Source organism: Akebia trifoliata, chromosome 13 (genome assembly GCF_017979445.1).
Source record: "Akebia trifoliata isolate Shusen 1 chromosome 13, ASM1797944v1, whole genome shotgun sequence".
Taxonomy (NCBI): domain Eukaryota; kingdom Viridiplantae; phylum Streptophyta; class Magnoliopsida; order Ranunculales; family Lardizabalaceae; genus Akebia; species Akebia trifoliata.
Window position 1 is genome coordinate 14,650,372 of NC_141387.1, and position 144,179 is coordinate 14,794,550.

The 144,179-nt window shown below is 35.2% G+C and overlaps 3 protein-coding genes across 5 annotated transcripts; 1 reads left to right on the top strand and 2 right to left on the bottom strand.

Annotated features, from left to right (window-relative positions):
- Positions 1–27,504: 27,504 nt before the first annotated feature.
- ETR1 (Signal transduction histidine kinase, hybrid-type, ethylene sensor) lies at positions 27,505–50,487 on the bottom strand. 2 transcript variants are annotated; one of them, XM_086421011.1, is made up of 7 exons: positions 50,311–50,486; positions 39,704–40,647; positions 36,523–36,891; positions 30,386–30,652; positions 30,176–30,297; positions 29,823–30,020; positions 27,505–28,657 (listed from the first exon to the last, which is right to left on the bottom strand). In XM_086421011.1, exons 2-7 carry the CDS (start codon positions 40,607–40,609, stop codon positions 28,303–28,305), a joined length of 2,217 nt encoding a protein of 738 aa, XP_086277137.1. In that variant the 5' UTR covers positions 40,610–40,647; positions 50,311–50,486; the 3' UTR covers positions 27,505–28,302. The 2 variants fall into 2 exon arrangements, with proteins under 2 accessions (XP_086277137.1, XP_086277138.1); XM_086421012.1 differs by lacking the exon at positions 36,523–36,891 and having other exon boundaries at positions 50,311–50,487.
- A 24,621-nt stretch (positions 50,488–75,108) lies between these two features.
- Positions 75,109–111,471, top strand: LOC147387966 (cullin-4-like). Its single transcript, XM_086420891.1, has 17 exons — positions 75,109–75,578; positions 91,755–91,870; positions 91,975–92,321; positions 97,492–97,672; positions 97,885–98,007; positions 98,092–98,379; positions 103,763–103,888; positions 104,100–104,201; positions 104,286–104,339; positions 108,873–108,979; positions 109,085–109,145; positions 109,360–109,491; positions 109,750–109,887; positions 109,971–110,051; positions 110,139–110,219; positions 110,846–110,926; positions 111,037–111,471. The coding sequence occupies exons 1-17, from the start codon at positions 75,242–75,244 to the stop codon at positions 111,148–111,150; spliced, it is 2,469 nt and encodes an 822-aa protein (XP_086277017.1). The 5' UTR covers positions 75,109–75,241; the 3' UTR covers positions 111,151–111,471.
- A 16,078-nt stretch (positions 111,472–127,549) lies between these two features.
- Positions 127,550–129,877, bottom strand: LOC147387967 (Galactose oxidase/kelch repeat superfamily protein). 2 transcript variants are annotated; one of them, XM_086420792.1, is made up of 2 exons: positions 129,734–129,877; positions 127,550–129,138 (listed from the first exon to the last, which is right to left on the bottom strand). In XM_086420792.1, exon 2 carries the CDS (start codon positions 128,963–128,965, stop codon positions 127,745–127,747), a length of 1,221 nt encoding a protein of 406 aa, XP_086276918.1. In that variant the 5' UTR covers positions 128,966–129,138; positions 129,734–129,877; the 3' UTR covers positions 127,550–127,744. The 2 variants fall into 2 exon arrangements, with proteins under 2 accessions (XP_086276918.1, XP_086276917.1); XM_086420791.1 differs by having other exon boundaries at positions 129,696–129,855.
- Between the last annotated feature and the right edge of the window lie 14,302 nt (positions 129,878–144,179).

Here is a 144,179-nt window from a genome sequence, read left to right on the forward strand (position 1 = left end):
ACATTTTCCGAAGGTGTAAATCTAAGTAGTCACTGAGGTAAATTCATCTAAACATGAATTCTATATCGCATCGCTGTATCCTTCGACCACAACAGAAAAACTCCTATAATGCAATTCATAATGCATGGTTCCTTTTAGATATTTCAAAACTCTTCGTAGAATGTCTCAATGTACTTTTGATGGATTATGTGTGTATCTGCTAAACTTTCCTATTATATAGGCAATATCGGGTCTTGTGTGATGCATGACATATATCAACTGATGATCCCTTGGGACTACTCTACTTGAGTTACTTTTCTACTTTCATTTTTCTTTAGTTTAACACTGGTGTCATACGAGATTAGAACCGATTTATAATCAAATTGATTAAACCTCTTGAGAATCCTTTTGAGGTAGTTGGATTGAGAGAAAGCATTCCCTTTAGAATTACAAAGAATCTTGATTCCCAAAATAACATCAACTTTGCCCATACCTTTCATATCAAACTTGGAAGATAAAAATGTTTTAACATCCATGATGCTACTCAGATCTGTCTCAAAAATGGACATGTTATTTACATAGAGACAAATTATAACACCAAAATTCCCATTATATTTGTTGTAGATGCAAATATCTCCCTAAAGATATAGAATACTCAGTATCAATGCGGCGCAATCAAGAACCAATGTGACGAAGTGTACCTTGAATGGAGCGTCCTAAAATTTCTTGAATGTGCTTCACACATGATCTTATACATAGTAGCAATAACAGCTATTTTTAAGTCCTTCTAAAGTATTGAATATCTATAAATAGATCTTTTTTCAATTAAGAAAGAGTCCCTTCTTTCTTCTCTCCCCTAATGCCTTGGCATTTTCTCTTATAATTTTTCATTTTAGATAGTTTACATTTCTATAATTTTATGTAATTTCTCTAAGAAGAAGATAGTGTACCTTGGTTACTCAGTGAATACAAGTGTTGGTTTCATAACTTCTCATTGTCTCCTTACAATGACCATAGGCTAAATTCCTTCTATTAGTAAGAGGAGAAAGCGTAGGAGCAAGCTTTTAATTTTATATTTTAGTTCTTATCCTTTCATATTTCTTTATGATTATTGGGTTTTCTTCAAAGTGTTATCCAACTCTAATAGATCAAAACTTTAGATGAATCCCTACACATTTTATTCTTAACTTAGATGTTTTATACTTAAATTAAATCAAGATAAAACATACTTAATCTAGATAATTAGTAGTAGGGGTTTCACACATTAGTGAGTGAATGAGTCTTAACTGTTGTTTTATTTAAGTTTCATGCTAGGTCTTCCAACCCAAGGAGCTCACACCAAGCCCTTGGAGTTGAGATAAAAAAAGGGATAAAACTTATATATGATTTTAATTGCTAGTCTTAGGTTACTCTAATCACTAATGATATTCTTCTCTTGCTTCTTAGTTTAATTTTCATTTCTAGCAATATTTACTTTCATTTTTGTTACACAAAACACAAAAAAAAAGTTTAAAATAGTGACTTAGATTACTTCATTTTACCTTAAGCTTGGTTAACCCCCTTTCTTTTGGGTTCGATCCTTTACTTGCCCTATAAGTCAAAGAAAGTTATAAACATATTAATTTATATGGGAAGGACAATGATAGTTCCATCAAAAAGTTTTTGCTCCATTGAGCACACCACAAAATCTTTTAGAATTCTTGACCTTGAACTCATTCGAGGTTTAGATGGTTTTGTATCTTCTAGTTTTTTTCTCTTAAAACTAGGTTGAGTACGTTCCTCCACTAATTTTAATTTCTTCTTGAACGAATAAATGTGGTAAAAAAAATTTAGTACTTATAGTTTCGATAATTGAATGAGGGATTGGAGACTTAAGATTAAGAAATCTATAAGCTTGAAAAAGTTGTTTGAACCAGGAAATATGAGATTAAATGTTTGCAAACTTTACCCAACTTCGATCTCATAGGGATTGAAGAAGAGTTTGGTACACAAACAATTGATGATTAGTGTTTTAAAGCATTGATTTATCTACACTTTTTCCAGGTATTTATCTCAATTTTTTACCTATTTCATTAAATTAGGTAAATAATTGTGTTAAGTATCAATTCATCACATTACATGTTCTTTCATGCTAATTAGGCTTAATTATACAAAATTAATGCAATTATCATAAGACTGATTATGTGTGTTCACAGTCCAGGTCAAATATCAACTAATCTAGATGAACATCAAATCAATCAATCAAAAGTGCATTACAATAAAAAAGACCAATCATGCAACCACGCAAAATTAGAGGTATGGATGTTTCTAGATCAATGTGGCACAGTATTTTTTGAATGGAGCACCCTAAAATTATTTCAGTATGCTCCACATGTGAGATTATACGGAAGAATGATGGTTAAAATTTTTAGATCCTTTTAAAACACCTTAAGTCTATAAATAGATCATTTTTCCAATTAAGAAAGAGTCCCATAAGCCTTGTCTATTTTCTCTTCTCCCCCCAATGCCCTTGGCATTTTCTCTATAATTTTTCATTTTTTAAATAGATTTTATTTCAGCAACTCTCTGTAATTTCTCAAAGAAAGAGATAGTATACATTGGTTGCTATATGAAGTATTGGTTTCATGACTTCTCCTTATATTTTTGCAATAACCATAGGCTAGACTCCCTCTATTAGTGATAGGAGGAAACCTAGGAGCAAGCTTCTACTTCTGTGTTTATATTCTTTATCCTTCATGTAATTTATGATTATAGAGTTCTCTTTAAGATTTTATCCAACTCCAATGGATCAAAATTTTAGATGAATCTCTACACCTCATATGTTTAACTTAGATGTTTTATGCTTAAATGAAATTAAAATAAAATATGTTTAATCTAGATATTTGATAATAGGGACTTTACACATTAGTTAGGAAATGAGTCATAACTATAGTATTATTTCAAGTTTCATACCATATCTTCCAATTCAAAGAGCTCACATTAAGCCCTTGAGGTTGAGTGCAAAAATGATAGATTTAAACATGATTTTATTTGCTAATCCTATGCTACTGTAATCACTAATGACTTTACACTTTTATTTTTTAGTATAGATTTCCTTTCATTGTTTTATTTTCCAGAAATATTTACTCTCTATTTTTCTTTCACAAAAATACAAAAGTAGATTATAAATTTGTAACTTAGATTAACTTCATTTTGTTTAGCTTGCTAACATCCCCCCTTTCTCTATAGTTCGATCCTCTTACTTGTCCACAAGTTAAAGAGAATAAAAATATATTAATTTCTGATAAGCTGGCAACGATGACATCAAAAAATTTGTGCCACTACTGAGGAAAGGTGTAGTTATTCTAAGTTGGTTTGAAGTTATTTTGTTTCTATTTTTTATCGATACAATTTTTTTTGAAAAAGTAAAAAAAAAAAAAAAAAATTGTCTTCATTACAATGAGTGAGGTATTGTAAGATCTGTGAAAAAATTCTAGACACAGATCTCCAGGTTTTAGTGTGACATATTCAATATCCACTGCGCAACATTGATCTTAGAGAGTTGAGCACTCTGATTTTGACACAGTTCTAAGTTGTTCTCTGGATTGTAATAGTAGGTATAGTTTCTATTTTGTTCAGTTTCTAACACTTTGTTTCTTTTGTAGATTGGAGAAATCTTTGGACAAAAAGACCATTTGTATCCCATTAGATCCAACATCCATTCCATCTTGTTGAGTTTTTCTTTCTTTTTATCTTTTTTAGTCAGGTTTCTTTTCTGTTTTAAATATATTTGTATTAGGAACATTGTAACACTTTCATTAGTTAATTAATTATCCTAGAAGGCTTGAATTGTAATAAAATAGGAAAGGATGACGGTTGGACGATGGCCTATATCGACTCAACCCGTCTAACACATGAGGTAAATTCGAAACACTCATGCCTTTCATTGCTAGTGGATTACTCTTTGTCTTTGTTTGTTATTTTCCAATTTGCACACACTTGGTTTAGTTAATTAAAATTAGTAAAGAGCACCCCTCTCCTAGGGATGTCACCATAAGATAAAGATTAGAAGTCATTACCAATTCCTTACTCTAATTAGGTTAATCAATTCACTAGTCACCCAATCAAACTAATTAAAATCAATTAAACTTGATTATAGGGCCCACGAGCTCAATAGGAGAAATCTACTTCAAGTTGTGCTCATTGCACTTCTTGATCATATTTGGTATCTAGTAAGATCTTGTCCTTTGAGGGGATAGACTCAGTCTATTCGAGAAAGGAATGTGATTTAAGAGTGTCATTTCTTATGCATTATGCGCTACCTTCAATCTGGAGATCTGAATGACCTGAATTTGATTTCATAGAACTGAGTCAAAAGGCTAGTCATGCAACTTCTAACCAGTTAGGAGTTGTCTAGAGTTAGGAAACCAATATAGGTCCAGTCTTTTCTTTCATGATTGTTTGATAGACTCTATAGTTTGCATGTTTGGTAGATGATCTATGAGTAACATATTAGCACCATTTGATCTCGAGCTCAAGTATACCATCAGTAATTCGTAAGAAACCCTTATTAAATATGATGGGTGATCGAAAGGGAACCCTCAATGAGATTTTCGTTCTCGTTTCCGCTACTCCACCTACATGCATTGTGTTACCATTAAACATTGCACTCTGTTAGAAATTATACCGTCACCATAAACATGCTCCATAAATTTCATAGTTTAGAATGTAAACAACCTTACACCCACTTTAATCGATTCTTGACCATATGTCAAGTTCATTCTGTTTCCGTTATCCTTAGAGGATTTAGATGAAGAGAATGTTAAGTTCATTCTGTTTTCGTTATCCTTAGAGGATCACGTAGCTGCATGAATGAACTCCCTAGATCCCAATTCTATAACTTCATGGGATGTTATGTCCAAAAAATTCATGGCCAAATTTGATCATGTTGCCAAAATTGAAAGTATAAAGGATGCAATTAGGAATTTTAGAGGGTATTCGGATGAAGAATTCTCTCAAATTTGGAAGAAATTCAACGATTAATTAGTCAAATGCCCACACCATAGCATTGACAAAGCACAATTAGTGCAATATTTCTATCGAAGATTAACCATGAATCAACGTACATTAGTTAAGTCTATGTATAAGAGTCAATTCATGAACCAGACTCCCAACCAAGCATACGATTTTCTAGTTGAGTTAGTCGAGACTGCTTAAAATTTGAGCACTAATAACGGAGAGTTTGATAGAGAAGATCCCGTTAAGAAGTCAAGAATATATAAGATGAAGGTCGACCCTAATCTCAAGAATGTCATATCTAATCTAGTGAGTGGTATGCACAGTCTTACAAAGAAGATATATGTTTTCACCATCTCATGATCTAACCTTCACTATGATTTTCGCTGAGTTTTGCAAGTCTCAATCGAACCAATTTCTTTGTGTTTTGTGCGACAGAAATGACTATTTGGTTGAATGTTGTCCAAACTTACCATACATTAAGGCCGAACAAGCCAATGCTATCAATAGTTATAATGCTTTTAGGAAGCCAAACGTATAAATAATAGATTCTATACAAATTTTCCGTACAAACAAAACTAACCTATTCAGTCTAGTGGCCCACTAGGTTACAATAGAAGCAATCATAAACAAATTAGTCTTTCCATAAATCAAGTCATTGTTCTACAAATATCTTATCAATCTCGACAATATATTGAATGTAGAGACATAATTCCAGATTCCATGACAAATTATAATCCGCCTAACCAACAATAGTTATCTTTAAAATCTATGATGGCAAAATTGATAAAGTAGCAACAACAACTTGTCCAAACTCCACAGCAGACCAATCAAAATCATACCCAGATTAATCAGGTCACTATTTAGTCCATAACTAAGATGAAAGTTTAGTTGGATTAATTAGTTTTTTTCCTTGTAAGGAGAGAGAAAAGTCAATTTCTCAGTTAAACTATTCCTAACCCTAAAGGTCAACCTATGGTTCCCAACGGACCAAAGGGTCAATACAAGGTAAGAAGCCATTCTGGAGTTCCATAAGACTTCGTCCAAACTATCTATACCTTAAGGTTAGGAAAGAAGGTGGACGAAAAGATCCAGCCTATTAACAAGGAAGATAATGTCTTAGAAAAAGAAAAAGTTCGTTAAAGAAATCATAGAATCTCCTAAGAAAAAAGAGAAAGATTTGGAAAAACTTTCCATCGTTTCACCAATTCCAAAAATTACATTTCTTCATCTCCTTCAAAACAATAAGAAGAATAAGGAATTCGAGAGTGTCCTCAAATTCTTTCAAAGTGTACACATCAATATTTCATTCTTAGATGTCATTAAGCAAATACCTTCTTATGCAAAATTCATTAAATATTTGACCACAATTAAGAGGAAAACACCATATTCTCGAAAAGTCATCTTATCGTCGGATTATAAAAATTAATTATTTATACTCTTCTTAGCTTGTGGGCAAGAAAGGAATCAAACCCAAGAGAAAGGGGGGATGTTACTAAGTTAACAAGAATTGAAGTTAATCTAATGTTATAGGTCAAACCTATTTTTGTATTTTTGTAAAATAAAATGGAGAGTAAAATGTTGCTAGAAAGTAAAGCAATAGAAGAGAAATTACACTAGGTAAACAAAAATAAAACATCAATTAGTGGTTAAAGTAACCTATGATTAGCACATAAATCTATATTTGAGTTTATCCTTCTTTGCACTCAACTACAAGAATTTGGTGTGAGCTCATTGAGTTGGAAGATATGACATGAAACTTTTAAGAAAATACTATACTTAGAACTCCTTCACTCATTAATGTGTGAAGTCTCTACTACCAAATATTTAATTTTAGCATGGTCTATCTTGATCTCATATAAGTATAGAACATCTAAGTTAAGTATATAAGGTGTAGAGATTTAACTAAAGCTTTGATCCATTAGAGTTGGATAAAATCTTGAAGTGAATCCTATAAACATTATAAAGAACATGAAATGATAAAGAAATAATACAGAATAAAGGCTTGCTTCTGATTGGGGTTAAATATTTGATAAAACAAATTAATTTAACCTAAGATCAAATCTTTATGGTATGAAATGGTTTGAATCTTTGAAAATAAAGCCAATTGGTCCAATCGATTTGGTGTTAATTAGTTTGATTCATTTGTTGATTGGGCCAATCGATTTAATTGGTTCAAATTGATTGGTACATTTTACTAATAGGACGGACCAATATTGCAAGTTTAATTTGAACAATATGGATCGGTTCACCCACTTATCCATTGATTAAATTTGATAGAGCAACCTAGGAACACCCATAATCAATTCGGGTCATGACCTATAGGAAGGCTTCTAGACTCTAGGATTACTATATGCAATACAATTTCTCTGGTTGCCCTTATCCCAAATACACCTATATACCTCTCGAACATACCCAATCAGACGATAATACAATTTCTCTGGTTGCCCTTGCCCCAAATACACCTATATACCTCTCGAACGTATCTAATCAAACGGTACGTGATGACTTGGTTTGATATACCGTATAGGTACGAGGCTAGAGTTGTAGCTTTCGTAAATGGTTTAGCATCCCATAATGGAACTGACCACGTACTAGTACTACATTAGCAATCGAGACATGTGACTTTGCATCTTACCATAGGATAAAGGCTCAAGTCACTCCAGCATGGGTGCATTGATATACCTTTCAGAGTCACCTGATCAAACGGTACTAATGCCCTAGATTTATATACCATAAAGGTACATGACTGGAGTTGTGATTTCAATGAATGACATCGCATCCTACAAGGAGATCGGGCCACGCACTAGTACCATGTTGGCTATAAGGGATATGTAAGCGTGCAATGCATCATAAATTAAACATGCTAGTGGTGTGTGCAAATGGGATGTGGTGTGCCCAAGGTATTTTCGAGGATAACAAATCATACAAGCCACATAATTCAATTATCAAACCAATCAAGAAAAATAAACAATCAATCACATCCAATCACATACCACTGAAAGAAATGACAAAATCTAGCATAATCTAAGAGTCTCTTTGAGTCAATTGGGTTTACTCGAGTGAAAAATCAACCTAGGGATAGTCTTCGATCGGGTCAAGTTTGACCTTAAAATCTCCAATGGAGTCGCCACTGAAATCGCCTCAACCCTTTTTCATTAAATAACAAAGGGATCAAATTGGTAAACTAAGAATTTTTTGAAAAATGAGAATCTCCATGTAATTTAGGTCTAGGAAGCATAGATAACTCCAAAATGGATCAGGTTGGTCCACGAGTAAGAGGAATGGGTAAAGTGTCAGATTACGGGTTTCAGAGGGTGTTAGGCACTGAACCCGCCCAATCGAGATGATCGGTCTCTACTACAATCCAAAACTATCCTATGATCAATAGGTAAAGACTAGAATTAAGGTAGCGTCCAATCATCATCATCATCAATTTATATCGATCCGACCAATCAAATCCTATGGCCATGATTATTTGAAAATTAATTTTACCCCACCCATTTCCCAAACCACACAAACAAAAAAAAAACTAAATTGCCAATAAATGTTGCAAGATCCACAAGGCAAAATCCTGTATTAGGTCGCATATGAGCACAATTAGTTCCCCGATTGGTTCAATACCTACTTAAGCCTCAAATCTCATCATAGGCAAGACAAATCGTTGAATCAATTCAATGAATTGATATGAATGCAACTCCAAATGTTACCAAAATTATCATAATGATTAAAGAATTTTTTTTTAGAAGATTGGGTGATAAAAAAATGATATTTTTAGAAAAAAAAATAAAACTTATTCGAAATTGATGTTTTGAGAGTGCACGTGGCAAGATTAATTAAATCTATTAATGAATTTATCAAATTAATTCTAATCTTAATGAATCGATTCAAACCTCTGTAACCATATGAATACTTAGTCAAATCTGAACCCTTCTACGTGCATTCAAATGAAAAAATCTAAAATTTGCATACTCGTGGTCCTACTCTATATTTTGTGAGTTAGACCTTGATCTAAACTCTTAAATCAGTAGAGGTATAGTTTCAATTATGAAAAATAGATTATATATAAAGCCACATGCAATAAACAAAACAGATTTTTAAAACGTGGATCCATCAACCCATGTAAAGAAAGAATATTATGTTTTCTTTGGAGACACGAATGCATCAACCATAACCTACATCAATAATTACTAAATAAAAAATGAATGCATTCATGTCTCCTTGAATGTGAGCATTAGGTCGATGATAATAAATATTCTTCCTATAAGGAATCATTCAATGATCTACATCTTCCACCATGACCTGTAACAAACCTATAATCAATGACATTAGTAAAATAATAATATAAAAAAAACCTAAACAAGATCCCACCTTTATATTATAAGGTGGTGATTGTGTGATTCTCTCAAAGGAAGAACAATGATCAAGTATTCAACTCCTTATTGCACTTATAATGAGTCAAAGCTTAAAAAGATAATTTGGGGAATGGAGAGAGTGATTGGAACAGCAAGGAAAATTGAATTGAAGTTAAAAGAGGGGCTGTGATAGGGCATGAAGAAAAATGATGGAGTGTATGCTTAAGGCGTAGCTGCTATGTAAAGAAAATGATGTGGAATATGGAGTTACTACAAGTACGTCAGTTTTTTTTATCTTCTTCTTCTCTTCTCATTTTATTGTTGTTGTCCAAAACGTGAGGCTTTTTAATCTTCTTTGTTTTGCTGCTGCTATGGAAGAAAAAGGGTGTTAAAGGTTGCTGTTATGAGACTTTCCATCCTGGATGGTTGCTTATTTCTTGCCCCTCTTCAATATTTTTCAATTCTTCTACAAGTAGGTCTTTTTTTTCTTATACTGAAAAGTCTGCCAATAAATCAGCCACTACTTGGCCCTTTAGCGAGATTCTAGGCTTGTATTCAAGCCTGAAGTCTACTAGCTATACAGCCCATTTTTTCATTCTACCTGATCCTTCCGTCTTTCTTAGAACAAACTTCAAAGGGTATTCCTGTAATGACCTAAACTCGATGTGCTTGGAAGTATGGTCTTAGCAATAAAACTATGTAGACTAAGACTAGTCCTATCTTCTCGATTATGGAATACCACGTTTCTGCCTCGGTAAAGGTCTTACACAGAAAATAGATGGGTTGCTCAGCCATTATCCTTACTCTGACCAAGACTGAGTTGAACACGCACTCAGAAATCGCCAAGTACAACCTAAGTTCCTCTTCAGCCTCTAGTTTGGAGAATATAAGTGGTTAGCCCAGGTACTTCTTCAGCTCTATGAAAGCACGTTCACATTCCTCTATCCATTCCAATTTGGTGTTCTTTCTTAGTAACTGGTAAGAGGCATGCAGTTATCCGAAAACCTAGATATGAATCTATTAAGAGTCGCGACCTTTCTTACCAACTTCTAAACTTGTTTCTACGTTTTTGGTGAGGGCATCTCTAACAGTGCTCTGATCTGGTTCAGATTAACTTTTATCCCTCTCTTCGTAACCAAGTAGCCTAAGAACTTTCCTGAAGTTAATACAAAAGTTTATTTCTCTAGATTAAGCTTCATTCCAACCTTCCTTACTCGAGAGAAAACCTCATCCAAGTTAGGAACATGATTTTCTTTCTTCTTGCTCTTCACCAACAAGTCATTAATATAAACTTCCGCCACTTCTCCTAACAGGTCTCTAAAGAGCTCTATTACTAGCCTTTGATAAGTTATTTTTTTCAATATGAAGGGCATGACTTTGTAGTAGTAAAGCCCCTACTCAATGATGAATGTTGTCTTCTCTTGGTCAGCTGCTGAGTTGAATCTGATTGTAGCCAGAGTAACCATCCATGAAGGATAGCCTTTCATCACCTGAAGTAGCATTTACTAACTGGTCAATCCTCAGCATAGGAAAATTATCCTTAGGGCAGGCCTTATTTAGGTTTGTAAAGTTGATACAAACTCTAACTTTCCCATTCTTCTTTGGTATTGCCACTATATTAGCTATCCAATCAGGAAATTGCATTTTCCTGATAAATCCTACTTAGATCAGCTTATTCACCTCTTCATTTACTACTTTAAAATGAGGTACTAATCTTCTTGACTTCTACTTTACTGGCTTCACAGTTGGCTCAATGTTTAAGTGATGACAGATCACTTCGAGACTGATCCCTGACATTTCTTCTATGGATCAGGCGAAAACATCATTATTCCTTCTTGAGCAATCTACCAACTCTTCTAGCTCCTTTGGATCTAGTTCTGCCCCTACCCCAATCTGTCTTCTTTCCCATACATCCACCATTTGGACGTTCTCCAGGTATTGGAGCTCTCTAGGCTCAGCTTCCCCCCATTGTAACTACTATTGTTGAGTGTTTTCCTCAAATACCTTTTTCTTATCCATCGTACACACTTGGGCCCCCTGAATATCTCACATCCTCTACGACATTGAGAATCTCAAGACTTGGTAGTACATTGAAGGTATAGCCCTCATCTTCTAGGCCCATCACCTGCCCAGTATGGCATTGTAAGGGGAGCTCGTTTCAACGACCATAAACCTAGTCATCAAAGTTATTGGTCCTGCCTACATATGCAAGACTATTTCACCCCATGATTAACTCATCCTCCCATCAAACCTAATCAGAGGGGCTCTTATTTGGGTGAGTATGCTTCTATTGAGACCCATCCTTAGAAAAGCTTAGGCGTATAGAATGTCAACTGAGCTGTCGTTATCAATCAATACCCTTTTCAGAGTGAAAGTGCCTACCTAGAGGCTTACCACCAATGCATCATAATGCGGCCTAGCCACCCCCTCCAAGTCTTTTTTTGTGAAGGCTACAATCTGCTCTCCATAGGGCTTCATCTACTTTGTGGGCCTACTCCTCATCATATAGACGTGAGCAAAGTGCTCTGTCCGTTGCCTTTTGACTCTCTCATCAATCTTGTCCAAGCTTGACCTCTTAGATTGTTGTTTTAGGACAACATGAATAATTGTTGCCCTTCAACATGTGGATGATCAGGCCTCTGATTCCTGTCTAGGAGAAGATTTTCTTTCTATCTTCTAGGTAGGTCCCTCAGTTTACCCTGTTCTATCAATCTCTAAAGAAATCTTCTCAAGGCCTAGCACCTATTGGTGGTATGGACCTACACCTTGCGATACTCCTAATATCGTTCATCTCACTTTATCTGATTGCTAAGAAGTGGTGCTAGCCACTCGAAGTAAGGCTTATTCGCGATAAAGGGTAAAATTTCACTAAGGGGCATAGAAAAGTATGTCCCATCTCTCATCCGCTTTTTGTCATACTCGAGTGATCTCTTCCTACTATGTTGTTGTGGCTACTACTGCTTGCTAGGCCTCACCACAGTGTGTATGACTTTACTATTTCCAGTTGAGTTTCATGGATCATCTTCCACTCTAATGTATTTTTCTACTATTTTGAGCAGTTCGCTTAGTGTTTCTGATTTCCTCTTTTCAAGAAACCTATATAACCTTGAGCCAGATGGAAAAGAGTTCTTAAACGCCATTACTGACGGTCTCTCATCACAACTCTCCAGGGCCGTCGCCTCTTCCCTGAATCTCCTTGTGAACTCTTTGACGATTTTCCTAGATTACATTATCATGCTGAGTAGAGCATCCACATATATGCCGCTCTTCCTATTGCTAATGTAACGTGTTACAAAAGTAATGCAAATTTTTTTAAAAGAAACTACTGATCCACCCAGCAACTTATGAAACCAGGTCAGTATGTTTTCCTACAAACTAAAAGATAACAATCTACACATCAAACTCTCTTTCCCCTCCCACAATATAATCATCTGTCGAAAATGGAATAAATGTTCTACTGGGTCTTTGGTCCTAGAGTAAGGGGTGAACGTGGTGGCTCGAACTTCTTCAGGATTTCTTTAGCCAAGATCTTCGTTGTAAAGGGGGATTTCTAAATACCCCTGACAGCTTGCGATGCCACCGTGTTAATATCTATACTTTTCAACGTCTCATTATCTTTTCAAATCATCTCTCTAATCTTTTTTTGAGCTAGACCCGCTATGGGCTCCACTCAAGTAGTAGTGGTGATAGCTTTCATTTCTCCCTCTCCAATTAAGATCCGTGGCTGAGATTTGCATTTGATGCACGATCATCTCCAATAGGAGGCTAAGGATGTTGTGGTTGGGGATCTTGTCTTGTTTGTTATTGATTTTCAAAATGATAACTCAAATTTTGATTCTACTCAGCCAAGTCATCCGTTTTCTTCTGCATATCTCCTTGTTGTTTCCTCATGGTTTCTAACATCACCAAGAGGTGAACATTTGCAGTTGGTGTCGTGGGTGGAGGTGCATTGACTTTAGTTGTTCTAGTGGATCTCCTAATTATTTCGACTAAAATCAATTATGTTGCTAGGATTCCCATGGATGGCGTCAAACTTGTGAGTCAGATTTCGATGAACGGTGTTGATGGACTCTGCCTCATAGGTCCGAAGTCGTTCCTTCCACCTCCTTGTTGGCATCGGCGTGGTACCTACCAAAAACTTTCTGACACTCAAGTTAGAGTAGCAAAGGAATAATGGATAATATTGGTTAGGCTTCCAATCAGCTAAAAGATCTTTAAATTTGTGCATATTGTGTTATTTATAGATCATTCCAGGATTTTCTTTTCTCGTGAGAAGTAATCTCGAAGAATCTCCTGATTCTCAAGATCCTAAACAGAATGGGGATCTTTTGGATTGGATATGCTATACTGGGGAGATGTCCTCCGAGATCTCTAGGCTTCGCATGCACAAACCAAAATTAAGGATATTTTTTTACCAGTTCTGCCCTACTTGACAGACTATGTCTTGTTCAGTATTGTGCTACCCTTCAAGCCAAGTTAGGTGCTTTCTACCTTGGCTTGCCCTTCTGCTAGGCAGCGCTCCATATGCTGAACTGCACATGGTACCACTTAACCGGCTTAGACACATGTATGGTCTAGATGACTATGTGGTTATTTCCCTCTACAATTAGTATTAGAAGAATTTGCATTGTTTCATAAATTAAAAAAAAAATGGTATTCGAAACACCTAGAAGTGAAAATACCAGAAAATTGAGAAAAAAAGATGAAACGATAAAATGTTAGAATCACACCCGAGGGGTGATGTCCATATTTTACAATATTATGTTATGTGTGGATTGATGAACAAATATCTAGGGTAATTTATTTTTAAGTGCATGTTTATTTACTTTTTGTTAATGCAAGGCATTGGTTTAATTTCCTTACTGTTATTTACTTTAGGTCAAAGGGCCATAATTACATAGTAGGACATATATATATATATGTTTGTATGGGTCAGGATCAAGGGCCGTATGAAAAAACATATGTAAAAACAATGTAACATTAATAAATTTTCAAAATATGGATTAGAAGTTTCAGATTGAGCTGATTTTTTGTGAGAATGATCTTTATTATGGGAAGATCATCCGAAAAAAAAAATCAGTCCAATATGAAACTTCTAACCCCATTAAAAGTGATTTAGAATGTGGACCGTCGATTTTTTGTCAATTTTGATCAATAATTTGTAAATCACTTTTGATAGATTTAGAAGTTTCAGATTGAGCTGATTTTTGGTGAGGATGATCTTCTCATCATAGTGACCATCCTCGCAAAAATCAGCTCAATCCAAAACCTCTAACCCATATTTTGAAAAACCATTGTTTTTACATATGTTCCCTAAAGTTTGCCAAGTTTGGTGCCAAACATTTTTCAAAATATGGGTTAGAAGCTTTGGAATAAGCTGATTTTTTGTGAGGATGATCTCTATGATGAGGAGATCATCCTCACCAAAAATCAGCTTATTCCAAAACTTCTAACCACATCAAAAGTGATTTACAAAAATTGGATGGTCCTCGATTCTTCAACTTGTAAACTAGGGTTAGAAGTTTCAAAATGAGCTGATTTTTTGTGAGGATGATTTTTCACCGTAGAGATCATCCTCACAAAAAATCAGCCTATTCCAAAACTTCTAACCCCATCAAAAGTGATTTACAAAAAATGTTTGGCACCAAACTTGGTAAACTTTAGGGCTGTCGAACCGTTCCCATATATGGGAACGGTTCGGCAGCCCTGCTCTCTGCCCTCTTTCGTGCCTAGTTTTTATGGTCGTACTATAAAAACGAATCCAACGGCTCGTTTGCTCTAACCGGTTATAAGTTTAAAAACTCACTAATTAACTAACGCCCCCTGTTCAGTTTTCTATTCATTCATAAATCCCTCACATAAACTACTTCTCCTCTTCAATCAGAAACCTCTACAGAACGAATCCAACTTTCTCCTCTTCAATCAGAAACCTCTACCCCTCTCTCTCTCACTCTAATACGACGCCATCACCGTCGATCTCTACCCTCTCTCTCTCTCTCTCTCAAACACTAATTGATGAGCTTCTCCTACCTATGTACATTTGCTCAGAAATGCCATCAATATGGATTTGGTGGTCATATTCACGCATTGTTGCAAACTGTGCTAGTTTTATAGAAGGGGACTTAATTTTGCACAATCAACCTATATCCACCAAGGAACACATATGGGATCATCACCACCAATGGATGGAGATCACCCCATTGATGAATGCTACACTAGGCCCAACACCATGGAATGGTATATGAAAAATGGATTGAGGGCCATCCCATTGAGGAGCCCTACAAGGCCACTAGTTGCTAACATCCCATTGAGGCAGAGAGGGTAGAGATCGACGGTGATGGCGTCGAGTCGTTCGACGCGACGGTAGAGTTTGAGAGAGAGAGAGAGGGGTAGAGATCAACGGTGATGGCATCGTATTAGAGTGTGAGAGAGAGGGGTAGAGGTTTCTAATTGAAGAGGAGAAAGTTTGATTCGTTCTGTAGAGGTTTCTGATTGAAGAGGAGAAGTAGTTTATGTGAGGGATTTATGAATGAATAGAAAACTGAACAGGGGGCATTAGTTAATTAGTGAGTTTTTAAACTTATAACCGATTAGAACAAACGAGCCGTTGGATTCATTTTTATCATATGGCCATAAAAACTAGGCACGAAAGAGGGCAGAGAACAGCGTTGCCGAACCACTCCCTATATATATATATATAGGTCAGGATCAAGGGCCGTATGAAAAAACATATGTAAAAACAATGTAACATTAATAAATTTTCAAAATATGGATTAGAAGTTTTGGATTTAGCTGATTTTTTGTGAGGATGATCTTTATTATGGGAAGATCATCCAAAAAAAAAAAAATCAGTCCAATCTGAAACTTCTACCCCATTAAAAGTGATTTAGAATGTGGACCATCGATTTTTTGTCAATTTTTATCAATAATTTGTAAATCACTTTTGATGGATTTAAAAGTTTCAGATTGAGCTGATTTTTTGTGAGGATGATCTTCTCATCATAGTGACCATCCTCACAAAAAATCAGCTCAATCCAAAACTTCTAACCCATATTTTGAAAAACCATTGTTTTTACATATGTCCCTTGAACCACCCCTTATATATATATGGGTCCCGCCCAGCAACAAACATTTTCACAAACATTTTGGCAAAACATTTTTCAAAACATGGGTTAGAGGTTTTGGAATGGGCTGATTTTTGGTGAGGATGATCTCTATAGTGAGGAGATCATCCTCACCAAAAATCAGCCCATTCCAAAACTTCTAGCCCTAGTTTACAAGTTGAAAATTTGTGGACCGTCCATTTTTTGTAAACCATTTTTGATGGGGTTAGAAATTTGGAATGGGCTGATTTTTGGTGATGATGATCTCCTCACTGTAGAGATCATCCTTACCAAAAATCAGCCCATTCCAAAACCTCTAACCCATGTTTTGAAAAATGTTTTGCCAAAATGTTTGTTGCTGAACATTTCCTTATATATATATAGAGAGAGAGAGAGAGAAATGTTCAACGTCCAACCATTTACCCAACAATTTGCCCAACATGTTTTGTCCTACATAAGTTTTGGAATGGGCTGATTTTTGGTGCGGATGATCTCTACGGTTAGAAGATCACCCTTACCAAAAATCAATCTATTCCAAAACTTCTAACCCCATGTTTAGAAGTTGAAAAATTGTGGACCGTCCATTTTTTGTAAACCATTTTTGATGGGTTGAGAAGTTTTGGAATGAACTGATTTTTGGTGAGGATGATATCCTCACCATAGAGATTATCCTCATCAAAAATCAGCTTATTCCAAAACTTCTAATCCATGTGGGACAAAACATGTTGGGCAGATTATTAGGTAAATGGTTGGGTGCCAAACGGGACCCATATATATATATATATATATATATATATATAGATATATATATATATATATATAGATATATATATATATATATATAATTATTTTGTAAATTGTTAAAGAGCTTGTAAATACTTGAAGGGATAGTCCGTCATATCATCCGGAGTGACGTGTTATCCTATGATATACGATATGGACAACCAAACTCATATGTGGTATGGGACACATTTAAGAGTCGAATCACAACTGGAATCTAGGTTTATTCCTCTCTATCTTTATTAGTTAACTTGTAATGTAAAGGTGGTCGTATACGAATGTGGATGTATAACGGGAATCAAATACAAGCCCGATAGGCATAGACGAAGATGATTGGTCAGTAATCACTAATAATCTATAATAGTCAAACATTCTAAAACATCGAAAAGAGACCTATTACTTACAATCACATCAAATGGTCAGCCTGAGCCGAATTAATGGTTAATCAACCGTGGTAATGCAGCGACCAGTTACAAAATCAGGAACTAAAATCAGTAAAGGATTGGAATATCATATCCCGATTATGAACGATCCAATAATAGAATCCCAACTCTCTAATTCCATTACTTTACCATTGTGTATTATGTATCTATTATTTTATTTTGAATTATAAAATGAAAAGTATATTTACCATCTAAATTTTATCAAGTAGAATTGTATAAAAGGAAAATATTATAATATGAGTATTGGTGATTCATGTGATGTGAATTTTAACTGTGTAGATACCCATCATTGGTTATATGTACCAATTAATCATAATTTATCTTATAAAACTATGCATGTATTGAAATGATGGAGAATGCTTACTTGCTCATGCTATGAGAGGTTATTAATGGGAATTGTTTGTTCACCTACTAGGTAACCATTGTTACTTACCCTTTCTTTCCCGATTTTTTAGTTTTAGAACCTACAATTGTCAAGGCGGACGTGGAGCCAACGAGTGAAGAGCTTTTGGTTTGTCATATAAACGACCAAAATCTACTACCTGGTGAGCACTAAGGCTATATCTAGTTGCATCAATCCGTGTAGGTTGTATATAGATTTTGGGTTGAGTGTTAGGTTCATGTAAATCTTATATATTGTTACACTTTTCACATATTTTACATTTCGTATTCACTCTACATTTGGCTTTCGTTATTATTATGTTCTTTTATATATACAAGATGTTTTGTTTAAGGTTTAACGGGTAATAGTTGTGTCATGGAATGCTAACATAAACAGAGGAGACCACACTGAAGCCTCAGGGATGTCACTTAGTACCTCGAGATCTGGCATGGGCATTTGTATTAGCATTGCAGGGCGCCACAACTATTGTTGTGTCAGAACTCATCTAGGGGTAGGCGAGTTTTCCAACTACCTCTAAATTCCCAAACACATGCTCGAACCATGTCTTCCAATATCTGAATCACCTTCTATGATTGTCCATCTGACTACGGATGAAATGTTGTACTAAATTTGAATTGAATACCTAGAACTGTGTATAGGCTCTTCTAGAAATATGAAGTAAATCTAGGGTCCTGATCTGATATAATGGACACCGATACTCTGTGTAGTTTGACTATCTCGACGATTTAGATCTTGCTTAGTTTGTCTACCGTGTTTGTAAACTTGATCAATATAAAATGAGCTATTTTCGTCAATTTATTTATAATTACCTAAATCGTATCTAGATCGTCACCAGTCTTGGGTAACCTTAATACAAAATCCATGGTTACGTGCTCCCATTTTCATTCCATTATTGGCAATGGTTGAAGTATACTTGATAGTCGTTGGTGCTCTATTTTAACTTGTAGACAAGCCAAATACCTACTCACAAAATCTTCAACATCCTTCTTCATTCCAGACCATCAAAAGTGACTTCAAAGATCTTTTTGGATCGTTGTACCTCCTAGGTGGATCGAGTATCCCGATTAGTGTGCCTTACTGAAAATCTCTGCCCACAGTTGAACATCTGAAGGTATCCATTATCTATCTCAAAATCTGAGTCTCCCGTTGTTATTTATGTTTTAGTCTTCGTTTTCTGTGTTGTCCACCCTCAATTGATAGTTTGCTAAATCTACATCCAGTCCCTAAAGTTTCGTGATCCTTGTGATTTGCGAATTATGAATCCTAATCATGGCCAAATAATTGTGTTGCTTTTCTATCTCAATTGACTTATCAAATGCGAATTAGGCCAATATCTCTAGCATCTACCACACATGCATAATCATATATGCTAACGTGTTCCCATTCTTCCTACTAAGTGCATCAACTACTACGTTCACCTTGCCCAGGTGATATTCCAATGGGAAGTCATAGTCCTTAGGGGGGCGGAACGCAGCTCGAGGGGAAAGGTGCAACGCCCCCGCAACAGGAAGAGGCAGTTGTCATTTGAAAAAATTGACTGCAAGTTGAATTAAGTTATGGCCCTCTTTGGATCGTTCTGTAATATTCTGGTGGTTGCTGCAAAGAATGATATCGTAACTCCTATAGAAGTAATAACAATCTCACCTGCCAAATCAAGGTATGAACTCGGCGCGGATTCCCCCTTTTTGTGGCATCGAAGAAGCGACTTTTTTGCCTGCCCATGCCTCCCCATGTCTCTTTCCCCCAATCGGTGGATGTCTCCCCTAGTGGTCTAGGAATGAATGGCTTGAATCAATCTAAACTGATTATTTATAGGAAGGATTCGATCCGGTCACCCCACCCGGAAAAAGGATAAACCTCTCTTTCCCAACCTATACGCTACCGAACAAAAGGGTGTGGGAAGGAGATTTGGATTCAAGTTAGGGTTGCCCCTTACGGCTAAACTAACGTTGACCAAACTCCCCCCCCCCCCCGCGAGGTGAACCATAAGCTGGAAGCGGCCCTCGTGTGATTTCATGGTTGGTGTTTAGTGGCGGGGTAGGGAGCCTATAGGATATTCATCTAGTTTCACCCCATAAAGCAAGAACTAGCTTACATTAGCTAACTGGAGAATAAGGTATTCCATCCAACGTCTCTACCTCATATTCAACTTCTTCTGTGAGAATATGTTCTTCAAACTATTGTGATCAGAAAATATCTCAAATGTCTCCTCATAAAGAAAGTGTCTGCAAATCTTCAGGGTGAAGATTTTAGATGCCAGTTCTAAATCATGATCTAGATAGTTCTTCTCGTGCATTTTCAATTTCCTTGACACATAAGATACAACTTTCTTATTTTGAATGAACACACATCAAAAACCTATCCTCGATGCATCCGTGTAAATAGTCAACTTTTCTATAGCAATGTGTATTACCAAAATCGGTGTGGTAGTCAATCTCTTCTCCAATTCCAAGAATGTTGATTCACATTTTTTATCCTAGTCAAACTTTACGTTTTTCTGAGTCAACCATGTCAAAAGTGTTGTAAGAGTAGAAAAATCTCAAAAAACCTTCTATAATAACTGGTCATTCCAAGAAAGCTTCTAAAATCTGCAACCGTCTTGGGCTATTTTCAATTCAATATCATTTTCACCTTTGCGAAATCTATTAAAATCCCCTCATACGACACAACATGTCCCAAAAACTTTACTTCGATTAGCCAGAATTCACAGTTACTAAATTTGGCATACAACTAGTGCTCCCTCAATGTCTAAAGTGTTATTTTAGGAGAAGCAATCCGAACTCTCAACAAAATATAAAAAAGGACTACAGGCTTGTGTAGATATCGTATTCTTCCCTCGAATTGGAGTAAGTATCTGTGAATACAATCACAAATTTATCGAGGTATCTCCAAAATACTTGATGCATCAAATCCATAAATGTTGCTGATACATTAGTCAATCCAAAAGGCATCACTAGGAACTCGAAGAATCCTAGTCTCGTGCAAAATGTGATCTTCAAAATGTCTTTCTCTTTATCCTCAATTGATGGTAACCAAATCTGAAATCAATCTTGGAAAAGTGTTGGACACCTGGTAATTGGTCGAACTAGTCCTCTATTCGAGGAAGAGGGTATTTTTTCTTGATAGTATCTTGGTTCAATCGCATGTAATCGATACACAGTGAACCATCATTTTTCTCTATGAATAAAATTGAAGCTTCCCTAGATGAGAAACTCAATCTAATGAAACTCAAACACAGAAGTTCATCTATCTGAGCCTTCAACTTGCGGCACTTTGCTAACACCATCTGGTATGGAACAATGGATATCAGTTCCATGTTGGGTGCTAAGTTTATAGAGAACTCTATCTCTCAGTTTGGTGGTAATCCCTATAATTATTCCGAAAACACATCTAACAAGTCACAAACCATTGCTATGTCAATCATAGACAGGGTGATCTCCTCTAATGTTTCCAAACTGTTCAACTAACCTTGAAAATTCTTTATTCAATTCTAGAATCCTTTAAACTTCACCTTCGGGTATCCCGATCTCTTTAATGTCACTGTATTAAAAAAATAGTCCACATGGGCATAGTTCTGAACTAACTAGCACATTCCTAAAATCAAATCAAAGTGTTGCAATTCCAAAAGTGTGAGGTCGACGATCATATATTGATCAGATATTGTAATAGTGTAATCTTTACAAATGGATTTAGGTATGTGTCGATCTCTTAAAGGTGTAGTCAAAAATAAAGTTCGTCATGCATTCGTTATCTCTAATTTTAGCATGTGTAAAAATTTGATAGAAATGTAACAATTGGATAATCCCATGTCTATCAGAACTCTAGCTTGCATATTAGAAACTATGATGTTACCTTCAAAGACCTCGTCTGAAGTCGAAACCTCCTTTTGTGTCACGTGACCCTCCTAATGTGGCCAACTAATCCACATCCGTAGCATGTAACTTGTCCTGGTGCTTTTCTCTGGGGAGTGGGTGGTCTAGAACTCTTAAGCGGCAGCCTAGTCATCAGTAGTGTAGGGCCTCTCAGTGTCGATGGTCTCTAATTAACCTATCTAATCTGAGCTTCTATTGGTTTCCATATCTAAGTAGGTGGCGGTCTATGCGGTACATAAGACTAACCTGAAATTTTGAGCCTCACAAGCCTATTAACTAGGTCTACTCAACTCTGGAATTCTCCGGTAAGGTGACTGATTTGTCTCTTAGCGGCCTGTAACTCATCATCTTCTTTCTCGGTCCTCTACACTATGTTCACCATCTCCAAATAGTTGTTATTTTCAAATCCAGTCATTCTGCTAAAAAAGAATGGCTTCAAGCCTCTGAAGAATCTCCTCATTTTCTTTAGTTCCATGGCTACCAAATCTAGTGCATATCATGAAAACTAGGTAAATCTGGTCCATACTCCGTCATTGTCTGTGTCCCCTAGTTCAGGTCTACAAATTCTTGGTACTTAGTCTCTCTAGTCGTTTCTGACATGAACTTTTCCAAAAATAACATATGAAACTCCCTCCAAGTAGTGAGTGCATCTTCTTGAACATTCTTCACTGATCTCTACCACTGACTAGTATTTCCTTCTAGCTTGAAAAAAGTCAAAGTGCCTTTCTGTTCGTCTGTGCAACCTATAGCGATCAATAGCTCATCCGCCCTCAATATCCACTCAGTTGCTTTTACAGGGTTGACAGATCCCCTAAAGATGGTGGTTGTAATCTCTGAAAGTTTTGTAGTAGCATCCCTACTTGCATCTGTTCATGAGGTAAAGAAGGCCTCATGATAACAGGTAGTTGCAACAAAAGTACTAACTCTTGGAGAGAAACTTCGGATGGAGTAGCCTCAGCCCCCTGTGGATGTGTCTGACGTCTCCTAATCTCAACCATCTCCTCTATGATTCTTGATAGGGTTTCCATGATACAAGTCATAACATCCAGTAACTAAATCATCTGATCTTCATTATCCTATCATGCAAGCTAACCATCATCTACAGTTCTCTTTCCTTTTTCTATCCTTCTCATATCGTTAATTGCGTGCTCAGTGTCTAAAAACACTGAATTATCCATACATTTCCCAAACATTTATCTCGATTTCCGTCTTTATTTCATTACTTTAGATGAATAATTGTGTTAAATCTCCATTTATCACATTTCATGTTACGTAGACTTAATTATACAAAATAATTGTAAATATCATAAAATGGATCACGTGTGTTGATTGTATAGGTCAATGATCAACTCATCCAGATGGACGCCGCATCACTGAAGCAAGAGTGCAATGCAATTAGGAAGTCAAATCAAGCATGCAGTGAAAAAATGAAGTCTTATGCTTCTAGAGCACTGCGACGTAGTGAATTCTCAATATGGCGCAATCCTCCTCAGTTAGCTTGTCCTAAATTTTTTCTATGTTGCTTCACACATGAGATTATATGCAAGAGTAGTAGCGGCTATATTTGGATCATTCGAGAACACCTCAAGTCTAGAAATAGATCATTTTTTCAGAAGATCAAGCTCAATTCATTAGATCCAAAATTCATTCCATCTTGTTGAGTTTTTCTCTATTTTTATCTTTTTTAGTTAGGTTTCTTTTCTATTTTAATCCATTTGTATTAGGAATATTGTAAAACTTACATTAGTTCATTAATTATCTAAGAAGGCTTGGATTGTAATAGACTAGGGAAGGATGACGGTTGGACGATACCGTCACGACTCCTTAGATTCGCAAATCAAATTTGGAGTTGGTGGCCTAAGTCGATTCACCCTATCTAACACATGAGGTAAATTCGAAACACCCACACCTCTCATTACTAGTAGGTTACTACTTGCCTTTGTTTGTTATTTTTCACTTTGCACACACTTAGATTGGTTAATTAGGTTTAATAAAGAACACCCATCTTTAAGGGATAGCACCTTAAGATAAGGATTGAAAGTCATTACCAATTCCTTGCTCTAATTAGGAAAATCAATTCAATAGTCATCCAATCAAACTAATTAAAATCAATTAGACTTGACTAGGGCCCACAAGCTCAATAAGAAAAATTTACTTCAAGTTGTGTCGATTGTCCTTCTTGATCATATTTGGCATTCTAGTAAGATTTTACACTTTTGAGGGAATAGACTCAGGTGTTGTTTGTTAAACTGAAAAAAATAAGTGCTGAATAGCATTAAGCGCTGACTTTAAGTGTTGAAAAAGTTATTTGTTTAGATGCTGAATCATGTTTATTACACATTGCTGAATTGTTAAATTGTCTTTATTACCCCTACAATCATATTATACATTGTTTCCATATTTCAAATGCTTATTTATTATCAAACACAATAAAATATATTATTTCTTATAAAATTAAAATACAATTTATTTTTAAATAACAAATAATACTCAAATATTCAATTTATAAATAATACTTTCTATTTATAAAAGCCCACAAATTTCAAATTAAAAATAATAATGTCATACAAGTCACAAAAATTTGAAATCAACTTTAAAAGAACTTGATTTTGGATGAATAATTTTCGATGGAAATGAAGAATGTGTAATTATAAAATCACCCTATGAATTAATAAGGACCACCCACACTATAGCCATTTTTTTTTTTTTTTATATATATGGGCTAAAGTTTTTTGAATGAGCAAATTTTTAGTGAGGATGGTCTATATGGTCTAGAGATTATCCTCACCAAAAATCAGTCCATTTTGAAATTTTTAACTCGTCAAAAATAATTTTCAGAAAAAAAAAGGACGATTTACGGTTATTGAACTTGTTTTGATAGGGTTAGAATTTTTAAGATGTGCTAATTTTTGGTGAGGATGATCTCCTCATTGTAGAGATCATCCTCACAAAAAATCAACTCATTCGAAAACTTTTAACCCATATAAGACAAAATAATTTAGTCATGGTGTGGGTATATTAATTTATGGGGTGTTTATATACTTATCCATGGGATATAAAAGGTAATATCCTTTTAAGAATAAAGGCATACTTTTCCTGATCAAAAAAATAAAGGGCATACTTGTCCGTGTTGAAAAAAACGAAGTGCTTACCGCTTCAGCACTTTTTTTCAGCATCAAAATAGTGCTAAATTTTTTTCACTTATTTTCAGCAATAAGCATTGAAAATATAGAGTAAACAAACGCGTTATTTTGACAAAAGTGTTGAATTTAATTTTTTTCAGCAATAAGCACTGAAAAATAGCGCAAACAAACACTGCCTCAATCTATTCGAGAAAGGAAGTTATTTGCATATACCCCACTCAACTAATTTTGAGGTTATCAGTGATTGGGACCTTCTCAACTCATGAGAATGGGACCGCAACCATTAGCCAACACTTTTCAAAAAGTATGTTCCCAAGGCTAAATTTCTATAAAAATCATCTTTTTCAATTAGATGATCCTTATAATCTAAGCCGATAATAAATCCCTTCTTAGGGTACAAATTGTCGATCGTTCGACTATGTTCTTTTTTTTATATCGCTTTATCCGAAAATGACCAAGTCTTTCGAAGTTACCATCATTTGATGGAAAGAAAGGGGTGCCTAACCCCTTTTCCTCTCTCTAATCGGACCGCTTACCTAGATCTTAGGTGGATCGATACTTTATCTGTACAAGAGTCACTAAACGCCAAAACAACGATTTTTTTGAAAAATACACTTCTGGTGACCATTTATACCCTTTTACAAAAAGGAATGGTAGCAACTCTAAATCCTTATAGAGGTGATCTTTGAATTCGAAAATCATGTATCTAAATAAAGCACTTGTCAACTACCTCTAACTACAAGTGCTCCAACTATTATCTATGAAGACAATGCTACTTGCATCGCTCAAATCCAAAAAGATTACATCAAGGGAGATATGACCAAGCATATTTCACCAAAGTTCTTCTACACGCATAAACGCCAGAAGAGTCATTAAGTTGAAGTCAAACAAATCCGCTCCAATGATAATTTTGCAGACTTCTTCACCAAAACCTTGTCGAAGTCCACCTTTCAGAAGATGGTGCACGAAATTGGCATGCGTCGACTCAATAATCAGACTAATTGAAATCTGATGTTTTCAGGGGAAGTAACTAATTAGGGAGGCATCTAAAAGTATGCTAGTATAGAAAATATGTGTACTATACTCTTTTTTCCTTTAACTAGTTTTTATCCGACTGGATTTTTCTAGTAAAGGTTTTTAACGAGATAGCATTTAGGGCATCCAACACGAGTTCAATGATCTTAAAGAATTTACTTTGGATTTTTCCTTAACAATGTTTTAATGAGGTAACAATCATTGGGTGGTGAACATCCATGGGGAGAGCAGTGTAAATATTCTTAGTTGTGGTCATCCAAGGGGAAGTGTTATAAATATATAAATGTATAGTAATGACCACATAATTACTATCTCCATAACCCCTCTCTCTTTATGTGCCATAAGTCTTGAGGGTAACTCTCTACTTTTCATCTCCCTCTCATTATTGGTGTATTATAGGTATAAGCCTGCAAATATAGGTATTGACAACATGAGACTGAAATGAGAGTACTTGAAGAACAAAATTTGTCTCATAATTTGACGTCTTATAATTTCTTTTAGTTATACATTATCTTGCAATTTCTTTTTTATCTTATAATATTATTTTAATATAAAAATAAAGATAAAAATCCTTTTTTGGGTCAGAATCAGTAGCTATATGGAAAGAAAACTATGTTCACTCACAATCCCAATCATGTACATGCAAAATCCAATGGTCAAGATTTTTTTTTTTTTTTTAATTCTCAAGACTACAGCCCAAATCTTGAAGATGAATTTAGTATTTATAGTGTTGGTATTGTATGTGAACATATGAGTTCACCTTCCATGAGTCTACCATCTCAATTCTCAACCCTATCTTTTTATTATGTCATCTTCAAAATCTCCTTAATATTTTATATTACAAAAAGTCCCTCACAATATATTAAATAATAAAATATGATATAAAATTATGTTGGTGTTTAAAATTTTTGGAATAATATTTTTTAAAAATTATTGAAAAATCCTATGATAAATCCTATTTTTTGTAATACATTATACATGCACGTTTGCACATGATATAATATTAAATTATCTATTTGAAATAATTATAATCAAAAAAGAAATAATACATAAATACTGTTTTTTAATACAAGAGCACTAGCACATTCCATCTACTAGTCTTCTAAAATATCAGGACGCCATCTATTCCTAGCAGCATAAATAACAATCTACAAGTATGAACCATCTATTTCACAATAAACTTTCTTTACTTTCAATAAACATACCCTTGAAGAACTTGGTTTTTATGACTAAAATGGGATCCAAAAGAACTTGTTTAAAATACTCACTTGGCATCACATGTGAGATTGATCTTCATGGACCATGGTGTGGATACAATCTTCATAAAAAAATCAATCTGCTATAACATTCTAAAGCACACAAATAATAAACAAGTAGAATAAATATAGACAACCTATTTCACACTAATAAACTTGAAACTTCATTCTCAATAGGGATTAGAAGTTTCAAAGAGGACTATTCCTAACATTTTCAACCTTACAAATATTGGATAACATGTTGATCAAGGATGAACTATTTAATCCAATTACCTTGAACTCCACATTTAGGCGTCGTTTAGGGAGGCGGATCTCCCTCACAGTCAACCCTTGACTGGCCTCCATGTGGTCCAACAAGTTGTCAAAGATTCCGAATATAAACAGAATCCAACCTACACAAATTATACAATATACAATTGACTAACATTTTTTTCTAACAGGTTTGATGAAGAGAGATTCCATTGGCACACCAACTTTTGCAAATGCGCCCCCCCCCCCCCAAATTCATATGTAAATCACTAAAGAATTAGCACACATTTGGGGTGGTGTTAGCAAACGTTGGTGTGACAATAAAAGCTCTCTAGATTAAAACTAAACGAGTGTAAATTAAGCCACCATGCTCGTTGCAGGAGTACAGGCAAGATCCAACGACCACAAGGTGCAAGCAAAGGAGCCACAACATGTACAGACAAGACAAGCACAATAATTTTCAGTTTACCCCATCATGCTTATATAGCATCTTCGATGGAACCAAATAAGATCGAACAAAGCCCCACTAACCAGGCCACCCATCTTGTACGGTCACTTTGGAATGACAACACTACAAGCAAAGAAACAAGTCATTCAGCATTTCGCACGAAGTACTTCAGTGTCGCCAGAATCAAGTTACCCCCTGCCGGGATACAATTCCATCCCCTTGTATTGCAAGTATTTCCCTACTACTTAGCCTGAATCAGAACCCCCCGTTCTAAAAGGTCTGACAAAACATTCCTCATCTTCTCAAGTGAAACGGGCTTCAATATCATTCCGTCGATACCAGCCCTCAAGCAGTTCTTTGTTTCCCTATCTGTATTCCCGGTAAGTGCTAAGAGCAATGGCCGCTCATTACGTCTTGGGAATCTTTCATGTATTCGGACTGCTACTTCATATCCATCCATCCCAGGCATGCAAATATCCATGAAGAGCACCTTGTGTTCTTGAGAAACAATCCGAAGACACTCTTCACATGAGCTAACAACCGTTACATCACATCCCAAATGCACAAGAAGTCCCTTTGTTACCGACCTGTTAATCCTGCATCACCACAATAGAAGGAATTCTACATACCGTTAATTGTGTTGTGCCACACTCAGCAATAAGGCTTACAAAATAGGGGCTTGAACCCATTTCTCGGTTAACATACAATAATGCAAGTTCGAGATCATGGATTCAAATCCAGCTTACCCACTAAACAAGAGGCTTCGACTAGTTGTCAATCTATATAATAACATCCCATCCAGCTATAGTGGAGTAGGGCCTACATACTATTTTCTTTCCTCTTCAACCCCTTCAACTTTGAGATCATGGGTTCAAATCCAGCTTACCCACAAAAAAAAGGGACTTCGACTAGTTGTCAATCTATTTAATAAAATACAATTTTGGGTCCCACTTCAGCTATAGCTATGGGATAAACGTCTCATCCAGCTATAGTGGAGTGGGCCCCATACTATTTTCTTTCCTCTTCAGCCCTTCAACTTTATTGTCTTTCCTCTCCCCTCTCCTTTTTCACTAATATCCCTCCAATTTTATTATCTTTCCTCTTTTCCGCCTTTTTTCAATAATACCCCTCTAACTCTACTATCTTCTCTCTTTAACCTACTTTATTGTCATTCCTCTTCTCCCCCTTTCTTAATAACACCTCTCCAACTTTATTATTTTTCCTTTTTTACCCCCATTAACCCTAAAGATTTTTTAATAATACCCCTCCAACTTTATTATTTTTCTGCTTTATTTCCTTCACCCTAAAGAGGATGCCCATGCCTACGGCATGGCCGAACTCTAGTGATCTTACAAAAGTGCAAACTGATTTCCTACTAGAGTTTCATGGTTGAAGCGAAAAGATGCAACTAATACCAATTGGTATGGGAAACTAAAAAAGTGACTCTTCCAATCAACCAAAACAATGGGTCCATTGTAGTACCACAGAACAGTTGGCTGCAAGCAATAACAAAACCTTACCCTTAAAGCCACAAGATACGATTGGCAAAGTTCAAACTAGTTTTTCAGACGCTGGAAACCTAGATCAACACTCTATTAAAGAAAAGGGAAGGAAATACAGAATAATGTCATGGGGAATCACAGAAAGATGAACTGATATGATTGGGAAATATAATAAGCTACACGATTATGATAGTACCAAACCCCTAACAGAAACTTAAAAAATATAAATTGCATCATCAATAGTGGTCACCATACGTACCCGTTATCGTCCATAATAACAACTTTGAGTCCTGGAAAATTTGTGTGGCAGTGATTTGCATGCACTTTCGGTACAAGAAAGTGCTCAGATTCAATTGAGTGCTCTGCAATTCCTAGTTTAACAAAGAATATAGCAGTAGACCCTTTGCCAAGACCTTCACTTTCAATCCAAATGTTACCCTCCATGAGATTTACAAACCTGATTGTATCATACAGTATTTACGAAGAAAATCAGAAGAGATTACAGAACTATTGGAAAATTAATCTATATAGATTAAAAATGGAATTTAAATGAATGAATTGCTTGTAACTCTGAAAAGGCAAAAGAAGAAGAGATAAGGAAACGAGCAACACCTCTTACAAATTGCAAGCCCTAGTCCACTACCACCAGAATTTCTACTGGCTTGATTTTGAGCAAATTTGTTAAATAATTTAGGAATATCTTGGGGGTTGATTCCTGATCCAGAATCCTTGACCTAAATATGAGAAAAAATACAAGGACTTTAAACAATCAAGAAATAGGTTTACCCTCCATAAGAAATATCAAAAATGATATTAACCAACCTGTACTTGCAAATAAAAATGAGTGTCATCTGTCACTGGAAAGAAGTCAGGAGTATGAGCATCTCTTAAAGATTCGGGTTTTGCAATACAAGCACTGATCGAGATGCTGCCTTTTTTTGAGAACTTCATAGCATTACCGACAACATTTAATATGGTTTGCATAAGACGTTTTTCATCACCAACAGCATACTCGGGCAAATCCAGAGCCAAATTTGTCGACAAAGACAAATTTTTGACACACGCAATGGGTTTGATCAAGTTAGTGACCTGCAACGACAAACAGGCATCTTATTATATAGATGTTGTAACCAAAGTTTTCAAAGGTGCTGGACGATTACACCTTAAGACTCACCTCTAGAAGAGGCTCTCAAAAAGGGATTTAAGGCTTTTAGTAAAGACTAGCACTTATTAAAAGAGGGGTTCAAAACGCTTGGCCTTATGGGAGGCTAACTTTTCAATTCATTTTGACTAAGTTTATGCTTCAGGGGATTTGTTGTATTTCTCTTTTTGCGTATGTTATAACATTTAATTGTACTTAACAATATAAAACATCTTTTCTTTTGGCCCTAATATCAACAACTCCTGGTTGATTTGCAATGCCAACAATATTTGACACTTCTATTCTTCCATTATATTTTCAATTTCTTCCTTATTTCCATCTCTTGCTACGTTGAACATCTCCTCCTCCTACAAATAGTCTTCGAGTAGTGCTATATATTTTTGGCTAGAATGATTATTAAACTCTTAAGTGTTACTTTTTGTTTGAGGGATTAAATATTGGAAAGTTGGATGTATGAACAGAGTAACAATTTTAATTTCAATTTGAGGGATTTGGAATTTCTTTTTTAATATTAAATTTTGGGATGTGACACAGTAAATTTTCAATTTTTTTTTTTTTTATAAGTTAAATTTTCATAATTTTTCCTTTTTGACAATTTAATGATTTTATTTTATTGAACTTTTTACTATTTGTTTATTTATTTAGTTGTGTTAAGAGTTCTTATTTAATGTCATGTGGGCCCAACATTTAATCCCACACGACTAACCACATGTTTTTAATATAAAAGAGAAGCCGAACCATATTGGGAGCGACTGACTCATTCTCTTCTCTATTTTCCTCCTTCTCTCCTTAACCCTAATCTTCTAACATGGTATTAGAACACTTCTACCATTAGATCTACTTGATTTATCTTCTTTTCTTCCCCTTTCTTTTCCCTATTCGATCTGATACTTCCAAACCCTAAGACCTTGATTCCAAAAAGGGATTAGGTGTTTGAGGTTTGTTTGTTTGTTTGCACCTACATGTTTATCTAGGGCTTCGTTTGTGTTTGTTTAAGGTATTTATGAATGATTGAGGAATTGGTGGACAGTGTTGAAACCACAAATTCAGTTTCAAAAAAAAAAAAAAAATTTGTGAATAATGTCGTGTGAACAGTGTCACATGAATAGTACTTGTGAATAGTTTTTCTACATGAAGAGTATTCTGTGACTTGCATTTTGAGCGTGAACCAGGCTTTGTGAACAGTTTTTTTGCCAAAAAAAAAACAAATTCGACTTCTCAATCAATAGTTCGAAATTTTCCCCTATCTCAGTTTTTTTTTTTCTGGTGTTTTTGAGTTTTGCGATTTTATTCCGATCATTGTTTCATTAGCCTTTCAATTCTAGCCACGTATCATAGAATATCTCAAGGGATACTCTATATTTTTTTGAATTTTTTTTTATTTTTGTACTTCTACCATTAGATCTGCTTGATTTCTCTTCTTTTCTTCCCCTTTCTTTTCCTTATTCGATCCAATACTTCCAAACCCTAAGGCTTTGGTTCCAAAAAGGGATTAGGTGTTTGAGGTTTGTTTGGTTGCACCTACATATTTATCTAGGGCTTCATTTGTGTATGTTTTAAGGTATTTATGAATGACTAAGGAATTGGTGGACAATGTTGAAACCACAAATTCAGTTTTTAAAAAAAAAAAAAAAAAAATTTGTGAATAATGTCATGCGAACAGTGTCACGTGAATAGTATTTCCTGAGTGAATAGTATTTTCTACATGAAGAGTATTCTGTGAATAGCGTTTTTTGCGTGAACCAGGCTTTGTGAACAGTTTTTTTGCCAAAAAAAAAAATTCAACTTCTTCGACTTCTCAATCAATAGTTCGAAATTTTCCCCTATCTCAGTTTTTTTTTTTTTGAGTGTTTTTGAGTGTTTTTGAGTTTTACGATTTTATTCCGATCATTATTTCATTGGCCTTTCAATCCTAGTCACGTATCATAGAATATCCCAAGGGATACTATTTTTTTTTTTTTTTTAATTTTATTTTTGTGCAGATTTTCAGTTTACTTCTCTTTGGAAGGCAAATTTGGGGATTTATAATGGTGTTGGTAGAGGAAGTCGTGGTGGCCGTGGTAGAGGAGATAGTTGTGATCGTGAAGGTAGTCGTGGTGGTGATTTGAAGTGTACATATTGTGGCTACATTGGTCACAATAAGCAATTTTGTTAGGATAAATGAGGTAAACCTGCTTAGGATAATCAAGCTCAAAAGGAACATCCTCAAAGTTTCACTGATTCTACTTCTCAAACTACATCTAGAGTTGCATTTTCCGATCTTACCACGTAGTTGAGAGAGATTCTTCAGAAGTTGACTACCTTGACTACATGACCTACTCCACCCACAACTACTTCAAGTAATCCCACATTTATGGCTGCTAAGTCTCCCTCATCTTGGGTCATCAATTTAGGAGCTAGTGCTCATGTCTGGTATATCTCATCTCTTTTCTAATTTCCATTCTCTTAATTCTCACATTGTACTAGCCGATGGGTCCACTTGCAATGTAGTTGGGAAAGATGATGTTTTTCCAAATTCATCTCTTCCCTTATCTTTTACTCTTTTGGTCCTTGATTTTCCTTTTAATCTACTTTATGTTAGTCAACTTACAAAATCATTGCAGTGCTTTGTAACCATCTCGCCTTCTTATTGTGTTTTTCTGGATCTCAAGACAAGGAAGATGATTGGTTTGGGGCATGAGAAAGATGGATTATATTATTTAATGCGTGATGTGCCTGCTTCTGTCTTGAGTGCTTCAGTTTCACCCCTTTAGTGGCACTATCGGTTGGATGATGTGTCTTTGTCTAATTTACACCGTGTTATTACTAAATTGAGTTTAGTGTCAATTTTAGAATGTGAAACTTTCCAATTGGGTAAGTATCACTGTAGTTATTTTCCTAGTCATACTAAGAGTCATCAATCTAGTCTTTTTGAACTAATTCATACAGATATTTGGGGTCCATGAAAAATAAAAAATTTATCTGGTTTCATTACTTTGTGGTGTTTGTGGATGATTATTCTCGTATAACAAAGCTCTTATTGAAATATTGCACTAAATTACCTCGTGTTTTGCTCACTTTTTATAAAGAAATTTCAACCCAATTTAGCAAACTTTTGAAAATTATTCGTTCTAATAATTTCTTAGAATACATGCAATTTTCTATTCAGTTTTTTTGTTCAAATAGTGGCATTATTCATCAAACTAGTTGTGTTAATACTTCTCAACAGAAGGTGTTGCTGAACGGAAACATAGTCATTTACTTGATGTTGTTCGCACCATTATGTTTCAGATGCATTTACCTAAGCCTTATTAGGGTGATGTTGACCTCACAACTTGGCATCTTAATAATCACATGACATCATCAATTTTAAATGGTAAATCACATTTCTCTCTGGTTTATCCTCAAGTTCATCATTTTGCTATTATTCTTAAGAGTCTTTAGTTGTGTTTGCTTTGTTCACTCATTTTAGCCTGGGTTGCATAAGCTTTCCCCAAGATCCATCAAATATATCTTTCTGGGTTGCTTTGGTACATAAAAAAGGTATAGGTGTTATTTTGTCACTCAATGCTATTACGTAAGTGCTGATGTGACATTCTTTAAGTCTACACCTTACTTTTCTTTTGTTGGCGCCTCATTTGACTTGAATCATGTGTCTTCTCGTCAGGGGGAGCTGTCTCCTACAGTTTCCTCCTCTCATGTGCTTCCAATTCTTCTTGTAGGTGACCCTTCCACTATGCCTCTTCAAGTATATCAATGCAATCGTTTCCGAGCACCTTCATCTTCTCTGCCAGCCTCAAATCCTTCATCAGCTTCACTTGAGGTTCCTCCTTATCCACCAGCATCTACGTCTACCTCTAGCGATCTTCCTACTGCTTTAAGGAAAGGTAGTAGAACTTGCACTAAGTACTCAATTGTTAATTTTGTGTCTTTTCATCGGATGTCACCTTCATTTTGCCAGTTTACACTTTTCTCGTCTGCTATTTTTGTTCCTACTTCCTATATGCAAGCATTATCCTCTTTTGGGTGGAAGCTAGCTATGAATGAAGAGATTGTAGCCTTCATCATAATCATACTAGGGACCTATCTCCACTTCCACTTGGAAAGTAGGTTGTGGGGTGTAAATGGGTGTATACAATCAAGTATCTTCTTGATGGATCTGTTAAGAGGTTGAAGACTCGCCTTGTAGCCAAAGGCTACACATAGACTTATAGGATTGATTACAGTAAGACTTTTTCTCTAGTGGCTCGCCTAAACTCTGTTAGAGATCTTATTTATGTTGTAATGTGTTATGCTTAGCCCCTACATCAGTAAGATATTAAACGTGTCTTTCTACATGGAGATTTACAAGAGAAGGTATATATGGAGTAGCACCTGAATATGTTGACTCTGGTAAGACTAGACTAGAGTGTCGCCCACAGAAGGCAATCTATGAGTTGAAACATTTGTCTAGAGCTTGGTTTGAAAATTTTAGCTTAGTTGTTCTCGCCTATGGATTTGTTAGGTCTACTACTGATCATTTAGTGTTTGTAAGGCACTCTTCTAGTAGAATTATTGTGTTGATAGTTTGTGGATGATATCATCATCACTACAAGTAATCCAAGTGGTATCTTAGATTTGAAGACTCATCTAGCCAAATAGTTTCACACTAAAGATTTGGGTCTTCATCGCTATTTTTTGGATATTGAAGCAGCTCACTCCTGTGGATCCCACTATTAAGCTTGATGTTGAACAAGGGTAGATTTATCTTGATGGAAGGCATTACCGTAGGTTAGTTCGCAAACTAATCTACCTGACTATTACTCTCCAAGATATTATCTTTGTTGTGGGAGTAGTTAGCCAATTTATGCATGCTCCGAGACAAACTCATTGGGATATTGTATTTAGGATACTAAGGTATCTAAAAGGGTCACCAAGCAAATGATTATTGTACAAACCTTCACCTCTTATATCCATTACTAGCTTCTTATATGTTGATTGGGCAGGGAGCAGGCTTGATCGTAGATCTCCTTATGGGTATTGTACATTTGTAGGAGGTAATTTGGTGACTTGGCATAGTAAAAAACAGCAAGTTGTAACTCGTTCTAGTGTTGAAGTAAAATACAGGACGATGGCATATATTGCATGTGAGATGCTTTGGATTCAAAGTCTTCTAAAGGAGATGGGGATTGCAGTTCTTACTTATATGCCTATGTATTGTGATAACTAGACTGCTAGCTTTATAACTAGTAATTCAATAACCCACGAGAGAACCAAGCATATTGAGGTTGATTTCCACTTTATTCGTGATATGGTAATGGCTAAGAAGATATCTACTCCCTATATCAAGTCAGAAAATCAATTACGAGATGTTCTCACAAAATCATTGTCTAGGAGTTCCTTTATTACTTTTTGTACTGACTGGGCAAGTCAAATTTATATGCTCCAGCTTGAGAGGGAGTGTTAGAGTTCTTATATAATGTCGTGTGGGCCCAATACTTAAGCCCACATGACCAAACCGCATGCTTTTAATATAAAAGAGAGGTTAAGCCCTATTAGGAGCAATTGACTCATTCTCTTCTCTATTTTCCTCCTCTCTTCAACCCTAATCTTCTAACAAGTTGTATATTCAATACTTTTCTATCTCTATTTAAAAATTGCATGCTCACAAAGCTTATGCCTTATGGCATGCACCAAAAACTCAAGGCTTTGGCCAACGAAATGCCTTGCCTTGCCTCATGCCTCAACATTTACATGATATAAATCACTACCAAATTCAAAAGCCCTTGTAGTATCTCTTCACAAATCAATTGCAAATTTGAAAAAAGGAAATACTTACATCTCTAAATACCGCGTGAAGGTTAAAAATTCTAAGGTCAAGTTCAAGGCTTCGATCTTCAAGCCTTGAAAGATCTAAAACATCATTAATGAGTGTTGCTAAAAGGTTACTACTCTTTAGGATTGTTTCCACCATAAGGCGTTGTTCAGCTGTCAGTTCAGTTTCTTGCAATAAGGAACAAAGTGCAATAATCGCATGCATTGGGGTTCTCATCTCATGGTTCATAACTGCCAAGAAATCATTACGAGCATGGATGGCTGTTTCTGCCTCTCTTCTTGCCAAATCTAGTGCAACATTTTGTTCCATAAGCATATCCCTTGCCCTCATAGATTCCTCCAAAATTGCGGCATGAGATAGAGCAACTGCAACCTGCACCCAAAAAGATAATACCAAACATTTCCCAGAATTACCAAATAAAAATGAAATAAAACCACACACAAATTGGTACGGAAGTCCTGCCCAACTATATTTTGAAAAAAATGAACTGTAAGAAGAAATTCCACAACCCAATGAATATATTGAGTATATTACTTCCAATTTTATGTGACCAAAAGAATGGTAACCAATATATTTGAGTAAAAAGTAATAGGCAAAATTGCCATGTACACTGAAGGTCTCCAAATCTTACTTTTTCAGTTAATTCCACGCCTGAAAAGTTTACCGGGCTCAAATAAAAGATTTCGGAGTCTATCTCAATGCTCTATCCTCAGGATTGGTACAAGAAAAATCAAAAAACTGGTGGTTGGGCATACGATAGTTTCTGGAGATTGAGAGATGTCCATGCCAATTTACAAAATAATAATGCCAAATGAAGAAACAAAACTGATAGAAGTAGTGCATTAGTTGCATAAAGATAAAGTAAAAGGTCCCTAGAATTTGGAGTGGAGAGGAAGGACCACTATAAATGGCTAGGAAATACCATGAAGTGGCCATGGGCATTGGTTTATTATCCATAAGGATGGAGACATCGATGAGGATGGTGTCCCTAGATTTGGAGTTGGATGGTCAAAGTGGAGGTCTATTTTTGAAGTGCTATGCCACCAATGCATCCCAATAAAACCGAAAGGAAACACTTTGTAAGATGGCAATAAGACTGGCTATGCTTCATGGAGGTAAATTTTAGACAATCAAAGAAACAACATGCCTAGCAGAGATGAGGAAGCTAAAATGGATGAAAGGAAAACACTTTAAAAATAATGGGATTAGAAATTAACAAATTTGGGAAAATATAGTAGCCTACCAGGGTGCTAAATTAAGGGAAAGACAATCGAGATGGTTTGGTCATGTGCAATGAAGGTCTTACAAACCAGTTTGAAGGAAAATGTGCAAGTTGAAGGTTAGTGAAAAGCAAGACCAAAAAGATCATGGATCGCGGTGGTGAAAGCAGACGAACAAACTTGGATAAACAAAAGATATATCTTTAGACAAATTGAATGGATGAACAATATTTGTTCAACCAACAGACCCCACATTTTTGGGACAAGGCTTTGATGAAGATGATGATGACTAGTCCAAAACCATATCCTGGAAGCAAAGAGACCCAATATCATGGAAATATTTTATTGTGAAAAACTGTGTCCACATTAGACTTAGCACAAGGCTGTTTTCCACACTTTTAGAATGTTGAGAGGCTTGTGAGATTATAAATTTAAGAAAAAGTAAGAACAGAACATCCTTTTCATTTAGGAAAGAAGGCAGTGGCTTGGAACAGTATTTAAGATATGATCCCCTTTGCAAGGTCTCAGCGGTGCACAAGACTACATTGAGACAATAGCTTGTTCTCTTCCAACAAAGGGGGCAGAAAAGTTTCTCTTTATACATAGAAAAACACTTTCCATCTTGACTCTTACCATAGCATATCGTTCAACCAGAGAACTAGGATCACTCAGAAGCAACTTGTAGTGTAGTCAGTAAAACTAGCTAGATCATCTTTTTGAGAATAAATTTCAGCCAAAAAATCCCATATTTCTTTTCTTTTCTTTAGAAATAACAACACAACTGATATTAGGCTGCATCAAATTAGGACGCCATCCCAATCCACGTGAGATGGATCAACTATAGGTTCCCTTTTTCAAATCAATGATTTATCCAAGCTTTCCTCGACTACCAATATACAACTTAATTGACTAAAACCACTTTCTCCCATGCCGTCCATTTGACAAGATATAACGACATCCAGCAAGGCTGTTAAAAAAGCATCCGGGCGGTGTCGTAAAAAACATTGTAACCAATAGTTGTCCCCCAATCCTGACCCTATATCCATATAATAAAAAAGGAAGGTTTTCCCCTCAATGTTTATCTTCCCCCCACAAAGACTGGTTGGGATTCACTCCTAACACGAATTTAGAGGAAAACTCTCCACTTTATTGACTTTTCTCTTCTCCCCCTTTCCAAGAATACCCCTCCAACTGTACTCCCTTTCCCTTCTACCCTCCCTTTCCAAGAATACTCCTTCAACTTTATATATTGCCTTTTCTCTTCTAACCACCCCCCCCCCCAAAGTTTATTCACTTTCCTCTTCTCCTCCTTTCCCTATAATATCCTCCAAGCCTTTCCTCTTCTACTCCGTTAACCCCAAAGAGGATGCCCATTTGTGGTTATTAAGCAGATCTGTGAAATTTGCAGTTTCGATCATCCACAAGGCCTATCGGACATAAGATTAATCCCTGGAAAAATGACCTTGCAGGTTGCAATAGATCCCTCAATCTATTTATCTGATACCATGTAAAAACTAGAACAGGTTAAAAGTCAGAGAACATAAAAGAAGAAAAAGATTGAAAAGAACTTCTTAGAGTTAGTATATCACACGTAGCATCAACGGTTTCCTTTATATCTATTTCAATTATAGTAAAACTTGTAAAACAGGGAAGAGACATATACACCCTTAAACTAAATGAAAATTAACAAAATAAGAAAATAACCCACTTACATAACCTAAAACTCGAAATAATTGAAGAAGCTATCATTACAGTAAAAGAAAATGACATATTGTACATTCTGACACTTGTAAGACCCATAGTATGTTTCGTATATGTAATTTGCTTATTTCAGATCCAGTACTCCACATAGAAGCAGTTCACTTAATCAACATGGAAGAACATCAACAAATTGATATTTCACAAAGCCACTCTAAAATCTCTAGTTCTAGTGGAAACAGAAGACATGGGGAGTTGGTTCAAACCTGATCAGCAACCACTTCAACAAGCTCCAACTCATGGACACGCCATTGTCTCGCACTGTCTGAGGGAAGCATCAAAACCATCAATGCATAGCGTTTTGTTGAAAGCTCTGGCCAATCATTAATTTGGAAATTTGAGAGATGTAAAAGCGGGACACGCACGGCAACAACCTCCCCGGGTGTATATTTTCCTGTAAGAGGTCGAAGTCTTGCCACTGGGCAATTCGGTGATATTTTAACTGCACGGTTGCTGCTAAATACTTGATTTATCACGGGAAGCTGAATAGGTACAGTAAATCCAACAGGGTCCTGGTGTCGAAGAGTGTAGGAAAGTTGAAGCTCCAAACCAGTACGTGTTGGCATCCACAATGCACATTCCTCTAATGCCAAAGTTCTACCCAACTCAATAAGAGTGGTCTGCAATATGGTTTGTCTATCAAGGGTGCTTCTAATCTCATGAGTTAGCATTCTGACATGCCTTCCTGTTTCTTCCTGCGTACGAATCATGCCCATCTCCCGATCAAGCTCGGCAGCCTTGTTTTTCAAAAATAATTCTCGGGTTTTCACACTCAACAAATCGGGAATTATGTGCACAAGCATAAGGGCCGTTGCACATGACACGGCAGCAGTCAAAACTTTTGCCGTGGTCATTACAACTACTACGGTTCTCGAATGCACGCTGAAAGTCCATAAATTAATAAGGTGTGTTGCTCCACAAAGAACAATGAAAGCGCCAAATTGCACGAGTACCCATCTATATGGAAAAACTGCAGATTTCTTTACAAAGTAGATTAACTCCAAAGGGATGGAAAAATAAGCTAGTGTAATGAAGAAGTCCGAAATGTATTGGTATTTCATCAACAAGTCATCAGCTGGCCATTGTGGCTCAAAGCAGTTGCAAGACTCCATCTTATAGAAACAACCTCAAACAAGAACTCCTTACATACCTGTGGAAGAAAATGTAATAAATGTAAAAAACCTACTTAGGAACATAAAAATAAGAGAGTTTTGACATGGTTCGATGATAGACAACCTATTGTAAATTGAAGAAATGCACACAGGAAATCATACAGCCCTTCTCATAAACAAAAAAACTTAAAATAATAAAGAAAGATGAGGGAAAAAAAAAAAAAATATATATATATATATATATATAGGATTAGGATCCGTATACACATAAAGCTACAACATGTTTTGTCTAATATGGGCAAAAATGTTTGGAATGGGCTGTTTTTTTGTGAGGATGATCTCTATGGTGAGGAGATCATCCTTGCCAAAAATCAGCCCATTATGAAACTTCTAGCTCCATGTTTACAAGTTGAAAAATTTTAGACCGTCCAATTTTTATAAATCACTTTTGATGGGGTTAGAAGTTTTGGAATGGAATGATTTTTTGCAAGGATAATCCCCTCACCACAGAGATCATCCTCACAAAAAATCAGCCCATTCCAAATCTTTTTACCATATAAGACAAAAATGTCGTAGCTTTATGAGTAGCTTTATGTGTCTACAGAACCCCACCCATATATATATACACATGAGAAAAGTAATGAAATGAAGAATCAAGAGCCAGTAACATACAGAATGATGTTAAATCAAGGAAAAATAAATGTGCAGTTTTTTTATACAGCATTGTAAATAAGCTTTTTTGGTCTTTTTTTCCTTTGTAGATTATCATACCTCCTTGGCTTATAATAAATTCAATAACAAAAAATAAAATAATATCCAACCTGAAGTCTATAATAGAACTGTTACCCATTTAAAACAAAAATTATTCATTTGCAACAACGAAGGTATCATTTGCAATTAATGAGATTTCAATGAAATAAAAAATAAAACTGCTAGCCATAAATAATAAACTTTGTTTATCCACAATAAAACATAATTGAGAAGAAGTGCAAGAGATTTCATTAGACATGGAAAAAACCAAGAAGCTTCCCAAGGGGTAAAGGACAACTATTTGCCAGCTAACCAAACTATATAAACACCTCTCACCTTAACAAGGCTACCCACCAAAGGCCAATGATACAAACCAACTTACAATATTCACTATCTTTTCTCATAATCAACGAACCACACCCGTATACAAAATCCTCAGAAAATGCACCTGAACTAGGGGGTGAATCTTGTACCAGAACAATTTCTCTTTGACCACCAATATGATATCATCGAAACTATCCTCAACCCCCTCAAAGCTCCTTCAATTTCTCTTTTCAAAACACTTACTGCAAAAGGTAACTTCCTCCAAGTAATATTTGCTCTTGTATTAGAAGCACCGTCGAATTAAAAGAATTGTAAAAGAAGATAAGTCAAGTCCCAGTGAGGGCTTGGCAGGGTATTTATAATAATCAAAGTGAATGGACATAAATGCTCTTACAGAGAAAAACTAAAAACATAACATAAAGACGTAAAACTAAACATAACATATTCCAATACTCCCCCTCAAGCTAGTGCAAATATATCAACTATGCCCAACTTAACAAAATGAGAGTTGGTAACAGAAGGACCTACAGACTTCATAAGCATGTCGGCAAGTTGATCTAAAAAAGATACGAATAATGTCTGAAGAGCATCAGATCGAACTTTCTCTCTGAGAAAGTGAACATCAAATTCCATATGCTTGGTTCACTCATGAAGGACAAGGTTAGAAACAAGCAAAATAGCAAACGTGTTGTCACAAAACAATGTGGAAGAACCAGAAACAGAAAATACTACCTCCGTCAGCAAATATCGAAGTCAAATAAACTCATATTTGCCAAGGGTCATAGCTCGATACCCAATTTCAACAAAAAAACGAGAAATCACATTTTGTCTCTTACTTTTCCATAAGATCAGGTTACCACCATGGAAAGTACAGAAACCAGAGGCAGACCTCCTATCCATAATAGAACTAGCTTAATCAACGTCAATGAAGTAGGACAAATGAGATTAAGCAGTGGATAAATAAAAAAGGTCAAGACATGGACGCAACTTCAAATAGTGAAATATACAATAAAGCATCAAGGTAAGAAGTGCGTGGAGCATGCATGATCAGACTGATCACACTAATCGAAAAAGGTCAAATCTGGTCTAGTGTTAGTCAAATAAATCAAGTGGCCTTCAAATCATCGTCAGATTTGACATGAAAACGATGATTCTGATCCATAGGAGGAGAAGCTGGACAATAACCAAGCATACTAATATCCTTAAGAAGATCCAATGTGTATTTGCGTTAAAATAACGAAATACCACGATGTGAGCAGGTCACTTCTATCCCCAAGAAGTACTTAAGAGGACCAAGTCCTTAACCTCAAAAGTACGACCCAATATCATCTATACCCTGTCAACGCTCTAAGCAACATCTCCAGTCAAAATAATATCATCCACATAAACTAGAACAACAGCACAACGACCATCAAATCCTCGACAAACAAAGCATATATGATCTGAGTGGCATCTAAAAAACTCCATAGATAAAATAACTTCAGAAAAGCATTGAAACTAGGCTCGCAAAGACTGCTTCAGGCCATATAGAGATTTGAGAAGATGACATACCTTCCCAAAATACTCCCCTTGAAGACGAAATCCAGGACGGGGTCCATATAGATAACCTCAGTCAAATCGCCATTTAAAAAAGCATTCTTCACATTGAATTAGTGAAGAGACTATGAGTATCATGCAATTACAGAGATAAGGAGGCGAACAGTAAAAAATTGAGCTACAGAGACAAATGCAGCACCAAAATCCTTTCCTAAAGTCTGTGTTAATCCCTTAACAATTATGAGGACCTTGTATCGATCAACGATGCCAAACGCGAGATACTTGAAAATGAAAATCCATTAACAACCAACAATCTGCTCCCCAAAAGGAAGGGGAACAAGCTCCCAAGTATGATTATTCTACAAAGCATCCATTTCTACAAGTCTACAGAAGATCTCATAAAACCTCCAAAACAAACTGGAAAACTCAAATAGAATCAGTATTAGCAAGGTAGACCTGATAAGAAGGAAAGAGTCTCTACTAGGAAACAAACTGGGCAATAGGATGATCAATAACACACCCCCGCTTACCTTTGCAAAGTGTAATAGGTAAGTGAGAGTCGGATATAGAAATGATAGGAACAAGGGTAGAAGAGAATATACTTAAGTCCAAGGAAGAGGTTGCTAAGGTTGAAGAGGGGCGAGGGAGACGAGAGTCCTGTAAAAAAGATGTGACACGAAAGTAGGGAATATTTTCAAAAAAAATAACATCAAGAAAATGTACGACATGATGAAAAACATGATCATAACACTAATACCATTTTGACATAGAGGAGTAACCCAAGAAAACACATCGAATGGCTTTGTCATCTAATTTCGTGTGATGAATGATCATGTCCTGAACAAGACAAGTGCATTCAAAGACTATGGGTGTAATAGGAAAGAGGGTGCTATCAGGACAAAGAACATGCAGAGGTACCTGTCCCCCCCTAAGGTGCGACTCAGAACACGAATAAGAAGAAAAATCGTAGTAAGGACCGTTATATTCCAATATAACCTAGGAGCATGCATTCATCGGTAGAAAATGTTTATAAAGTGGCGTTTCTTGCATTCTGTCATCCTGTTCTGCTTAGGAGTATAAAGATAAGTCAACTAGTGGAGCATACCAAACTCATGAAAGTGAGAATGAATCCCATCAGAAATATATTCCCCTCCATTTTCAGACCAAAGAGATTTTATAGTGATGTACTAAGTCTGAATCATTTTAAGAAAATTAACAAAAATAAGAGGCACTTCAAAACGAGACCTTATCAAATAAACTTAATTTTAACGAGAATAGTCATCTATAAATGTAACATAATACTGATGACCAACAAAAGCAATAATAGGAAAAGGCCCCCACACATCAGAATGAACTAAATCAAATATTGTATCAAACCGATGCATAAGAGGAATAAAAGAAGTACGTGTATGTTTAGAAAGCTCACACATGAAGCACTGAACCTTGTGCCCACTACAAGAATTTTTTAAAGCAGAAAATAAAGATCGTAAGTGTTGAAAATTAGCATGTCCAAAACGAGCATGCCACAAATCTAAAGACTAAGAAGAAGAAAAAGTATGACTCCAAGATGAAAGAAGTAGTATGCGAACGTCCAAACAAGTATAGTCCATATGGTTTTTAAACTCGATATTTCATTTCGTCTTGTCCAGGTCCGATACTAAGTCGTCTCAGACGAGTTTTCCGATACGTTTGAGACATCTCGTGAGTCAAATCAAAAAAATGAACATGAGTCATAAATCTCGGTCAAAAAATGACTTTGTGAGTTGGTCTCATTCAACTCTAATACCGAGTTAACTCAGGCGATACGTCTCGATCTCAGACAAGTTTAAAAACCGTGACAGTCCATCCCGCTCATACCCCTTACCAAAAATTCTCCTCGAAGTCAGATTCTGAAAGATACAATGAATAGGAAAAAAGGTTACTAAACAATTTAGAGATTGATAATATTACTCACAGACAAAAAGTTAAGAAATAGGTAAGGAAAATAAAGTACAAAATCAAGAGAAACATCAGAGGATAAAGGAACAGTACCCTTATTGGGTATAAGTATAAGGGAACCATCAACAAGACAAACCTCCCTATGAGTAACAGGAAAAGTGGAATAAGTAAAATGGTTAAACTTACCGATCATGTGACTAGAGGCACCAGAATCAATCACCCATGTCAGAAGAGCAGGACCCGACTAGGTGACATGAAATGCAGAGGATGTACCTGAAAATGTGATAACTGAGACCACAGTCGAAGATGATCAAGTATGAGCGTGGTCTGATCACGTACAATGGTGACAAACTGGGTCTAAAGCTGTTGTAAATCAATAGTACCCAAGGGAGCAAGAGGGTTAATGATAGGAACTGGGGAGGAATCCACAACAATAGCAAGGGGAGCAAAGTGCCCCAAAGGAGGAGTGGTTGTAGATTGCAAATGAAGATAGAGCTGAAAGCATCGGGCATTCTTATGGCTAGTCTTCCCATAATGACTGCAAATAAAACTATGACTCCCAAAGCCAAGAGCACGAGAGTCAAAAAATCCTGAATTGACTGTTAGAGCCATCTGATATGTCACTAGTGTAAAAAGAATGCTAGGAGCCTGATTCTAAGACGGGACTACATGGCAATAACGCTCATCACTATCAATAATCGCAAAAATCTCAAATAAGGAGGGCAAAGGAAAGGTGTTAAGAATTTAGGTCCGTAGCACCTCAAACTCGGAACGTAAGCCTATGAGAAACTGGTATATATGATGTCAAGCAATCCTTTTAACCACATACCTGGCAACTTCAACAGATAGCTCATTCATAGACTCATAATGAGAAAGCTCCTCCCATCAAGACTGAAGAAATCCAAAATAATCAACTACACTCAAAATCCCCTGAATAACCTGGGCAATGTCTCGATAGAACTCATAAATCTTCGAATCATTCCTTGCATGTGCATAAGTCTAAGTGAAAACTGACCACAAAGAGGAGACAGTCTCATGGTAGATGAAAATAATATAGATACGTTACTCCATGGAATTAAACAATCATCCAAGAATAGTATAATTATCAATCTCCCATTATTCAAACTTAGAATCAATAATAGGCGGCTTGTTAACAGTACCCAAAAGTCATCCAAATTTGCCTCTACTACCCAAGTAGAATTTCACAGACGAAGACCATGACCATGACTGAAAGTTTTGGTCATCCAATAGGAAATTAGTAATACGTTGGATTGAGGAATGTCCCCCTAGAATAGATGTAGAGTCCTTGTTCTCTTGGTTTGATGTCATACCTCACAAACACAAATGGATAAAAAGATAAACAAGACTATAGAGTAAAAACAAATATATGATCAAATTAACAAACACTTATAGTGCGAGAACCAATGGATGGTGCAAAAGATAGAAAAAAATCAGCTAAGAAGGTTTGATGCATCAAGAGATTAATAGAAATATGGAATAAAGAGATGGAGGCAAAAAGCTTGAAACTTTGGTTTGAAGGGAGGTCTTTCGCAGTCCCAAACCAATGTGCAAGATAAAAGAGAGGCAAATAGCAGCACCAATAGAAGCAGAAACCAGCAAGGGCAGCTAATACAAACCAAGCCAATGTGCAAGATCAAAGAAGGGGCAAAGAGTAACCCAATAAAAGTAGAAACCAGCAATCAATCATGTTGTCGCACATCCCAGCCCTATCGCAAACACAGTACCATTTTTGTCGCACACCTTAGTCCTATCACAAACACAGCCACCACTGTTGTCGCACACCTTAGTCCTATCACAAACACAGCCACCACTGTTGTCACACACCTCAGCCCTTTAGCATACCATGGACCTACCTCACAAAACAGCTGGCAGCACTATCACACAGCCCAGCCCATCGCAAAAACCTAGGTTTGTTGAGGATGAAAGAGAAACCCCTTATTGCATCCCTATCGCATTGTGTGATGAGGAGATCTCAACCAAGGAGGAAAAAAACAAACTCAAAGGGGAGACCCTAACGAAACTCCCGTTAGGTTGGTTTAGTCTCAAGGTCTAAAGAATTGATGAGAGAACAAAAGAAGAAAAGAAAGGTGGGTGGAGTTGATGCTTCAAGATCCCAAAACCGAATAGGCAGAGCCAATGAAGGGCTGCCGATGGATCCTCTAGGACTCTGATACAAAGAAGAATTGTAAAAAAACACAAGCCAATTCCCAACGAGGGCTTGGCATGGTATTTATAATCATCAAAATGAATGGGAATAAATGCCCTGACAGAGAAAAACTAGAAACGTAACATAAAGACATAAAACTAAACATAACATATTCCAATAGAATCAAGAACTAAAAGGGGTTGATCCCGAACAAGGAAGGATCTATTATACAAGCAATAAAGAGAAATAATGATACCACTAACCCTATTACTATCAAATGATTGACCTTTTCACCATTTACTGTATACATAACATAGAAGTCAACAATGATTTGCCTGCGAGTAAGATGATCACAAATTTTGTCTAAACAATAGATTAAACAAACAAAAAAAGGCAACAATTTTTAAGTCTAATACAAAGGAACCTAGCAAAGGAGAGGTTGGGAATCATTCAACATGACATAAAAGGATTCAATCAAGGGGCATCCTCCAAACTTGAATATCCTCATTTCCAAGGGACATATGGTTGAAAGAAATGGAATGAGAACATTAGCAAAGGATACCACTTCCAATAATTAAGGTATTTTCCATGGCCTGCATTCCAATAGAAATCATCACCTGACCACACCATGAAGTACTAGACTGATTTCTTTTTCTTATTTGACAACGAGAATATAATAGGAAACTAAGTGTTCTCCCTCTCTTTGCCCTCCAATTTCCAAAACAGTGGAAGTTGGGGTTGTCTATGATTTGTTAATGGTTGAGAACCTCAACTCCTAACCTTGGGGTACTACTTCCAAGCATCCAAGAACAACCAAAACCACCACAAATAAGAAAGAAGAAAGGTAAAGAGAAAGAGAAATCAAGTTTGAGCTTGAGTTATTTTTCCCTTGTTCCTACCACAAGGATGATGGATCTGAAATCCACCCTCTTAAGTGATAGGGTGGTCGTGATTCCATCTTGTTAGGCATCAAAGAAGCAAAAAATAAATAAAAGAGTTTATGGCTTGAGATCCATTAATTTACAAGGAAAGAAAGGGCTACAAGATGAAAACTAGATTAAAATACTTACAAAGAAAAGCTCAAAATCTAAGCAAATTCACTATAGGGCTTGAGAGTGCAATTTGGTAGGGTTTCTCACCCAAAGAAACTTCTAAAACTCTCTAAGAACTCCTAAAACTCTCTAGAAAATAACTTTTTTAAACTTTACAAGACTCCCCTATTTATAGAATCATAGGGGTCGTTACAAAATAAAATGAAAGAACAAAACTGTCCCCCACATTTTTCTGTCAAGAAAGCGAATGAGCATTTGCTTAGATAGCGAATGACCATTCGCTATCTGCCACTACAGCCTTCTTAGGCTTCTTTACTGCTGAATTATTGTCAATTTTTCTTCACTTTCCTTGCTTGTACTACACCTTTTGGCCAAATTTGTGTCTATTTCAAACACCAAATGATGTGGGAACATGGCACCATACAACACTAAATCATCAACGGAATATCAATAAACCATAGGTCCTCCCAAAACTGAAATCTACAACCACTCCCAACCATAAATCCGATCCGTTTCTTAAAATCTTTTACCCCCTTTTGATATCCTCTCCAAACTCCAGGCCCATCATAAAGGCTTGAATCGTGCCACTTTCCTACCCAAATACATCATAATAGCACTTTACAATAATAATTTTCTTTTCTCCAAAGACTTCAATGCTCTTTACCGAATTGCCATAACTATTTTCCAAGGAAGGGCCAACTCATCGTCTTTAATCTTCTAATACCAAATTCAGCCTTTAACTTAGAACACAAACTTTCTCCCACTTCTCAATATGATATTTGGGAGATTCCTCCCCAATGCCTATTATTCCAATTTTTTTAATAGGCCTTCAATGCTTTTCAGTTTCCACCACCAATGATGGCATATAGCATAAGGATGTAAGCACACAAGGATACTTGACAAACAACTTTTTTTATAAGAACCGTCCTTCCTTCTTTGGAAAGATATTTAGTTTGTCAAGATGACAATATCCTATTAACTCTCTCTATAACTTGCCCTAGATAACCTTAGATCTATAGTTTGTCACAGCAGGAAGACTAAGATACAAGGTTGGCAGACTACCACATTACAGCCAAAATATGAGCATAACCATCACTCACTAGACACCTAACTCCAAACACTACACTTTTATTCAAATTAACCATCAGTCCAAAGACTGCTTCAAAACAGAATACAATACCTCGAAGGCATCTAAGATGATTATGGAAGGCGCCCACAAACAATAAGATATAATTTGCAAATTATAGCCAGGTGATATGGATCCTCCATCCTTTACTTCAAAACGTCCAAGAACTTCCACCACTATAAATAAAAGGATGAATAACATGTTTCCTTGTCTCAAGCCTTGAGATCTAAAATACCCAGCCAGACTACTATTATAGCCCATCTAAGTGGTCCACTGTCAATTCGACTGGTGAGCATACCTCAGGGTGCCGACATGGAGAATACAACTAGATATCTAAAACCAAATTACCAATTAGTAACCATTGGAGGATCTTCCATAACAACTTGTTCTATCATTTCATAATTCATACTCATCTCTTGAAATAAATCTACAAGGAAATACCCACTGTGATTGTGTGGGGAAAATTACTTCAATTAACTTTGAAGTTGTTTCTGCAACATAAAAGTGCTTATTTTTTCTTTCTTTTTTTCTTAATAATATAGAAAAATTAAGATAGAAAACACGAAAACACAGAAACTGCTATTATAGGAAATCCCAAAGTACCAAACCTTCAAATGTTCGACTTAAATCACTTCTGAACCCATGCACATATCATATAAATGAGCTCAAAATCCGAGATCGTTTCAAATTCCACCATAAATCAAATGATCAACAATTTATACTAAGCCCTAGAAATCAATGAATTAGACACACACACAACAAAAAAATTTGATTTAAAAGATGATATTTTACAATTCGAAGAAATTACCAAGTTCTGATTTCAAGTCGGATCGATAAGGCTGAAGGTCAGAATAACGAGATTTCCATAACTCTTTCTGTGATTCATGAGAATTACTTAGCCGAAATATATACATCTCTTCTCAATAAAATACTTCAAATTTACACGAAAAAGCTGCTGTTATGTTCTCACTGAGATCGTTACGACGACTCACGACTCTAATGTGAATTTTGTCTGTATTATTTGGGGAATGATTTGGTATTGTCGGTGGTATGTTTAGACCACAACATACAATGGTTACCCCTGTTAAGGAAAATTTGTTTAAAAAAAATTAAAAAGGGTAACAAACTGACGGTTTGACCACCTGGTTTGTTCCAATGTTACCCCTCCTAAAATATGCCCTTGAACGCCCTCTTTTCATTGGACGACTCCCACAATGAAAGTAAGCCATTCAGGGACATATTTTCAATTTTTTATTATAAAAAAAATGTAACGATTCAAACATAATAAGTCATTAATAAATCTTGGAAAAAAATATTCATTAATTCATCCATCAAACAAAAGCCACTATTCTATGTCCTAACTCCTTAAAAATAGTCAATCATTCAGGGTTCGACTGCCAATTTGGTTCATTTCTATACAAGTCTTGAATTGATAATCGAACTAAATTGATCGGTTCTCAATTTTCTCAACCTAGAAATGAACAACAATTTGTTCCCAACTGAACCAAACCAACCTAAAAAACTATTGGTTTAATTTGATTCTCAGTTTGAATCGGACCAAGTTGCACCCCTAGTTGTTACTATTTTTTATTAGTAAGCAAAGATCAAATTTTTAATATGACTCAAACACTGATTGTATGTCGATATAGACGTTATTGTGAATATCTGACATACATCGATGGTAATGCTCGAATTTTAATGATAATATCAGATATTACATTGTGGGAACCATATACAATGGTTGCTTCAAATTGTAATAGTAGAACCATTTTATCTCGAGGGTAGTTATTACAATAGATTTTCTATCAATTTTAATTAATATTTATAATCAACTTACTTGGAAATATATATTAAAAGTGAATGAAAATTCTCAAAGTTTAATTATTTTTTTAATCCATCTAAAAAATACATATAATTCGGGTCAATCTAATTATAGTCACATGAATTTATCAGGTGAGTATAGTTCATCAAATCAAATACGTGAAAATGTTTATAACACAATTGTACGTGATTCCGTTGAACATAATCCTATTTAGAAAAAAATGACTTCATGAGGGATAATGATGATCTCATAGTTGATACATCAAGTTTATTATCTGACGATGATAAGAATATAACAAAGATTTATGTTGGTAAGGTTTACAAAAATGTTTAAAAAAATTTTGATTTGCATTTCTTGATTAAGAAATTGAGAATAATTTTTCATAAATTATGCATTAAATAAAAAAAATAGTAAATTGTGGTGCTGAAGATTGCCAATAATGGTCTTTTTATTATTACTACCTTAAACGCAAGGTATACATGTAATGGTAGGATGGACTCAAGGCAATATCTTCAAGCAACTAGTAATTAGATAAAAGATAAAATTATAAATAGATTAAGAAATAATCAATTTATACAATGTAGAGGTTCTTTTAGGCCTTCCACTCCTTAAGATGAGCATTGTCTTTTGATGATGAGCTTGGTCTAGATCTCACGAACAATTCCTCTTATAATGGCTGTTTGACATTTTTCGGCCCATTCATTGATGTTGTTTTTGTTCTCCCCGACTTGTTCCATCAACATCGACTTGGCTTGATCGAGGCATCAGAGATCTTTTATTTGCGAGATCTCAAGTCAGCTTGAAAGTTTTTTAGCCTTCCACACCTCAAGATGTGAAATGCCATCTATCTTGCATTATAGACACTACAACTTTCATGAACCTATTAGAAAAGTCCAAATTTTCTCAATTTAATTTTAATTAAGAGTTTAAAACCCTTCAACAAGCCCACATTGCATAATAATTGTCACTTGACATTTTTCTTCATGCATACATACACATATGCATCATCTCATATTATTTTGCATGCCCAAATCTTGTCCTTAATTCCATACCCACTTCCCTAATCCAATCCAATTTCATATTCATTTTCTTAACTCATATCTCTGAATCCATGGACCGACCCAATTTTATACCCATTCCTTAATCCAAACTCACTCTTCATTAATCAAAACATTATTTATATCTTAATCTAATATCAAGTCTACATTCAAGCCTAGTCCAAATACTCAAACTTAAACCATCATAAGCCCATCACTAAAGCTCAAAACTAAAATATAAAGTCAAGCCCATACCAAGTTTATTCTAAGTCCATGGTCTTACACCTCTCAAAAGAGGACACATGATGGTCTCTCATAAACTTCAATGCTAAATGTTTCATCTTAATTGGAGCATCAACTCTCTTGAAAAATCTCAATAATGTCCTCCTCAAAAAATGTAGTAAAATTAAAAATACACTTTAATCTTTGGTAAAAATCCCTAAAGTTAAGAAAACTTCCAATCCTACCCCCAAAAGATGGAAATCTTTAAGTACATACATAGATCCCTCTCATTAGTCCATTTCAAAAATATACATTCATCATTGTCTTATGATATATTTACAAATAAATCAAGGTCTACTTTTTACCTATTATTCCACATTTACGCATGTCACTCCCCTATTCACCCTCCCAAAAATATTTTTGTTATGTCACCTCTATTTATCAAAAAATCAAAAATCAAAAATATTTTTAGTATTTCTTCTCACATATTCTATATTTACACTCATAAAAATGAAAAATTCAAGAATAAACAACTGAAATCTCATGTTCATTCTCTTTATTTTTAACGTTGGGTCACTTTATCCTCAAACATTCTCAAAATACTTTATAAATAATTCAATTTCTTATGACTAAGATATGCTTTCAAACCCCCATTTCTCAACCTAAAACTCTACCAAAATCTCTATTATAACTTTATAATCCTCTCTTAAATCAATCTTCTATTTTAGAAGTTATATACATTTCTCAACTCTTAATCAATAAACATTATCTTCTCTAACTTTCTACCCTCAATTAAAACTCTCAACTTTCAAGTTATTTATTTCAAAACTCAACGTCATTCAAGAACATAAAGAGACAAGGTGGGTGTAGATTAGGATTTTTATTTAAGTACTTGCATCTTCTTACTCCTAATCTTCTATTTATTTTTATATTTTAGAAAAAATTTATGATGTAATGAACACCCTCTCCCACTCCCGGTAGGTTGGATTCTAGTTCAACCAATATGATGGGGATTGAAATTTTTTGTCATATATCTTATGTGTTATATTGTACACAATGCACACACTCACATATGCTACATAATGATAATGAAATGTGTTACCTTTTTGTTGGAATGGAAACACTAAGTTTATTACCTTGCATACATGCATTAAGATTATGACATTAAGGAAATTCTATCATAAAATCTCTTTAAAAAATCCAAATCAACATTCCAACTCATAAAAATAATGTAAGTTAGATGGGTTATCATTTTCCATAAGATATCCCCAATGTTTCATATTGATATCAAAACCTACTTCTAAGAAAACATGTTCACATATTGTACACACCACCTCTAAACATGTATTTTCATACATTTTTTATTTTCTTAATTTTTTTAAAAGATTAGTTAAGTTTGAAGGTAATCCGCCTTTGATGGAAATGATGGGGTGTTTAACACCTTTATCATCCACTTACTGGACCTCCCTACTTAAATCTTAGATAGACCATGCCCTTATCCATAAATGAGAATCACTATAATGATAAATCAATTTCAAAATTATTTCAAGTGCCCATTTACACTAATTTCCAAAAAAGAATGGTGGCAACTCTAAATAACCTAACATTGAGATTGAATAATACATATCTTATGTCTACAACTTGACGATTCCATTGGGAATACTTGTAGGTCCAAACCAATTTTACTTGACCATTTTTTCAAAAGTATTCGATTTTTATCTTGTCAGTAGGATTTAGACTTGATGTGTAAGTGTTGCAAGTTATTAATGAAGAAAAAGATCTCTGACATCTGACATCTCATTAGTCTGATTTAGATGTATTTTGTACTTATCTCTATGGGTAGATGTCCTTAGTCTTAAGTACTGGCTCGGGGTCATTCATATATTGTGGGTCTAGTCAAGTTTGAATTGGGTTTGATTTGAATTTGGTCTTGTGTTACGAATAAATGGACTTGGTGCATGGAAGAACACTTATTGCTTCAAGGTCTGTTTTAGTTGGCTTATAGATTTTAAGTTCGACTCAAGGTCTTCACTGATTTGGTTGGTTTATTTCGTGATTTGTCATATATACTAATCACCCTACTTTAGGTGATCTCAGTTTATATCTAACTTATACTTTTCTTACATAATTTTTAGATTTAACATCTTCTTGAGTGAGAGGGTTTTACTCTATGGTACTGAATTGTGTACTCTGTGCTTCGTAATCTCTATGGTAGGCCTACAAACTACTTCTTTCTTTTTGCAATATATTTGGCTCTATGTACAAAGCTAGACAACTTCATATTTGTTGATATGATTTAAGGGGTTGGCTTATTTATTCATTGTTGAAAGTGTCTTTGATCCGTGGATGCAGATTCATTTTAAGATTTCAGTAGAAAACCCCTTTTTATTGGATTTTATGGATATAAACACCACATTTTGCATCCATTTGATATGACAATCCGTCACTCGATTGTTGTGGATTCTTAATGATGAGTATAGAATATGTAAAAAAGTCAAAAACTTGTGAGATGCCTTCTCCCACCTTCCCAGTCCTCGTGATTTCATATTTCTCTTTCTCAGCCTGCTCGACATAGAAATTACGTACGTCTAGGATGGCCATACTTTACACTCGATTCAGCAAGTACGTGCATTGAAGATTGTTATGCATTTTGATAACCTAAGGATCTCGCAACGCTAGGAAAATACGTCCTCAAGACTTAGAAATAATCACATTGGACTAAAAGAAACCTCACGTTGAAATTCACATAAATTGAAAAAATTGTCAAAATACCCCTAACATTTAACTTGCACTTAGAAATCTTATTTCACTAGGAAAATAGGATTCTGAAACAAAACTGAACATTTTTGCCAACATTCGCACAAATCAATAAAACTTAAAGACCTTCGATGCTTAGAAAAATGGCATTACAAATTTTTACATAAAATGGTGAATTTTCACATGAAATGACGATTTCTATCTACGTAAAATGACATCCTTTGTCACATAAAATGACAATTTTTTATCCCATGAAATGACGAATTCGTTCAAATAAAATGACAAAATTCAAACCTTAAAATTTGTAAAATCAAAACTTTAATTAAAACTTAAAAATTGACCAATCAATGCATCATTTCACAAAATATAACAAATTATTTGTCAACCAATCAATTAATTCAATTAAAATATCCCGATCAATTAATCAATTAAATTTCAAGAAATTAAAACCATTCATATAGATTGAATGTTGCTAACTTTAACCAATTAGTGTTTATTTTGATCAAACCATTATTAATTACTAATCATGCAAAGTAACTGATTAAAAACTTTGATCCGGTTAAATAATCCTAATCGAGCAATCAATTGCTCGAAACTTTAAATCAATCCATACTCCTAACCAAACTTAGATCGCTAATTAATCAATGTGAAAATTTAGGAAAAATTAAACTAATCAATCAATTAGACTATTCGATCAATCTCTAACCAATCATGGAGCACTTTAACGATGCATGGGATCACACCACCACACACGTGTGAATGGAAAAAAAAAATTAGAAAAACTTTCAATCTCCTCCATTTTAGGTTTAGTCAAAACAAACAAAAAAGAGAATGAAAAAATTAAAAATTAAAAAAAAAAAGAAAGAAACTTGTTTTTAAATGGAAAGAGAGAATTCTATAAAGATGACTACCATCTTCTTCTTAAAGGGGGGAGAGATCAGAAATTTTGGGGCAGACGAATTAAACAAGAAAAGGTAAAAAAACTAGAAGTGAAGGAAAAACATAAAGGGAAAAAGAAAGAAAATGAACAAGACATCACCCCCCCTCCATTCTTCCTCTCTACCATCACACTCACACAACAACACCCCTTCTTGGCCTCCCTTATCCCTCATTGTTTCCTTCATCACCCCTTTCTCGATTCATCACACTCCTGACACATGCCTCACCAACAGCTTCCTTAAATTTCTTAGCCACCCATCTCAACCGCACAGCCCACTCTTAACCTCTCCATTCTCATATTCCTTATTTCTCCAACTTCTTCATTTTTTTTTTTACGTCTCAACCCCCTTCTCTTTTCTCACTTCATTTTATTCTTTTTTCTCACAGCCATCCACCATTACAACATCTCTTCAAACTTTCTTTCAATTTTCCCAATGTTCAACTATATCATCACAACATTATCAGTCTCATTCCAATGTTCTCACCCACTCTCTTTCATCTCCATTAACGTCCTCACTATTGATTTTATCTATTATTTATCATTTATATTCTCTTACCATCTCTCTATCAATTATCCTTTTCTTAGACCATCCCTCATACTCATAGTCGTACAACCACCCACAAACTCCTCTCTACTCCATACTCCTTTATCACTATTTCAATTCAACTTCTTCATCTCTTATGTCTCTCTTATAGCAGCCCCAAAATCCCTAATATTTCTTTATTACAGCATCACCATATCTTCGTCCCTCCACTTTTTCTTCTCAACCACTAACAACACTCCCTCATCACACCCACTTTCTATAGCCTCACTATTACAATAGTTGTAGCTATGTATTTTTAAAGTCCGAAGATCACTGCCACGTGGATTTTTAATCCTTACTATAGACATCCCAATTTGAACGGGTCTTCACTCAAAAGGGCCTAAAAATATTGATTTTTCAATAAAAATTGCCAACAGGCTTCAAAAGTTCAAATCACTAAAAAGTGACATTTTGATCGAATCGAGGTCCCTAAAACCCCCTAATGGTCTAGTGAGTCCACCTAAAAAGATTTGGTGTACCCCAACTTTCACCGCTCCGCTCCAGAAACCAAAAATCCCCGATTTTCAATAAAAATCATCAATGGGCCTAAAAAGCCTAATTTGTTAACACGTGGCATTTTGACCAATCCGATGATTTCCAAAACTCCCAAAAAGGTAAATAAATTTAAAATGAGACTTGAGATACCTACCACCTTCTTTACCTTTCACCACTCCACTCCCGAATCGAAAATACCCCAAGCCTGTTTAGGGCCCACAAACCCTCAACTTTCCAAAATTAATCTCTCACATTATCTAATCTAACCTAAATCTAATTTCACATTACATTAAACCCTAAAACCTCTCCACTCTAAAAAATCTATTCCAAAATGACCCTAACCTATTCTAATAACCCAAAACCATTCCTAAAACCTAAGCCTAATACTCCAAAGTCCAAATTCATATCAAATTCACATTCGATCTATAACCCATAACCCATTAACTACTATCCACATCAATCAATCACCCTTTGATCATCAAATGTGACATATGTCATCACCCCATCTCACCTCCTTCATCATCTTTTTTCTATTAATCCATCTACTTATATCATCTCTCTCCAAAAATTATCTCAACCCATACCCTTCCCTAACCTAGCCACCTCACCATTCTTTAAAACAACCAACGTCCCACATCACAACCCATATCCCCTACACCCTAACCCACCACTTTTCTCTAAACACTCCACCAACTCACATTACAACCCACACGTCCCCTCATCATTTCTTACAAAATCATTTTTACAAATCAAACCCACACCCCTCATCTCTAATCTAATATTCTTTTTCACAAATCAATCCATCTAAATCACCTCACCTCCCCCTTCTTTTAACAAATATCATCATCTTCTTAACCCTCCCAAAAACTCAAACACCTAACCTTTTATACCACCCATTCTCCTAATCTAAACATCTCACCTCTTCAACCAACCTAACACTCCATCAATATATCACTCCCTTACACTCCCATTCTCTTAAATTAAACACATCATCTCATCACACCAAACACTATACCCAAATGGATTTGGTAAGATCCAAACCATTTGGATCTAAACACTATCCATTTACCCTTATTGCATAATTACCCTCATCTTCACTTTAAATTTTATACCCTCACCTTCAAAACCTATGTCATTCTCTATTCTCCCAATATTCATCCCATTATATCCCTAAAGTATCTTCCCAACACCTTTCCCAAATCAAACCCCTACCAAGTCTCACACTAAAAAAAATCTACTATCTACTCATCTCTTCTTTACTCTCACACTAATCTTCTAAAATATAGATATACACTCTTTTATATTCTACTAAGGACTCAAGAAGACATAGAAGAAGAAAAAGGAATGAAGGAAAGAAAAGTAACTTTGAAGTTTCAAGGTGAGTCAAAGGATCAATACCCCCACTTTCTTTCTTTACCCTCTCCATATCCTTCTTCTACTATCACTTTTCTCTCTTTAATTTTATTTTAGAAGGACTTAGGATGTAATGCCCCCTCCCGTATCTTTGATAGATCAAATTTTAGTTCGATTGAAAGTATAAGGATTGTAATCCCTTTTAAAACAAAACTGATTTAATCCCTAAACTGTTTTGAAGCAATTGGAATTTGGATCATTTTTAACCCATGAGAAAGGATTTGAGACCTTAGCCAACACTTTTCAAACATCAGTTATGTCTAAGGCTAATGCCCTTTAGGATCATCTCCTTCGATGAAATGATCCTTACAAGCTAAAGTTAAAATAAATCCCTACTTAGGGTACAAGTTATCGACATGTGACATTTTTCTTTGTTCTATATTTTTTAATAAAAAATGACTGAGTTGAGTTAAGGTTACCACCACGTGGTGGGGAAAAAAGGGTGTCTAACACTTTTCCTTTTCTCCAATCGAGCCGCTTACTCTGATCTCAAGGTTGGATTGGCATCTTATCCATCGAAAGTCACTACATGTCATGTGATGCCCCGCCGAACGCTAACACAAATCCCCATGTCAGATCTCGAGGTATTATGTAGCACCTCAAAATTTCGGCATGGTCTCCTCTGTTTATGTTAGCATTCCAAGGCGTTCAACCTGCACCTGATAAACGACATACAATCCTGTATATATATACAAAATATAATACTAGCGGAAGCTTATATACGTCTAATATCGCACGATAGATCAGAGTGCGGAAGAAGAAAACTTATATACAGGATTATACAGAAATTCCTCACTCTAACAAAAGTCCTAACGCTCATAACAGAATCTATAATATTACCTAGACAAACTAACACCACTAAAGGGATGTAGTCCCAATACTCACCAAGTGACGAACTCTGGCTGTCTATCTGACCCACCAGATGATTCTCACTCATGCTCTATACCTGTCTCGTCAAACTTCAGATCTGAAACTAAAAAAAAATTAGAGAAGGAAATGGTGAGTAACAATGGTTACCTAGTAAGGAATAACACAATTTCTGCCAATAACCTTTTCTAACATGAACAAATAAACATACTAAATCATTTTAAAATATACAAAATTTTACAGAAGAAACTACGATTAACTGGTACATATAGCCAGGGATGAACAACTAAACATTTTAAAACTCACATTGCATCGATCATCATTACTCACTATAACATTCTCTTTTTATACAAATCTAATTGATCAAATAGAAACATTAAACATGGATTTCATTTTATATATCAAAATAAGCAACAGATACATAATACACAATGGTGGAGTATTGGAATTAGAGAGTTGGGATTCACGACTGGATCACTCTCAGTCGGGACATGATGTTACAATTCCTCTCTGACTTTTAGTTCCTGATTTTGTGGCTAGTCGCTGTTTACCACGCTTGGTTGACCATTTATTCGGCTCAGGCTGGCCGTTTGACGTGACCGTAAGCAATGGGTCTCTTTTCGATGTGTCAGAACGTTCGACTACTATAGATTGTTAGTGATCACTGACCAATCATCTTCGTTTATGCCTATCAGACGTACATGTGATTCCCAAATATACAAACCATTCGTATACGACCACCTTTACATTACAAGTTCACTGGTAAAGATAGAGAGGAATATCCCGGATTCCAGTTGTGACTCCACTCTCATACGCGTCCCATACCACGTATGAGTTTGGTGGTCCCCACCTTACATCCCAGGATAGTATACCACTCCGGATGATATGACGCACTATCCCTTCAGGCATTCACAAACTCTTTAACAGCTCACAAAATAGCTACATATATATATAATTTTCATTTGAAAACAAAAGAGAAATTAACAATACAAGGTTGAGAATAGATATCCAGTTTTCTACCATGCAAGTGTGGCCACCCGGCCTAAAATAAATAACAAAACGGAAGCGTAAAAAGCGCCTCGCGCTAACAGAAAGTAAATAAACATGCAACCAGTAATATTATCCCTACATATCTGTTCACCAACCTGCAAATAATAGAACAACGTAAAATGCAGACATCACCCCTCGGGTGTGACTCTGACATTTTACCGTTTCATACATCTTTTTTTCCTCTTTCCGATTTTTTAAAATTTTCAATCTCTTCAATAAAATATCCATTTTCTGATATTCATCAACTCAATATTAGTTCATTGAATATTAAATCACATTTTCCAACTAAAGAATTTATTTTTATCAATAATATTGAAAAAAAATACAAATTTCATATCAAAACGGGGTCCGAGCAGTGCACAAGACCCAATTTATAGAAATAACCCGTTAAAATATCCTACCCACGCATAATTTGTTAAAAAATACAATTAAACATATCAAACATGCAATTTTCGGCGTAAATTTTGAAATAACAAAAGAATTCTATATTTTGGAAATACATCAAAAATTTTCAGATAAAATCCTAAATGCAATTTTCACAATCTACGATTACTAATAGAAATTGAGAGTTCCTTACAATGTTTAGGCGAAAGGATCAAAACACGGGCACGAAAATCGAGGCAATCGACATGAAAATCGAGATGCATCAAACTTCGAAACGGTTGATTTTTGAAACCGGCCCGGTGATTTTGAAGATTTCGATGTGCTCGTCTCTTTTCCCTTCTACGACGAAAGACGGTTTGACCCCGAAATCAATGAAAACCGATGTCGAAGTTACGAAATCGCCGTATAAAAATACGGCTAATTTTGGACTATACAGGGTGAAAAAGATGAGAAAACGAAAGGAATTTAGGTGGGTTATGTAGAGAATGAGACGGCGGACGTTTCTCCCTTCTGCGTCGGAAAGCGATTTGACCCCGAAACGGACGAAATCCGAGGTCAAAGTTTCAAAATTTTCGTATCCAAATATGGCTGATTTTTGACGATATCGGGTGAAATAGAAAGTGAAACGAAGAAAGGTTGGGTGGGTTTTATAGAGAACGTAGCTGCGGACATTTCTCCCTTCTGCGTCGATTGTCAACGGTGAGCCATTTGTGAGAGATCTGAGGTGGAAGATCAAAGAGAAAAAAAAATTTTCGTTTTTATATGTCTCGGCGGTATGGACGAGTTGGGAAAGATGAGTTTTTAAAAAAATAAATTTTTTTTTTTATATATATAAAATTTGGGACGAATTTGGTATTTTGCCTATTGTTTTGATCGACGATAACTTGGTCATTCGGACTCCAAAACTGGCGAATGAATACTCTATTTCGTCTAATTTTTTGTTCCAGATCTAATGGTATAGTCAATTTCTACAAATCTTGTCTCTAACAGAAATTTACATTTTTAGCCTGAGATAACCCCTAAACTTGATGTCGTTTTTGTTTTTGACGATAATTCGACTTCCTGATCTCCAAAAATGACAAATAAATAGTCCACGTTCAATAATTTTTCATTACGAATCCAATGGTGTAATCGAATCATAAAAATTCTTGCTCTAGAAAAAGGTCACTATTTTAGTCTGATCCGACTTGGTAATCGAGGATTTGCAACTTTTCTATTCGAACTTGCACTTGAGCGTGCTTACAGGCTAAACTATGTTTTTCGATCATTTTGAATCCAATGGTGAAGTCAGATTCCATTAAAAATAACCAGAAATATCTTCAAATTTTACCCCTAAGTCCCACTTTCAAGATTTTATTAAAATTTCACTATTTATTTTTTCCTCGAGATACGAATTAAAAATTCAGGATTTTACATGTCAAAAACTACATACTTTTCAAAAAATATACATCAAGTAACCATTCACACCCTTTTACAATATGAATGGTGGTGACTTCAAATCTTAGTAGGAGTGGTACTCATAATCGAGAATCACATATCTACACTTACCATTCTTTTTTTATAAAAAAGTGTGAATGGTCACCCGAAAATTAGTTTTTAAAAATTTGACATTTATAGTTACACTCGTACAGATTCAGCATGTTGGTCTACCTAAGATCTAGGTAAGTATTTAATTAAAAAATGAGAAGGTGTTAGGAATCCCTCTCTCTCTCCATCATAAATAGTAACTGAAAGTTTCTCGACAATATTTTTTTATAAAAAGTATAATAAATTGGAGGATTTTCAAAGATTGCGAGTCGCTATCTAATTTAGGTTTAGGAACTAAAGAATAACTCCTAAATGGATCCATAGTTGTCCACGGGTAAGAGACTAGGGCAAGGGATCAAGTTACGATTTTTGGAATGTGTTAAACACCGAACTCACTCGATTGAGATAATATGTCTTTATTGCCATCCAAGACTATCCTATGGTCAACGATGGAAGACTAAAGTCAAAATATCCTAAAGTTAAATCATCATTATTTCATGTCGAATCGACCAATCGGAATCATCATTCTTTTTAGTCCAACTGAGACCCTACATTCCTTTATTCATTTCTTCTTTTCAGTCAGCCCACATTCCTCCCTCATCTTCACGTTCGATCGAATCACCTTCCATTTTTCTTTCCTCTAGGTTAGACACCCACAACAGCCTATTTTCCTTTTCTTCTTTTCACACCTAGTCAAACCACCTCTCTATCCCTTTCCATTTCCCTTTTCTCTTGGCCTATACCCCTTACATCCCCTTTCAATTTCTCTTAACCTCTCTCGATTTCAAGCCCATTACAACACCTTCTAGGAGTCTCACTCATTTCTACTTCCTATCTTGCACGCCCTTATAACAACCCAAGTTACATCACAACAGTCACACAGCCCCTACCTCCACCTTCATCATTCTCACTTGCCTTCATCCTCTCTCAATCATGTTTTCAATCTTACTTGAATAGCTTTCGCTTCTACAAGTTTGAAGAAATAATTATACAATGACACCTTCGTAAATCAAATAAGTTCGATATCCTTTCTTTTTTCTCTTTTTTATTTTGTTGAAAGTTTCATTCATTTTTTATTTTTTTTATAATATTTCTAAAAAATCAGACTTGGAGTTTTTTTTTATATTAACAATCACATTGATATGTAGCCTTCAATGAAAGTATTGTGATTTCTAATTAATATGTTGGGAGTAGCTAGTAAAGGGTATTTTGATTACTTTTTAAAGTAAATTTTTTTAGCAAAATTTTGGATAAACCTAAGAGGATTTGTTTTTAAGGTTTTTTAAGGTGTAGAAGTAGTTTCTAGAGCAAAAAAAAAAAAAAAAAAAAAATTCAAAATGAGAAGAATGCTCTCAAAACATTGCCTATTATTAAAAATCTATTGCAACGGGCTAACAAGTTGATAAGTCAAATGAATGCGGAAGCTAGATGCCTATTTGGCAGATGATGTGAGCCATTGAGATAAAACTCAATCTTGGTGATAGATGTGAGTGATCTAAATGCTAAAGCAAGTAACATTACATTTTTATCATTTGATTTGTCAATATTTTGAAACGTCCAAATCATAGAGCTTTAACTCTCTTTAGACTAAAACATGTTAGATCCTAAAATGAGACTCTCATAGACAATGAAAAAATATTTAAAATCAACAACATATTGAAGTACAATATGTAAGATTATATGCATACTTCAAAAATATTTGATTATCAGATCCTTGATTATGAATTCTTCTCAATTTTTAATATGTCAGGTCTTAGAAGTGGTATCTCGTTAACAATGATGAAAAAGATACAAAATATCAATACAATATCAAAACTAATTGTAATGTTCCTCTACGGAGATGCAACTGATAATTCTTTGGATTTAAGTTTGTTTGAGCCATTTTTTCTCATGTTTGAATAAATTTCTTTAAGCTCATTTCTTGTTCTTAGGCTTATAGGAATCTAATTTCTTGAATCCAGATCTACTTGAATCCCATGTATTTGATTTGGATTTGTAGAAGTCATGTTTCTTGGACTTGGATAAGTTGGAGTCACACTTTTAATACTCGTATCAATTTGCTTCTCAATTTTTGGGTTCAAATTTGCTAAATTCATATTTCTCAAATTTGGACATGCCTACACCTTATTTCTCGAGTTTGGATTTGCTGAAGTTGCATTTCTCATACTTGAATAAGTTAGAGTCACATTTCTTCTCAAGTCTTGCAAAAGTCAATTTTATTAGGCTTGGATATGCTTGAACCTCTTTTATCAAATTTGAATCTTCTTGATGTTGCTCAAGATGTAAAAATTGTTGATGTTGATCATAGTGCAAAATATGTTGGTGTTACTCAAGAAAAAAAGTTTTGTTGGTGTTATTCAAAATTCAGTATCTATTGGTGTTGCTTGAGGCATAAGATTAGTTGGTGTTGCTAAAAGAAAAAATATTTGTTTGTACTTCTTGAACTTGGATTGCTTGAACCTTATTTATCGATTTCAGTTTTATTGAAATTGCATTTCTCATTCTTGAATTAGTTGGAGGTATATTTCTCATACTTGAGTTTTGAAAGAGTTATTTATTTTGAATTTGGATATGCTTGAACCTTATTTATCTAGTTTGAATCTTCTTGATGTTGCTCGAGGTTGAAGAGTTGTCAATTGTTTATCCTTTCGTAATGATGATGATGAAGTGATCACTTCTAGCTTATTAGGGTCTTTCAAACAAATAAAATTTGTACACCTTAACTTGATAGGATAAGCAAGGGGTCGATCTAAAGTGGAAAGGACAAAATTTTCTAAAACTATCTAAATCATTTTTAAAGAAAATTAAAAATTATTAAAGAGGATTAAAAAACTAAGATTTGAAAAACTAGATTAAAAACTAAATACATTAAATTAAAAATAATAATAATAATAATAATAAATAACTTTGTAATTGGAAACCAACTAAGAAAATTGAATCCACTAAAATAAATAAATTTAAATCTAATTATATTCTCAAGTTCTTTTCGAATAACTCAAATAAAGAAATCGACAAAGATTCTTAATTAGAAAATTTAAACCTTTAAAACTTTAATTATTTAAAAGATCTATATATTGACCAATATTTTCTTTCCATAAAAAATATTACTACCCAATGATCCTCCATCATAGTGAGCATCTGATATAATAAATTTCTTTTAATAATAACGGATCACACATGAACATGGTAGATAAAGATAAATAAATAAATAACACTGAAGAACCAAGTTTATTTTGAAAATAAATTTTATTCAAGAACTAGAAAATAAAATAAAAGTTAAAATAATCATTTTGGCTTCATCAATCTTTTTAGATTGAGAGATTAGCCAATAGATATTCTAAAAATTAAAATAGAAGAGAAGAAATACTTAACTTTATTTGATTTCTGAAATAAATCTTGAACAAACATGAATATGTTTTCCGATTTATAGTAAAATAAAAACCTGACTAGAATAAAAAAAAGAAAAAGAAAAGAAATAATCAAAAGAGAAAGATAGATTTGGATTTATTAGGAGTTATCCCTATTTATAAATTTATAACCATCTTGATCGAATAGATAAGATCATGGTTCTAATCTACCACATCCTTTGTTGATAAGAATCGTGTATGAAAAATTCTCTTGTCAATTATTTACATTCACCATGATGCGACCTAGTTTCATTGCGCCACAATCTTCTTAATGCACATTTAACTATGGTCCTTCACGATTGACTTGAATTCATGATCGATCTGGTTCTTGCCTTTCCATATTTGACTTGGTCTCCTTAAATATTTGCAAAACAGATATTTCATAAGGATGGGGTTCCTCATACATACAGAGAGAAATCAGCTTGCTTCAGAGATAAGGATTTTAACATCGTCTTCCGTATCTGCTTTCTTTTCCTTATCGATAGTTTTTTTTCTCAAGGATGATTTCTCAGTCTCCACCATCTTTCTCTCGGTAATGCGAGACATTGACCATATTGGAGATTTTGACTAGGGGAGTCTGTTTACGACATCATTCTTGCGGGCCTTGATCGTGTAGCGGAGGGAATTATTGCATCCCAAAGAGCTGGGATCTTTACTAGCTTCTTCTGGCAATTTATCGAGGTGAATAGACTTCCACTCATTTTTTGTTGCTTCTTTTTTAGTCTCATATTCATTGTCGAACACTCTACCCCCTTTTCCAGATTTTTGTTTATGTGTACTTTCCATTCTATCTACCGACACAATGCCACCCTAACGAGGGATATCCTTTGGGTGTTTTCTGGGCCACCCGAGATGTTAGGGCTATTAGGAGCAGCCCTTAGAGTATCCAGGCCCACATTGATCGATGTCGTCTTTGAGAAGTAAGTACTTTATCATTTTCTCCTTGTATTTTCATTTTGAAGTTATCTATACTCGTTGTCTGATTTTCTTGTTTTGCAGATCTTCTCTATCATACTTCGTGATCTTTCCTGCAGAGTCAACTAGAGGCAAGAAGTGCAGAGTGCCTATTGGCATAACACCCGGAGACATCGCTACCCTTACTTCTTCGGAAAGTAATGATACACTTTCTATCTAGGGAAGCGTCTGTTCTTCCAGCACGATGGGAGCCTCCACATCCTTGTCGCTCTACCTAAGTTTATATCTAGGGCTATGATGGTGGATGAGTCTTTTGCCCAAGTGAGGGGTGGTGACTTTCAGGCCTGGTTCTGAGAGGCATCCATCAGAAGTATTATGCCTACAGTCACTGCCAGGCTGAGATCACCGAGATTGGATGGGTCTTGATCCAAGAACATGCCATTACGATATGAATTTTGTCTTGTCTCTTTTCCTAAGGATTTTTTTGTCTTTTATCATTCTTATTGGGTTTGTACTTTTGATTTTAGGCCGATGATCTTCGTTGCCTTCGAAAGGGTTACGACGTTATTGAGGCGTAGGCGATGAGGGTCGTAGAGATGGAGAATCGGTGGAAGGCTTCTCGGCCTAAGGTGGAGGAACAGGCCGCTCTCATAGAGGCGTAGGCAGCCCGTATCCAGGAGTTGGAGCTAAAGATGGCCCTGTGGGAATCCTGTCTTCAGGCTGAGACGGTATGTTACTTTCTTTTTCATTCTTATGTAGATTGTTGCTTATTTCTCTCTTATTTTTTACTGGTTTTCTTATGATTTTTTTAGGACTACCATCGACGTCGATATGGAGCGAGTACCTTTCCCCGCTCGTCGACACCTCCTCAGGTAAGAACATGCAATTTAGTCGTTTATTTACATATCATGCACATATATCTGCCTGTGATCAACTTGTTTTGTTTTTCTTTTTAGGTTTCTCCCTCTACTAGACTTTTGGTCTCTGGTGTTGATCTCACGGGGACTACAGAATAAAATGCTACCCTAGATGTTGAGTTTTTCTCACGAATTTCGAGGGACGACTACGAATGCACGGTCTACCTTTTTTCAGGGTATCTAGCTTTGGCGCAGTGGCTAGATCTTCTTCTAGAGCGATCCCGGATACTTAGAGTGCCTAGGATGATACTATACCTTTTCTTTTGATTTTTTGATGTACCTTGCAAAACATTTATTAGACACCTTGCTTATCGTTTCTCAATGTTGTTGTATTATTATGATTATGCTTGTGAATGATTTAGGTCTCAACAGGCTTTCATAAAGTGATATTGCTCATTAGGGCTTTCATAGACCTGTCAAGTGTTTGTGAGCTTGTGAATGGGTAAAATGTGTGATCGGGGTCCAAAGGACCCCTCGAGAGTATTCTCAAGTGGCGTGAGTCGTTTGTGGGCCCACGGGCCCAGTGGTGAGTGACTCATATAGGCAGGTGATTGTGGGCTTCCAAAGCTCTGCGTAGTGCAAAACAAGTGCATGGGCTTTGGAAAGCCTCAATTCAAGCAACATGGTCATAATGGGCTTCAAAAGACCCAGTTTTGTGTGCCCGATATAATTTTCACATTTCGAGGACTCTTAGATGTTTTGTTTGCATTTATCGAGTGTGAGAGAGCCGTGGTAATTTTCCATGTGATTTTCAAAACTTGAGATGTGAGACGATTGTTGCAGTGTTTTGGGCCTTACATAGTTTTGAAAAAAAGGGAATTCGATAATTCAGGGCCCCCAAAGTTTTAAAAGTTTCTAGTCCGTGCTCCAAGCACGAACAGGTTTATTGAGCTTCTATCCATGCTTAGAAAACGGATAAACCAATTAGGATATCATCCGTGCCTTAAGTACGGATAGGTTTGTTATGATTATATCCATGCTTTAAGTATGGATAACTCAACTTTTTATTTTATATGTGTTTGTACCACGGACCAATATGATTCCTTTTTCTTTAAGCTTGTTTCTGCATTGGTTGTGCCCTAACACTCATCTTTCACAATTTTTACTCCCATTTTTCATATTTTATGCAGATTTTTGCTTCTCTTTGTCCAAGACTTATTTCTAAACTCCATGAAGATGCTTCCCCTTCTTCCTAACTTGAAAAGGTATGGCATCGTCGATCCTTTTTTGCATGATTAGATATAGGGCATGGATAATAATGAGAAGATTCAATGGGGTTTGAACAAGCTGGGGTTCATCCTCTCTTTGCCTAAGGTTCCATTACAATGGAGTTTGATTGAGGTTATGTTAGGGTGTTAGGTTCCTGAACTCAACCTCTTTCGTTTTGAAAAGCACGAGATGACTCCCACCATTAAGGAGTTTGAAGTGCTATTAGGTCTCGAAATATTGTGTGCGGTTGTTGTTTCACCTTTGCACGAGGGTTATCGAAGTAAGGCTTCCAATTTATTGGGGATAAATTGTAAGCTTTTGAAGATTCCAGATGGTGGATCAATTTTAAAGATCACGTCTAGATGTTTTTTGATTGAGTGTTTTACGGATCCCTTGAGGCCGTTGGTTTACTTTAATGCCCTCACTTTGATGGTGATGAATCAACTCTTGTTTACGAATGGCGGAGACATCGTAGACTTCTCTTTTATTCATGTGATACAACAAGTGCGGAAGGGACGTCAGTTGACCCCATGCTTTTAAGTGAGATGTTCCAATTTCTTATGGCATGTTCGTCTAGTAGAGAAAAATTGAGAGAGAGAAGGAGTCCCATAGGATTCAATCTCTATAAGGTTCGACCAAGAGAGGAAAGTCCCATGGGGACTCAACCTCATCATCTTCTCCTCTATATATACATGTCATAACCCTCTCATGGAAGGGGAGACGAGCAATAAACCTAGGCAGCAAAGAAAAAAAAATGCAAAGAAGAGAAGAAGAAGAAAAAGAAGAAGAAGAGAAATAGTGTACCTTATTCAGCACGTCTCAACCACCATTAATTGTCATCTTCTTCACCCGATCACCACCTCCACTTCATCTTCTTCCTCAACAAAACTAGTTCATAACCATCTTCTTCACATCTTCAACACCTCCACAAACCTTCATTGATTCCATCTTCTACTCCTTCATTTTTCTTCAAGCAATAACAACCCGCAAACCATTTTCTTTATACTTCATTAATACCCTTCCTTATCCATCTCCATTAAAATGTTCTTCATCTCAAACCACAGACCACATTGTGGCAGCCACAGACACCACCTTCTATTACCTCTATTTTCAAACTTCCAAAATGACTCAATATCTTACTTTCTTCACGTCCAAGCAGCCTATATATCATCCTTCAATTCAGTCCAAACATCCCACACATCCCCATTTCCTTCACGTCTTTAATAACCCTATTTTTCTCAAATTTCATTTTGTCAACACCCAAATAGTAGTCCCATTCCTCTCATAACCTTGAGCCCTAAAATTGAGCCCCATCATAGACCCCATATCAGTCCAAAAACCTAGCCAAAGTAACCTCATAACCAAGCCAAAGCAGTTCCACCCCTGTTCACATTTTTGCAAACTGTTTGACATCTGTCTATTCAAATGCAAATATCTTCCACTACAAAATTCTGGTTCACGAACTGCCTTTAACGTTAGAAACTAGACATGTAGATATTTCCAATGGTATATCACATGACTCCTAAATCTTTTTCAATCGGTACATATTTATCCAAGAAGTTTAGACAAAATCCAAGATAAAAGTTAAGATAATTTGACACTTTTTAGTCAAACGTGAATATCTTCCTTTACAAAAATTTGGTTTACGAACCATTTCTTGATTTAGAAACTAGACATACAGAGTTTTCTAAAGAAATTATCATGCATCTATTATCTCCTTCCCAATCAATATAGATTTATCCACAAAGTTGAGGTAAATCTGATATTGAAATCTCACTTTAAACAACCTACCATTTTGTCTAAGCCTGTAGTAGCCCCCATCAGTCTCGATTTTTGCACTCACACAAAGAAACAATAGTTTTGAAGGGATACCTCGACAATTAGATCAAGGTAAACTTTAGTTTATTTTATTTTAATCTAGTCAACTCAGTGCAAAAAAGAAAACGAAATAAAAAGAAAAGAAATAAAAAAATGTTTATCTTAACTCGACGAGTCAAATTTGCCATTTCTATTTAATATTAAAAAAAAATATTTTTTAAATAATTTAATTCATTTTTCAAAATTCAAAGATGTCAAGTCAACTCATTAACTCTGGTAATTTTTCCCTATTTTTCTCAAATCATGTTTTTTTTTTTTGAATTATGTTTGATTTGATCTCGAACAAATTGGGGTTACGTAGGCAACTTGAGAGATCATCTGAAGCCTGACCACAACAAGAATAAACTTTTCCTTTTTATTCTTTAAAAAAAATTACGAGTTGACTCGGTGTTCTTTTTCAATTTAATTCATTTTTTATTTGACCTTTGACTTTGACCTTTAACTTTGACCATAATTTGACTATAGTCTTCTCCCGTTGACTATAGGATAGTCTTTGATTGCAATAGATGCCGATCTCTCGATGGGACAGGCTCGGTGCCTAACACATTTCTATGCTCCTAATATGACCCTTTTACCCATTGTTTCTAATGTGGACTGATCTGAATTCCATTCAGAGTCATTTTATAGCTCCTATATCTAAACTAGGTGACAACTTTAAAACATCGGGATCCGCATTGCATTCACACCCTCAGAATTTTTTCCTAAGGGCGCTTTCACAAGTGGATTAGTCTCATCTACATAACCAACTAGGGGTTGATATTCTTCAAAAGGTTCTTCCCGAGTTTCCTCATCTACTTGTATTTTTGAATTTATAGATGTGGATAGGGTAAGTAATAAGGATTACTCATTAGGAAAACAACCATCTATAACTAATAGCCTCCTTAAGCATGCAATGACTAATCACACTAAAGTTAGTTATAAAAAATTATGCAAGCTTCTAAACAACAATAAAAGAGTTGATAAAACACATGTGATGAAAATATAAACACATAGAGTAGTCCAAAATAGTTCATCTTTCATTTGACCTCTTCCCTATCGGACATACCTGCACACACACACACACACACACACACACACGTGTTTTAGCTCCCTAGTCCTCTTACACTAGTCAATTTGAATCTCACCCACAACTGGTCTATTGCTTCTCAGTACTACCCATCGGAACAAGTCCGTTACACCAAAATAATCCAAAAACTCATCCCATCAAAGAAATCTATTGCTTCAAATGTAATTTTAAGGACTCATTCACACCTAAGGTATCTGTTATCCTCTTACTATAACTGTAGATTCACCATCACCTAAAAATGTCTATGGTCCACATTATAGTCCTGAAACTCTCCCATACCCAAGGGGTCTATAGTCTCTTTCGACACTCTAGGACTCACCCGCACCAAAGGGGAATTATATTGCACAACATCCCTGTGGATTATCCTCACCGAAGATGTCTGTAGCCCCAACAAGTCCTAGAGACCCACCTCACTCAAACTGGTCTGTGGCCTTATCGCAAACTTGCTAACGCATGGCAGCACCATGGCTAAATTAATATGGCCCGTTTTGAGTACCTAATACACACAACAATACTCACTCATTACAAACCCAAATCTGATTCAACTTGTATTTTTCACAACTTCCTTTCTGTAGTTTATAGTGATGCTAACAACGATTTAAAATCAATAACATGTAGATTAAAATTGATATTTAAGACACAAAATCATGCAAGGTGGGTCCACTAATTGGACCTGGTGATGGGTAGTGGTGCCACCATTGTTGGGTGGTCTTGGTGGTGGTACCTCTAGGTGTTGCCCATGCTATGAATAATTTTTGTTTTCTCTCGAAAAAAGTAACTTTTGGTGTTCCAACTAGGTTTCCCTTGTGTATTGGTGTTGAAACATCATGAAATTGATTTGTAACTCAGAAGTATTGAAATCCTTTAACTATCGAATGTATTTTTAAATTTGTATAAAGTTGTCCTAAATTTTGTTTTGAAAAATTAAGATTTTTGGGTTGGGATGAAACTTTACGAAAGAAAAACTACGATTACCAAAAAGATATAAAAACCTTTTTATCTTAATTCTTACGTTGTTATGACGACGAAAGGTCTTCGAGTTATCAGTGTATTTGACACCATTTGTATCGTTCGCTATTTCGTTTAGTTAAGATCATAGATTTTTTCCCCATGGTCGTTTTTTTCTCCTATGAGATCTTTTAATTCTCGTTCCCCGACCTTCAAATTCACTCTCAAAGTTGTAGAATTTTACTAGGGTTAGGTTTCTCTTTAGATTGGCCTAGTGGGAAGCCGAGCCTTGATATGCTCCTCATGAAGGGGAGGTCAAGTATTCGAAACCCCATGAAGCTATGAATTCCTTGGGGCTACCCTTTAGGGTTCAGTTGACCCTCGACTCAATCAGTTTCACGTAAGATTTTCCAAGGGGGCGATGTATGTGACTGTGGGATTAGTCTCATCCGAAGGGTGGGGATACTCACGATAAGTGAAAAAAAAAAATAAATAAATAAATTCTCTATAGTTTTTACAGAGAATAAAATAGAAAATTTCTAAATTCTATGTGAAATGTGGTATTTATACCACTCAAGAGTATAATGGTCTTAAAGGTTTAGTTATCTTGGTTCTTAAGTTTTTCAACGCTCCGATCTTCATTTTTCACGAACGTATAGTTCACAATTAAGAATTTGTTGTAGTAAGTCTAATGGCATGCTCGAATTTCTAAAATTCATACTCTTTTTTATTATACCCATGCTGGACTCACACCTAGTGCAGAAGTAGAGGATTTTTTTTTTTTAAATTCTTCTCCCAATTCGAATTCTAGTGCATACATGCTATTTGGGGTTTTATAGCGTTCTGAATTCGAATCTAACGTTCTTTTTTCTATAAGTTTGTCGTTTAGAATCTCAGGGTCTCATCCTATTTTTATTTTTTTTAAACTTTCTTGGGATTTTCCCTGATATACGATTTAATTTTTTCTTGGCATTACATTCCTCGCTTATAAATATTTCGTCCATGAAATTTAAAGATCAATTAAGAAAAAAACAAAAAGAGACTCCAATAAAATTTTTAAATTTCAAAAGTCCTCAATAATTGAAAATCTTAAAAAAATAAAAATGAAATAAAGAAGAAAATCTCTCCGAAAGAACTCACTCATTTCTCTGCTTTTGGAGGAGAAGGAAATATGGTAATGGGTTTAAAGGAATCTAAGAAAAAAATAGGGTGCCATAGTAAAATGCCAAATATAGAATGACTACCTACACATTGACATATCATTTAATGTGCATTTTCAAAGGATTGGTGTGCCAAAATAGAATCTCAAAATAATCCACACTTTATTATTTGAGAAATTTTTGTAAACGTGCACAACTTATGACGAAATTCTGATTCTAGTACACTATTCATTTTAACTCCCAAAACATATTTTTTAGCAAGATCGTCATTTTTACAATCAACGATCTCATTGATAAATTATCAATGAGATTGCAAGAAATTTTAAAGTAATTTTTGTAAATAGCAATTTCGCCGATAAATTATCAACGAGATGGCAAGTAAAGTTAAAATAAAACATTCCTTTGATATTTTTAACAGTGAGACCATTGATAATAAAAGTGACGAATTCGCTAGAAAACTTGTTTTGGGAATTCAAATGAACAGTGTATCGGAATCAAAATTTTGTCATTTTCAACACACGTAATAATAATTTACACTTATTATTTTGAGATTCTATTGACATACAGATTTTTACTTATAACACACCAATTTTTTTGAAAATAAATGAATTTTTTTCCAAAGCATGTGTAACTAATGTTAAAATTTCGATTTTGGTACATTGTTCATTTTAATTCTCAAAACATGTTTTTTCAGTGAATTTTTCACTTTTATAATCAACGAATTTGTGAATCAATTATCAATGAGAACATTGATATAGTAAAATTGCCGATATTTAATCAGCAAACTCGTAGATTATAAAAGTGATGAATTCACTCGAGAAACATATTTTGAGAATAAAAATAAACAGTGTACTAGATTCGGAATTTCGCCAAACTAAATCAATGTTAATATACAGATTGGTGTGTCATAAGTAAAAGGTTTTGGGTTAATAGAAGCATTCTTTTTAATTTTGTAACGTATTATCTAATAATAATAACCAATGATAAAGAAATAAATATTATCTTAGCGGCTTCTAGCTCCAGCCGAGTTCGCATCCATCCGTGGTTTGGAGTGACAGATATCGTCCAGAAAGAAGAGAGAGAGAGAGAGAGAGACCCTTCTCCTTCGTCTCCTTTGTCTTACGATGCGCTTTGAATGATTGATGTCTCATCAAAAGCGCCCTTACTGTAACAACACCAACAACAACAACAACAACATCAACACCAACAACAACAGCGGAGGCCCTTTTTCAACTATGAAGAAAGCCAAATCACAAGCCGTGGCTTTCTCTATGGAGAAGAACGGCTTGCAACAACAACAACAACAACACCATTTCGAAGACGACGATTCTTCGATGATGATCGTCGAGGAAGATCTCAAGGCCGACGCCACTGGCGTCGGATGCAGCGGACCCTCCACTGGTGTTGCTGCCAATTTGTCCAGGAAGAAAGCAACTCCTCCTCAACCCGCCAAGAAACTCGTTATCAAGCTTGTTAAAGGTGTTTCCTCACCCTCTTTTCTTCAATTCTGCTCAATTTTAGGTTTTTGATGTGTAAAGGTTCTGCCTTTTTGCATTTCGTGGATCGAAAAAGAAATTTATTGCCTTGATCTGATTAAGAAACTGTTGTGGAGTGGCAAAGAAAATTGAGATTAAATTGTTTTAGATTTAGCTTATAAATGGAGTGGAATTCGGTACTTTGTTGATTTAAAAACCTTTTTATTTGATACTTGTTCGTATGGTTTTTATTCGCAGATTGATTGCTTGATTTGAATAAGAAACTGTTTTTTGTGGTGTTCGAGAGAAAATTGAGTTTGGATTGTTCCGTTTTAGCTTAGAAATGGATTGGAGTTTCGTACATTGTTGATCCAATTTTTATTTATTTATTTGTGTACTGGTGATTTTTATTCCCAAATTGATTGCTTGATTTGGATAAGAAACTGTTTTTGTGGAGTCAGAGAGAAAATTAAAATTGGATTGTTCAGTTTTAGATAGAAATTCAAGCTGCTCTTCGAAGGGTATGGAGTTGTGACTAGTTCTTACTTTTAGCTTTAATACTTGAAAGGAGTCCAAGAGAAAATTGAGATCGAATTGTTTCATTTTAGCTTAGAAATGCAAACTGCTTTATTGTTTCAGAGGGTACATGAGCTGCTTTACTGTTTTGTATCAGTTTGACATTGCATTGAATGATTTTTTGACTATTCTTAGGTTTAACACTTAAGAGGAGTTCATGTGATGAGGGAATCATTATTGGTTTCAAATGAGAGATTCAAGCCCCATAACATTCTATTCGAGCTCCTCAACTGACCATAATTGTTCAATTAATAAGTGCTCTCAACACTTTTTTATTTTTTGATATCGCAGTCTACTAACATAAAGTTGAGATTGGGTTGCCCTTCTTAAACCTCTTGAGCTAACTGACGTAGGACATCTACAATCTTAGTTGAAGTCTTAGTAGTTTCTTAATTCTAATAGGATTTATATTTCTAGTTCTAGTAAGATTTTTATTTCATAGTTATGTTAGAAGTACAATTCTTTGTTAGTTTCTAATTTGTTTTAAAATTCGTTTTTGTTATTTATATTGTAATTAGTAGTGTTTAGAAGTATCCAAATTGAGTTACAATAGGATTATAAAGTTTCTATTATATTATAGATAGGTTAGGAATGTTATTTTTTAGTATTTTAGTAGGATTCTAAGTTGTTATGATGGAGTTATCTATATAAGGAGCTCCAAATCCAAAAATTGATAATAATCAATCAATACAATTTTTTTTTTGATCATTAAAGATAAATTTATTGAGAAGAGAACAAGGGGGGACGAGGTGACCCGCCCAATACAAAGAGAAAAGGGAGATAAAGAAAACAAAGCACAATAAAAAAACTCAGCACATCTAGCCGATATGCTCACGACAAAGAACACACCCTATCCCATCGCATGATAAAATCTTCAAAGATGATCCCCTTGAACTCTTTATGAAGTTTGCACCAAGAAAACATAAATTCCAAAATCAAAAGAATAAGTCCTTCTAACGTGGAGGTTTTCCCTTCAAAAATGTGTCGATTGTGAACTTTCCAAATACCCCAACAAATTGTAAAAGGAGCCAAGAACCAAAGGATCTGCTTGAAAGATGAGAAAGAAACCCCCCACGACAACTAGGCTTCCAAAGTCGACTTAACGGAACGAACTAGACTGAATAAGGACAAGAAGTGCGACCAAACGTGGTGGGCCACCCGACAATGAATGAAAATGTGATCTGCTGTTTCCGCCTGAGAACCACACATACAACAGTGATTTGGAGAAATAAAGCCTCTTTTGATTAACTGATCCAGCGTTGCGAGTCTTCCTAAAGCCGCCTACCAAAGGAAGAGAGATATTTTAGGGGGTATCTTGCCACCCTAGACAAAGGAATGAGGGAACGTTATTGCACTCCTTGGGGCAATACCATCGTACAACGATTTAACCATAAACCTTCCATCCCTGGTGCCTTCCCATACTTTCTTGTCTTCCGACGAGTTTTGCTTATAACTGTTTTCCACTACAACAATTAACCTCCCTAGCATATCGACCTCCTAATCATTAAAAAGTTCTTTTGAACCCAAAGTCCCAGTTTGTCATGCCAATTTCAAAAGTCTTAAAAGCCGAAATAACTTGATTCTTTTAAGGACAAAATGAAAAGATTCGGGCACAAGTCCTTAAGAGGGGACCCTTCTCATACCACCAATCCTCCCAGAATCTCACCTTATTCCCATTCCCAACTTCATACTTCACCCTTTTCTTGAAAAACAAAAGTCTTTTCAAAATACCCTTCCACACTCCACACCCCATCGCATTTCTCGCCAGACCACTCTCCCACCCATTCCTCTTAACCCCAAATTTATCAACAATTACTTTCCTCCAAAGGCTTTCCCCCTCCTCCCCTCCTCCCCAAACTTGTCATTGATTCAAAACTACGGAACCCCAAACCCCCATTATTCTTAGGCAAACATAACTTATTCCAACTCACCCAATGATGTTTTTTCAAGCTGTCTTTTCCATGCCACAAAAACTCACGACAAATTCTAATTAATTGCACTTCCACTCTCTTTGGCAAAGAGAAAAGCGATGACGTATAGATCGGAATACTAGCTAGAGCACTTTTAATGAGTGTAATCTTCCCTCCTTTAGATAAAAGCTTAGCTTTCCAAGTACTTAATCTCTTTCTCATCCTTTCAATTACCGGCTCCTAGATTTCTTTGTTTGTGTAACCCATTCCCAAAGGAAGCCCTAGATACGTGGATGGAAGAGCCCCCATCTGGAACCCAATCAATGCCGCCGCTACCTCCACCCCTTCCTCAACGCCTACCCTAAACAACTTGCTTTTACGGAGATTTACCGGAAAATCAATACAATTCTTTGCTTAAAAGAAATCTATCTTTTAGTTTTCTGGAGTTTTGAATTCATTGATTCATCCTTTTGAACCTATTGGTTTGACTTGAGTCCATTGACTCTAAATCTTACACTTCCGCTACACTTGAAAGATAAAAAAATTGATTTGTGCCAAGAAAGAAACATTTATATGATTTCTTCTTTGAGATACAAAGACAAGTTGGCAATATGCTAGCATCATTCCACTTTCCTTTACTTTGGGGTAGTGACATTGATGCAAAAGAACCAAACAATTTACTTAGATTTTCATTTTAATTGTTTTGCAATAATTTCCGAGGCATTTTTGAAATCTTTTTCCTGATAAGAAGTTTATGTTTGCCATTTGTACATGTTATGAGATTTTTTTTTTCCCATTTAGGTCTCAAAAATGTTTTGAAGCTTTTTGGAAACATTTGGAGGTATTATTATTTGTTAGATTTTTTTTGATTGGTAAATATGAGATTATATTAACAAAAGGCAGTCGAGATGACCCACCCAAGGAGTACAAATACCAACCAACAACAACTAAGACATATCAATATTATAGATCCACTCCTACCTTCCGAAAAATTACCCAAAGAACATTCCCTAAGATTCTTTGAACACTTAACAAAAAAAATAAATAAGAGACTCATAGAAGGCATAACATAACAACGTCATGGGCAGAATGCTTTATGCTCAAAGATCCTTCCATTTCTTTCATTCCATAATCCCCAACAAACAACAAAAGGTGTTATTACTCTATAAACTTGATTGGAAGAAGAAAACCCAGCCTCCCATTGCATTAAAGAGTGAATCAAGGCTTGAGTTGAAGTTGGAAGACATTCCACAATTCCAAACAAAGTAAGGAAATTACCAGTGTTTTCAAATGGCATATGCGACCATATGCGTTGCATATGTTAGATAGCATATCGCATATGCCACACAACAACTTAAAAAATTGATTAAAAAAATCAAAAAAATCAGAAAAATTGAAAATGATGTCCAAAAATACATAGATACCAAAAAAATACATGAATGAAGCATCAATCCAAATATAAAATATCTAATACAAGTCATACACATAGAAATTAGAAATATTCAAAGTACAAAACTAGTGAACAACTAATTATGTTGATGATAACCAGCCATATACTCCACACAACCCTCTCTAATCTATTGTGGCACATCTCTGACGTCACCACTGTTGGGTTTAGTCTCACCTTGGACACAAATTTTCTTATCTCTCTCCTTATTAGCTCCTGGGCCTCTCCACTCATTGCCAATTGGTTTTGAGTTGGACCCCCAAATTTATCAGTTACCTCCATTATCATCGTCACTCCCATTCACGTTGTCGTATGAATTATCACCTTCTTCAGCATATTCTTAATCATCTTCAATTTCATCTTCATCTGATCTCACCAAAACTTCATCCACATCCAGAGGCTCTTGACATTCATTATCTTCATATTCTTATATTTCGTCTTCTTCATCAAGTAGTTGTTGACTCGATCGGCCACCTCTTTTTCTTTGGCATGAGCTCTCATAGGGTGTCGGTGCAAAAGCAACTTGCTGAACTTGTGCTCAAGTGGGATCTTCTCCTTTGAACATTGGCTCATCCATTGCATCAGAAATCCATGGATGATCTCCATTAAGGTCATTAAGGGAGATGAGGTCATAAGACCCTGTTGTTTTTTTCCTCTGTAAGAATCTTTTGCTCTATCTTTGATTATATTGCACAAAAATCAAGTCATTGAGCTTTTGCTGCTCAAGTTGATTCCTCTTCTTGGTGTGAATCTGTTATTTTTATTCAAATATACATGCATCAATTAAAAAATTGTTAGATTAAGAAAATAAAGTAAGAATTTGAAATTCAAAAAATATATCAAATGTAAATTGATTAAATAAAAAAGATGAGAAATAAAATCAAATTACCATCTCAAATGTACTCCAGTTGTGCTCGCATCCGGATGCAAAACACGTTAAGCCAAAAATTTGTATGGTCAATTTCTTCAAATCTGGATCCTTTGAAATTTGATCTACTCCATATTGTGCCCACCAATCAGCTATCATACTTAATTAAAAAATATTTTAGTATTTTGAATTTGAAGACTTGAATGAATCTAAATAAATCATATTTAATATTATTCTTACTTGGAGTCTTTGTTGTCTTGTTTCTAATGACGATCTCCCTCCCGAAGATTCCTTCACGGTTCTTGTACCGATCCAATTGTGAAGATATTTTGTCTTTTTCATCTTTCGTTGGAACCATTCGTTTTAGAACATCAAGGAACCCAATCATGTGTGTTGAATTTGCTTCATCACGATTAACGACTTAAAAGTACACAGCGGGATTGAGAATGTATGCAGCCGAATGCAAGACATACAACATTTGGTTCCCCCATCTCTTGTTTGCAATGTCAATTACAATTTTATAACTTCTTTCTCTAAATGCATAATTTTCTATCATTTTTAATTTGACTTTTTCCATATAATCATAAATGTAACCCATTCACAGTTTTTCATCACCATCCACCAATCTTAGGACAATAATTAGTGGTTTGGCATTTCTTAAGTCCTTAGAAACATTAGTCCAAAAGTTTTGAGAAAGAATGATTTGTACAATTAGTTTACCTTCGGTCTTTTTTGACCAAGGCTCGTTATTCCATTCGGCTAACACTACAAAGCTTCTAAGTTCATTTTTCTTTCCATTCAAGCTTTGTGTCGTCAAAAGATCATTGCAAATCGGGTAATATCTGATCTAAGTAAGTTTTCACCAATATGTTTTCTCATTCCTTGCAACAATAATTTTTCTAGCTCTAACAACACTTTTAATATGAAACTTACCCATATCTTCTAAAATAAGATCAATACAATGTGCCACACAAGACGATCAATACAAAGGAGGTCTCTTGTCCATTATAGGGGTGTCAATGAGTCAGTTCCAGTTTGGTTCCTAAGGAACTTAGAACCATACCCATTATATTAGTTCGGTTCTTGTTCCAAACATAAATGGAGCCCGAACCGGAATCGCCAAAAATCACGGGTACCCATCGGTTCCGATTCTGAAAAATTAAATGAGAAAAAAAAATATTTCAAATTATTATAAATTTTTTTTTCTTTCAAAAAATTATCATATTATCAACAAAATTGTTAACTTAGTTATAATTTGTTATACTTAAGATTCAAATTAATTATTTTTTTCAAAAATAAAAATTTATCTTTATTAAAATTAATAATTTTTTAGAAGAGCAACTCATTTTAAGTTTAAATCAAAAATTGAATTTTTTTTATGTAACATGCATTTATTTTTGAAATAAAAAATACCTTAAATCATCATAGTAAAGAAAGAAATGACAAAATAAATCGGTTCCGGGTACCCATTGGATAGAACCTAATGTTTCTGGTTCCTTTCGGTTCGGTTCCACTTTAGACCCGACTCTAATCGGTTCCAATAAAAAGGGATCCGGAACTGGGGTATTCGGTTCCAGTTCTGGTTCTATTTCGGTTAAATGGGTACCCATTGACACCCCAAGTCCATTAAAAAGCGACTTGCAACCACATATGTAGCTGCATTGTCCGTTACCACTTGGACGACATTTTGTTCTCCGATTTCATTAATTACACCATCTAATAATTTAAAAATATATTCGGCCATGTGGGAATTAGCTAATGCATCTACAAATTTAAAAAACATGGTTCTGATTGGACAATTAACTACAAGTTAATTAATGTTCGACTGAATCTATCAGTCCATCCATCGGCCATTAAAGTTCATCCATGTGTCTTCTATTTCTCTCGATATTTAATTGAGAAAACCTTGAGTGAACTCTACTTCTTTCGTTAGACACAGCTCCCTAATTTCATGGTAAGATATGCTTTAAGTCTCGGTCCAAATTGTCCTATGGCCTCAACCATGATCTTAAAATTTTTCAATTTAACAGTATTAAAGGCATTACTAGTTTGGTGTAGCCATGTTGTTATGTATTGGATAGTAGTTTTTCTATCCTTTACACAGTCCTCGATTGTGGTTTGTGCGGGTTCTTTTCCCTTTTCTCTTTGGATAACCACATCTTCTAGATGTGGCCTACACCATCTATCTAGTGGACCAGAAACTCTTTTAGAGGCTCTTCTTTATGGTGCAATAGGTGGTCTAGAACGTTCGGCTGACGTGGTTGTGGGGGGAGTATCATTTACATAAATTCCATCATTGTCATCCTCATCATCCTCATCAACCCCATTACTACCTCCACCTTCAATGCAATTTTCTAATATGGCGGCATCATCTTGTTTTTTCCTAGAGGTCTTGTCCAAATATTCCATTATTTCCTGTTTGATTTTGGGACTTAACTTTTTGACATGCCCTACCATTTGACCTCGGCATGTGAGCAAGGTATTGCATGTGGCGTGTGATTCCTCCTTGGCTTATGTAGCCACATAATTCAAATACCACTTGATTTTTTCGATGGCACTACGGTAATGATTGTATTTCCAACTGGGGTTATTCGATTTGGGCCTAATGGAGGAGTTGGCCAATGAAGAAATGTTCCTTAAATGTCAAACAAAAAATAAGTAAAATAATTTTATAAATACCTCAAATCCAAGCTTGTTGATTCTTGATCTTGAATGATTCTTGAATTTTTAATCTTGATTTTGAGTCTTGAAAAGCTTGATTCTCGATTCTTGATTCTTGGGTCTTGATCTTGATTCTTGAAAGTTGAAACTTGGAGTTTTGCTCTTGAATCTTCTTGAATTTGGAAGAATAAGAAAAATGCGTAGAGACTCGAGTAGAGAATAGAGAGGAGAAATGGAAAATGTAGAATTTTTGATCTTGAATTTGATTTTGATTCTAGACTTGTAAAATGTTTGTATGTGCTTAATAGAAGTTGTATTTGAAGAAGAAATGAGGGATGTAAGAGTGGGCTTTTATAACCAAATAAGAAGGCAAAAAATACTAAAAAAAAAACGGAGTTGTTGTCCAATGGCTATATTTTTAGCTGTTGGACACATATGCCATCGCATATAGCAGTATGTGATCACATATTTCTAGTATGTGATGACATACTGTGTAACCTATTGAATTTCCGCATATACCACGATGGTATATGTGCTTTTGCCCCTAGATTTCACATATTCGCATATGCGATCGTATTTGACAACATTGGAAATTACACCAAACCTTCCTAGCCAAAGAGAAATGAATAAGGTTGTGTTCCACATCCTTAAACCAATCCTTACAAAGATAATAGCAATTCAAACCATAAAATCTTCTCCTCATAAGTTTGTCCATTATGCTAATTTTACCTGGCATTGCCAGCCACATGGAAAGGGATACCTTTGAAGGAACTTTTGCGCTCCACATTGCCTTGTCTTGAAATACATTAGCATTAGCCTGACTCATGGATTGATAAAGGATCTCAGAAAAAAGTACTAGTCTCTAGACCGATCTTACACTTTACTATCCTCTTACCCCACCAGAATCGAGATTGACTCCACACGACTAGACTATTTGACAATGCTATCAATCTCCTTCAACCATTTGATTCTAGATTTCTATTTCCAACTAATTTCCTTCATATCGGCCAATTTTTGAAATTCCACCTCAAAATTTCCCGCCTTGCCCTATTCTTAGCTGACAACAAAGAAATTTCTTCCTTCTTATCCATATCAATTTTCAGGAGAATTTCCTTTTTCTTAAGCTCCACCTTTCCAAAGGTCTCCCCGTTCCATCTTTTCAACCTCTTTTATCTTTTTTTTTTTTTTTCTCTTGAAGAAAACACTAGGCCTCCCTCAAAATCCATCTCATTCCACCACTCCTGGATCAAGTCCCTAAAGTTGGGATGCAACAACCAGATGTTCTGGAATTTGAAGGGACTTGGGCACTGCTTAACTTGATCTACTGCCAAAGAGATAGGGCAATGATGTGAAGCCGAATTTGGGATCGATTCCTAAACAATGTCCTTTGCTCCTCCTAGACTGACGATACCATTAATCTATCCAGCATATTTAACACTGGATTCTCTTGGTTGTTTGACTAGGTAAATCCTCTCCCACAAAGAGGAATACCCACTAGCTCATTCCTATTGATAAAGTCCCCAAATTTCCTCATTCTGGATGTCACCCACGGCCTTCCAAGCTTTTCAAAGGAAAATTGGATGACATTAAAGTCTCCCTAGACACCAAGGCTAATCCCGTCTAGCACAAACATCATGTAGTTCCATCCAAGATTTCTCTCGCTCCAAATCCATATTAAGACCATGCACCCCCAAAAAAACCACAGGAATTCCTTGCTTACTTCCTTGCATAGAATCGATACTAAGAAAGCTTCGATAAGATCCTCTTCCACTTCAATAGAACTTTCATTTCATGTTACCACACCCATTGTTGACAAATAATTCCAACCAATATTCCTGGAGCCCCAAATCTCTCCAATTACCTGGGCATCTATCAATTCGAACTTTGATTCTTGGTGCACCACCTAATGTAGCTCACAATGCACAAGGTCTTGACCACACCCATCTATGCCTTATCATTAAACCCATGAACATTCCAAGAAAGAACTAATCAACATTAAAGACCAATGCATCAGTCCCCTCCACCTTGCTGAAGAAGACTTCTTAGGAAACTCATTGACATCCATCTTCAAATATAACACTTCCTTGGCCAATCTGACCTCTTTCTTCTTGACAATTCACGTTAACTTCCACACCATTCGACCTCAATGGCCTTTTAATACACATGTCTAACACATTTGGTTGCGTTCTTTCCTTTGGCTATCTACACTCATTCAACTGATTCGAAATCAGCCCACATATTTCTAACCAGGAGCCTTCCACTCTTCTAATATAACAACAAACCACACTTGCCTCCGCTTTGGATACTAATAAATCAATTGGTGCAATAAATAAACAAGATCTAGTTCTTCTCGAATTGGAGGAAATCAGGTTTTGCTCTTATTGGAGGAAATTAGGTCTATGATTTATTGGCTCAATCAGTAAATTTGAAGGAGATGGATGATTTGGTTAAGTTCATGTAGATATCTTTGTGGATTTATTTCAATTCATTAGTAGTGAAACTTTCAAAATGTTCTTTGGTGATGAGATTTTTGATGTCCAATAATTTTTTTTTTTTTGATAGCTAAACCATAAATATATTAAGAAGGCGGTCGAGATGACCACCCAGAATTACAAGAGAAAAGCAGAACAAAACATAAAAATAAAAATTACAAGGAATAAAGGGCCTCCCATTTAAAAACGAAATCCTCAAAGAAGAGCCCTTTGATAGTTAAACGAACCTTACACCAAAAGAACATCAAGGCAAGAATATTCTCCTATTTTTTCAATCCCTAAGAAGATTCTCCTATTTTTTCAAACCAAATGCCCCAGTAGATTGCAAAAGGAAGCAAAACCCATAGTTTTTTTTTCCTACCAATGAAAAGGTTCACTTTGCAGTAAAATACATGGACAAACAAGAATTAGGCAAAAGCCAACTTACGTTAAAGAGGCGGAGAAAATGAGACTATAAATTTGAGACAAAAGGCCAGTGAATAAAGATATGATCAATAGATTCCATGCAATCATAACAAAAAGCACAGAAATTTGGAGAGACAAAACCTTTACCAATAAGATGATCCAAGGTTAGCAATTTATCGAATAACCAACCCCTTGGGCCTGAAAAACATTTCTAAAAGAGTTGACTTAGAAACATCTTTTCTTGTTGCAGGTCCATTCCCAATAGTCACTCCTAGAAGGCTCTACGCATAAAGAGTCCAATTTGGAAAATAGGTCTGCTAGCTCTTGAAGTTCCCAATCATTGGAAACCCTCTTAAAATCCAAGTCCCACAAAATTTCAACCCCGTTTTGAATGAAAAAATTCGAAATGGGCAAATTCTTTTTGGTCGAAAGCTCATAGAGTAAGGGAAAAAATACGGATGATGAGGTTTCACCAACCCACTTGTCTTCCCTAAATCTAACCCTTTCATCATTCCCTACTTTGAATGCTATCCCCTTTCTGAAATCTTGATAACCCTTTACAATACCTGATGCAGGACGATGAGGGGAGATACGCAAATAGATGGTTTTTAGGGAATTTGGTTTAGGATTTTGGGTAAGGATTAAGGTTTTGAGATTGGGTTTACGATTTGGGTTAAGATAGGGTAAACCTAAATGGTAAAATGAAAATTTTATTTCAATTATTGGAGGATAGAGAAAATGTTAAAGGTTTATAGGGTAAGGAAATGATTAAAGGTTAAAAAATAAAAAATAAAAAAAAGGGAATTCAAGAATCAAGGATCAAGAATAAGAAAGGGGTTTCAAGATTCAAGAATTCTAGAAAATCAAGAACAATGAACTAAAAGAAAAAAGAAAAAAAATAAAAGAATAGAAAAGAAAAATAAAGATTAGAAGAAAATAATGTTATATTGTCTCACTCCAAAATGACTTCACACCACAACCATTGTTGGGAAGATCAATCTCAAGTTTTCTTTTTATTCATCATTCTTAAAAAAAAAAAAAAAACCTAATAAAGAAAATAAATCAAAGAGTCCTAATCAAACTAAAACACCAAATAAATAACCTAGTTTTCATAATTTTTTCTCTCCCAACTTTTCAAACTATAATAAACTTAAATATAAGACAAACTAAAGTTATTAAATTACCCCTAAATATTATACTAAGATCATAAGCCAATAAAACATGAAAATAAGCCCCTAAAATATAAAATTAAATCCTAAAATAGAAAACTAAATAAATAACTAATTTAAAATAATCTCAAACAATAAATCTAGACCCAAATAAGTGAAAACTTAAATAATTACAAATTTCCCATCGGAACCCTTGACCATTGGCTTGATATGCATTTTGCATTATTGTCCTCTGGTTGGAGAAAACTCGTCCTCAAGTTTTAAAGTACTTGAGAATGATCATGACAATTTGTGGTTCGTCCCTTTTGACAAAGATTCGTCCTCGTGTCTTGATGTTGTGTTGAACCATTAACTTCTAAATTTGTTTTCCCCAAATTTGCCTTAATAACGCCAACCATTTACCAAGCAACGCACTATTGGTCAATCTAAAACCTTTGATCCCCTAGCCTCCCTTTTTCTTTGGGGTGTACACAATCTTCCACTTTACCAAATGATATTTACGCTTCCCATCTTTGTCGTTCCACAAGAACTCTCTAATCAAGTTTTTCAATTTTACCTCGACACTCTTTGGGATGTAGAACAAAGATAAATGATTCACCAGAATACTTTCCAAAGTGCTTTTGATTAAAGTCAATTTATTGCCTTTGGAAGAATAATTTGCTTTCCAAGAGCTCAATCTCTTATTTTCCAATTTTATTTCTAACACCTTATTGAGATTGGAAGGACTTATTAGAGAACAAGTGGAAGAAAACATGCAAAGGGAACTCTTGTGCACATCCAAAGAAAGGATTAGAAAATACTCTATTTGAGAGTTATCAAAATTTATCAATTTGTTCCTATCTAATGGAACACTACTGGATCAAATGACAAAGACATTGTTGAGAAAGAGATGTCTTTTCTTGGATGAAATGAAACATTTGATTCATGTAACAAGAGAAAGATTTCCCATTGTTTAGCCGGAAAGACATGTTGCCGTGAAAGAGGGATTAAGTGGAACATAATTGACCGGGTGGTAGAGTCCATCAAACACAATGAGATGTTATTCTTTGTGTAGGGGAAAATGATTTGGCTCAAAGTAGTAGGCCTCCTAAATTCTCTGATCAACAATCAAAGACCAAGAGTTGTTTGAAACTGAAACAAATAGATGCCCAAAAAGTCAAGTCGTGGATATCTTCTCATTGGAAAATAGACAATCATCTTCGATGAGGCATAACTTTTCTACTCAAATATTTGACTAGAGTTTGTCGGAAATCTCGTTTCAATATGTACTACAACTATTTTACGACTCTTATCGACATTATGAGGTTTTGAACCTCAAAACTGGATTAGAAGTTTGGTGTCGGCTGAATGAATCTTATGTCTCTATTCAATTTTTTCTAAAGCAACACCTTTATTGTAACGTGTTTGTATCCACTTGTACTTCCTCAATCCACATTGTTTTTGGTTTTTCTTTCGCTCTTTTAGAACCTTGAACTTGCACATTACTTCTATATGGAGGTGTAACTCGCCTTTGTTGTTCATGACGCCATGACCCAACCATCTTAATCTACTTTCCCTCCGTCCGTTTATTACCTATTGGGGTTACTAATTCATTTTCTCAAATGTGTCCATTTCTAATTTTGTCATTTTTGATTTTCCTTACTTCATTTCATACCAACATCCTTTCTCCACTATTCTCAATCTATGCACATCTCAAAATCCTCATCCAAAAGTCTATGCACACGTTGTTTCTGAATTACCCAACAGTCAGCTTCAAAAAGCATAACCGTCTTACGGTCATCTTATAAAATTTTCGTTTTAGTTTGATTGTGATGTGTTTAATAATATGGCACTCTTGAAGTATACCTTCACTTAAACAATCTAACTTTAATTCAATGGACAACATCCTCCTAAATCACTCTATCCTAATGTATAATAAAACCAATGTAAAGAAAATGGTCACTTTAGGGTATTTCTTGGCCATGCATTTATTTATTTATATTTTTTATAGGTTCTTGGTCATCATTTTTTTACTAGCCTTTTCTTCTATGGGTGCCATCGCTAAAGTTGCACTATAGACATGTATATATTCTATCCTGGTTCTACTTATTCTAAATCCCTTGGACTCAAAAACAACTCTCCAGATTTCTATTTTGCGTTAACCCCTTCACTCGTCCCATCAACTAATATTATGTTATATGCAAATCCCATATATCAAGGGATCTACTCTTGAATATTAGTAATACTTCATCTATAACTGGAGCAAACATATACTGACTTAGAGTAGATCCCTGATTTAAACTAATTGTAATTGGAAACTCGTTTGTTTCATCCGTATTTATTTTTATTCTTGTCATACCTCTCTCCTACATGTCCTCAAAGCATTATTTTCTTATAAATAGGTGTTATGAAAGCATTGTTAAAAAACCTTTTGATTATTAAAAAAAACAGAACTTTTGATTATTGCATGAAATTCACCTTTCGGTTTTCTTTATAAGTTCATATGTGAACTACAAGTGAACTACTAGGATTGTTTAATTGTCATCTTACAAGAAGTTTTTCTTATATTTCCTTCTATGAAATTTTGGCTTCAATGCTTATTGAAGTTTTATTCCTTACTTTTCCAATCATTCTATCAGTTGCTTGCATTAGTAGTTTATATCATATTTTAGTCAGTTGAGTGCAATTAAGAGTCTTGTAGAGCTGTTGTGCGACCATGTAGGCATACCTATTTATGGTTTTATATATGAGTAGTTGAATGAGTGTTTGGTATCATTTTTTCTGCTGTGACCGCTTCGTTTCCCAGCTTACTGATCGAAAGAAAAAAAACGAAAAGAAAAGAAAAGAAAAGAAAAGAAAAGAAAAAAAGAAAGTTTCGTTTGATTGAATGTAAGACAGTCTACTTCCCAAAAACTCAGTGAGTTTTAGTCTTCAAAAATTTTTCACGTTATGAATTCAAGTTAGTTTCTATGGAGATTTGTTTTTTAAACACTTATCTTTGAAGTGGGTCATTGTGGCCTAGTACTGGAGTAGGAATTTTCTTTGGCATAGTGGAAAGGTGCACTCCACTTATGGATGTAGTAGTGTCTAGAAAGGCATTCAGTATGAGTCGGAGTTTGCAAAGAGATACAACTTAGGGAGGGTACAGTATCTAAGGTTTGCTTTTGGGAGGATTGTTGATGTGAGCAGATCACTCTCAAGGTTGAGTTTTTAAATTTATTAGCATTTTCTAGTAGAAAAATCACCTATTTAATGATTTTGTGGTTTGTATTGGTGAAGTATTATCATGGGACTTCCGTATAAGAGAAACCTCAGGCCTCTATTTCTGACCTGCTTGCTCGCATCAACGATACTCGCTTTTCATCTGCATCTATTATTCTTTGGATTTTTCTGTTGGGATCTGTTTGTTTGTTGGGAAATCTTTTTCCTGGGAAAATGAGAAATTGCGGGCATTTGCTGAGATATTGATTTTTTATTGAAACTCGATGTTTCCATGATTGCAGGTAAATATTTTCTTCTAAACCCCCCATTCCCTCCCAATTGGTGGTTGGGGGAGGTCTCTCTCAATTGGTACTTGCTTATTTTGTCACATAATGGAGTTTTGTCAATGTTTCCTTCTATGCACTTATTTGTAGTGCTGCTTTTCATGGTCTTACCATTCAATCATCTCAAAATTCTTATCTCGGCTACAGAGATTATCTGCATCTGTTATTTCGTGATTAAATAACATTTCTCTCTTTAGAATGTATTCTGCACTCTTCTTCCCCTCTGTTGATCCATATGCAATGATTGCTTGGGAAGCTCATCTTATTTAAGTCACGAGCTCTAATTCCATGGGGGGTGGTCTCCTGGATCGCTCCTCCTTATCAATGATAGAACCCATATAACATAACTACATAATTGGTTGTTTTGGGGTATGTGCTGGTTGTAAATCTTCACCAATGTCATATCTCTGTTGTATAGTTAATTGTGTGGGTTTTATGAGATTCTTTAAAAACCTAGTAAACAATTTTTTTCTTCATCCTACACGCATCTTTGCAGATTTGACTTTGTCTGAATGACATTGAATTTACATCTCTTTGTCATGTATAAGTTGATCTGTATCAGCGGTTTTATGACTTAACTATTAATGAGGAATAGATATATTTCACAATGTACTTTGTTTGTTGCTGTGAGGTGGTAAACGATGAGTGTTGAACGTCAATACATGCCCCTGCTTTTTTTACTCATAGTTGGCCGAAACCCGCAAGGTCCCACATCCTAATTTTATTAGGAGACTTTAAATAATGTCCCGAACAAACATATGTAAGTTGTTGGAAATTTGGAGTTTGCAATACTTGATTTGAGTCATTTATACTTTGTTTCTCAAGACTTGTATTTTTTCCCCCTAGTGGCATCAGCTTTAGTTATATGTTCACTTTCTGTTAGGCAACCATGTATTACATTTTAATTCAGTGAAGAATTGATATATCTCACATCATCATGTGATTGCATTAACTTCTAATGTGTTCACGAATCTAATGAATATGTTGCATATGTAAATAAATTGCTGGTAATTGGCATGTACATGAAGTAAAAAATTATCCTGGAAGTCCTTTTTTCCCAGAAGGCTTCAAAGTTTCAAATGCCTGATGTGTTCTTTTTTTTTTCATTTTCCATTTATTTCCGTGAAGCTAAACCAAAGCTCCCAACAAATTTCGAAGAGGATACATGGGCAACATTGAGGTCAGCCATTAGTGCTATATTCTTGAAGCAACCAGATCCTTGTGACTCTGAGAAGCTTTATCAGGCAGGTTTTATCATATTAGTTTCTCTCTTTTCATAATATGATATCATTTCCACATCTGATTATGTGAATTAGGTTTCACAATAAACCATTTATCTTGCCCTTAGGCTGTTTGTGATCTCTGCCTGCACAAAATGGGAGGGAATCTTTATCAACGAATTGAAAAGGAATGCGAAGCACACATATCCACTGCACTACAATCGTTGGTTGGCCAGAGCCCAGATTTGGTGGTATTCTTGTCGCTTGTGGAGAAATGCTGGCAAGATCTTTGTGATCAGATGCTGATGATTCGTGGCATAGCCTTATATCTTGACAGAACGTATGTGAAACAAACACCAAATGTGCGTTCATTGTGGGATATGGGGTTGCAGCTGTTCCGCAAGCATCTCTCTTTATCAACAGAAGTTGAGCACAAAACGGTCACTGGTCTTCTAAGACTGATTGAGAAGGAAAGGTATTTCTTTAAGCTTTAAGGGTTTCGATCTTTTATGAGAGATGAAGAGATCTTTCCTAGATTTTCAAGATTTATTCAACTTTGGTAGGCATTTTACCCTTGTTGAAACCATTTTTACTTGTATTGTCCATTGAAGATTATTTTTTTTTGATAAGTATAATATATTAATGAAGGGGCAAAAACAAAGAGGCCGAGGAGGCCTCACAAAGAGCTACAAAAAAAGAAAGTTAAAACGTCAATGATTACATAATGAGTTCCATCTAAAAAGAAAGTCATCAAATGTAACTCCCGTAAAATCTATGTTCTGTTTAGACCAAAGATACAATAAGCCCAAAATCTCCAAGAACCTGCCGTGAGGACTTCTCATCTTGTTGTTGAACACCCTGTTATTTCTTTCGTTCCACACCCCCCAAACAATAGCTGAGGGAAGAATAGTCCAAATGTATCTTTTCCTGGATAAGAATGCATTGTTGGCCCACTCTTCCAACAATGGGGAGAACTTACAAGGAAAGACCCAATGAGTACGGAATAATCCAAGAAAAGTTGACCAAATAATGTGAGAAAAGGAGCAATGAATTAAAACATGATCCACAGTTTCACTGTCCATCAAGCAAAGGGGACCACAGTTTGGTATGATCCAACCCCGAACAATTAAATTATCCAACATGAGAATCCTCCCAAGGGACGCCAACTAAACAAAGTAAGATATTTTAGAAGGAACTGACTTGGACCAAATGATGGGTCCCAAAATTGATTTCTCCGTAGAGGGGAGAAGCCACTTATAAAAAGAACTGACAGAGAATCTCAAGTTTTTAGCCCACATCCAATCCCACTTATCCTGTTGACTCTCGTTGAGGTGAACCGAATGCAGGAGATTTAGAAAAGATGCCATCTCTGTTAGCTCCCAATCATTAAAGTTTCTCCTAAACCCCAAATCCCAAGTAGAGTTGGAATCGTTGCGAATCAGACACTGTTGGATCAAATGATTCTTTTTTAGAGAACAAGCGTACAAAGACGGAAGTTGAGCTGCTAGAGGCAGTGTGCCGCACCACCTATCCTCCCAAAATCTAATCTTGTCCCCCTTCCTTGCTTTAAATCTAATCCCTCTTTCGAACTCCTCGCTAACTTTGAGGATCCCCTTCCACACACTACACCCAAAAGAACCTCTAGCCTCACCACTGTACCAACCTAGCCCCCTTTCCCCGTACTTGGCCGCAACAACCCTCCTCCACAGGTTACCCCTCTCTTCACCAAACCTCCAAAGCCATTTTATTAAGTTTTAAAATCTGAACGTTATGAATTTTTTTTTTACATTTGGTGTAATTTAGCGTTTGGCTGTCTGCTAATGTTTTTCACATTCAACTTGGTAGTTGCAAACCAAGTTTTTAAGTCTCGTGTTGAGGCATTCTCTCTGACAGGAGAAAAACTGAGTCTGTCTCGACTGAGAAAATTTGAGACAATCCCCAGACAATATTTTGGTAGAAGTGTTTCTTTCTGGCCTTGGCTGAGAGATTTGGTGATGGTATAGAGCTTCAAACCATGGTTGCAACTCACGTAGGATGTCTGTTACTAGGTAGTTCTGAAGGAAATTTACTCTTCTTTATATACTATCAGCTTAATAAGTGAAAATGAAGGATTATCATACTTCTGTAGCCATGCAGAGAAATTACTTAATCTAGATTAAAGCATTACCTTATGCTAAATCGAGGGCGATCCGTTTGCAGTACAGTTGCAATCCTAATGCAGATACATGACACGTGTGCCAAAGTGTTGTAAAGCATAGTTGTTTTGTCATCAAAATTTTGGCAGTTTTGCAGTGCAAACTTAGCTAAGTTGTTAACACGTGTGGGGTGTTGTTCTATGTCTTAGGTTCAAACCCCCTTGAACCCAACTTCACCTTGCTAATCACTAACCTTTTATCTATCCAAAATTGTTTTTTGGCTGTTTTGTAACTCAGCCATCTAATTTGAAAACCAGTGGATATGAGAACTGAAGCATAAACAAGAAGAAATAAATAAATGGATATGTCAAAAATAGATGTCACTGGTAAAGAAATATTCTAAAGTACAAATGTGCATATACTCATGTTTTTCAGGTTCTGTTTGGACGCATTTTTATTGAGGAATTTCATTTCTGAAGTGTCTTGCAGTGTCCAGACAAGTTGGTACTTTTTGAAGGGTTGGTACATAAGAAGCCACCAAATTAAGGTTTGGGAACTAACTCGTCAATGTCGCATTCCATTTTCTATTGGCAAGAATGGTTCCAAAACAAGTCTTGTGTGTTTTGGGCTTGTGCCATATGATGTTGGAACGGCTGTGGAGATCTAATAGAAGATCATCCATCTGGTACATAAAAACACTTTTTGCAATCTAGAAAGATGTTGAGGCAGTTGTTCATGTCCTCACGAGTGATGAAGAGTTTATTATCCTAAATCCCAAAGGATGGACAAAACATCCTGACAGTCAACAATTTGTTGACTAGGCTAAGGAGAAACTTAGGTGCTTATGGTGACATGAAGAGACAGTCATGAAAGGATGTGGCCATATGAGTCAAAGTCATTAATTCAGGAATTGGTGGAAGTGATGTCAAATGATTCCCTAGATGGATTGCCTCTCATGTGAGACATCAAACGTCACATTAATCTTATCCCAGTTGCTAGCCTACAAAATATAGCATGGGACCTATGAGCTTGAAGTAACATGGGGAATTCCAGCTCACAGTATTTGGATTTTTAATTGGAAATTTTAGAGACCGTATGTCAAATTGGCATTTTTAACTGCTATCAAAGATGGGTTCTGGTTTATGTATATATTGATTGTGGGGGTAATAATGATAGAATATTGGTTTTTGAGACCATTCTTAAATAATATTCTTGTAATATATGTAAAGAGCATGAAGAAAATTTGAATGATCTCTTTGTGCATGATTATTTAAACAAGGAGTTGTAGAGCAGTTTTCTTGGTGTCGTTGAGTTAGATTTTAGAGAGTTTATTCCCTGAGGACATCATTATCAACATCATCAGTTAGGTTTTTATACCAACTATTTGGGTTGGCAATTTTAGCTCCAATAGGTGATAAACTTAGGGAGCGTTGATTGAGATGGTTCAGTCTTGTGCAAGGAAGAGCTACTACAAAACTAGTGGGAAGGAATGGGCAGGTGAAGGGCTGTAAGAGCATGAGGAAGGACCAAAAAGGACATGGATTGAGACCTGAGAATCGTGATACATGGATTTAGATAGAATTTAGGAACAAAATTCGTTCAACTGACCCCAAATACCTAGGATATGTTTTGGTAACGATGACAACAAAGATTTGGGTTCGAAAACATATGAATCTGATTTCTCCATTCATATCAATCTGAAATTATGTTTTATGTCAATGCATGTGTGTTCGTATTGTTTTCTACCTCCTTATTCTTCTTTTGGTCTTCTCTCACCCTCTTCACCGTATCACTCCTTGTTGGTTTTATTTTTTATTTTCATTGTACATGCCCCCATTTCAGTTAACATGCCTTTATTTATCTTTTTGATAAGTTCCCTTTGTTTATCTCATACTGGGGCTGTCCTTAGATTCTTCTGAATGTATTCATTTCATATTTTGGATAGGTAAAGATAATTTCATTAGAAAAAATGAAGGTTGAGATGACCGACCGAAAAAGGTAAAAAAGATTCAACCAAACCTATCAAAAACCAAAGGCACCCCCAAGCCGTCCCAACTAATCCATAGCTAAGTGGTTATAACAAAAAACTGATCCATAGTTAAATTACTAACCCCATCCTACCTAACAAGAAAATCCTCAAAGAAACCCTCCTAAATTCTTTAAATAATTTACACCAAAAAAACAACAAAGCTAAGATCGCCACTACAATTCTCGGCCTTCTTTCCCTCGAAAACACACTTATTTCTTTCCTTTCAGATGCTCCAGCACACCGTGAAAGGAAGAAGACCCCAAAGAGTGCGTTTAGCCTTGACAAAATGATTTCCCCAACCCAGCTAACTCTCAACAAAAGCTTGCATTGAGTAAGGGATGCCCAAAAATGAGACCGGATCATGCGAGTAAAATGGCAATGAAGAAGAATATGGTCCCCGAATTCTCCATTAGCCTTGCAAAGATAGGAGAAATTGGGTAATTGATAGTTGGAAGCTGCCCTATATATGCTAACCAAATGAAAATCGAGATTCTGGTGGACACACTCCCACACCAAACTTAGGAGTGAAGGAAACTGTGAGACCACTCTGGAAAACCTACAAGGTACATCGACTGCACTGAAAAACATCCATCCCTTGTACAACCCAACACCGACTATCCTCGACATTGAGAACGAGAGGCGTGTGAACTCTATGCACAAAGTCAATCTACCCAAATTCTCCACCTCCCAAATTGTCGAGGATCAAGTCTCACATGCATAGAATTTTTAAATAGACAATATACAATATAAATAGTTAATATTAAACAAAATGTTAGAATAACCCCCACATATTTTCAAATTTCAAGTTTCAAATCCACATAATTGAATTCCAAGTTTGAATCCCCTATATTATCAAAGACAAAAATATTATCATTTTATGTTTCAACAAGAACAATGTTATATTTGAAATTTTTTGCAGTAAGTAAATTATTTTGTTATTTATTGCAAAAAATGTAAGACATAACTAATACTATTTTTTTTTTCAATGACATTCTTTGCCTAATACTAAATACTACAAAAAATGAGTATTGAATCAAATCAATTTGATAATTTTTCTTTACTTATATTACAATTTTCTATGATTTTATTTCTAAATGCTCCAATTATGTTGCATACTTGCAACAACTAATAAATAGAAGAGAAGTGAGAAAGAAGATGGTGAACAAGAAAAGAGGAACCTAGAAAATACGGTTAATATAATTTAAAAATAGGAAAATTTGTGTGAGGCGTATGTTTCGGCCAAAACTAAGGTGTACACGTTTTGGGCATCTCTTGGTCTGAGGCATATGCTTCAGCTATTTTTTTGTTTCTCTGTTGTGCCTCGGCGTTTTTAATGAGCCTCACTCAGAGGTGAGTCTCAAGGTGTAAACCTCACATGCCCTTAAAAATGCTGATTCCATTTTTCTTTGTTGGTCTTTTTCTTGAAATGAGCTTTTTATGTGACATCTTCTAACGTGCATCATTCTGTCTTTGCCCATCAGATTAGGTGAAGCTATTGACAGGACACTCCTTAACCATCTTTTGAAGATGTTTACTGCACTAGGAATCTACTCAGAATGCTTTGAGAAGCCATTTCTTGAGTGTACATCTGAATTTTATGCTGCTGAAGGTGTGAAGTACATGCAGCAATCAGATGTTCCAGATTACTTGAAGCACGTGGAGGTTTATTGACATTTTCTTCTGCCACTTTGTTTGACTACCTTTGTTCTTTCTATTGTGTCCTTAATAGTTTTTGTAATTCTTTGTAAAAAGCTTTTCTAGTTTCTCGATGTTGCATTTGTCTTGCACCTTACCTCTATGTTGGGGTTGCTCTAGTCCATTATTTCATGATTTATGCACTCTTTTGAAAGAATTGAGGTAATACATTCTTGCAGTTAAGGTTACACGAAGAACATGAAAGATGCTTACTCTACCTGGATGCATGTACGAGGAAGTCACTGGTGGCAACGGCAGAAAGGCAACTTCTTGAACGCCATACATCTGCAATTCTTGATAAGGTATGCATCACTTATTGGCTTTCCAATTATTTCTTCAATATCCTTTGTTACTAGTAAATGATTATTATTTCTTGATTTGCCTAGGGATTCACAATGCTTATGGATGGGAATCGCATTGAGGACCTACGGAGGACGTATGTGCTGTTTTCAAGGGTTAATGCCTTCGAATCACTACGTCAGGCTATTAGCTCATACATTCGTGGTACTGGACAAGGCATGATCATGGATGAAGAGAAAGACAAAGATTTGGTCTCCTCTCTTCTAGAATTTAAAGCTTCCCTTGATATGATATGGGATGAAAGCTTCTCTAGGAATGAAATATTTTCCAACACAATAAAAGACGCATTTGAGCATCTGATTAATCTTCGTCAGGTTGGCATGATCTTTCTTAGCATATCTTTCTCCCTTTTTATTTTCTGTACGATGAAAGAAAATCCATCACATCCTTGAATAAACTCTAAACATACCAGAAAGGATAAAAGAGCTTTCAACATTTTACTTACCTAGGATCGATAAAGGATGATTGACACTTTATTCGTCATTGAGGCTCACTACACACTCATTAAGGTATAATTGTCTTATGAACATGGTGTCAACCTTGAGGATTGTATCCAAGATGTCAGCTCTAATGAAGGGTTTCACTGAAAGAACCACATTAACCCAAGATTTGGGGATGAGTGAATCTTGAGAAAGACCGACAATAATAAAATGGAAAAGGGAGTTCGACCGTGGCCCTGATAACCTTCATCATTCTAATTCCTCTTAAGTTCACCCCCTACACTAATTTTCTATAGCAGAGATTACCTATTTCTTGAGTCACATCCATTGACCTCCAAGAATGAGAGGAAATTTTTTAGCCTTGTAAAAATAAAATAACATTGATAGGTTAAAATATTTATTGGCAACAACAAAAGAGAAAATACACTGACATAAACTACCAACCAGAAAGAAAAAAAAAGGAGAAAAATAACCCAAAAAAAGATGCCACCTAAGGATTTCGATCCACAACCAAGTCCCATCTAAAATCAAAATCTTCCGAAAACAATGCTTTCCATTTCTGGAATACAGATAAATGATAGAACGGAAGAACTTTAATGTTGAGAACGATTCTATGAAAATCCTCTTTCTTGCCTGGATTCACCCAACACTCCCCCAAAACAAAGGAAGCACCCTCAAAGAACCCGACCTTTCTCTGAGAAGTTAGCACTATTCCAATATCTACACTACACAATAACTAGACCTGATAAGACCCATGTTAGCTACACCAAATTGATAAAGAATGATTCCCAAATGAGCAATCAGGCAGTGAAGGAACAAGTGATTCACCGACTTCGCATTAGATTTTCAAAGAAAGCAGGAGTTTTAACATCATTAATTTTTTGGATGTGAGATCATTGGAAGTCGAAATTTGTTTAGGGAAGTTAACCAAAAGAAGAAATAAACTTTGGAAGGAACCTTAACTACCCACCCAAAAGAATTTGGGAATTGATGCCATGATCCCTACTCATTTGCTTGGTAGAAAGATTTTACTGTGGTTCCTCTCCCAAATCTATGATCACTTGTCCTACCTAGAAGAGATGATTGAGAAATCAGAAAAGGAACGTTAAAAGTCCAGTTGTTAAGACCTCTTTTGAAATAAAAATCCCAAGAGAAGTCTTCTCCATCTCACACTGTCAAATCATGAATGACAAAGTCTTTCTGAATGACAATGCAGAAAGGGAAGGATACACTTCCTTAAATGATCTTTTTTTAACAAATATCTTCCCAGAGTCTTATCTTATTCCTCGTTTCACTCTCATCCTTCTCTCAAATACTTGGTGAATTTAATAATACTTTCCACAAACCCCTCCCAAAAGCTATCTAAGGTGTGCTGAACTGCTGATCACCTAGCCAGATCTGCTGCAAACATACTTTGCAGATTGGAATTAGCCCTTGGCATTTTCCTGTTTCTCATTCAAAATCTTATGCCCATTGGCATCGGAAATGACCACCAAGGATCCAATGAGGTGGATGTCCACCATGTGCTTTCATTTGTAGACTCTCCATTCCCCTTTCCCCCTCCCCACTCCTCACTCCCCACAATCTCTTTTATGTACAGACTACATACATCGTCACTCTTTTAGACGAAAAATTCCTTAAAAGTCTAGGCACAAAAGGTTATGGGACCAGTAGGATCCCCCAATGTCAGGGAAACTCGTTCTTATCTCTAAAATTTCAGCTCTTTGTTAAAGAAACTCCATATAACAAGTCCTATAACTCCGTCACTATCACATAAACTCATTCTTATCTCTAAAAATTCAGCTCTATTCAAGAAACTCCATTTAACAACTACTGAAAATATGAATCCAAAAAATGGTCATCTTGAAGTAGGAATGCTTCCATCCATTGATGAAACATCAAAATTGATGGTCAAGAACCATGGAGATGAATCTCCAACCAATGCTCCCAGTTACAAGCTCCACACAGGTTACTTGATTTAGAGACAATATTGCTCTTCAAGACCTAACAATCATTAGGAGTCTAGGTGCAAAAGGTTATGAGAATGAGACTAACCTGTTCCCGATTCTCATAGAAACTCCTTCTTGTCTTTCGAAATTTAGATTTCTTTCCAAAAGTACCATATGATGGCCACTGAAAGAAGAATCCAAAGAAAGCATACTTTAGCTAGAAATGGCTGAAATGGAAAACTTGTAACCGAACCATGTTATACTCAATTACACATCACAAGGTCAAGCAATTTAAGAAAGTTGCTCCACATCTTCAAAATAAACAATAATGTGGCAGGTGTTCAATTGTGTTCCCCACCCTTGGGCATGCAAGCAGGTTTTTGGAACGAATAAGAAATGATGGTGCAGATGGCAACCTTAGAATTGTGTTTGATATTACTTCAATTTAACTATTTTTTTAAGCAAAGAGTATTGACCCTTTGATTATCTTGGGTTGTCCTTTAAATATCTTGAAAATACAACTCTAATTGATGACTCAGAGAGAGAGGGAGAGGATCTCTGCAGATCATCTGATTCACCATTTTCAGTACATTTATACTCTAGCTTACCCAGAAAATATACAATATTGAAAGCAACCCCATTGAAATCCATGCTAACCATAATAGTTAGACCTAATTTTAACGTTGCCTTTCTGAGCATTCTAGCACATGAACATCTATGGTCAAACTCGAGCTATACAACTTGCTAATAAATCCTTGTTAGAAATGTATCTCATTAGATTGTATTCCTGAACAAAAATCTCACTTTTCTACCAAGTTCCATGATCTTTCTCTCTTAAATAGGTTTCCATTCTTCAAGAAGCATCAGTCTATCTCTAGGAAACCCTAATTTTTAATTACTTTATCACTGGTCAAGTTTAATCAAAGAAAGCCCATTTTGTCTTGCGATACTCTGCATAATTATTTGCCTAAAATTTATTTTCTTATGAGCTTGAAATGCCTAGTACATAATTAACAATTTTGTGATTGAGACATCAAAGCTTGAAGAGTAGAGTTTCTTTTTAGGCTTTTATTTTTAGCCAGAGAATTTATTATTAGAATATTTACGGCTTTAGGTTATTCATAATTTGGAGAATTGTTGGGGTCTATGACTAATTCATATTAGTTGTAGGGGGTAATAGTAATTTAAGAGTTTTATTCCTATTTTTTAGACACTCATGATCAAGCATAGTTAGTGTTTTGATTTTTAGAAATTCTTTTGGCTTGTACATGGCTATCAAATCCTTGTTTAATTTGGTTTCTATTTTAGTAGTCTGATCTTGTTAGGACTGTTGAATTAGGTTCCTTTTCTAGTATGTTAGTTTTTTTTTATAAGTATAAATTTATTAAATTAAAAGGATAAAAAACAAAGGTAGTCGAGGTGACCACCAGAATAAAAGAAACAAAAAGAGCTAACTAGAACAAGATGACTCCCATTTAAATACAAACTCTTCAAAGAAGACTCCTATGAACTCTAGAAATTGTTTGCTAAAAAAAAAAAGCCCTAGAATATTAAATAAGAGCTCTTGCAACGAGGTCTCCACTCCTTGGAACACCGTAGGAATTAAGATTCTTAGATTAGATTTTATTTATAAAAGCATAAGTAATAGGATTCTTTGGAAGGGATTGGAGTTTATGAAATAAAGAATTAGTTTCTGTCAATGAGTTTTCTGTGTGAATACACTCCAACGGAGTATCTTGGGCTGAAACCTCCATTAATGGAGTAAAGCTTCGCTTAGATTTAGAGTAAATCCAAGGTAATCTTCCTCTACTTCTATCCTTCTTCTACCCTTCTAATCTTATTTTTCTTTATTTATTATTTCTTGATTTTCTTGAACTCAATTACTCTTGAAACCCCAGACTTATTTATTTATTTATTTTCTTTATCCTAAACCTTTTACTTTATAAACCTAAACTAATTGCAATACGTCGTTATTAAACTCCACAACCCAAACCCTTTTGGGTTACCCTAAACCTTTATGGTTACCCTATTGTAGCTCAAATCCTTAACTCAATTCCAAACCAAAGTTTCTACCGTGTATTCCCTCTTCTGTCTCATCTTGCTTTATTTTGAAATTTTCAAAATCTCATTGGTTTGATTCCAAAGGATCTGCTACCCTTCTTGTGCCTTGGAAGGAGTTTTGGATTTACAAATTGGGGACTCACTTTGAGTAGAATGATAGTATCACCCTAAGAGAGAAATTCACTTTACATCGCTGGTTTCATATCCAATATTTCCCATAGAGGCTCCCTAGCGGTTCTAGAATCTTAGCAACGTCCACAAGAGACCCAAGTAAATTGTAAGACACTTTTTAAAAAACAAACACACAAAGAGGTGACCAAGTGTTGCTCGAATGGGAGATTTCCACACGTGAAGTGCAACAAAACACATTGATTTCATTGGTGAACCACAAAAGAAATATTTGGAGGCTTCAATTGTCCACTCTAGAATTTCGGAGTCCTAATCACTAGAAGACGACCTTGAATTTTTTGAGTTTGTTTATACTAAGAATGTACATTTACCATATAAAAAAATGAAATAAGAATGCTATATTACATTTAGGAATACTATTATTATAAATTTTTTTTATAAATGTTATTATCACGATTGAATTCATTGATCCTATTATTTCATTAGCAGTAATTTTATATAGTTAAATACTATAAATATGCTATTAAAAAAAATACTATAAATATCATGCCAAATCAAGATATCTTCTGCAATATTTATTCAGTGACAGATCCTCGATACTAATCATGTTGCTTATATTTGCATTTTATAATTTCATTGATTCATTGATAACATCAGCCTGAACAGTCATTTTAATTTTCTCCATGGACCATTTCAGTTTACGTCTGTTGAATTCTAGGTTTGAAAAGATTCCAGGGATGGGTGACCAATATTCCCTGTTGCATCAAGGTCATGCAATTAGACTTGTGCAGTATTGTTGAACAACTCATTTTCCAGGTTAAGATAATTTAGATGTTACATAATTTGAGAGTGCCTCGTTTGGAGAAATAATTTAGCATATCAATCTTCATGATATGCCATGTTATGTAAACTGGTTGTGGAAGTGTGACTTGGACAATAAACTTGATATTAGATACAGTTATCCACTTATTTTGGTGTACGGGTCATCATCAAAGGCATTCAGTCCTTTCTTGCTGCATTGCATCATTTTTTGGATACCATGGCCCTAATCTTCAGTTGTACATTATGTAGTCTTTCAATCAGTTTAAACTAAGAATATTTTTTATCCCTATTCATAGAACCGACCGGCCGAACTGATTGCAAAGTTTCTGGATGAGAAGCTTCGTGCTGGCAATAAGGGTACATCTGAAGAGGAGTTGGAGGGTACACTTGATAAAGTTTTGGTTTTATTCAGATTTATACAAGTAAGTTGCAATGCTTTTATGCAAACCATTGAGGCCCTGTGCTTTCATTTGAATTATCAGATACTTTATGTTCTTAATGTTATATTTTTCATTGATGCTCTTGCATTGCTCCCCTTTTTTGTTAACGTCCTCAAAAACCGTGTTTCTCATCAAAATATACTCTCAGATAGTTTTAGGGATGTGTCTCATATTTCTTCTCCTGATTACTAAGGGTAAAGACGTGTTCGAAGCATTCTATAAGAAGGATCTTGCAAAAAGATTACTGTTGGGAAAGAGTGCCTCCATTGATGCAGAGAAGTCGATGATTTCTAAGGTAAAAAACAGATTGTTTGTCGTCAATTGTTTTGTAGAATATTTTTATCAGCTGATTATAACAGCGAGTCTCGACCTATTTCAGCTGAAGACTGAATGTGGGAGCCAGTTTACAAATAAACTTGAAGGAATGTTCAAGGTATGCATCTCTCTTCTTTCTAATGTCTTATTTATTTATTTATTCCTTAGGAATAGTGGTCATCGCAAATTATGGGGGTCTTCTAATGGAATAGTGATGAAGTTCTATATGGTAAAATTATTTTATAGAGATGATATTTATGTGAAGCTTCTCGACCTCGCAAATAAATTGTACAATTGTAGTCAACTCTTTGCCAAGTGACTTTGCTTGGTCAAGACTCTAGCACCCAAAGCATCACCTGATAAAGTTGACTCAGTTTCGTTATGATCTACCAGTTACCTTTATTAATAACTTTAATAGGATAATTTTGGAAAACAGTAATTTTATCAAAAAAACTTGGGGTTTGAGGGGTATTTTGGTCAATAATGAAAAATCGGTATGGAATTTTGAAAATTTGACAGACATGGAATAAATTGGTCTGGTGCGATGAACATTTAGGTAAAGAAAAAAAATTATTTAATTACTTAATTTATTAAAATACTACAATGAATAATTTTTTTTATCAAAATTGGTTAAATTATAGTTATTAAAAAGACGAACTTTATTGGAATTAATAAAATTTGAAAGGAGGGGTTGATATTTAATAAAAATAATTGTCTTTATATATGATGGTTGGGATGACCATGTGTCCCACTATTTTCTTTTTGTTTAAAGAATGGTTTAAACCATTCTTCTGAATGTTGAAACAGAGACATGAGGGGTGTTCTATTTTGAGTGTAAGGGTTATATATCATTCGACTTCAACCTTCATTTCAACACGTTTAGGACGTGAATTTCAATTCTATGCCGAAGAAGAAAATATTCACGATATCAAGATTTAAAAAATCATCGGAGTAGTTTGTTGATTTGCTGAGTGAAATACTTGGAAAAGTCGTTAGAAACTCGTAGAGAAGCTTAAAAGATGACTAAGAAGGTAAGAAACTTTCAATTTCAAATTCGTAGTATAGTTTTCTATTAAATTCGTTTTATTTGAATTTAGATATATAGTTTCAAACCCTATTATGTTTTAAACTCAAAATCCATGCATATAATTGGTAAATTAAATAGTTTTATATGCTTTTTACAAAATGTTGATGTTTTGGAACTAAAAGAAATGGATTTGGGTTGAGTTTTATCCATTAACCAGTTCGATACAAACTGGTTTTTATAGTATTTAACAATTATTTGTTTCAATATTTTTTTTGAGATGTAGTTTAAAAAGTGCATTTTAAATTAAATAATGGTTTTCAGATAATGGAAAGCTTGAGTTATAGATAGAAACGAGAATAGAAGTCTTGGGTGGTTGGAATCCATAATGGGATTCTCGATTGTATGTGCTTCTATTGAGGAATTTTCAGGTTTAGAGTGCTTTTGAGCATTGTGTATTAGATGCATGAGATGCAATTAGGTTTGTAACCATGGGACAGTGTATCTGCATGTTTACTATTTTTTGGTTTATAGCTTTCAACATCCTGTTCCATGTTTATACTTCTAGAATACTTGGGATGATTATCACACTTGCGGTTTGTTTTAAATTATTTCAAATGAATTTGTGAAAAATGTATACTATTATTTTTGTTATCCATTAAAGGGATAGATAGTGAATACCTACACGATTAATCAGTAGATCCTTTTAGAAGTTCTTTTCGGAAGCATCCAATTAATGTAGAATAATAGGTGTTTGACTATTTTCTGTGGTAGTATGAGATTTCACTTGAGAATACCATTGTACCTATTATATAGGCAATTCCTATCTTATCTTTATTGGAAAACATCAAATTGTAATGTAAAGATGGTTTGTGGTTGACTAGATTCATTGAGGACATATGAATACCACATATATGATGAAGCTGGCTTGTCACCATAGAAAGTTGCAATCAAACAAAGGAAATTGTGATTTTGTGTGAAAAACCATGTTCCCTTGGATAATCAAATAGATCCATAGGGTCCTTTAAGATGGATTTGATATGTCTGAAGAATAGTATTATCTTAAGATTTTTCTCAACCTTACCACACAACCTTTGAGGCATGTTGCATCTAGTTTTACGTTGGTATCTCCAAGAATGGGAAATAGTAGTAGTTATATATAATTTTGTAAAGTTTACATTTTAAGCTTATCTATTATCCTTGTAGGTTTTTACATCTTTTTTTTTATATGGTACAGGAAGACTTGCTTTTTTGTTTATATTGTATCCTAAACTTCCATGGTTTGGAAAGTCCACCAGATTCAAGATTTAGGTTGAATTTCGGGATTTCACTTCAGTTTTAGGCAATTTTGAATATTTTCAAATTTCTGATCAATTTTGTGCCTTGAACGTAATTTAAAATTTGAATCATCTTGATAGAGATTTCGGAATTTATTTTGGTTTCAACAAGAAATGAAAAAATGATGTTGAAATCAAAGTTTGAGGCCTTGAGTAGGTTATATTTCACTTATTATAACCATGCTCTTTGTGTTTCATACTTTTTTAGATATATTTTCTGAGGTTAGTCCAAAATAGATAAAATGATGTAGAATAGATTGCCCTTGATTTTCTAGAGAAAATGGACCAGAAAAAAGCAAGGAGAAGAGAATATTGATTGTCGAATCAACTCACCTAGATCTGGACGAGTTGACTCAGATTGACTGATTCCGATCAGTCTTGTTCAGGTTGACCAGGTTTGGACCATAAATCAATTTCGATTTGAGTCCTATGCGTTTAGTTTATTTCAGTTTTAAATAATTTGGAAGTTGTTTAGTTAGTTTTCTTTAAAATTAAAGATACTTTCAAGTTTTGAGTCGGGTTTCCTTAGAAAAGAAGTAATTGTAATAGATTTAGGAGTTTCTATTCTTTTTGATTTCTGATTTTAGCAGCGTATCCTATATAAAGGCCACTGCCAAACCATACTAGACACAATTCATTCAATAAATTTGGAATTTAACTATTTCTCTTGATTCAAATTTTTTTTTTTTTTGGTTTTCCCCTCCAAGCTTGATTCTATTGATTCAAACTGGTTCCATTGAACACATTCTTTCTATTCCTTTCGCTTCAGCTACTCATAAGAGCTTTGCATCTTATGCTAAAATTCTCTCCTAGAATGGTTGATCCTTGTACCGGATGAGGAAGCCTTATGTCATCCTGAATTAAGAGGTGTATAAATGGAAACTCCAAGGAAAATTGTAGGAGTTTGTGGATATGTTCATTAGTGATCATCTACTTTCTTTATTTTCCCCTCTATTCCCTTGCTTCTTTGCATGGCTGGGACTAGGAAGAGGATGCTGAAATAGGATAAGTTATTGGATCCATAGGCCTCAGTGCTGATTTGGGATGCTTCAGATTGTCATTTTCTAATAATGGTTTTGAATGATATCATGATTATTAATTATCAATTTTAAGTGTTTTGAAGTAAAGAAAGGTTGGAAGACTTACAAGGCAATTTTCTTAAAATGAAAAAGCAATAGATGAGTGGGGACCTTATATCTTTTGATGAAAGAATCTCATTGGTTGGTCAATGTTATGCATCTATTTGATATCATTTGGAAGAGAAAGTGATCCAGAGACAATCAGTGGTGGATAATCATGTTATCCTAGGCAGAGAGATTACATTATTTTCATGAGGCAACCGACACTTCTGTAAATTCTCCTTCCATGAATCAATTAATGTGTGGGAAGGGTACCATCGAGTAAGTAGGGGACCTTAGCTCTTCGAATTTGCACCACAATTCTATGGTCAAGTATGGGATTCTCTCCAGCTCAGATATATTGAGTTCTAGTTTGGCTATCAGTGATGTGGGCAAAACTGTGCATCAGGTTTTGCCTAGTATCTCCAAGGATTTGATTGTGGGGGCACTAGAGAATGTGGCAGACAAGAGTCAGTATTTTAGCGAGAGTTTGGGGGTGAAAACAAGAAATGCCAAATTGTTTAATGGAGCATGTTGTGGACACCAGGGTATTTTTGGGAATTACTTTCCTGTTAAAAAAAGAACCACTTGTGTTGTTCAAAGTGGTTGCTGGAAAAAGCAAGGAGTTTGGTTTTGCATTTCAAAACATGGAGGGGTACATTCCTCAAGCGATGAGGCCGGTTTTTGGAAGGGAAGTTGATGAAGGTAGGTAATCCAATGTACTTTTGGTGACCAAGAGGCTTCATGACCTTAGTGAATAGCTGAAGCTCCTACTCGGCGGTCATCAAAAAGGGGACCGAGTTGGTCATCAAAAAGGGGACCGAGTTGGAGTAAAAAGCCAATCACAGACCAAGGGTCTTTGTTAAATTTATTCTGAATCCTTGTCCATATCAGAGTCTGCTTTACACAAGCACATATGTTCTCATCATTCACTCTGCTTGGTTCTTGATACTTGGATGGATTTTATTTCATTCTTAGAAACTGGAAGCACGGGAAATCTTGGAAGGAAATATTAACATGCATAAATGTAAACATAGATTCGTCCTTCTGATGCCCATTGGGCTAACTTCATTGTTGTCTATCCTACTAATTTGTATTTCTTCACTGAATCTTAATGGATATACTGTCATGGCTGGTGTTCGACATTCCTTTTTTATGTCAATCCTCTGCAGGATATTGAATTATCTAAAGAGATAAACGAGTCCTTCAAACAATCATCCCAAGCCAGGACAAAACTTCCATCGGGTATTGAGCTGAGCGTCCATGTTTTAACCACCGGGTGGGTCAAATTTTCTCGAGATTAGTGAAGAACAGGATGACTCTAATCAGTCAGTTCAATCTCCCGGAAGATTTTATTTTTGGTGTTTGGATGTCTGGCTTGCAGGTACTGGCCAACATATCCTCCGATGGATGTTCGACTTCCCCACGAATTGAATGTGTATCAGGTTAGGCATAATTGGTGCAGGGCTCCTTCCATTTTTTGAGAGATTCTATTGCTACACCAACTTTTGCTAACACCACCCCAATTCATACGTAAATTACCAAAGAATTAGCACACATCTTGGGGTGGCGTTAGCAAAAGTTGGTGTGGCAATACCTCTTTTTTTAATACTAGGGGTGTTATTCAAGTGCTCGCTTGTACTTTTCTTCGGTAAACAGGACATCTTCAAGGAGTTCTACTTGAGCAAGTATAGTGGGAGGCGCTTAATGTGGCAAAACTCGTTAGGTCACTGTGTATTGAAAGCAGAGTTTCCAAAAGGTAAAAAGGAGTTGGCGGTTTCACTATTTCAGGTGGGTATGCCTTAGTATGCAATTTCTTTTGTTTTCCTAATGCATCATTCATTACTACCAAATTTTATTTAAGATATTCTATTGCCACACCAACTTTTACTAATAGCACACCAATTCATATGATAATTAGCACACATCTTGGGGTGCTCTTAGTAAAAGTCATAGTAGCAATAGAACCTCTCATTTTATTGTCCTTTGTCTTGTTGGTCCCTCATTCTCTAGTAACTTTTTAGTGGGGTTTAATAAATTGTGCACCAGACGGTCGTTTTGATGCTGTTTAACGATGTCCAAAAGCTTAGCTTTCAAGACATCAGGGAATCCACGGGTATTGAAGATAAAGAGCTGAGAAGGACTCTGCAGTCACTTGCATGTGGAAAAGTTCGCGTACTTCAAAAGGTGGGTGGAAACCCTTTTGGGGGGACGTATTGCTCACCATTTCTTTGACTGATAAATTTGGATATTGTGGGGATTGTGTATAGTTTCCTAAAGGGAGAGACGTGGAAGACAATGACTCGTTTGTGTTCAATGAAGAATTCAGTGCCCCTCTTTACCGAATAAAGGTTTGCCTTCGTTTTTATTTAATTAAATTGGTACCGGTTGATTGAACTTGAAGCTTCAAGTAAGCTAACGTCAACTTGAGGGGACAGGTAAATGCGATCCAGATGAAGGAAACGGTGGAGGAGAACACAAGTACTACCGAAAGAGTATTCCAGGACCGTCAATATCAGGTTCATTCTTGTTTATTTTCATTTCTGTTGATCTATAATGCTGCATTTCCACTTTGAAGTAGGGCATAAAATGGGTTGGATTTTATCCGAAATCCGAGTGATCTGAATCTGAATTTAGTGGATTTGGACCCTTGGAGTTTATCCAAATAAAAATATGGGTTGATGTCCTTTGACTCGAGTAGGATCCGGGTTGGATACGGATCTACCCCAAAATCTGCCTTGATCCGAATATTATATTGCTTTGAAAATAAATATTTTAATGCTTTCAAAATATCTTTTTCTACTACTAACATGAATTCTTACAGAATAAAAGAATTATAATGGTAAAATTGATCAGTATAGCAATTAGAAAAGAAATATAGCAAAAAATGTTGAACGGTTTGGAATTATCCGCACAACCGACCTGAATCAAGTAATTCAGTTGGGTCGGATCTGGATATAGTGAAAGCAAAATGGTTTGGATATGGCTTTAGCTAATAGGATCCGATTCGGATCCAAATATAAAATTCAGATTTGGATATGGATATACTCTCGGATAAGACCTGAACCCGACCCATTTTGAGCCCTACTTTGAAGCCTTAAACTTGCCAAATTAAATACCTGGATTTCTGCTGTATTCGTTCCAGGTGGATGCCGCAATTGTTCGTATAATGAAGACAAGGAAAGTCCTAAGCCACACACTCTTGATAACGGAGCTCTTTCAGCAGGTAACCAGTCCGTCAACGATTGATTTTCAATTTCTTTTTTATTTTTGTGAATTTGGGTGTGACCTATAAAAGGGGTGGATCAATCTAACTTTTGGTTCATAATAATACAGCTAAAGTTTCCCATAAAGCCAGCAGATTTGAAGAAAAGGATAGAGAGTCTCATTGACAGGGAGTACCTGGAGCGGGACAAGAACAATCCTCAGATATACAACTACCTGGCATGATGACTCCTTGTTACGTACACCTGGTCCCATCTGTCTGTAAATGACAGACACACAGACACACTGAACTCTGCCATCTTATCTGGGAGGTAAGATGTATCAATGTATCGATCCTTTACCAGATCAATGTACAGGAACCTGTAGAATTTAGCCGTGTTGCGTTCAACGCAAGTAATCTATGGAGTATATATATTTTGTTTCGGTTTCTCATAAGTTTCGCTCTTATCATGTATTCCATCACGAGTTTCTCTTGTTTTTGTAATCCATTTGGAGCTAAGAGAACAATGCTAGTGATATTGGAGCTAAAATATGCGTTTTAAGCTTCATGGGGAGTCTGGACTTTTGAATGTTCTGCACTAATATTATCCTTTGTAAACCCATTCTTCTAAAGGGTATGCAATTGATTTATCCTATATTAAAAGTGGTGAAAGGGATGGTTCATAATCATGAGGGATTTGAATTTGATCTTCTGGATTGTTTTTCTCCCGAGAATAGAAAAGCCGAGTTGCGTGACGTGTATGTTTGAAACAGATGCAATTTCTCCAACGAACAAGGGTCATTGATGCAAGTTTACTGCAAGTTCAATTTTTGGGACCACAAAATCTGGGTTGATGCAGCTTTTAGAACTCTCAATTTCCCAAATTTGGAGTTGCAACTCCTCAGTTATAAGTTTGGAATTACATTCAACTGCCTAGGCCAATTGTGTATTGGCCATGCTTCCTGCTCTTGAAACAGTATGGGAGCTGTACTGCTCATACTCAATATTGATTTTTAATGTACAAAATGCATTGATATTGGATGTGTTTGGCTTGGAAATGTGCTCGGGTAGTGGGAGTTCCCTCCTCCTCCCCGTGACCTTCACCCCACACCTTGTCAACTGTTTCCTTCTCGCTTTGTTCTGCCCTTACATACAGAAGGGAAATCTTAGAAGCTGAAATACTTACTATCTCCTTGTCTGAGTTTGTGTCGAAATGTTTTGGTGGAACATTTCGATCAATAAATGTCTTGGGATTGTTTCCAAAGTTGATTTTCATATGATTGAAACATTGCTTTTTAAACCTAAATTATGCCAACTTAACAATGATACATTCGTGCCATGGAGTGAGGATGCAAGCTATCAAATATTTCACTTCTCAAAGGACTCACTTGAACCTATGGCTTAGTTACAATGTTTTACAACCTCAAATCCGACGTAAATAATAAAAAAGTTTCAAGTCGTTTGATGTTTGATTACCCCAATCATGTGCTCGGTTGTATCACAACCTTTAAAATATCAATGCATGCAAAATTTTGCAATGTGTAGTAATATAATTTGTGGCCATTAATAAGATCAGATTGATATTGATCGGTTCATATCTCAATGCTACGAGTTTGCACACGATCAGGGAAAAAAGGGAGCATCATTTATTGGATCCATCCATGTAATTTTTATTAGGGAAAATTACTTGAAGGACAAGGACTTCTTTTTTTTTTTTTTTCTAAATGATCCCTAAGTTTTGGGGCGGTCTCTTAGTAATCCATTTAGTGAACTTTTCTCTTCTTAGTAGTCCTTGATCTTATCTCGAGCATTTCTCATGATTGAATGTCCCAACTTTTCGAACTCTTCATTTTCATACAAAAAGTTTGAATTTTTGGCATCTCAAATGAGTTTTGGAGATTCCATTCCATTAGAAAGGATTTAAGAAGGAAGAAGAAGCCATTTTCAAACATTTAGAAGATGCATGAATAAAACTAAGATTTTTTTCTTAGTTTATGGATGAAAATTGATCAAGAATGGTTCTGTTGGGTTGAAATCATGTAAATAAGTCGTTATCTTAAGTTTTGAGTTGATCTTTCTTTGTATTTTAGTTGAAAAAACTCGAAAATTGAAAATGGGTGGGTAAGTGTCTGAGTTCACCACTACTTATTTAAAAGGCAGATTTATCAAAACATGTACAACATTTCGAATATTTACTAAAACGGTACACTGTAGCAATTAATTCTAAAAATAGTAAATTTATCGTTTTCGAAATTAATTTTTTTTACCAAATTGGTAAAAACAGTAAATATTTATTTTCGAAAATACCCCTTTCTTAATTTTGACTGAAATTACGAATCAATCCTCTCCTCTTTCATAAATATATCTCTGATTTTATTTGTAATGGATTTTCCTTCGAATAACTTCCGCAAGAGGTCGAAGACGTTGAAGAGGTATGCAACTTCTCTCTTTCTCTTTCTCTCTCTCTCTTCCTGATGGGGATGGAGAAGATGAAACTTAGATTTTCCCTTATTTTTACCGTCGACCAAGAGAGTAAATCCTAAAATTTTGTTGAATTTTTTTTATAGATTTGAGAGATGAAGAAGATGAAGTTTAGATTTTCCCCTATTTTTACCGTTGACCAAGAGAGTGAATCTTAAAATTTTATTGGATTTTGAGTTATTGTGAATGTTATAATTGTAAATACATACTTAAAACAAAAAAAAAAAGTTTTTTTCGGTACAAAAATTTATCTTTTTACTGTTTTGGTAAAAAAAATTTAATTCTGAAAATGATAAATTTATCATTTTCAGAATTAATTGCTACAATGTACCATTTTGATAAATTATTCTATTTAAAAGGTGGGCGGTGAACTCGACAATAAATTAAAAAGCTCCTCCATTAATGAGGGACCATTAAGAAATAAAAAGTTACTACATATCCTACAAAGTTAGCAAAACTTATGGACTATTTAAAAATAAATCCCTCCATTAGAGTGGTTTAAGTAATTTTTCCATTTTGTTTGTGTTTTAAAGGTGATTTAAGCATCTATGATTCCTATCCACACTTCACGTCAAGATGTGCGATATGAGGTCCAAGCTTGAGGCCAGTCACTCCGCCCTTTCTTTCTTAAGCCTCCTCACCTTTATAAATGTTTTGAATCACTAAAGCGACTTAAAATTTTCAGATACATCCCAACAATTTGTGATTGTGAATGCAAAAGCAGAGTAATTGACTCATAATTTCAAAGATTTAGTAGTAAATTTGAGTCAATTTTCACAAATGATAATGATAAATGACAAATGATGAACGCCATACTCATAATTTTGAAGATTTAGATGTACTTTTGACCCCAACATCCATTTCACTATTATTATATGGATCTTCTTAACTTAAAATGCAATAAATACACTTTGAAAATTGGAATCCGAGCATATTTTAGTAAAAGATAATTTTTTAAGGGCGTTTTAATTATTAAAAATTCAATTTCCAAAGTGTATTTATTGCACTTTAACTTGTTCCTTTACAAAATTCTTATTATATTTGCATTTTTTTAAAATACAATATTCTTTAGTGCCTTTTTCTTCCTTTTGTTTTGTTTCGTGTATCTAATCCGTTTGAGTTATCAATCCAATTATCCATCTTTACGAAACGAAAAATTGTGATCAAGACAAGTTCTTAGTTGGTGTATTCGGCAGCTCTCTATTCAGTGCTATGCATGGTTCCTTGGTGACTTTGAGTTTGATTAGGGAAACCAATGAAAATGAATCTACTAATGAAGGTTACAGATTCGGTCAAGAGAAAGAAACTTATAATATCGTAGCTGCTTATGGGTATTTTGGCCGATTGATCTTCCAATATGCTAGTTTCAACAATTCTCGTTCTTTATATTTCTAAACACTAATGGAATCAACTTGATAATCATTGAAGCTATTGTAGGCTCCAGAATAGACCAAAATGTCGAAATCATCAATATCAACATCCATGTCAAGGTAGCACACTAGTTAAAATAAATCACAACTAGCTACACAGCTTGATCTAATCGACGCCTAAGTGTATTCTATGCTAGATCTCGTTTTTGTAATGAGCTTTATTCTACTTCACTAATAGCTACTCTACTAAATCTTCTAATAAGGTATTTTTGAAAAAGTTTATTTAATTTAATTTTTATTTCATTCATATTATAAATATCAAAATCATTAAAATTATCATTAATAATATTTAAAAAAAATTCAAATCCTCTTAATTTAAAACAAGAGAGCTCTATCCAATATTTTTTGAACTTTGTTTCCACTAAAAAAAAAATATCATAAAATTGAGGTGTATTTCGATACTTTAAAAAAAAAACTGAAGTGATATTAACTTATGAAATGACACAAGACTTGTTTTATGGTTATAATTAGGGGTGCACATTGAATTGGGTGAATCCGAGAACAAATTCGAAAGCCTTTTGGATTGGATTGGTTTGGCTTGAGCATGGTTTAGTTCGGGTGCGGATTGTATATAAAAAAATCCGATTGATTTGGATTGATTATGGATTAGGGGTATAATAGAACCGAACCAATCCGAGAACCGAACTAATTCGAAGAATCTATTATAATTAATATAATATATATATATATATATATATATATATATATATATATATAGGGGTCCCGTTTAGCACCCTAAGTTTTACCACACACTTTAGCAAACGTGTTTTGTCTTACATGGGTTAGAAGTTTTGGAATGGGCTGATTTTTGGTGAGGATGATCTCTATGGTGAGGAGATCATCCTCACCAAAAATCAGCTCATTCCAAAACTTCTAACCCCATCAAAAATGGTTTACAAAAAATGGACGGTCCATGATTTTTCAACGTGTAAACATGGGGCTAAACATTTCGGAATGGGCTGATTTTTGGGGAGGATGATCTTCTAATCATAGAGATCCTCCTCACCAAAAATCAGCCCATTCCAAAACTTCTAACCCATGTAGGACAAAAAACGTTTGTTAAAGTGTGTGGTAAAACTTAGGGTGCTGAACATTTCCCTATATATATATATATATATAGGGAAATGTTCAGCACCCTAAGTTTTACCACACACTTTAACAAACGTTTTTTGTCCTACATGGGTTAGAAGTTTTGGAATGAGCTGATTTTTGGTGAGGATGATCTCTATGATTAGAAGATCATCCTCCCCAAAAATCAGCCCATTTCGAAATGTTTAGCCCCATGTTTACACGTTGAAAAATCGTGGACCGTCCATTTTTTGTAAATCAATTTTGACGGGGTTACAAGTTTTGGAATGAGCTGATTTTTGGTGAGGATGATCTCCTCATCATAGAGATCATCCTCACCAAAAATCAGCTCATTCCGAAACTTCTAACCCATGTAAGACAAAACGCATTTGTTAAAGTGTGTGGTAAAACTTAGGGTGCCGAACGGGACCCATATATATATATATATATATATATATATATATATATATATATATATATATATATATATAATATATATGTATGTATGTTATTTAAAAATAAAACCCTTTCTTAATTTCGTTATTCTATTATCTATTTATCTCTTTTTCAACTTCATCTCTATTTTTTTTTCTAAAAAAAACTAATAAAAAAATGTACACAAATCTCTCTCTCAACTCTCAAATGCATCAACTTATTTATAGAAAAAAAATTCAAAAAGTTTGATTCCTTATTTTTTTATGAGAACCTTTATGCCGTGTTTGTTAGATGAAATATACTAGACGAACCTAGACTTAGATTTGTTAATCTATCATTTATGGATTAATTTCTTCACTGATCCATTCAAAATACCAATTTTAAAATTGTAATTCTTTTTTTTAATCTCATTGAGCTTCCTCTACTTTTCAATTTATACAGATTTCAGTCAAAATTCAATCATAAAATCATTTTCATTTTAAAAATAAACATTATTTATGATCTGATCCAAAGGGTTCCTCTTTTGAAAGAAAAAATACTAATTTTTCTATTTTGAAAGTATGAGAACTGAGAACCAAGAACCGATCCGACCCAATCCGAACCAAGGTTGGTTTGGTTCTATAAGACAATTGGATTGGTTCGATTCCAGATTTGTACAACTGATCATGTTTGGTTCGGTTCCAATTTTTCAAAAATCCGAACTAATCCGAACCATGTGCACCCCTAATTATAATGCACATAAAAATAAAATAAGCATAAGTTTCTAATTGAAATGGCATTGTCCAAGCAATGATGGAGATTGTAGATTGGCATATATTGTTAGATGAACAATGTGATGAAGTTATCAACAAGGTCGAATGTTGGATAGACGAAAGATGTAAAATGCAGGAATGTCTGGCTTCCATTGTTAGAATCAGAGTTAAATGTTCTACAAAATTACCAAGTGATCGAATGGACATCAGTGATGTTGTCCAATTAAATGTAATTAAGGAAGTAGTTCTTGAGTTTTCAATCCAAGGATAGAAGGAAAATATGTTATAGTTCGTCGTTGAAGCCATATATTACCTTATTAATAAATAATAAAATGAAATCTATATTTGTGTAGATTGTTATAATTATCAGTTTGTTAATTTGTTAGTAGTTAGTTTGTTAATTTCTGTGTCGTATATAACCCACACACACACACACACACGTATATATAGACAACATTCGATAGTTAAAATTGGGAGCCAAAGTTGTCTTATACGATTAAATGTTTCAGAATGGGCTAATTTTTTATGAGGATGATCTCTATGGTGAGGAGATCAGCCTCACAAAAAAAAAAAAAAAAAACCCCATTCCGAAACTTCAAATCCCATCAAAAGTAGTTTACATACTAACAGTAAATATTTAAGGTCTATGATTCTTCAACTTGTAAATTGGGATTAGAAGTTTCAGAACGGGCTGAATTTTTGTGAGGATGATCTTCTCACCATAGATATCATCCCCACAAACCTTATTTTAATGACCAACTTAAACACCCAAACCTTTTTTAAATAACCAACTTTTCAGGTAGTTACATGACAAGTAACTCATGCATTGGTTTGTAGATGCCGCATCGAAACTGACACATTTGGAGACATACAGTGGTGATTACCACTTTTATTCGGCCACATTGAGGGGACATGTTCTAATAATTGTCCTTGTGTAGTCACAATAAGGGGACACAAAACGTGCCGAGTAGTTGCATGACTCAAAACTCTGCTAAGGGGTTGGCAGCAATACATGAGAATTGGTCACTATCATTTGTAATTAATTTACTTATAAATCAAGATTTCATTATTAGAATTAGATTATTATGTTTTTATTCAATATCAAACAAGTGATTAGATCAATGTCTGTGTTTCACAATAAAATGTGATTTGTAATTCTTTAACAGGGAATAATAAGCCTTCGAGCTTTGGACATAAGTTGAAAAATCTCCTACCGTTCATATTCCCAAAATCTATTCCATCAAAATCTTGAGGATAGAAGAAGCTCAATAGTTCATCTAGAACTACTGAACTTAATGTAACCAACAAGTTTGGGAGTAAATTCGATTCATTATAAAATCAGAGATCCCTCCTTCCCCCTAAACACAGAAGCAAAAGAAAAATGTGAAAAAGACTTTCAAGTAATATACGTTCCTCGCCAAGTACCTCAATCCTACACCCCAAATATATTCAAGAGTATACACATGTCACCAAAAATACTTTACAAGATAACCCCTCCAGCAAATTCTTTATACCTTCTCATTGCCTTACGAGATAATTACTTGTAAAATCTATTTTACCAAAACAAGTTACCATTGAACATGAGATGCCACTCAAATTTCAGATATAGGTTTTCATCTTTCCACTAACCAAATATTGATGATTAAAAGATTTATAGACCACTGAGACAACTGTGATACCAAGCATTATTGTAGGGTGGCATATAACATTAATGAAGAACCTTGGGTATTTTAGCATCCGAAAAATCAAAATTTTTTCCTCCTTTTGGTCTTACTAAATATTGAAATCTGGGTCAGGGTCATGGATGGGGGTGGGGTAAGGAATATTAAGGCTGAGGTCAAAGCTAGTGTTTACGTTTTGAATTTAGTCATAAAGTAGGAGTTGTTCGCAAGTGATATTAATAATAAGAAATCAAATTAGATTTGAAGGTGCAATCAATGATTAAGGGGTTTTTGAAGGATGGCATTATCTTGGAATGCCCTTCCCTTCGCAGCCTCAAAGCAGATCTTGTGGAGCATAGTTCCATTAACCATATATTGGGGAAAATGGAAACAGAGGAATGAACGCATTACCGAGGATAACAAACATTCACACAAAGAGTTTTATCTTTGTTTTTTTTTTTCTAGTCTAAGACCTTTAGAGAATTTAGAGGGATGTTTTTCAAGAATTTATTGAGTAGATGGGACGGCTTGTAATCTTAAATGTGAAGATTGAGTAGTGTTTGGGGGTGGGGGTTGGGGTTGGGTGCTATTTTGTATCTTGCTCGTCCGCCTGACCTCCATTTATTTTTATTAATAAATTTTACTTGTAAAAAAAAAAAAAATTAGAAAAATTAAGGACTGATTTAGAGGATTTTGATCATATGGGCTGGACTAGTGTTCAATGGTGTTAGGTAAATTACTGAAAACAGAAATAGATTAATAGAATCTATCTGAAGTGAAGTCATCTCAATAGGCAAAAATAGAACTCTTCATTCACTCTTCTAAATTGAAGAACTTACATGTGTATTTTTACAGATGGCTGGACAGTGGCATTCAACCAACTTACAAAAAACTAAGCAATAGAATCTAGTATCTGTCAAAAAGCACAAGAACAAAGCCTTATTCAAAAGATTCGAGTCAGTTAAACGGATCGTGATCCTGCATTCCACTATGTCTAAAGCCAAGTCAAACACACCAACTGATGCCACAAAGCCAAAATACGGACATCTTTGCAATTTATTCCATACATGAGAGCCAAACCAACCTTCTAGTCGATTGAATGAAACATGTTCTTGTATCATTTTTCAGTATTTCACATCATGCCAAATTGAATGAAACCTGTTATTACGTTATAGGAAGATTCTCTCTATAATTTGTTGTGCTGATAAAACAAGTACAAATATTGGAGTTGAAAATTTGTAATGCTATTATGGTATAACAGGAAATATTAGACGGAGCGAAAAGGAGTCTATTGGGCCTGGTTGTGAGCTCTAGAGACCTAGTTTAGCCTCAAAATATGGCATAATTGGTATTTGAAAGCTGAAAAGCATGGCATCTAATAGGGTTTCGATTCAGGATTTGTTTCTTCCTTGAAATTGTGCTCGTTTTCTTCTCTGAATGTATTAATACAAATAATATCTACCCATATCCTCTAAAAGTTCCAAGCTTTTTCTGTGCTCCATTCATGTCATGAAGTAGAAATGCCGCATATCAGACTAGCCACCGGCAGAGTGGGACATTTACTGAGCTGAGATGAAAAAGCTTGGGCTTTATGATGAAAAACGAAATTCTGAATTTGCATTCCTACATACTGACAGGAATTACTTGGAACAATGCGAGGAGATAAAGCTAACTTTATTCCTTGAAAGGCACTTCCAGTAATCTTTTGGTGTATATCTGGAAGAGGGGGGCCAGGCAATAGAACAACCCACAATGGATAATATGAACATGTGTTCAAAACATCAAATGTTATAGTGGTTCCTGGAAAATATCATGGGAATGGGTGTCTCCTTGGGTCTCAAGATCTCTAACAAGAAAAACGAAATATTACATTTATTCTAGTTGATCATTAATTCAAGAATACAAAGTCTGGTATAAAATAAAATCAGTTGTTTCTCTGAGTAGGTAGGAAAAGGTTTGAAACAACAATAGAACCATTCTGAAACATCCAGTGATCAGAAACCAATAAAGAGTAAAAGAGGTGGAGTGTAAAGGGCACCAAGAAGTTTTCATCCTGGCAAGGTTTCAAGTGGCAACTAAGGATAAGTCCAGAAAGAATGCCTATAAACCAAGACTAGCCTAGGAGAGAGGTGTGGTGTGGTATTAGTAACTTCTACACATGCACTCAGTGTAGAGCAAGGAAAATGTAATTCTCAACGAATCTAAAGAACTTAACTTGGAATGTTAGAGAGAGCATGAGATCCGAGCATGTCTTGTGTTTTCCTTTATATGCTCTGGAATCCCTATATTTATAGAGGTTAAATAACTAATGTTACCCTTTGTGTCAGACATGACCATGTATTTGGTTGGGCAAAGTAGGTATGGTGTGCCATCGGTGGTGGCATGCTGCTGATGCCAAACCATGCCACTAGTTGAGTCCGTATTAACGTGCCCTAGTGTGGATTGAAAGTGACCATACATGGGCAGCAACCGCATACTCTAGTCACCCATTTGGTTAGATTGGCAAGTGGCTCGGTGCTACATTGCTTCTGACTGGTCAGGCACATCCACCCACCATTGGGGCGTGCACTCAGCCAATGAGGCCAAACAGGTTTTCTCCCTGTGACCTCCAAACCTAAGTCTTGCATCAACTCCCCCTCCTCCCTTTTTATGACGACTTTACCAGTTTTATTGCATGTGATGTGTCGATGACACGTTACGGTGGTGGGTGCCAAAAGTATTTGTCAGTGTTAATGTGTCATCTTCGAAAGGCCACATATGGATCATTAGCAGTCATTTAGGTGTCAAGTTACATTTGATGTGTGTTGACCCCCTAGTTCACATAGTTGCTATTTTTTACCTTGTACATTTGTCCCCATGTGTGGTAATAGAGAAGATATTTATCTTTTTTGCGCAATACATGTTCAATCTTACCAGCATAGTTGCTTTCGTTTGCTGGACAGTAAATCATAGCCCTAAGTTGGCATTGCCCAAAGGCATATTAAGCCATTTCAAAGGAGCATGTAAGCCCCAAAAGAAGGTAGTGTATTGGTAAGGAAATGGTTTTGGAAATAGTTGCACCAAGGAGCCAATGCCTTGGAGGGCAAGAGATTATGGCAGAATTTGTGCCACAACACTGGTAAGCGCCTAAAATGAGCCAAAACCTTGGAAGGCTAGTTGGCACGATGGCAACACGCACACACACAAGTGCAAAACTTGTACTGATCAAGTGTTGTATATGGCAATGCCATGGACTCGGGGTCGGATGCTTGTTAATCATAGAGTAGTGCAAGCTGAAAGTTGACTGTGGACTATGGTATGTAACCTTTGACTATGAATATGATGGCAAGATTAGTTGATAATCATGTTTGAGGCATTATTGAATTGAAGTGGTATCACCCAAAGGCAGAATAGTACCCAAGTGTGTAGCCTTTACCTGAATGTGGCATCACTTTAAGGTGGAATTGTCCCTAAGAGCATGCCTTCGATTTAAGGCATTATCAGGTGCCTTTGAGTGCGACTTACAACCGGATGTGGCATTGTTGGGAGGTGATGTGTGTTGACAGCCATTTACCCCAAAAGACCGACCTGATGGGGGAAGGCACAACTATGAATATAAGAGGGTCATGGGTTGATCTGGGGAACAATACGCGAGCATGTGGCACCCGGGAGTGGAGGTGGATAACACAACACTCAACAATATGTGCCTATAAGCACACCACCTTGAGGTGACATTGTCTGGAGATGGAATAGTAGAAAAGAGTGGCTTTTGTTCGAAGGTGACATCACCTAGATGCGGTAAGCACCAACATGTGCAGGTTTCGACAAAGAGGGTCACCACCTTAGGGTGACAACATAGAAGACTGTGTTATTTCAAACATAGTAAGCGCCAGGAAATGTGGCCCTAGCCAAAAGAGATCACCCTCCCTGAGGTGAAATCACCTGAAGACGAAATATGCCAACAAAGCGACCTTCATTTGGAGGTGAAATTCACCCAAACGAACAACCATAGCTCAAAGGTGGAATAGTGCCTAGGAGGGTTTTCTAGCTAGCATATGATAAGAAAAGGGGGCATTCGGATATGGTTTAGTTTTGGGCACCTCAATCACACCAACAGTGGCAAAAACATGACTAAGAAAACTGATCGTTTAGATCTCCTCAAATCCAGCCATGGTGGATGGCAATGATATTGTTTATCATCGATGATGACTGTATTGTGTAAAAGAATGTACTAATTTTATCATAACTGATTTGTACAGGCCGATTTTGATTTCAAAAGCATCAAAAGACAATACCATAATTTTAGGTTGAACCAGTGATTGTTGGAAACTTTGAGCTTCAGACTATAATAACCCCTTTATCTCTCTTTACTTTTTATTTTATTTTAAGGAAATCAATGAAGAAAAGGAAAGGAAGATGAAGTAACCATAAGTACTCCAGATTCATCAGAAAGGTATGAAAGAGTGAGAAGAGAATAGGTCAAATCCATAAATGAAAACAGGAACTTGGCTTTTAGTCCCTATTTCCCATGGTGATCATGTTCACGCTTCAGTCATCAAACCACCTCTCTAGTAGAATTGTCAATTATAAGTGTCCATAGTTTGTGAGGATAAGAGTTTTGTTGATGTTGGTGCCTTAGTAGTATTGTATGAATGTGGGATTGTTGAGAAAAGAAGTGATCCTGGTTATAGCCTAAATCAAGTCAATTGTCAATTGGTTTCTATTGCAAAGGAGAAATGAGAAGAAACTAGAGGCAAGATGAGTACGGTGTGGCATGCAACAAATTAACAGTAAGGGTTTTTTTTGTTTGAGTATAAATTTATTGCAAGAAGAAAGAATGTACAACAGCCGGTCGAGATGACCAACCAAAAGAAGAAACAAAACACCTAACCCTCACACATTGAGACCCATCCAAACATGAAGTCTTAGAAAAAGACGCCTTTGAACTTAGGACAAAGCTTGCACCAAAAGAAAAGCAACCGTAGAACCTCTAAGAAAATATCCTGCCTTGAGGAAACTGCATCTTTAAAACTCTCCTATTCCTTTTCAGCCACAACCCCCAACAAGCTGTAAAAGGTAGGAACCTCCATAAGATTTTTTTTCCTTGCAAAGAACAATGAAAGGTCCCAACTCTGGAAAAGGGTCAAAATCGAACTAGGAGTCACTCAAAAGACCTCAAAAAGGAGAGAGAAAGGGTGACCAAAGAGAAGCTGAGAACTTGCAATTAAGTAAAATATGGTCCATCAAAAAGGGAGAGGTCTTGAGTTCAAGCGCCCTCATTGGCCACGCACAGGGATTTATCCCTGTTTACCTGGTATGTGTGGTTTGTGGGGTATTGCATGTAGCCAGGGAATTTGGTGAGATATGTGGCTCTAAGAAGTCAGTTGCCTCGCCCCTACTAGTCAGGCCTACAGGTCCAGACGACAGACTCCGCACTTGATTTGCAAAGGAAACAATAATTTGGAGTCACAAAAGCCCTAATAACAAGAATGTTAATAGTAGGTAGTCTATCAAGTGCAGGTAGCCAAATAAAGAAATTCACTTTGGAACGAACCTTTTAACCCCAAATGAAAGAGGAAGGGAAAAGCATAGCATGATTTGGAGGGGCTGCCAAAGCTGATACAAAAGAGCTGATACAAAAGATGTTTCCTGTAGAGCAGGTTCACTCCCTCACATCATCTTCCATGACGTCCCTATGAGCTTGATCAAGTTGTATTGTTAGTTCCCCGAGCTCTTGAACTTACCAATCATTGAAATTCCTTTTGAACCCCAAATCCCAACTGGGCACACCCCCCTTGAGGCTCGACAAAACAGTGCAAGACGAGCCATTTCTTCCAGAGAGGGTATAAAGACGAGGGAATTGATCACAGAGAGGTGTAGCCCCCCACCACCAATCCTCCCAGAACCTGACCCTATCCCCTTTTCCCACTCTAAACGTAATCATCTTCCTAATTCCAAACCTACCTTCATTATTCCTTTCCACAGACTGCCCCCAAAGAATTTTGACCTCCTTGCTCTCCCAACCATTCCCTTTTCCCTCCTACTTAGCATTTATCACTCTCCTCCACAAACTCGAAGCCTCAACTCCAAATATCCACAACCATTTGCCTAAAACTAGAAGTGCCGAGTTTGAAACTCTAAAGCCCCTTACACCTAAACCCCCAAGATCATTGATTCAATTCAAGGACCAATGGACATTGTAAGGAGAAAACTGACTTGCATCAACATAGAAAATGAAATCCAGTTGTGGTTTTCTTTGGAATAAGTATTTTCCTTCAAGAATCTCATCATGAATTGCAAGTACGAGAATTCAATAGAGATGCAATACCCTTAACAAGGTGGGAGCTTATACCTGTTATCTTGAGCTTCCCAATGAGCTTCAAATCATCCCAATGTTCAACATTTCTAATTTATGGCATTATTTTGGATATTTGACCATGATGCTTATAATAACAATTACCCTTAAAATTGTTTATAAGAAGAAATATCACTTTCTCAAATTCTAATCTGCTAATGAGGAAATTGAAGATGTGATGGATAACCAAAATGTCTCCACAAAAGTATCGAATGAGAGAAGAAGAAAATGCAACAATGAAGAAGTCAAACCCAAGTTTAATTTTGTTTTGTAGTTTTAGTAATCACGCTGTTTTTTCTCACTTCCCTAGAAGGATTGACTATAAGAAGCAAGAGCTAGACAAAAGCTAACTCAACACACAGACATTCAAAATCAGTATGGATATGATACTATTCAAGAGCTATTATTGCCTTACTTGTGTTCTAAGAACTTGGGTGCTGTTAAGAGTGGTTTCTAAATTGGTTTTAAGTTGTTTAGAGGTAGGGATGTCAATGAATCAGATCAGATTCAGACAAGATCAAGGTGGATCAAATCAAGTCGTTGAGCACAACATACATAGACACAACTGAGGATACATAATATTATTAGCAAAATATGACAAAATGTATACGCTTTTTTTATGGATTTTCCAATGATAAGGGACTACAAAGGTCATTTCACAAGGCCTTGTGGTCATCCTTGTGTCACCAATGAAAGCAAAGGGATTGACTACTGAGATACTCCCAATAGGCTGTAGGAACAGGCACCATGGGCAGATGTACTCAAGGAGCAGGGTGGGAGGGAGGATACTCTTGCAAGGCCGGAGGTAGCAAAGTAGTACAAGTCAAAGAAAACCCCTCTTTATTTTTTGATAGGTAAAGAAAACCTCTTTGTGTCTTTGTTTCCCCAAGAACAGAATTATCCCACTTTCGAATACACTATTAGGTCAACTCTTTATGATCCTACGTCTGATCCAAAACCAATTGAATATCTTATTAAATCAGATCCCCACTAGATTCATTATTGGATCTACATCCCAAAACCAGTTTGCCTACCCTACATTACTGGATCCAATCAAATCAGATTTTAGGTTCAATTCAATCTGTAGGAATCTAATTTTCTCCACATAAACTCCTTGATATCTGTACATAAGTGTAGGCCGATCAACAAAGATAATAAAACACCATCCCTTTCATATCTCGATAGAATGCTCAACTCAACCTCTCTGGACCCAAGAAATTTCTCTCCAAAGAAGAAGAGCGATGAGCACGATCCAAACACTTTGTGCCGCATAACTTGACTAAGTCAAATCGAAAAACTGAATTGTCGCCAAGCATGACAATTACAAGTCCAAACCCACTTCGAGCAGTTATGAAATTAAAAGTTAATGGCAGTTAGAAGCCATTATTGGCATTAGAGAACAAGCAATTTCAGAGCAAGGCATAAGTGGTTTTAGTAGGGAGGCACTTACGAATATGGCATTTTTTTATGATAAATAATTACGAAAATGGCATTAGTGGCTCAGATCCCTAATTGCCCACCTAAATCTATAAAAGAGGGCAGACCTCTTACCAAGGACGGAATCTTGGATTCTCTGACGCACTCTCCGTTCATGTTTTGTTGTTCTATAACATAGTTACATTTCACTTTGTAGGCATGTTCTAACTTGATCGTCAGAGTCTCTTAAGTAGGCACCACACCGGTGTCCTAGTAAGCACCAATTCACAAGAGAAGAATATCGAAGCTTACCAACTTCACCGAAGAAAACAATCAGAGTCCATCCATCTCGCCAAAGAAGAAGGTCCATCTTTGACTATCTATCCCAAGGAGATTGAAAATAGAAAAAACTCCAATCCATTGATAATGAATGGGATACGGTTACTTATTGAAGTTTGATTGCATAAAGGTTTCTTCAAAGTCAATATAGGATAAAACTATTAACTCTATAAAAAAAAAAAGTTTATTCATGTTTCTAGTGATCTAGTGAAGGAAAAGTTTATTAACATTTTTGGTGATCTAGTGAAAAAAATTACCTTGTTTTGGGGAGACATTTCAATCTTTAATTCCACATGGACACCATTTATTTTGCCAATTCCACATTTCGACTGATTAGAAAACCTCAAATCCTCAATCTTTTTTAACTTCTCTGCATCATGCTAGGTTATTTATATTGTTCACTCTTTTGCACAAATAAAATAGAAAACATATTTTTCCTTAAAAAACACCACAAGTCCTCAGCCCTTTCTTGTATTTCTTTACATCAGGCTAGGTTATTTATATGTTTCATTATTGTAAAGACAAAACAAATGCACATTGAATATTGTCAATTTAGCCAAATCATTCTTACAACTGTTTTTCTCAATTTCTTTTTTTTTTTTTAAACAGAAGAATAATTAGACAATTTTAGAAGTAAATTAATTGAGTTTTCTTTCGATCATATTCCTAACAATATTTCTGTATTTGAGTGATGACTGTACGAAAAAACAAACACAATATGCATTGAATGATCAAAGTAGAACACATAGAGTCAACTCAAGGTTATTCAACCCCAACAGAAGATACATATCATCCAATAATGTAATAATAAGAGCCAACCGAACAAGGCTACATCAACTGTACAGTAGGCACAATTTTACATGTTCCATAGTTACAATAATTCAACAATAAGAAATGGGTAACATTACAAGAAAAATACACATCTAAGCAAACAGAACCTGAGAGCTTGAGGGTGCCAAGTCACAAAAGCTTTCCGGTGCATCTACAACTTGCCATCGAACAAAGAATCTCCACTCGTTTCCAGAAATGCAACTAAGTCTCAGTTTCCTCAAGTGACCAACAGCAACATGAAGGTTACAACCCACAACATAGATCCTACAATCACTGAAGTTCACAGAGAAAGGTTTATGAATTTGTTCTGGTACGGGTGAACCTGAGACTGTTTCCCAAGAATCAGTTTTCCCATCATAAACCTTCAACTTCATCCTCTCATGTTCAGAAACCACAAACAAATGCCCATCAATCACCACACTAGAACCCGTCCAGCCTTCTCTCAAACCAGTGGCCATAGTTTCCCAATTATTAAATTTAGGATCGTAAACTTGACCTCTAGGAGAGAACATAAAAGGCCACATCCAACCTTCAGTAACGAGAAGCTTCTCATTAAGAACCGCTGCATCATAGGAAGCCATTTTGGTACCCATACTTGCAATAGGTTTCCAATTACCCTTTCTCGGGTCTAGAACCTCAGCTGAATCAAGCTCAAATAAATCATTGCTATTCCCTCCCGCAACATAAACTAACCCATCAATCACTCCACTTGCGAAGAATGACCGTGCTGTGGACATCGGGCGCATCACACTCCAACGATTTTTGTGGATTTCGTACTTTAGGACCGAATTGAGTGGGCAATCCATATCGGAGATCATCCCACCACAAACAAAGAGGGTGCCTTCACTTGGAATGGCAGCAGATTTGAAACCATGAGGGCACACCCGACCCTTGCATGGCATGGGCGGAATTGTATGCCAAGAGAAGCTCGTGAGGTCAAGTACTTTCCATTGGAGCTTTCCGGTCCATTTGTGGAAGGCAAAGACGAAGAGCCACGGTTCTTGAAAGCCGAGTTCCATTCTTCGACTAAAGAAACGCTCTTTATTGCCTAGAAGTAGATGCCATCGCTTGCAGACGGTTCTGCAAACTGGGTGGCTCTCAACTGGTAATCGAAGGAGGCAATTAAGGGCAATATCATCTGGAAGGCCTGGAATTAAGGATTCTCCTTGACCTACTGATAATTCTGATTCGGATGTTAGATGTAAAAATGAGGATTGGATTACAGCCAATCTAAATTTGGGTGATAATATCATCTGAGAATCTCCTAGCTTGTGTACTGGAATTTGGTGGGATGAAATTCGGACACGCTGCATTTTGTATCTTGAAAAAAAATTCAAATCTTTAAAATCTTGATCAAAAATTCAAATCCTTAAAACCCTGAAAAATGTCTTTCTCTTCAAGTATATTTATATTCTGTCGTGCAATACTATTTGATCACAAAGCCATTCCTTCTTGAATTCTCTGTCAATCATTCTTCATCGTCTTTCTGTAATCGAAACAAACCCCATACTGAAATTTAAAATTGAGACTAAAAAAAATTTAAAATTAATTTGGAAAATCGGGAGAAAAAAGAAAAGAAAAGAACTTTCACCAAGAAATGGCTTCTTTCTCCTTTGTACCCACTTTTGCCCCTTAGAAATCACTGTTTTTTTTTTTCTCCTTATTTTTTGGATATTTAAAAGGGGGGAAGGCTAAAATCCAAAGTAACAAACTAAAAACACAGCTTTTTTATTTCTCCCCAAAATCTTCTTTAGTAATAACACAAGAAAACCCAATTCAGAAAAACAACACTGAGATGGATTTTCACTTCTCTATACATACTTCGAATTCTAATAAGATTATATACAGAAAATCAATCCTCCAAAGAAAGAGTAAAAATTTAAACCAAGAAATCACCACTTAAATTACAGACAAGAAAGAGAAGGAAATACAAGAAAAAACAATTAAACAGAAGAGAAAGATCAAGAACAAGTTAAAAATAAGAAGAAATCTTTCTGGGAACAAAAAAGTTAAAAATTAAAGATTGGAATTTGGAAAGCTGACCTTAAATAAATAAAAAGTGGGGAAGCTTCTTTGCGTACCTTCTCCTTCAGTGGATTCTTAGACAACCAAGGTGCTGTTAAAGATATATATTTAAATTAAATAAAAAGAAATTTTTATTAAAAGCTGACTATTTTACAATTTTGACAGCAAAATCTTAAAATATTGAAGGAGTCCCTTTCAATGAAAGAAGGGTGGTTCTATTTGCACACAGCAAATTTCAATTTGCACCCACTTTCTTGCGATACCCACTTCAATTTTAAAATATCTCTTTCAACACACCTAATAAATATATTTTAACCTCTATTTCTTATTGCAAACACTTAAATGCACCAAACCATTTCTTCATCTTCTCTTCTTTTTTCTCTCTCGTTCTTCTTCCTCTTTTTGCATCTTGAATGATTTCGATGAGGATTTTCAGTTTCGATCTTACTCTCTTACTCTAACACTTTCGATCTTAGAAAGATAGTGATAATGATCTTATTTTTAACATGAAATAGTTTTTATAATTTAAGATTTGTTTTGGACATTTTGAAAACTAAGAATTAAGTAGGGAGAATCGTTTTGAAACTTCAATGGAAGATGCCTTATTTGGATAATGTTTTAGGTAAGTGAAGCATCAGTGTTGGAGTAAAGCCCAAAGAATAGGCGTCAAGAGCTTGATTCACATATAACCAAAATTGAAACCTAAGGAAAACATCAATGTGGATTCTTATTGATTTGATTTAAGGTGTCGACAATAATTTACGATCTGCCTAAAGATACAAAAATGAGAAGACAAATAATTTTATTGATTTTGATGAAGAAGGTGATAGAAATCTTAGTACAATCGTTCAACGGAAATTTTTTCTCTAACTAACAGTCAAATGCAAGAAATTATAAGAAGTGTTTTTTTCCTCAAAGGTGCATGTTCGATCAGTTGAAAATGATTTCTTGATTTTTGAAGAAAGACTTTAGACTTGATATTCTCTAGAATTGGAATTTAGGTTCTCGTTGAAAAACCTTACTCCTTTGGGGGGGGGGGGGGAGGGAGAGAGAATGGTCCAAAATCCCTCCAAATGACCTATGCTTTGGTATTTCTAGGATTAGAGTGAGAGTGTCTTTCCAATTATACACATAACTTAATAGAATTTGCATTGGATCAATCATTTTAATAGAGTGATCAACCCTGCGCTAACCTGTTTATTGGGTGCATAAATCCAACGCTTATTGTGGATCACTTGGACTTGTATGAAACCTGGATTTTGTTTGCAGAATCCAAAATCCACAAACAAATCCCAAGTCTTCAAAGACCTATCAATGGACCCAATTTAGATGTGTGGGACCCACTTATGGTTTTTAGGGACTTTTCTTGATTTATAGAAAATGTAGGGACCTTCTTACAATTTTGATGTATACACTAGGTACGAAATCCTTGGAAGTAGAATCAATCGTACAAATACTTGTTACCAATCGGGTACCCAATATAATAACATAGACAATTAGCTTTGAATGAAGAAAAAAAAACTTGTAATTCCATACTATGATACCAATAATGAATTCTTCAAGTAAAACAAATCCATAATTAAGTATTTTAGGTATTCGAAAGAGAATAATTCTTAATGGGTCCCTGAGATAGTTATCCAAACGCACTAAAAAATAATTAGGTCCACTATGGTGTGTCTAAAATGGATTAAACAATTTCAGATACTTAGCGTAACTGGGTAAGTGGTACCCATTGGAACCCTTATTGTAAATTATTCTCTTTTAAAATAGTGATAAATACAAATTATTTCACAAATTCAAAATGGAGATAATCAACTTTTGAATAAGAGAACTCATGTCCCATGTTAGGTGAAGCCTACTTTTTAATAGTGACAACGAGTAGATTAGTTTGAAAGTTTGGTTTAAACAAATGTTTTAAGTAAAAGAAGCCAAATTTGGATTGACGTGAAGCCTTAAAATTCTCTTTAAAATTCTAATAAACAGATATTGTTTTGAAACATGCTCTGAGAAAATAAAGTCTCATGGGCTGTTTGAAGGAAGCATCAAGTCTTTTACTTTGTAGAAATAGATTGTGATAATTTCCCAAATAAATGTAATGGATGGTCCAAATTTTGTATTTGTTGGATGATCGAAAACGTCTTGTTAGGATCAGGTGGTCCAATAATTAATGTGACTATGGATTCAAGCCCAATTGAGATAGTGTAGAGAAAATGACCAAGAGAGCATAAACCGATTTAATGTGGAAAATTTCCTAAAACTAGGAGGAATTACTACGGCCCTAAGGTCAGTAAAAACTTCTATCAATCAAAGAAAAAAGATCATAAATCTTTTTAGAATCAATTCGACTAAACGATTGCAAACCATACAAAATTTCTTGATCATGAAAAATATCAAATCTGACGCCACTATTTTGAAATTAATTCGACATTCTCTTTTGAGATCTTCAACCCGAAATATCTTTGATTTCAAACAATTTGAAATCACTCCAATAATTTTCTTCTTTCACAATTCATTCTTGACTTGAAATTTACTTCCAATTGTGTTGCAAACTCTACCAAAAAGACAAGGGAAAATGCAAAGGAACAAGGAGAGAAAGAGAGCAATGTGTGTGTGTGTGAGTGAGATGAGTGAAGAGAATATAGGTTTTTAAGTAATTAAAGTTAATGGAGAAAGATTGATAACCAAGGCTCAAAAGAACCCAATGACTGTTATAATGGCATCAAGCCGTATTCACAACAAACAATATTTTCCAAAACCAAGTTTGAAATGAAAACAAATATTAAAATATTGAAAGAAGGATTTGACTCAACAAACTCCCCATATAATCCGATTCAGAAAATCCAATCTAGATATGGTGTAACAAGTCTCTTATTTGTCCCTCGTGATTACTTTTTCATCATGTTTGACAGATTCTCATTGTTATGAAAATTTTTAATTTTAAGGGTTTGATTCTCAATAACATTTCTAATCCAATAATAACTCACATCTATGTACTTGGATTTGTAGTGTAAGATTGGATTTGTGACTAAGTGAATTGTACTTTGATTATCACCCTTCACAACAAAGTGTTCTTGGTCTAAGCCTAACTCCTGGAGAAACCTCTTTGTCGACAACATTTCCTTGAAAGTCTCTATGGAAGCAGTATTTTCTGCCTCTGTTGTAAGAAGAACAACACATTTTTGTAAGTTATATTGCTAAGAGATGACTCCACTTGCAAAGGTGAATAGATATCCAGAAGTAGACTTTTTAGAGTTTATTTCACTCGCAATATCTGAGTGCAACCAACATAGGTTCATCACCACCAAAACAAAAACATAAATTTATTATTTCTTTAAGATACCTCATGCATTTGATAGTTTTCCAGTGTTCTTTACCAGGATTTGATAGATATCTACTAATAACACCAACTGCATATGCATTGTCAAGTCTAAGGCAAATCATGGCATACGTTAGGCTCCCCGCAACTGGAGAATATGGGACATTTTCCATTTCTTTCTTATCAATCTTACTAGAAGGAAATTGAGATGCACTTAATTTGAAATGATCGTTTTAACATTTTTCATGTTAAAGTGGTCCAACACTTTCTCAATGTACTTCTCTTGAGATAACCAAATTCTCATTCCAAGAATTTGTCGAGCTGAGCCTAAGTCCTTCATTGCAAAGGACTTCAATAATTTTTATTTTTTTTAAATTATTGACTTTACCCTTCTTGGCCAACAGTAAGCATGTCATCCACATCAACATGAGAATAAAAAAAACTTCATCTAAAAACCTTTTTTTATAAACACAATGGTCAGTATCAAGTCTATGGAATTTATGATCCTTCATAAAAGAATCAAATTTTCTATTCGAAAGTTTAGGGTCTTGCTTCAAGCCATAAATATTTTTCTTTAATTTGCAAATTATGTGTTCATTCCCTTTTTCTTAGAACCTCTCAGCTTATTCTATAGAAATTTCTTCCTTCAACTCCCCATAAAGGAAAGCGGTTTTGAATCAAGTTGCTCAATTTCTAAGTCCATTGATGCCACCAACCCTAAGATGATTCTAATTGAGGGTATCTTGACAATCGGAGAAATATCTCCTCAAAACCTATGTCCTTCTTTTGGGCAAATCCCTTGACAACTAATCTTGCCGTGAACTTTATTTTCTCCCCTAAACATTTATTTATTTATTCTTAAGACCCATTTATTTATTTATTCTTAAGATCCATTTGTTTTTCAGTGCTATTTTCCTTTTAAGTAATGATACTAGGTCATAGGTATGATTCTCATGTAGAGATTTCATTTCTTCTAGCATTACTTTTTTCAATTCCTCTATGTTTTCATCCTTCCTTGAAGCTCTCAGGTTCACTACTATTAGTGAACAACACATATTCATGATGTGGGCATTTCTTTGAAGGTTGACAAACTCTCTCCGATTTACTAGTTCTCACTATGGGAGCTTGTTCTTGATCAACATTTTGTTCGTAAACATTGTCATCCCCCAAGGTTTTTAAAAGTGATCACATATGTGAAATTTGATGGAACAATCGCATATGCCATGATGGTATATGTGAAAGCAATGGTACAATGGAAATATGCTATTGCTATATGCAATCGCATATAGCATATGCGATGCCATGTGTCCACGGCTAAAAAACTAGTTGTTAGACATCAATTTGATTTGATTTTTTTTTTTTTTTTGCCTTCTTATTAACTTATAAATACTCTACCCTTGCATCTTTCATTTTCACTACTTCAAATACAACTTCCAATGAGCGTTCTACAACTTTAAGCATCAAAATCATCAAGTTTATTCAAGATAAAGAAGCAATATCAAATCTATTTCTCCAATCTCCTATTCATTTATCCTATCTCTATTTTCTATTTCTCATTTTCTCTAGAAATCTCTATTCTAGTTTCTACACTTTTTTTATTCATCCGGATTCAAGAATCAATAACAATCAAGACTCCAAGTTTCAACTTTCGAGAATCAAGGACTCAAGGTCAAATTCAAGACTCATCACTCAACTCTCAAGAATCAATCAAGACTCTCAAATTTTCAAGAATTAAGAATTCAAGAATCAAGACTCAAGAGTCAATATCAAGATTAAAGAATCATCAATCATTATTCATTCAAGAAGATCAAATTCCAAGATTCAAGAATCAATAAACTTGGAGCCTTAGACATGAGGTATTTATAAAATTATTTCACTTAGTTAGTACTTAATAGTTATATTTTTGTTTGACAATTGAAGAAGATTGCTTATTCATCGGCCAATTCCTCCCTAAGGCCCAAATTGAATTATCCCGATTGGAAATACATTCATTACCGTAGTGCCATAGAAAAAAATCAAGTGGTGTGTGAATTGTGTGGCTACATAAGCCAAGGAGAAATCACACGCCACAAGCAACACCTGGCTCACATGTCGAGGTCAAATGTTAGGGCATGTCCAAAAGTTAGTCCTGAAATCAAACGGGAAAGAATGGAATATTTAGAGAAGACCTCTAGGAAAAAAAAAGAGATGATGCTACTATATTAAAAAATTACATGGAGGGTGGAGGTAGTGGTAGGATTGATGAGGACGATGATGATGATATTTATGTACATGAACATGATACTCCTCCTACAACTGGGCGTTCTAGACCACCTATTGCACCAACAAGAAGAGCATATAAAAGAGTTTGTCGTGGAGATCCATCAAATAGATGGTGTAGGCCATATCCCGAAGATGTGGTTACCCCAAAAAAAGCCCCGCACAAATCACAATCGAGAGCCGTGTAAATGATAGAAAAACTACCATCCAATACATAGCAAAATGGCTTTACCAAGCGGGTAATGCCTTTAATACTATTAAATTGAAAAGTTTTAAGGTCATGGTTGAGGCCATTGAACTGGAACTTAAGGCACCATCTTACCATGAAATTAGAGAGTCGTGTCTAAATAAAGAAGTAGAGTTCACTCAAGGTTTCCTTAATGAATATCGAGAGAAATGGAAGACCTATGGGTGTACTTTAATGACCGATGGATGGATTGATAGATCTGACTGAACATTAATTAAATTTTTAGTTTATTGTTCGACTAGAACTATGTTCCTGAAATTTGTCGATGCATCGGCCTATTCCCATATGGCCGAATATCTTTTTAAATTACTATATAGTGTAATTGATGAAATCGGAGAAGAAATTATTGTCCAAGTGGTCACGGACAATGCAATTGCATATGTGGTTGCTGGTCACTTGTTAATACACAAAGACCTTGTTTGTATTACTTGCCTTGTGCGACTCATTGTATTGATCTCACTTTAGAAGACATAGTTAAGTTACAATTGTTGTTAGAACTAGAAAATTTATTGTTTTCATGAATAAGCATGTTTTATTATTGCAAAGAATGAGAACAAATATTGGTGGAAACTTACTTAGTTAAACTATTATTTGATTTGCGATAACTTTTTTGACACTACAAAGCTTATATGGAAAGAAAAGTAAACTTAGAAGTTTTATAATGTCAACCGATTGGAATAATGAGCCTTGGTCAAAGAAGAATGAAGGAAAACTAATTGTTTAAATTATTATTTTTCAAAACTTTTGGACTAATGTTTGTAAGGCCTTAAGAAATGCCGAACCACTAATTATTGTCCTAAGATTGGTGTATAGTGATGAAAAATAACGAATGGAATACATTCATGATTACATGAAAAGACTAAATTAAAAAGAATGGAAAATCATATATTTAAAAAAAGGAATTATAAGCTTGTAATAGATATTATAAACAAAATATGGGATAATCAAATGTTGTTTGCTTGTATTCGGTTGCGTATGTTCTCAATCTAACTATGTTCTTTCAAGTTACTGATCGTGATGAAGTGGATTCGACACACATGATGACTTGGTTCCTTGATGTTTTGAAAATAATGATTTCAATGAGAGATGAACAAGACAAGATATCATCGTAATTGGATCGATACAAGAACAGTGAAGGAATCTTCGAGAGAAAGATCATCATCAGACATAGAATGATAAATACTCCAAGTAAGAATAATATTAAATACTTAATGATTTATGACTTTATTTATATTAATTCAAGTTATTAAGTATTCAAATTCAAATTACTAAAATATTTTTGAATTAAATATGATAGCTGATTGGAGGGCAGAATATGGAGTGGATCCAATTTCAAAGGATCCAGGTTTGAAGAAATTGGCCATACGAATTCTTGGCCTAACATGTTTTGCATCCAGATGCGAGTACAATTGGAGTACATTTGAGTCAACAGCTGCTTGATGAAGAAGACAAAATACAGGAAGAGGAAGATGAAGGTCAATAGCATTTGGATGCAGATGAAGTTTTGGTGAGATCAGATGAAGATGAGATTGAAGAAGATGAAAAATACGTAGAAAAAGACGATGAGAATGTGAGTGACGAAAATAATAAAGATGGTGGTGATGCCAGAGATGTACCACAATGAATTAGGGATGGTTGTGTGGAGTAAATGACGGATTATTATCAAAATTAGTTGTTCACTTGTTTTGTACTCAAAATATTTTTAATTTTTATGTGTACGACTTGTATTAGATATTTTTTTATATTTGGATTGATGCTTAATTTTTGTGGTTTTTTGTATTTATGTAATTTTGGACAATATTTTTAAGTTAATCAATATCTATTTTGATATTTTTTTTAATTTTTTCTGATTTTTTAAAGTACTTTTTAAAGTTGCTGTGAAAGCACCCTTGATCCACGGGGTGAGCGGATCTGCTTTTGCTTTTTGAGGTTTGTGAGTCACCACCTAGTTATTACGGTCTAGGAATCGAACACTGATTCTAAAAGGCAAATAACACTAATCTACGAAAGAAAAAAAAGGTTCGAGGATCACGTTACGAGGTCGGAAGGTGTTAGGCACCAACCTCGCCCGACAAACGTCGATTTCTGCTAATTCCCAAAAAAATGATTACATTGCATAGTAGACCACAACAAATAATAATAATAAAAAAGAAAATTACCTTGCAGATTACAACGATTCCTTCAGCACTGGCGGAGAGTATCTTCGTATGTATTTCATTGCTATTCACCCGTCATCGAATTTGATTTCGGATTTTCAAGTTGAGGTATCTTCTTCTTAGATATGTGAGTTTTCTGATTTTTTTTGTTATAGATTTCAAGGTGTTTTAGAAAGGTTTTTGGATGTTTTTTGAGCTAAAGTTGGGGTATGGATGCTAGGTAAGGAGTTAAGACTTCAAAATTAGGGTTTGAAGGAGGCTAGGAAAAATTTTTGACCTACTTTTTCTAGGGTATATTTTTTGATACGAAAATAAATTGTAGAGATCCCTATTTATAGATTTTTTATTGCTTTTTTGATAGAGTTAGTGTTTAATTAGAATTATTTTCGATAGAGTTAGAGTTTAATTAAAATTATTTTATTAGATAGTTTTAGAGTTTAATTAGAATTATTTTAGATAGAGTTAGTGTTTAATTAGAATTCTATTAGGGTTTTAGAGTTTAATTAGAATTCTATTAGGATTTTAGAGTTTAATTAGAATTCTATTAGGATTTGGATTTGACTTTGGTCTTATTAGATTGATTAAGGTTTTGACTTAAGTCTCACTTGACTGATTAGAATTTAAGATTTTGACTTAAGTCTCACTTGATTGATTTGATTTTAAGATTTTGACTTTAAGTCTTACTTGATTGACTAGAATTTAGGATTTTGACTTAAGTCTTATTTGATTGAATTTAATTTTAATTATGATTTCACTTTACATTAATTAATATTTTAATTATTAATTTCAGAATTTTTTAATTATTAAAATTGTAAAATTATAGTTTTACTTTCGGAGAGGATTTTTTACGTTTTAAGTCATTTTTCAATGTTCTAAGATGTTTTGGAATCGAATTTTTGTAAGGAATTCAATGGGAATATTGGTTGGTGTCATTTATAAAATTTTTTATGCGAAATGATCGTGAACTTTATTAAGGGCATTTTTGTAATTTTATCGAATTTTGTGAAAATTGGTGAAATGATTTATTTGGTTTCGATTTGTTATTTTATGTGTTTGAAAGAGTTTTTGTAAAATCCCAAAATTTTAATTCGTATCTCGAGGAAAAAAATAAATAGTTGAATTTTAAGAAAATCTTGAAAGTGGGATTTAGGGGTAAAACTTTAGGATATTTTTGATCATTTTTAATGGAATCTGACCTCATCATTAGATTCAAAATGATCGAAAAACATAGTTTAGCCTGTAAGCACGCTCAAATGCAAGTCCGAATATAAAAGTTGCAAAATCATCGATTACCGGGTCGGACCAGGCTAAAACAGTGACTTTTTGTTAGAGTAATAATTTTTAAAATTCGATCATACCATTGGGTTCATTACAAAAAATTATTCAACATAGACTATTTATTTGGCATTTTTGGAGATCAGGAAGTCTAATTATCGCCAAAAACGAAAAAGACATCAAGTTTAGGGTCACATCAGGCCAAAAATGTAATTTTTTTTATGGAGACATAATTTGTATAAATTGACTATACCATTAGATCCGGAACGAAAAATTAGGTGAAATAGAGTAGTCATTTGTCAGTTTTGGAGTCCGGATGATCAAGTTATCATCGATCGAAACAATTGACAAAATACCGAATTCGTCCCACATTTTATTTAAATAATATTTTTAATTTTTTTTTATTTATGTCATCTTCCCCAATGCGTCCATACGGCCGAGACATATAAAAAAACAAAATTTTTTTTTTCTCTTCGATCTTCCATCTCAGATCTCTCACAAACGGCCCGCCGTCGACGATCGACGCAGAAGGGAGAAATGTCCGCAGCTACGTTCTCTACAAAACCCACCCAACCTTTCTTCGTTTCACTTTCTATTTCACCCGATATCGTCAAAAATCAGCCGTATTTGGATACGGAAATTTCGAAACTTTGACCTCGGATTTCTTCCGTTTCGGGGTCAAACCGTCTTCCAACACAGAAGGGAGAAACGTCCGCAGCCTCATTATCTACATAACCCAACCAAATTCCTTTCGTTTTCTCACCTTTTTCACCCCGTATAGTCAAAAATCAGTCGTATTTTTATACGGAGATTTCGTAACTTCAACCTCGATTTTCATCAATTTCGGGGTCAAACCGTCTTTCATCGTAGAAGGGAGAAGAGACGAGCACATCGAGATCTTCAAAACCACCGGGCTGGTTTCGAAAATCAGCCACTTCGAAGTTCAGTCCGTCTCGATTTCCGCGCCGTTAGCCTCGATTTCGGCGCACGTGTTTCAATTCCGTCGCCTAGTGATAGTAAGGAACTCTCAATTTCTATTAGTAATCGTAGATTGTGAAAATTGCATTTAGGATTTTATTAAAAATTTGTGGTGAGTTTTCAAAATATAGAATTCTTATGTTATTTAAAAATTCACGCCAGAAATTGCATGTTTGATATGTTTAATTGTATTTTTAACAAATTATACGTGGGTAGGATATTTTATCGGGTTATTTCTGCCAGTTGGGACCTGTGCACCGCTCGGACCCTGTTTTAATATAAGTTTTGTATTTTTTTTTGAGATTTTTGATAGAAATAAATTTCATAGTTAGAAAAACGATTTACTATTCAATTAACTCATGTTGAGTTGATGAATATCAGAAAATGGATGTTTTATTGAAGAGATTGAAAATTGTAAAAATCGAAAAAGGGGAAAAAGGGTATGAAACGGTAAAATGTCAGAGTCACACCCGAAGGGTGATGTCTGCATTTTACGTTGTTGTGCTGTGTGTAGGTTGGTGAACAGATATCCAGGGATAATATTATTGGTTGCATATTTATTTCCTTTCTGTTAGCGCGAGGCGCTGTTTACGTTTCCGTTATGTTATTTATTTTAGGCCGGGTGGCCACACTTGCATGGTAGGAAACTGGATATCTATTCTCAACCTTGTATTGTTAATTTCTCTTTTGTTTTCAAATGAAAATAATATATATATGTAACTATTTTGTGAGCTGTTAAAGAGTTTGTGAATACTTGAAGGGATAGTGCATCATATCATCCGGAGTGGTGTACTATCCTGAGATGTACGGTAGGGACCACCAAGCTCATACGTGGTATGGGACGCGTATGAGAGTGGAGTCACAACTGGAATCCGGGTTTATTCCTCTCTATCTTTACCAGTGAACTTGTAATGTAAAGGTGGTCGTATACGAATGGTTTGTATATTTGGGAATCACATGCACGCCTGATAGGCATAGACGAAGATGATTAGTCAGTGATCACTAACAATCTATAGTAGTCGAACGTTCTGACACATCGAAAAGAGACCCATTGCTTACGGTCACGTCAAACGGCTAGCCTGAGCTGGATAAATGGTCAACCAAGCGTGGTAAACAGCGACCAGCCACAAAATCAGGAACTAAAAGCCAGAGAAGAATTGTAACATCATGTCCCGACTGTGAGCGATCCAGTCGTGAATCCCAACTCTCTAATTCCAATACTCCACCATTGTGTATTATGTATCTGTTGCTTATTTTGATATATAAAATGAAATGCATGTTTAATATTTCCATTTGATCAATTAAATTTGTATAAAAATAGAATGTTATAGTGAGTAATGATGATCGATGTAATGTGAGTTTTAAAATGTTTAGTTGTTCATCCCTGGCTATATGTACCAGTTAATCGTAATTTTCTTCTATAAAAACTTTGTTTATTTTAAAATGATTCAGTATGTTTATTCGTTCATGTTAGGAGAGGTTATTGGCAGAAATTGTTGCTTCCTTACTGGGTAACCATTGTTACTCACCCTTTCCTTCTCCATTTTTTAGTTTCAGATCCGGAGCTTGGCGAAGCAGGTGTAGAATACGAGTGAGGACTATCTGGTAGGTCAGATAGACGACCAGAGTCCGTTACCTGGTGAGTATTGGAGTTATTACCCCTAGTGGTGTCGATTTTTCTGAGAGTACTATATAGATTTTGATTTTGAGCGTTAGGAATTTTGTTAGAGTGAGGAATTCCTGTATAATCGTGTGTATAAACTTCTTCTTCCGCACTCTGATCTATCGTACGATATTAGACGTGTATAAACTTCCGCTAGTTATTATATTACGCATGTATATGCAGGATTGTATGTCGTTTATTAGGTGCAGGTTGAACGCCTTGGAATGCTAACATAAATAGAGGAGACCATGCCGAAATTTCGAGGTGCCACTTAGTACCTCGAGATCTGACATGGGGATTTGTGTTAGCGTCCGGCGGGGCGCCACAGTTTTCCTAAGCATAATGTATGCTCTAGGGATGTTTTGGCATTAGGGGTATTTTGATAATTTGATCAATTTTTAGTGATTTTTATCGTAAAGGTTTTTTTTGTCTACAAGATGATGATTTCTATGTTTTTTGAGGTTATATTTTCCTAGCGTAGCGTGATTTTTACAGTTTTGTTAGTTTGAGATACCTCATTTGAATTTTTGAAACATATCTAGTAATAAAATAGAGCATTGGAATAACCATCCATCATTGGGAACTATTGCAATCGGGTTGATGAGTTGATTAATCAGGCGAGTGCAAAAATAGGGTGTCAACAGGCTGTTGCATATGCCATCGCATATGCGATATGTGAAATAGCATATGCGACCTGGCATATGCAATCGCATATGGTCGCATATGCTATTTGAAAACACTGGTCATCTCCATGATGTTATGATCAATATCTTGAGGAGTGATATCATAGGCTTGGTTATCGTCTTTTTGAGAATCAATGGGTATGAATACAACATCTCTTAGAGATTTACTCTCATCAAGTGTTTTTGTATGCTCAACACTATCAAACCTTTGATCTTCAAAGAAAACAACATCCCTACTTTTATGATTTTCTTTCCAATGGGGACTCAAAGTCTATACCCAAACTCTCAACCTGCATATCCTAAGAAAATGCATTTTATGGACCTATCATCAAGTTTTGATATAAGTTCCTTAAGGACACGTGTATAGACTACACAACCAAAAGGCCTTAATTGTGAATATGATATATTATTACGGATCCCTACTTTCGGGAATACCTCTATTTAAAAACACCATAGGTGAACAATTTAGCAAATAACATGTGGTCATAACCACCTTACCCCAAAATTGTCTTGAAAGCTAGATTGAGCCAAGAAATATCTAACTTTTCTCACAATAGTATAATTCATTCTTTATGCCACTCCATTGTGTTATCGTGTGTATGGCAATGTCTTTTGGTGTTTTCTGACATGCTCCCCTGTAAACACCACATTTTTACACTCACCTGCTTAATCAACTCGTCAACCTGATTGCGACAGTTTCCAATGATGGATGATTATTCCAATGCTCTATTTTGCTACTAGATATGTTTCAGAAATTCGAATGAGGTATTTCAAACTAACTAAACTATAGAAACCACACTACGCTAGGAAAATATAACCCCAAAAACATAGAAATCGTCATTTTGTAGATAAAAATAAGATGTACGATAAAAATCATTAAAAAATGATTAAATTACTAAAATACCCTTAACATCAAAACATCCCTAGAGCCCACATTACGCTTAGAAAAATCCTTTCAAACACATAAAATAACAAATTGAAATCGAATAAACCATTCTGTCAATTTTCACCAAATTTGATAAAATTATAAAAATACCCCTCATAAGGCTCACAATTATTTCATGCAAAAAATTCGGAAGTGAGACAAGCCCATAATCCCATTGAATTCCTTATGAAAAATTGATTCCAAAAGATTTCAAAATATCGAAAAATGAGTTAAAACGCAAAAGTTATCTTTAGGGGCAAAATGATAATTTTTCAATTTTAAAAAATTTTAAATTTCGAAATTAATAAATAAAACATTAATTAACGTAAAGTGAAACCTTAATAAAATTAATTTATAAATTTAAACCAAGAAAATTAATCAATCAAGCCCTCAGGCAAAATTGTTGATGGTTGCCCACTTATTTAAGTGGAGCCCCCTTGATATTTATTAAAAGACCTTCCATCTGGGGGTCTAAATAATTAAAGATATCTTAAGTCAAAATCCTAATTAAAACCCTAATCTAAAGAAACCTAGTCAATCAAATAAGACTTAAGTCAAAACCCTAATCTAAAAGGAGACCTAGTCAAACCCTAATTCTTCCTAAAAAATCTATAAATAGGAGTCTCCACAACCTAATCTCGTAGGTCAAAATAAACTATAGAAAAAGTAGGTTAAAAAGTCTCTATAGCCTTCCCCAAACCTTGATTTTGAAGTCCTAACTCCTTACTTATCATCCAAACCCTAGGTATTGTAGAAAAACTTTCAAAAACTCTTCAAAAAATACTCAAAAATCCATCAATTTTTTTAGAAAATACTCAGATCTAAGAAGGAGGTACTTCATCTTGGAGATCGGAAGTAGTTCGGGAGACGAGAATAAAACAAGGAGTATTTTACGATGAGTTGTTCTACCAATTCTGAGGGAGCAAATCGTTGTGATCATCGTATAGGTATATTTTTATTCTATTTATTTTAGGTATTTTTAGCAATGTAATCATTTTTT

Excerpts from the sequence above, each read along its gene's own strand:
- ETR1 (XM_086421011.1), bottom strand. The coding sequence starts at position 40,609 with ATGGAGTCTTGCAACTGCTTTGAGCCACAATGGCCAGCTGATGACTTG. Across the intron at positions 30,298-30,385 it reads ATTTTTATTTGCAAGTACAG|GTCAAGGATTCTGGATCAGG; the intron begins GTTGGTTAATAT and ends TCTCATATTTAG. Across the intron at positions 30,021-30,175 it reads GGGCTTGCAATTTGTAAGAG|GTTTGTAAATCTCATGGAGG; the intron begins GTGTTGCTCGTT and ends TGATACAATCAG.
- LOC147387966 (XM_086420891.1), top strand. The coding sequence starts at position 75,242 with ATGTCTCATCAAAAGCGCCCTTACTGTAACAACACCAACAACAACAAC. Across the intron at positions 75,579-91,754 it reads CGTTATCAAGCTTGTTAAAG|CTAAACCAAAGCTCCCAACA; the intron begins GTGTTTCCTCAC and ends ATTTCCGTGAAG. Across the intron at positions 92,322-97,491 it reads AGACTGATTGAGAAGGAAAG|ATTAGGTGAAGCTATTGACA; the intron begins GTATTTCTTTAA and ends TTTGCCCATCAG.
- LOC147387967 (XM_086420792.1), bottom strand. The coding sequence starts at position 128,965 with ATGCAGCGTGTCCGAATTTCATCCCACCAAATTCCAGTACACAAGCTA.